We start from the raw sequence: 132,163 nt of genomic DNA, 5'->3' as shown, positions 1-132,163 counted from the left end.
AAATTTCACAGAACAATATATGTTTTCTTTAATATTTGACATAGTATTATCGTCCTATAATGACTGGTAATAATAAATAATTTATCGATAAAATTTTCAAATCACAAAATGAGTGAGTAAAAGTTATAATGAGATTGGTTTAAGTATTAAAATTATAGTCCTATAAAACTCACCTATACAATTATCATCTTATATTATCTTTATTTTAGGGTGGTTAAAGTATTACATACATCAATAGAAACTCATGTCTCTTCAAACTCTTAAAAGTTTATTAGTAAGTTAAGTGTTAATCTAAATATAAGGTTCAAAACACATGAACCACAATCATTCATTTCATGAACTAAAAGGTCCAAAACACATGAACCAGTACAGTACCATTATAAGCAGTTATCTTAAGCCCATAGGAAAAGACAATAAGACTATAGTTATAATTATAATAATATAGATTAAATTTTAAAAGAAGCACAAATTTTACTGGTACCTCTAAAATTATTTTGAAATATTTAAATTTTCTTAAAAGTTGAAAAAGCCCAGAAAGTTTAAAAATAATTTTACAAAAGGTGATATTTGTATGAAAAAGGAATAAAATAATCGGGCTTTAAATCTTTGTGAGTGGAACAACTATATGTTCCACCAAACCCATAACTATGTGTTCCACCAAACCCATAACGTGCACATACGAAGGTCCAGAAGCTTCTAATATATTTCAACTTTTATCAGTGGTATCATTCATTCTTTTCTCTTACAAACTTACAATTGTTAAATAATAATTTTGTAGACCTTTCTGCTATCATCTATAAGTTATAACTATTAAATCCTTCGTTCATCTGTTTTTGTAATTATATATATATATATATCGTTTTATTCTTATCAATATGATTTATTTTATTTACTTTATTATTTATAGAAAGAAGATAGCTATTAAAAATAAAATATTTTGCTACTTTTTACACATACACGTTTTGTGATCATTTAGATTTTTTATTTTAATATACATTTTACTAATATTTTTATTTTAATAAATATTATGATATTTAATCAATATTTAATTATTTTTTTATTGTCAATAAACAAGGATATGTGTTCCAATTATTAGTACAAGTTAGAGTAAGTAACTGGATTAATTTAATGATATTTATTAAATATAATTTTAAACATTAATCCTTAAAAGATGAATGCTGGTAAATCTTTAATTAACATTTATATAAATAAATTCTTACATCACAATTTCTTTTGCACATTTCCCTCCATTGAAATTGAACATTTATATAAATAACAGATGAACAATCATAATACCAATAAGCTCATAATCATAATAAAGAGGAGTTTCTTTCTTGCAATCATAAATCGGTAAAAAATATAAATTTTTTTGGAAAATAGATATGAAAAAGTATTTTGCAACGAGTTCAAAATTTTTAGATTAAATATATTTATAGTTTTGTATTTAGCTCCCGATTAGAATTTGTTTAAGTTTAAAATTTATATATATTTTAAATTTTAAATTTAAAAAATAAATGAGTACAATATTATGTTAAAAAATATAAACAACACGAGTTCTAATTTGAAATACCATTTGACACGTATTAAAATTTTAGTCCGATTAAACTATAAGAATTATTATATCTATTTATTTTTAAAATTTGAGATCAAATTTTATCAATTTGAAAAAACAAATTCTAATTTCGTATTAATATTTAAGAATTAAAAATATATTTAACTTAAATATTTTTATTAAATCTGTATGTTTTTTCTATATTTTTTCAAATATATTAATTTTAATATAAAAAGAATACGTTTTCAGATAATGTAACAAATACTAGTAATTAATAAAGTCGATAACTATTTTGTTAGAAAAGTATCCATGATTCTCCTAGCAAAAAAGAAAACGAATGCAATGGTGGTCTGATTAAAGCTGGGCCAATGAAAAGCAGAAGTTACAGAGAAGAGGTTGTGAGGTGGCATATCTGAAGAAGAGACAGAACAAAGAAGCATGGTGGAAGATGCTAAGAATAATTGTTATAAATGTATATGAATATGAACATGACAAGGAAAAAGCAACAAGTGCAAAATGCAATCTCATTACTCTCTCATTTGTCCCCATCAGATACAACAACAACATTGCACAAACAAAGTATTAGGAGATGGTTTGGTTTGGTTTTAACGTGTGAACACGGTGACCGGATCATCCATTCTTATAGAACTAAATAATGTATGGATTAGTAAGATTAGTAAAACCGATATAATGAAGAAGATAAATATATAAGACTAGAAAAAGTAAAATATTTTTTAATATATTAAGTAATTATTTTAACAAAATTAAGGAAACATTTGTTAACGTTATATATATATATATATATATATATATATATATATATATATATATATATAGTTTAGTCAACAATAAATAAAATGATAACACAAAAAATATTTTAAAATATATTTAAAAATATTTAAAAATATTAATATTAATATATTTTGAAGAGAAAATGTAACAAATTCAAGATTTGTACTGGAGAAATAGGTAGGAGTAACCTTTACTTTGAGGTGAGAGAAAGTGTTAACTTAACCTACTTTTCTAACACCACCCATAAAGCATCTATGTTACAATCTCCCTAACTTTTTGCTTTGGGTCGGTGCTTGTCCCAATCAAACCCCATTACTTTAACAACACCTTCATACTTAAGAAACCCACTTTTTAAATTGCTTAACGCACCCCCTTCCTTGCTCCTTCTTCACTTTTTTTACTTTCTATTTGCCAATGCCATTTTCCTTACTTCTTATTGCCATAGTCACGTCAACCCACACAACACAACTCCCTTTAATGCTTTTCCAAAAGTAAAGTCGCACTGCCTTTTCTTCTTCGTTTTCGACCGCAATTTTATTGGCTCATTACACTATTTTACTCCCACTCACACTTTTACCCCATTTTTAATCGATGTCTTTTGCTCACACAAACCATTCTAAGATCAATTTAAATATGTGTAAACTTCATTTTATAACGTGATTTTATAAAGTTTGTATTTCGATTTCAAGTTTGTTAATGTTAGAAATTCAACTGCTAGTCTAAGTTCTATATTAAGTAGAAATGGGAAAGTGAAGTATCATATAAGGATGAAAACTTATAAATCTATTCTTTTAAAGTTTTGGATTGAAAGTGGTGTCAATGTCTTATGTGATTAGATTCAGGTCTCATTGGTGTTTGTTTTCTCTAATGAAACTCTCTCTATAAACCTAATAGGTAAGACATTTGTACTTGAATTTGATTTTTAAACGATATAAAACTCTAAAATACACGTATATCCAATAATTAACGATAAAAATACGTTGAATTCTGGAGGGATATTTTGGTTTCCACTTTGGTCATATTTGTACTTTTCTGTGATTAAGATTGTGACTGCCAACCATAGTAAATACTGTTTAGATATTCTTATTCCGTGATAGATCACACCAACTCCTTCATTATTAAGTGCTTTATGAATAGACCTGTTTTATAAATTATTTTCACATTCAAGAAACACAAAGAACAAAACCTATGATGCGCGTGCTTTTGCAGATTGCGATTTCATCTTTATTATATAAATATATGAAAGTTTTCTTATTGACTTTACTATTTCATCATAATGTAAACAAAATTATTATTCGATAACAATTGAAAATAAAGTTTACAATTTTTGATCCTAATGTATATTAACTTTAAATAAAGTTGGTTTACCACATGTTTAACTTTCTATATTTCATTTATATAAAGAATATTGTGTGTGTGTGTATGCATTTCCCTTTCTACTCTCTGTTTTGGACAAGAGTAGGTGCAAGTTGTGTATAACATAACATTTCTCCCTTCGCCATTTTCACAGAATGAAATTCCCTCGCCACTTGTTGCTCATCAAAGTCAAACCGCCCTTAACAAGCCATTGATAAATTTAGAAAACTACAAACTTTTCATTATTACTCAATCAAACATCCAAAATTAATTATTCTTTTTTCTTAAAACATACTAAAAAACTATAATTATTTGCATAAATTTTTATGCAAATATTTTATCAAAAGATACAATGTACAAGAGAGTCTTAAAGATCCAGTCCGACTTAACGGATTAGTTTATCAAACGTTGAACTACAAAAGAGTCATCTCAATCGAATTTATTAAAAATAAATAACTATAATAGAAAAGATTTGAAAATTGTAAAAACATATTAATAAGTTAAATAAATCAATTTAATTTAAACTTGTTTAACCAATGTATTAAGTGAATCAAATTTAAATCAATTCACTTAATAAACAATGAAATGAAATTTTTTCATTCCAATTCAATTCAAACTCGTGTTAAATCAAATTGAATCACGAGTCGAAACCAATTTAACCAATTTAATATCTTTTTGAAATAACCATTAATTTATTTAAGAATTTATTATTTATATAATGTGAAACAGAACAACATCAAAAGCGTGCCATTATTATTCTTTACAAAACTATTCCTTCCCTACCCTACTCTATGCCCTTTATTCCCCTATGTTCAAAACTATTTTCAGCGTGTATTTTAATTAATTTAAAAAATGGAATATGTAATAGTTTCATAAATACCATAGTTGAAAATAATATTTTATAATATTAATATTGCAAGAGAAAAGTATACGACGACAAGATTAATGAATTTATCAATCATATATTAATTGTTTTATAACATAATATTCTAATCTTGAGAGGGACCCATTCTAAATGCTGTACACAAATCAAAAGAGAAAATAAAGGAGAAATATAAGTTGGCCCCACCTGTAATTTTCACTTTGCCACGTGGCAGTATAGAGAGCTTCCCGATTCAAGATAGACGGTCCAGATTCGATTCTAGAAAAATCTCTAGTCACGGTTGGAGCACGTAATTACACGTGATGGATTAGGTCACTTTCGTGATTTCAATCACCAAAAAAACTTTCTGGTTTGTTTCAATGTCAAGTGCCGCCCAATATTTCTTTCTTTCCTTTTCTTTTAATAAAAAATTATTTGTTTATGCGCATTGGGTTTCTATTTATACCCCTGAAGCTGCTACTCTCATTCCCTTTTCCCTCCCAATTCTCTCTCCTACTGTTAACGCTCTATCTCCGGCCACGTTCTGGCTGCGTCGCAACAATCTCTCACGCCGTCGTCGGTTTTCTCCGGCCACGGCTGCTTCCAAAGGATGACGACCACGGAGTCTGATCTCGATAACGACTTCCCTAATCTCGACGAGCTCCGGTATCTGAACCTCGCCGGAACCGATGTCTTCGCCGCTTTCCAAAATCTATTACCGGTCAGTATTCTCTTACTCTCTCACACTCAATTCTGAAACTGGAAACACCTTCGAGCCACCTAAACTGAAAACCTATTACGGTTCTCCATAGAAAGTAATCCGCGTGCGCCTAACGCTTCCTTAATAGTAATAACAGAAAGACTAAACGATTCCATAAAAATAAACTACTACTACTAATAATAATTATGTATTTCTGTTTTACGCAAGACTTCTATTGAGATCGAGATTTGTTTAATTAAATTTGTCTTGTAGTTTAATTCTTTATAGTTTTTCAGCGTAGAGATCTTTAGGAGGAGAGTGATATAGTTATGAACAAAATGTTCTACTTATAGAAAGAGGACATATAATAAGAGAAAGATTTTTAAAGATGTTTGGAGAAATAGTGTTGTGGCTGGCACTAATTATTGTGAAGTGATTTGTGAAGGTGAAAGGAAAGTTACTTTCTCCGAAAACAGAAAAGAAAAAAAAAAAACAGTGGGAGGTATGAGTGCGTGAGTGAAGGTGGAGGAGTGAAGTTGTTCGTGAAGAAGACATGGTGATGTGGACTGCTCCATTCTTGGGTTGTGTTGAGAACTTGTGTGAACGCAGGACTTTGAGAAATTTCTTTTTTAATATTGGTTTATTTGTCTTTCTGCCTATGGAGTGGGTCCCATCCCGTGATGTTCTTTCTATTTGTTGCAACTGCCCTGAGTGCATCCACAGTTTCGCAAGCTATATTCGTGTCTCTTTGCCAATGGTCATTATAAATTTATTTTGCACAATAATTTCACCTGTCTAATCTGTATCATGGATATTCAATCAGAACATAGGTACATATGAGGCAAATTTTAATTGAGTAATTAGAATTTTGAAAAATATTTATGTATCTTATTTTGCTTGTCAATTAGATTTTCATGAACATTTTAAAAAAAGAATAGCAGAAACTATTGAAAAGTTGTTTATTGTAACCTATTATATAGAGTTGTAGCTTACTTCAATGATTAGTATTACAATAGCGGCCACGACTTTCCTTAATGTATCAATAAAAATATTCTATTATTATTATTATTATTATTATTATTATTATTATTATTATTATTATTATTATTATTATTTATTATTGGGTCATATAGTTTCGTGCATGATTGTATAATAGTTCATACTTAAGGAGTGTATAAAACAACTGTATGAAAATCATTGAAAATATTTATTATTATATAATAATGTAGTTCTGTTGTTTTTTCTAGAAGTAGTTTTATTTTTACCTCCGCCCGCAGATTAAAAGGAAAAAAACAGTGTGGAAAAGCTTTATATAAAGTGACGAGGCAATTACGAAAAAAAAATTGTACCATAAAAAGTGACCAAGCAAACAACAATAACACGAAACTATTTTTAATCGAAATGCGGTAGGTAGTTTTCATGGTTTTAAATTAATATATGCTTAGTTTGTTAAATATTTGTTGTCTATTCAAGTGGACTGTCATGAAAATTGTTCGGTTGATAAATAATGTTTTACAATTACGTAAAGAAAAACCCTTGCTTTTCTTTCTTAACTTTTTGTTGCATCTTTATGCGTTGCGTATATGTACACAATATTACATAAAATTATATGCTAAACTTTTTACATATTTGCAATAGCTTCTCAACTCTCTTTTTTTCTCCTGGAAACTCATTTTCCATTATTTAATATTAATATGATGATATCAACTTATTCTATGATTAAAAGCTTCTACCATTTGCCTAAATTTGTACATGGCGCCATGAAATATTTCATAATCACTAAATTCGAGAGAATTGAAATCCTTGGGTTACGATTCACTGGTGTTACTTTTTGTGAAGTAGCAAATAGGAATAACACGTTCAACCACTCTTTGTTTGGTTGGTATATAAGCCTTCATATGATTCTATTTTGAGGGATGCTTACAAAAAGTAATTCTACATTTCAATATATGTAAGTAAAAATGTTTGACCCTTGTATCAATACATTATTTTATTATTTAATGATTTTAAATTGTTAACATAAATGGAACTATTAAACAAGTAATTAATATATACTCAAATATGTTATACATTAAAAAAAATTACAGTATCCATGCATCAAAATTAATTAAAAAAAATGTTTAGGAAGTTGGGTTGAGTCAATGACCCTATTAACCTAAATCAGCTCAATTTAATTATTTTAAGTTTTAACAAAAATTTTCAGATTTGTTGGAGTAAATCTCAATTAAGTCTAAATCCTTGGTTCATGTAGCAATTGGAGGAATTAGTCAAGTTTTGTTCGAGTAAAACTCAACTAAGTTGACTAGCAAGTAGAAACGTTATAACGTGTTGGATCGACCTAATTTGAAAAAAACCAACCCTATATTTTAGACTTTATAATAGATCTAAAGGTTAGGAACATAATTTCAAGGTTGAATCTTTAATTAATTGCTGTTCTTGAATAGTGGAAATTGTCAATTTTAATTATTTTTAAACTTTTAATGCATTATGGATCGTATTACTCGACCACAATCGATTTAATGTATATCTGGTTGATTATGTTTGAATTATTTTTTTCAATTATGATGAAATTTATCCTAAACAAAGGAAATTAATTTACATTTAATACATTAGACCTGTTTACGAATTCCAAAACATTAAACTAAAAAAATCACCAATAATCAAATGAAACACTTTCTTCTTTTTATTAATAGAATGACGTCATAATTTTCTTCAAAAGCACAAGTACAAAGATCTTTTTTATAAAGCTTTGATATTATTGCCTCTATCTCAGTGGACCCGGTTTTGAAGCTTGTGAGTTGTTGGAATATTGCTTTGTTATTTCCTGTGGCTTATTTTTGGTGCATGTGCTCCATTGCTGTTTTGCATGTAAAGAAGAAAAGGAATAAAAAAAAGACTCTGCAAGGACAAAGTGATAAAAAAAGGGAAAAAGATAGTTTTAGTGACTAAAATGATGTATGAAAATTCAGCTAGCTTAACCATATTCGTCTGTAATTGCAGGATGCTATGACTTCATTTTCAACTTGTGGACTGACAGATCCTTTTTCTTCCCAAAACCTCACTCCCAAGCATTCCACCATCACTGCTACAATAGATTCCCGATCTTCCATTTGTGGCACTGCTAATGGTATGAGCACTGTAATATACTAATAGATATATTATTAATCCTTAACCCGTAATATAGAGAATTGTTATGTTTACAACATTTTCTTGTTTATCTCTCATCCAATTATAGTTTATTTATTGAATTTAACATTTTGTATTGAATTGAAAACTGGGCAGTTGGTAGTCCAGTGTCAGCTAATAAACCAGAGGGCTGGAAGAATCATACGAAAGGAACCACAAGTGGTTCCTCTGACCCATCTGATGAAGATGGTCCTTGTGAACAGAGCACAAATTCAGTTGAATTGAAACGTCTTAGAAGGTAAATCAAACTATGAAAACTACATTTTATTTAGATGAAAGTCCTCACCAGAGAAGAAAATAAATAAAAAGTTGATTTTTATTTAAAAAATATAAAAACCTATAATACTCTTTTTCCCTCCTACCCTAAGTGTCAACGAAAAATTTCATCTTAAATAGTATCTTGGATGATTTTAAAGCTCACTGAGATTGTAAATTTCATTGTAATTTTAGGAAGGTTTCTAATCGCAATTCTGCCAGAAGGTCAAGAAGAAGAAAACAAGCGCAGCTGGCTGACCTAGAGTTGCAGGTATTTGATAAGTCTTTAACAAGGGAATGATATTAAAATTCTCATATCAATATTTGATATAAAATGCACGAGAAATATTAATTTTGGTGTGTCAGGTTGAAAAACTAAAAGTGGAAAACGCAACCCTATACAAGCAGTTCAATGATGCTAGTCAACATTTTCGTGAGGCTGACACGAACAACCGGGTGCTGAAATCAGACGTAGAAGCTTTGAGAGCTAAGGTATTATTAGGTTGATGAAAGCTGAATAATAACATCTAGTTTTTTCATTCAAGGTTGAGGGAAAATGAATGAATATACACTTGTAGGTGAAGTTAGCAGAGGACATGGTGACTAGAGGCTCTTTCACTACGTTAAACAATCAGCTTCTTCCCACACAGTGTCAAATGAACACACCCCCGCCACTGAACACGACCAATCTCCGCCGCATGGCGCAGGTTTCGCCAACCATCACCGTGCATGGAAATGATGGCTCATACAACGATGCCACAGTTTGTGTACAGAATTCAGACCTCGGAAACTTGGACATGAATTTCAACGACATGAACAATGTGAACGGAGTTATGAGCGATGGCATGAGTTGTGGGAGTATTTGGCCACCTTTTTAGACTCTTTAGTATCCTCCCAGTAGATTGATCAGCTCTATGTTTTACGTGTTGTCTTGTTAGATCAGTAGGGTATGTTATTGTGTCTTTGCTTTGTTTCTGTTAATGATGCCTGTTTAAAATGGTGTCTTTCTTGGTTTTGTTGTATCTAGTTTTGTATAAAAGGACTTGGTTGCTTTATCCATTTTGTCTTCTTGTTGTAATTGTATAAAAACAAATATCTCACTTTGCTGTCATCCATTTTCGTAAGTCACTAAAAATACAACACATAAACTTTAAAAAACTTTTGGGTTCTCATGGGATGTTAGGGTTAAACATACATATATTATCTTTTATCTACGTTCTCTGCTTATAATTCATGTTTTGGAGACTGTTTTTGTAATTTAAATTGATGCTTATTATGATGTTTCGTGATGGAGGAGGCTTTTCTTATTGGATCGGAGTTTCTGCAGCTTCAAGTGGGTCTATGTACATCATCGAAGTGTACTATTAAAATTGAAACTGTACTTATTTTTTAACTATAACCATGTGTGAATGTCTCCATTCACTATTTGTTGCTGTTATGTTTTATTTTTAATCATTTTGTTTTTCATATTCACTTTCCGTATCCTGAATTTGTTATATCTATTTTTCTGTATTTTTATATTTTTACTATTCATCCAATTTTTGTAAAATTCAATAAAAGTAGTGAGAAGTTGATTTGTGATCCAGTTTTTTTCTTAGTAAGTTCTTTTAGTGTTTATTTGATAGTACATTCCTTATATTTCACAAATATCGATAGATTTTGAGATAAAAAAAATGATATAGAAAAACTTTAAACACTCATAACTTGTAATAAAAAACTCAAATTGAAACTCAATCAAAATGGAGTGAGAAAATGAATATGTTGGCCAATAGGTGAACGTATCAGAGAACCGAAATCTTCAAAATTCATCTTCCTTTTAAGTTTTTTTTTTTCATATACTTTAGGTATTTTTCTAAATTTACGCCTTTTGGTTTACATATAGATACTTTTCAGAAAATTCTGAAATATTTTCTTATACCAAACAGAAATTTACCAAACCTTTATGTATATATTTCATACTTTCTTGATCATTTGCGGTTATGGCATTTTGTATAATGTTGTCATTTGTGTTTAATATACATACAAAACCAGATAATTTTAATTGGCATTTTTTATATTTTAAATTTAAATTTTAAGCCAAAAGCAATGAAATTTTAAAAAAACACCAAAAAATTATGTCAGATATCTTATCAAATTTTGAGGTAAAATTATGTCTCTAATTCATACGTTAGACATAATTAGTTTTAAATATCCCACATAAAATACCTCTCTTATATTATTGTTTAGATCTAATCCCTTTTCTCATTATCAAAGTCACGAAGAATTTTGGTCTGATAGCTCATTTTTTGTAAGAATATTGTTACTTCGGATTAATTGAAATTAATTTGTAAGTATTTCATGATTAAATTTGCTCTAGCATTTTATATTTATAATTATATGTGTGTGTATGTATGTATCGTAGAGTTACTCTAAGCCTATATTGGAAGAAGCCACAGGATTTTTTAAAGTTAAAAAAAATGAGATAAAAATAACTGTGTGATGTATATATAAGCACTTTCTAAGACTGTTGAATACGGTATTGATGATAGCAAGCCAAATAAATTGCCCATACAAAATACCATACTTGACGTAATATAATATTTTGAATAGAACATAAACTTCTCAAGTAATTTTACATTACTCCTAATCAGAGAGTTTCAACTTCGTAACATAACATGTATATTAAAATTTGTATTAGACAAATCGGGGAAAAATTAATTCTAAATAAAATAACTACAAAGGCACGGTATCTAAATTTTATTTAATTATTTTTTTCTTGATATGTGTGAATCGGCCTAAGATTATAATATTTAGATCAGTAATGAAATGAATAAATTAGTATATTATTATCATTTTTTTTCATTTTAATATTGTGTTAGATCCAATATACCAATTCATGTGCAAAACACCTGTCATCGTGGGATTAAGTGGCGAGTAATTCGCTTAAGCAAAGTATCCTTATGAATAAATTATACATTGATTCCAACGATGTTGAAAAAATTAAGCGAGTGAAAATTTTAACTTTGTATAGAATTGCAAGATAGATTAAAGAAAAAAACTGAAAAAAAAAAAGATAAATCAATTAATGTACAATTGGGTGCTGAATAATTATTCCAAAAATGAATGAATATATTTTTATTTTTTCATGAAGCGCTACCCCATCATCATGAATTCAAACTCACCAAAATCAACCTTGCCATCGAAGTTCAAATCTGCAACCTTCACCATGTTTTCAATGGCATTCATATCCCAACCCTTGTCCAAACCTAAGCAATCAAGCACCCTCTTCAACTCCATTGCATCAATGTATCCATCTCCATCTTCATCAAAGATTTTGAAAGCTTCATGCAGCAACTCACTGCGCTTCGACACGTCTTCCAACTCCCCAAGCACCTCTTCCACAGGCACTTCATCATCCATCAACTCACCAAGCTCAAACCCTGTTCCTGAACCCAAACCAAGCTTCTCCACCACTTCCCTTGCACTCTCCTTCTTGATTCTTCCATTGCTCTCCATGCCAAAAACTGTTACCAGGGCACCCACCATCTTCTCGTCCAGCTTCACCATCCTCCCACCTTTGCATGCATGCTCACTCTCATCAAGGTCAGAAGACTCTGACCTCTTTGGCGAGCTTTTAAGTGTTTGTAAAAAGTCCCCAATGAACCTGGAGCACACTTCTGCTATCCCCATTTCGCCAACAACACAAGTATTTTACTATGTTATGATTTATCAAGTTCTCCACATACCTTTGTTATCACAACCTCTTTTATAGTTACACCCGTCACATTACACCCTTCTTTAAGTACCAAATCACTCAAATGCCATCAATTATATTATAACACTAATCATTCATTGCCATTATAGAGTTTCTATGCAGCTGGCATGCAAATTGATTGCACCAAGGGGATAATATATATATATATATATATATATATATATATATATATATATATATATTGTTAGGATCTAGCATGTACCAAAAGTTAGAGATGTTAAAATAGGTTGGAACTCGCGAGTCAACCCAGTTCATCACGGGTTCAAATCAGGTTGTATTGAAATTTTTTTACAAATTTCAATACGAGTTGATTTTTGACCTGATTCACCTAGAACCTGGCTCACCCGAGTTAAATCCGTGGTGAGCCAGATTGGCTAACCAACTCGCAAATAAAGGGTCACACAAGTATGTTTTGTTAAATTGAACTTTGTATTTGGGTCATGTTAGGTTTTTGTTTTAGCCAACACATAGATAATTTGTATTTTTGTGATTTTGGTTTGTATTTGGATTGTATTAAAGTTTATTTAGATTTTAATTAGAATTATAATCTAGTTTTGACTCAAAAAAAATAAAAAAAAATTGTATTTTTTTTAATTAAGTGAGCTCATGAACTAATCCGTTTAACCCACCAACCTGCGGTGGACCAGTCAGGTTGAAATTCTTTTGGTTCGCTAATAAGTGAGTCAGGTTGGTTCACTAAGTGATCAACCTGTGGTGGATCGAGCCGGATCGGAGCAGATTACCCGTTTTGACAACTCTACCAAAAACCTTAATCATTAGTTAAAACGTAACTCTTTTTACTTAAAATTGTAATAGTCCAAATGTCACCATTGAATTATGACTCGATCCACTTAGTTTCTGTCAAAGAATAATTAATATCCTGCAAAATATATATATATATATATATATATATATATATATATATATTGTATGTATATGTCAGTAAACTTGTCATGGCTTCGATACAGTGAACCAAGATTTAGAATATATAAAACAGTAGTTGAAACTGCGTTTGTGTCCTAGTTCTCAACACTCTACAGTAATATGTCTTATTTCGTCGAGACCTTGTAAGAACAAGTATTTTACCAATTCTTTTAATTTGTATGATTAAATTAATTACCTATACACTAATTAAACAATATAATTCATCTTCTTGTTTCCCGTATATTTCATAATCACATGTTACTTACGAGTTCGGTATAATTCATTTTTTAAAATAAAATCGTAGTAAGATTTTGGAATTTTAAAATAAGTACGTAATATCTTAAATATAATAATTAACTCTAACATTTTGTTTTGACATTAACACTTAGATGTATTTTGTATGCGTCCTAATAATTTTATTTGATTGTATAATATTGTGATTTCTTGCTCCACTTAAGCTTCTTGGAGACGCACTTTTCACAAAGCTATAAGTTAATTGGTGTGATTTTCTTCTACCTAATTGAAAAAAAGATAACGCACTGAGTTTATTAATTAATTTACCTACTTTTTTTTATGTATGTTGTTAACTAGTTCTAGGCTAAAATATGCATGATTAAAAAGAGAGATATATGCAGCGATAAACAATTAAAAGAGGTAGAAAAATGTTAACCAGAATGATAATTTAGAAACAAAAAATGAAAATTTAAAACAGATTTATTGTTATCAATCAAATTAATTATTTTTGACAATAGCTGATTAAATATTTTATATTTTTCAAAAAAAAATATTTTCGTGGAAAACAGTAGTAGAAAAAAAAATCTTATACTACAAAATCCACTTGGTTGGTTAAACCTCCGTCCCGTTAGACAGTACCTTCCTTGAACGCACACTCAAATTAACTAATGTGTTGCAATTCTCCGTAATATAATTTATAATATTAAATCTAGATCGAATCAAACTTTTGAAAAAGATACTTTGGTACAACCATTTTTAATGTAATTTATGTGCAGAAACCGCGTTTTGTTGCTGTACCAATTAATAATTAAATTAAAATTTCAATATATTTTTTTCCCTCTTCCTGCATGAATTGTGTAACCCGTATCACGTGGATTATTTTTATTTTGGTCAATATTTGGTACTTAAAAAAAAAAATGCATGTTAGCTTAATAATGTGTTGTTCAGTTCCAAAATGCATTATGCATAATTAACTACTGTTGTGCCAAAGATAAATTGTAACGAAAATTAACTTATTTAAGAGTGATAAAATTATAATTTAATTAGTATTGTAAAAAACAAAAGAGGAATGAAGATAAAAACAAATTACAAACTAACATTTCAAAACAACGTTATAACTTATTTAAGTATTATTTATAAGTTCGAACAAGGTTTTTAACTGATAAAAAAATAAAAAATATATTGAGGTCGAATATATAAAATAGAGGTGTATATAGTATTTTTGATACTATATCCAAACTAGAATGGGCCAATACGAACATATACTATTTTTTAAATTGAACTAAACAAGATAAATCAAACCATTTACTCAAAATTAAGAAAACAACTTATTTTCGTAACATGACTAATAATATTGGTTTATACTCTAAACTACATAAATATTTAATTTACATTTATAATAAACTCTTTTACTAAATAAACCATGTTTCTAACAAAGTTACTCTTGAATAGAAAAGCATATAGTATTGAGAAAAATAAGTGTGAAGATTAAAAAAGATGATGCATTGAAATGATTGAAGAAAACAATATTTGGTTAATTATGGAACTATATTGACGGTAACCATCATTATTATTATTATTATTATTATGAGTTGGACTGCATAGGTCAAGCGATTAAATATAATAATTATTGAGACAAGTTTTGGTGACTTTATCCACTTACCCAAGTTATCAAGTAGGTTAAATCATGTTATGCCACTAATTCACTATTTTATAATTTGAAAAAAAAATAATGATATTAAGTTTTTTAGACTCAAGATTTTTCATTTCTGATTTTTTTTTTAATTTTGATTTTTTTATAATATATGTTGTTTATCATTAATAGTATTTTATAAGTAAAAAAAATCAAATAAAATTTAAGATATATTATTATTTCCAAATAAGTTCATGGTAGATATAATTATGAACTTTGATATTTGAATTAAACTCATATCTCAAAACTATTAATAATTTGTTATTACATGAAAATTTATTAAAAATAAATAAATATAAAATATGAGAATTACACCAAATTCACAATAAAAATTACACTCCATAAAATATAGATAAATTATATATTATGAAAAAAATTATAAATATATTGAAGTAAAATATTAAATTACTTATATTACTTTTTATGGATTAAAAATAATTTAGCTAACTCATCGACTTATATTTTAGACTATTTAATTAATTTTGTCCAATTGATTTAGTTTTGAAAATAATTGATAAGAATTTGTTTCTTTCTTTTGTCATATTCATGAATCAATCCTAATTTTAGGGGGAAATTATGTAATATTTAAATATTCTTTACAACATATATTTGATGAAACTTTAAATATTTAATGATTTTTAAGTTCATGATTTGTTCAACCGAAAATTCAATATTTTTACCAGCTAAGTTTGGTAAAATTAACTTTGCCATAATCTTTTTTAATTACTAAAATATGGGCCCCTGTGTTGTACAGTCTGAAAGTACATGAAAAAGGAAATAAAAATAAGAACTAAGAAAGTAAAACAATGAACAAAACATAAAAAGAAAATAGGTATGTACTAACATAAAAAAACCTACCAATCTTTCCTGACAATCTTATTTAACAAAATTTATTATTGCTTTTTATAAGTACTCCAACCTAACTCTGTTTGTATCATAAAACTCAAAATTAAATTTACAAAATTCACTTTTACACAATTATTTTAAATTCGTTTATTTTCGTGTCTATTAGTTTTATTTCAACCTTTCTAATTTTTGGTCAAATACAGAGCAATGAAACACATGTAATACATATAGATAAATTATTACTGGTATAAGTTGTGTAAAATAGTGTATTTAATAAGTTATATGAATTCCTTGAAAAAATAAATCATTTTTTAAAACACATAATATATATTTGGTATATGACAACGATTTATATTTTTATAAATAAAAAACTTATTTTAATTTAAAGGATACACGAATGTTAAATTTAAATTGAATAATTCTGTTACTGGACTAACAAAAAAGGTATACCCAATTTAAAATTATGAATAACAAATATTAAAGTTGTGATTTATATGGACCATAGATTGAAGTTGTCTATTACAGTAATACTAATTAATACTTATATGTTGCGTGTACTGTGTAACATACCAAATGACGAAATTAAAAACAGAAACGTCACTGACGTATTTTTAAAATATATTATGTTATTATTATGTAAAATATATTTCGTGAATCTAAGTCTTATATAAATAAAAATGAGAAAGTTAAATATTATATAAAATATAAAAATTTATTATTTTAAGGTTCTATTAGGTAAAAATAAGAAAATAAAATATTATATAAAAATATACAAATTTATTATTTTAAGGTTCTAAGTAAAGAGTAATGTCAATATTTTATATGGTTGAGTTCAAGTGTTATTGATGTTTGTCGTTTTCACAAAACCTTATTTGTAAGACCTAAATTCATGTAATAGATTATTCGGTGGTTTATAGTTTTTAATAAAGTTTAAACAATAGTAGAAACAGAACATATGTTTTCAGTAATTCTTCATAATACTAAAAAGTGAAAAAAAAAAAAAAGTGAAATAAATTGAAGCAATAAGAGGCATAAATGTGTTGGCCTCTCCATAATTAATTTTTGAACCAACCAAATAACAAATATAGAATTGAGGTTAGCGTTAGCATTTAAGTAACTCAGCTACTTCCATCATTTCGCCAACCACACTAACAACATTTCCATCAGTTACTATCTCTACTATTGCTCCTATTAAGGTATCATTCATCATTAAATTGTTTCTAAAATTTAATAATAACATACTTCATTGAATTACGATTTTGAGTTAAAAATAACGTCACTTCTCTTACAATGATTTATAACTCTAAATCTAGAAGAAAGTTAACTAGTGTCTTAAGAGCACTGATAATTAATTTGTATTAGTTTCTTCATTCTTATATTGAAAGTTGAAATAATTAATAATTAAATATGTTAATTAAAATCGTATAAATACATATAACAAATTTTATAAAGATAAAAATACTCTTTTAAATTCTTAATTCTTAGATAAAAATGTACTGATGTAGAAGAATGACTTTGAAATTTTTAAGATCTCTACTAAAAAGAAAAAAAAATCTCTAGGGGCACTTCAAAAGTCTCTGAGAGTGAAAGTTTCAAATGTGAAAACCCAAAATCTTTGAAAGGTATGCTTTTAAGTTTTGAAAGAAAAAAAAAATCTTAAGTGATGCAATTATTACATTTTTTTGTGAAATTTTTTTGTCTTTCTACTACTCCTTTAAATTAATTTTCTTTTTTTGTTGGAAAAGATTATCGAGAAGTCAAAAAAAGGACATTCGATGAAGTCTCAAATTGATATTTTAGTTGTTTTTTTTTATAAATTTTTTAGACGTTTGACACTATTTTTTTTGCTGGTTGTTCAATTAATTTAAACTTCCTTATGTTTAATTATATTTAATTTTTAACAACATTAAAACATAGTTATTTTATCATTTAATTATTTTTTAACTTGTATTGGTGAATATTAAATAAAATATAAAACACACATGTACAATAATTATGGACATTTTTGTCTTTTAAACAAAATAAAATCACATTAATGGTAATTATGTCATATTTAATTTAATATTACATTTACCTTTGTATTTTTTTTTATCGAATTCAATGTATATTAATTACCTTAACCGATGAGTACATGTCAGTACAATCCTTAGATATAAATTTCTACAATCATCTCTTTCTCTTACCCTTACTAATATTGAAGATAAGAATAATATCAAATATGATATTTTAGTAAGAAATAATGTTAACTTGAATAGTGTAGAATGTTAAAAAATTTCACAACGATTAATAAAAAAGAGGTGTAAAAACAAAGAACTCTCATTCAAACAAAGCAATTGTGAACGTAAAAACTTCGATAGTTGCAAAAGTTGAAACCTAATACACAATATAAGATTTTTTTCGGTTAATTACCAAAAAAACAGGTATATTTTGACACAAGTTGTAATACACAGGACGTAGAATCATAACACAAAAATGTCGTGAGTTCATCCTATGTCATGTATTTTTGTTTTTCAACTTTAATGTCGTGAAACCATTGTGTTCGCAATACCATCGTTTGAAATGTCACAAAGACACATAGGACCGAGTAATATACTATATATATATATATATATATATATATATATATATATATTAAATGAAACATGCGAACTTTGATATAAACTTGGACATTTTTCATCTGACGTAAAATTTTGATGATTTTGCAATTAATCATACATATTTTCTATACTTAAATATTTTTATTTTGATTAATCTCCATTTTTTTATTATACACGTCTCACGTACCAAAAATATAAAATTCAGCATGTTCGCAGCATATTTTTCTGTAAACATTTTTGGGCAATGTTTTCATGTTCCACTTGTTTTATTATATTTTCAATTGAATGACATTTTCAATCAATTCTATCATTTTTGTTGCTGTTGGATATTGTTGCTCGAGTCGTCATGTCTTTGTTACGTGAACCTGCGATTCATTATTTATGGAATAAACAAAAACAAGTTTCCATCCATAGAATTGAATTTTCCATTTCTCCTTTTCACTCACCACAACACAACACATGTGGTCACAGTCACCATGTCTTACGTAAAATATCAACATCATTAGTTTAATAAAAATTTAATTAGATAGATGGTACTTATTTTCATTCATACTTATTTTTAAGATAGTGTCAATTAAGCCATAATTTTTGAAAAATGTTTTAATTAGGTCAATCTGAAAAAAAAAATTATTAACATCATTAATTTTATTCATTTATGACTTTTATCATTAAATTTTAATATAAATATCAATACTTAATTTTGTAAATCATTGTAAATATCAATATCGCAAGCAGGGTTAATATTTTTTTTCTAAAATAAATCTAATTAAAAATCTTAAGATTCAATTAACATTTAAAAAAAAAAAACGGATACTAAGCTACACATCCAAACAAAATTGTAAAATTGGATACTATCCTACTAAGCATTTAATAAATAATAGGCATCAATAACGTTAATTGACTTCCATAATAAAATAAAATAACTTAGACAACAAACCTTGCTATTTTTTTTCTTTGAGAAAGAAATATTTTGGTAAAATAAATTTATTAAGAAAATCCTGAACACGAAAAACATAAAGATAAAGCATGTGATTGTATAATAAATAACGCAATGAAGATAATAAAAAGTAGTATTTACAAATTATTATATAAATAGTATACTTTTCTTTTTCTTTATAAAATTCCCCAACCACATTTTCCCATGTTTTCAAAACCCTTAATAGTCAACTACTTTTTGCTGGTTCTGTGATGTGATCCATTTCAAACCCTTGCACGATGTCTTCACCTACCCCGAAACACAACTACTCAACCGCATTTCTCTTTTATGATGTTGCATAAAATTATTTTTTTACTATATATTTAAAGTTTTTAATAGTGAAATAATGTGACCTTAGTTATATTTATTTTCTCATTCTTTTAGCTATGCCTACTCTTGATTTGATATACTAACATAATTTTTTAACATTTGATTATTGTAATTAAATTTGTCTAAACGTTAATATAATGGTATACACATAATAACCCACTTTATTTGAAGTCTATTGCAAATAAAAAAAAAGACTTTAACCTCTGCTAATTTGAACCTTGACAAAAATGTAATTAATTTAATATTTTTGTGTACCTTTTTCTCAAATAGTATTGAATCAACATTCATATTTTAGAGTTAAATCAATCAATTAAAATAAGATAATAAAATCATTAACGGACAACACAATGAGAATCAAAAGCGCAATTAAGATAATAAATAATTTATTTCAATCCCAACATAAGGCTTTGAAAGAGACATTGAATATTTGATTAGATGAAACAAATATGAGAATCACTAATGAGAAATACTTTATCAACAAAAAAAAAAAGTTAACTAGGTTTTGGAAAAATTGAAAAAGTTAATAGATCGTGAACAAACATGTCTTACATCAATATTATATGAATGAATCATTAGATTTTGGTGGGCCTGAGTTGCCACGTGTTCACATCGCGTCGACTTTAAAATAAAAGATCAGATCAGATTCTCCAACGAGCGGCTAGGTAGAATCCGCCACGCCCACCTCGTGTTCCCCTTTTTCTTTATTTTCTGAAATTTCTTAAACCACCGAGTAAAAAAGAAAATGTTTAATTTTAGGATATTATTGTAAAATTAAATAAAAATTCTATTATTGACAATTACCGATTCAATAATAGCGTGAAGAGTGTATGTATCAATATTCAGTATATACTATATAATAAAGAAAAACATGAATATTCAATTGCTATTTATTTCTAGAGAAAAAGAAAAGCAAAATAGAAAAGCTTCTTGTAAACGACGAAGGTGTTATAAATATCAGAACACCGACGAGGGTGTGTTTTTCTCCGAAGCTTTGTTGGCGGCAAAGCAAATCTGTATTGCGATGGCGCCTACGAAGCTCTTCTTCTTAGCGTTTTCAGTAGCCCTAATTTTCGCCACCGTCGGGGCCGAGGCTGATGTTTCCATTGAAGGAAGCGTAGCAGAGCCTGATACCTCTGCCTTCAAGATCCAATTAGATCAACTCAATTCTAAGATCCGAATTCTAGGTCTGTTTTCGTCTTCTATTCAAAATGAAAACCTAACTCTGTTTTTAATCTCGATTTTTTCATTTCCAGATTTCGGTGTTAGTAGTTGCATTCTTCGGTTACCAGCAAGTCCGCGTTTACGATTTTTTTGTTTTTCTGCAATTGAAATTAGGACCGTGCTATGATTGTGAATCGTAGTGTTGTCGTGCTCACAGTTTTAAATTAGGTGCACTCGCTGTGTTTAAATAGCAATTTCTGGTGTTTGTTTATGTTGTTGGCGAGAGGGTGCTGTTGATTGATCTTTATACAAGTAACTTTTTTGCGCACTTGCTAATGATTTACGTTTGGAATGACTTCTTTTTATGGTTTCGTTTCATGTCATTTGAGTTTCAAGGAGTTACAATTCCCTCACCTTTTTCATCTGGATATATGCTGATTTCTTTCGGTTTCTTTTTATGACTAATACGTGTCGTGTTTAATTTTGTTTTGAAGAATCTGAAATCAGAGAAAAGTCGGAAGAAGTGAAGAGGAGGGACGAAATTGTGGCCGGGAAAGAAAAAATTATTCAAGATAAATCGGTCACCATACAGTCTCTCCAGAATGATATTGCTTCTCTCCAGGTGTGGGACTAGACCTGAATTACAATTTTTCTTCATTACACACATATATATATATATATATATATATATATATATATATATTAATATTGATGTGGTATTGTTACATCATGTAATAATGGTAATTTGAGTATGGGTGGTAAATGTAAGCATCCCATTCTCATACTTTATTGTTGGTAGTATTTTTCTTTTGTTAATAAATTGTACATCAGAAAACTTTCAAAAATATTTTTCCTCTTAGAAAAAAGGGTCATTGGATGCTGAAGAGCAAGTCGGAAAGGCTCATGCACGTGCTGTTGAACTACAGAATCAGGTTACGTATAAATCAGCTAGTAGATGTGTCTTGTATGATTATTATTCTAAGTGCAGACTCTGAAATTCTTTATGCAGGTGGACAAGCTTAAAGGGGAACTAGAAACACAAAACAGGGAGAAAGGGAACTGGGAAACTCGAGTGCTTGGGTTAGAGAAAAAAGTTCATGACTTGAACTCAAAATTAGAAGATGTAAGTTTTACGTTTACCTACAATTCTGTTTTAACTAATGGCTTTAAGTGCATCTCATTATTTTTTTGTCCTTCAAACTAGTTCTTAATCACTATTTACTGTTGATTTTTGTGTAAATACTTTAGTATTTTAATTACACTTTCGCTGAGTTATATTTCCTTTTCATTGCCCTTCTTATCAATGTGTCTTGTAATAAAATTGATCTGTTGTAGGAGTACCTTATGCACCTTGTCATGTTCAATTCTCACATTGAGAAGGGCATGCTAATCTCCATTTGATACATATCTACCTTTTGGTTTTCACATGCCAGTCTCCTTTTTCCTCCTTCGTTTGTATTGTAATTATAACTATATTCTTCTAGCTTTGAACAACATGCTATCTTACTCTGCCGTTTTTTTTTTCATGTATAGTCCTGCCTATCTCTGCTTTTCGCTTTCCACTATGACTTAATACATGCTGCATTTTCTGATTCCTCGAATTTGGAAATTTTCATAGAGTTTGCTTTGAGATGTTCATGGTGTAGAAGTTTTTATGCTGTTATTGACAAGCAAGCGTGAATTAGGATATTCCCTTGATTGGAGGCTTCTGTAGGTTTTAGAAACTGAAGTTGTCAGAGCTCAGCAGGCAGCATCACCTTACTATTCATTTTTTTTTGGTGCATGCTTGGCTTGACGTGCATCCATCCTCTGATGTATTGTGTATCACTGCAGCATCATCATTAGGTGCTAGTTTTTTGTTAGTTGGTATGATAATAATATCTACTGCTGTTGGCTTTAGATTGATCCTACTCTCATTTTAGATCTAAGAGAATTACTATTGAGCTCTATTACTTCCAAAAAATAAATTAAAAAACATTATGCCATTATTTTTCACTAGTTACCTGCAGTACTGTAATCGATTTTCAAGTTATTGAAATATATTCTAAGGATGATGCGGTGAACTGAGTAAGTACATTTTTCACAGCTTCAAAAGATAAACCAGGAGCAGAGGACACAGATTCAGAAAACTGAACGTGCTCTTAAAGTTACTGAGGTATGTCAGTGCATAGATTTTCTTGTCTATGTTGTGCAGGCAGGATGCTTGATGATATTTTTGACTGAAGTCTTTTGATTTTCACCTAATATTCTTGTTTAGGAAGAGATGGTGAAGGCTAAGTTTGAGGCAGCTGTCATACAAGCAGAGTTGAGTGCGGTAATAATTCCCCATTTCAGTGACTACCTACACCATTATATCATTCTTGCCTGTCTGTAAAGTTTGATAGCCATTTTAATTATTGGTGTTGTGCCTTCTATCTGAAACTGAAGAATTTCTTTGAAGTTCTTTGTCATTTTATTTATAGTCTTGCACAATTGCGAATAGTTCATTTTGTTGGCTAAGGTTTTAAGGTTGTTATTGAAAAATGTCAACATATTATTAACAATAATGCAGGAAAATAAATGAATTAATTGGATGTCATTGCTTAGCTTTTAGGCTCAGTCTTTGTGTGATACTGCTATTGCTTACTGATTGGATTGTGGATAAAATCGTGAGAAAATAGCTGAAGTAGCATAGCAGTTTTGAAAAGATAAATTGTGTATGTATAAAAAGTCAAGGTGTATGCTAATAAAAATAATTGCATAAAAAGTAAAAATTAACTTAAAGTTCAATTGAGTGGAGGCTTGTTGGAGATGACAGGACAATGCAGGCTGCATGATGCAACCATAATGGCAGAAGGAGTTGCGATTATGGATCCACGAAATTCGACTAAGCAATGGTGCTTTTTGTGCTGCCATAGCAGCCATTTAAGTACACTGCTTTGTGATCAACATGGTGGCTCTTAGCCTCGGACTGGGGACTGGGGTTCTTAAAAAGTTATATTTTACTAAAAACAATGGAGGTCAAATAAAAGTAAACTGTTCATGTTACTAAATAAAATATTATTTGAAAATACTTGTGCATATAAATACTCGTTTCTGATGTATGGTTTCCAATTAAATTCAGTGCTTAATGAGCAGAATCCATAAGCTCGTAATAACTTAAACTTCATAAATTAGTAAAGGTAAAATCTCATTGTTCATCCTTGATTTGATCCTTTGAGTGCGGTTACCATTTTGTGCTACATTTACAAGCAGCACTTAGACATTCCTATTTTCTTTGACAAACACACCAAACACCAGCAAGGGACAATAGAAAGCTCTAACCATTGTCGAACCCTGTAACTCAAACTAGCATGTGACTCAACATAGAAAACACAGCCTTAGTACCTTTAAGTCGGACACATGGATAACCAGGATGAGACGGAACTTATGTTGTGGATTTTTGATGTAGCTCTAAACAAATGCCAAACTATCATTAGCCTTGCTTAGATCCAGTTTAATATCCATAACCTGGAATTCCTAGCCTAAGTACCCTTCAAAATATGAAAAATATAAAATCTTTTGTCCAAAATATCTTATTATTTTGAAATGCTTTGTGTAATGATTTCACCATATTCCCTTCAAAGATGAAAACTTAAAATCTTGAGTTCAAAACGAATTTCCACAATCTTAATATTTTGAAATGGATTGTGTAATGTAATGATTTCACCATATTTTTGTTGTCATATCTAATATTTTATATTTAATTGTTAAATTGTAGCATTTAGCTTTTTCCATTTTTTGTTTTTGTGTGCAGCAGCTGGCTATTGCTACAAATAATGATAGATTAGAAAACCATTTCATTCTGTCGAAATTTTTTATTATATTAATAATTACAGTTACGTACATATTGACTCATACTGGTGTTATAATCAGACACGCGGTGCTTGGCTTCCACCTTGGCTTGCTGTACACTATCTTCATAGTAAGGTGAGTCTATGTTGTATCTCCTCTTATTTGTTAGAAGAGCCTTCCTCACCAGTTCTGAGAATTTTATTTTTCTACCAGTCTTGTGTTGAGACTCAATGGAACAAACACGGGAAACCTGTTTGGGAAAAGGTTGCTCAAAAGGTAATGTTCTTGGTTATTTTGGCTATTAATCTTCTGTTTCTGTTATTTGTTTTGACATGTTAATCTATTACAAATACACTTTATTTTGTTTCTTTATCACTGCAAGCGAGTCATATTGGTTTCTTTATTTCAATGTCTTTCCTATTTACTCTAGGCCCTAGATAAAAAGGCACAAGCTGGAAAGTGGGCTGAACCTCATGTGGAAATCATTAAAACTGTAAGACCTCCATTTACTTCTCCGTTTTTTGCTATAATTTGCTGGGCTTGTTTCTATTTATGTGGTAGTGTAACGAACAGCCAAAAAGCATACTTCTAACCAGTGGTATACTGCAATTATAGTTCATATGGAATTTTTTTAGGATTGTCTCTTTTTAACCCTAATCCTGATAATATGGTAATTGGTATCCATTTTTGAGCTTCCTCGTTTGTAAATATCTTTTTTATTTTCTTAAATACCCAGCCAAACTAAATTGTCTTCTTTTTCAATTGAAGAAATGGGTCCCTGCTGTAAAAGAACAGTGGTATGTGGTGAAAACAAGTGCTGAACCGCATGTGCAATTATTGACTACAAAAACTGTTGAAGGTTATGAGGCTACCAGGAAGACAATTTCTCCCCATTTAAGCAAGGCAAAAGAATTTGTTCATCCTTATTATCAGGTACAAACCTCTTCAATTCATCCTTTTGTTTTGTTTGTTTTGTTTGCAGATGTGTTTCTTAAGACTACCGGTTGACAGGAAGCTAGAAAGTTCAGCAAGCCATACATTGATCAGATTGCTGTTGTAGCTAAACCTCATGTTGATAAAGTACAAGTGGTTTTGAAGCCCTACACAAATAAAGTTGTTCATGTTTATGGGAAGTTTTTGGAATCAGCCACTACATATCATAGCCAGGTTTCAGACTTCATCTTTTTTTAGAATATTGAAAAAATTGTGCAATCCTTATTGTATTTATCATTATTTATTGCTGGTATAAACACCTTTATTGTTTTCTTACATGTTTTCCTTTTGCACTGTATTTAAAAAAAAATGAAAAAAGTAAACTTTGGTTGGGCAGTCTGTCTTTTGAAATATGTAGTTGTCCGTTCCTTCAATCAATTTTATTTGTTAAAGAAAGGAAGTATATGCAATCACGTATTGCTTGTTATTATTTATTGTTGATATCGGCACTATTATTGTTTTTTACTTGTATTCCTGTTGCACTCTGTCTAATTATGAGAAAATTGCCAATATAAACTTTGGTTGGCAGTCTGTCTTTTGAAATTTAATGTTGGCCATTCCCACAATCAGTTATCAATCTTTGTTGTTTTTTTTTAAAGGAAGAAATATAGTGGAAAGCAACTTGATATATTTGCATATCAGAATTGTGGAGAAATAAAAGAGAATTTGTATTGGTCATGATGAAATTTACTAGGTGTTTGAGTCAGAGTTACAGCCCTATATGTACTATCAGGACTCATTATGATAGAACTAAAGAAAATAAAGGAGAAATTATTCTTTGACATCGTGTATTTATTCATTTAAGGGGGGCAATGTGAGTGGTATGCCCGAATGTTATCAACCAAACTGATCATTGACTCGGTCAAGGCTTTTAAGTTATTGGGTCAATTGTCAAACCATTGAATCACTATTTGAACCACATGAAGTGATGCATATAAATTTTTTTAAAATTTTTATTAAAAGTATTATGTTTGTGTTAAATAAAAATCCTACTGTACTAATAATATTTATTTTAAAATGCTTGTGTCTTGGATTGAAGTCCTATTACTGAAACTTTGAAATAAACTTCTGTCAAAATTCCCTCACTTAGCAGGATAATACACTACCCATCAAGTAAACATTTAGATTGAGTTAGTAACTGTGTGCACAGTGCTAGACACAACGTGAAAATTCAAGAATTCAGACCTGGTAGATTGTACAATGTCGACGGGTGAGCTGTTGTCAAGAGAATTCACTTTGAATGCAAACAGAAGCTTCTTATTTTATAATAAAAATTCATTAAAAATAGTGTTTTGTGTTGTTTTAAAATTCAACATTATTAGTTCAAATCATTTAATCACACTGTCATCCATAGAAAACTGTCTGGCACGTACTTCTTTGATCTGGTTCAAATAGCATTTCCAAACTATGAAACTTGGTTGGACTTGACCAGTTTCTTGTCTAACCGGTCAGATTGACTGGTCTGAGCCAATTTTATTCATACGGTTCTACTCATTTCATAGTCTTTTTACTGTTACATGCTAAAGCATTTTACTTTAGCTCGGTTATAATGTGATTTAGACATAGAAATTATGTTGCTGAAGACAGATTTGGTTATAAGTGTTTCTAAAGTTCCTTTCATTTATCATAGTGTGATTCTGACCTAAAGCTGGGATTTTAATATCTCGATGACATACTCACTGAAATTCATGTTAGTTCCAGGATCTGGAATGACTTTTTCTTTTGATTCTACTACATTATTAAAGAGTTCTGTTGACTTTTCTAATTATTGTTTAATCAATAAATGCTGAAAATTATGCCTGGTATTGATATAAGGATTAATTGCATTTTTATTTTGGTGTTGAATTTTTTTTATATGAAGGTCCAAGCCACTGTTCAAGAGACACTGAAGAAGCATGAGCTCACCAGACCTCTTGCTACTAAAGAGTTAGAATGGTTTGCGGTATGCAATGAATGATTTTCTGTCCTTATAAAAATTGACAGTGATTAGGTGAATTGACTAATATTTTGTCAATTTTGCAGGCCTCTGCTCTTTTGGCTCTACCTATTATTTTTGCGGCTAGAGTGTTTTCAGCTGTGTTCTGGTCGGTCTTTAATGTATTTTTCAAAATTTGTGCACCAGTTTACTTTTTGATCAGTATGTCCTCTTTAGACATATATTTGGAACTTAATACTAATGACTTTTATTGTCTGCAGCAATAAGAAAGTGAATAAACCTTCTCGAGGTGGAAGTCACCATGTGCGACGCAAATCTAAGCGAGGCCATCCAGACAAGCACACATCATGAAGTTAGGTCCTGCCTTATTTTTTTTCTTGGAAAGAAATTTAGGTATGCTATCCTATTCCGTTATTGATTTGATTTGGGATATCTTCAAAACTAACATTATTTTATGCAGTATTCATGATGCAAAAGTGTGCTTTGATATCTTTACCGTAAACTGCTACATATAATACTTGTGTGGCTCAATTTGCTTTTAAATTTTCATGACGAACATTAGTTACACTCGTTAATACGTTGTTACTGAGTAACATTCATGTGGGTTCGACCAAATGATGTGAGTCCTACTCCTTATTTAACAGGTCCCACATTATTTTTATCCAATATTAGAGTCCTTTGGAAAATAATGTTTGATTCTTCGCTGTGTGTATATGGAAATGTTTTTGTTGGTGAAGGTAAAGACTTGCTTTAGGTGATCTTTATAACAAAAAGGATATCAGTTTCTTGCTGTTGGGTGTTGTACAACAAAATAAGTTGACATTTCTCATATTTTATGTGATCTTATTTTCAAATGACTGCCTATTTTGATTTACTTGAAAGATTTGAGAGCTAAAGGGGAACTTATTTTGGGAGTCTAACTGAACTGAATATCCATGAAAAGCTTTGTTTGGTCTTTTATACCAAACCACCTTGTTGGTAATTGATATTTTTCTCAGGAAACCAAACATGGTCACTCATTCAGTAAATTATGAGATTAGAAAGAAGCTTCTCTAAGCTGAATACCTGATGCCCCCTGCTATCTTTATTGTATTTGATAATTCCGTCTTATTAAATCCTTAATGTTTGGAAGGTTTATCATTCCTTCCGTATCAAATGGTTTTAACATGAGAAAAACGAGTTTCCTATTTTCCGCCTCAGTGTCTGCTCCTATACATGTTGTGGTGTTCAACAACTCTGGGATATATTACAGTTGTTTTTCGAAGATGAGGGTAAAAGATTAGTGCCATAGATTGTGTAATTCGATGTAGTAATTTAGTTAATGTGCCTAGGTCATGTTAATTTATGTTATTTCATTTTGAAGGGTCAAACCGATCTGAATGACCGCCATAATTTTTTTTTTCTCATTTGGAGATACAACACTGTATATTGAGTTCCTAATTTGTGGAACTAGTATCTTGAGAAAATACTTCTTTGGACGAAGTGTTATAAAGGAGACCTGTGACCTAGTAGTAATAGCGGGATAGGGTAGGTCAAAATGGGGGAAATGTAGGGATTTCATCCAAGGATCAAATAAATCTCTGAAGGTACTTGGTGCCACATGAGTTAAGGCTCTTTTGGTAAACTGCTTTTTTTTAATATCTTAATTTATGTGAAGCAAGTGAAGAGCATCAAGAGTCTTAGACTTTAGGAGATCCATCGTGTGCTCAAAGTTATTTGAAGTTGGTAATGGATATGAAGAGATAAAATGATGTAAAAAAAAAGTGGAATTCACTTGATGACATTGTGTGAGCATCATATTGGTAGAAAACCACCTATTAAAATTGGTCCTCTGCTGCTTAGGGATGTTTGCAAGTCTTCTCAAATTCCTTCTGTTGTTTGATGATTAGACATCTGGATGGTGTATATATTTATCATATTGAGTGTCATAAATGGAAGCGTGAAACTATGATACATTTCAGCGTTTTTTATTTCAATAAGAGGTATATATAATGAGTTTTTGTTGAGTAAAGTTGTTGAAAAGTGAATTTAAAATAATTGTTTGGGATGAGACAAAACATTACTTTAATATATGAAAGAGAGTATGTATGAGAAGTTAAAAGGGAAAATAGTTGTTGAAAAATAACAAGTTAAATATTTTCAGAAAAAAAAGCCTTTTGCAAATTTTAGTTGTTACCCAAATATAAACTGAAATTAAAAACTGTTTTTTTTTCATCTCAACTGTTAAAACTTTAAAAGTCCATCTTTTCCTAAAATGCTTTCACGGTTTTTTTTTTTATCAGCAAAATGCTTTCACGGTGTATTGTGCAGTCAAGTTTTTTTTCCATCATTTTGTTTTTCATTAATCATATTGAAATATGATGCTAAAAGAAATATTGTTTCTGTTTATTGCAGATAATTTTTCCTGTTCGCATGGGCGTATGGAGGGCTATATCTTTCATGTCATGAGGGGTTTTGAATATTTGCTTCTCTTTTTCTGGGTGAGGTAACTTTAGGATGTTTCACTGTAGAGTTGGGCACACACTATGTTTAGGTGTTTATGTATTGTCTTGTCACTGTGTTATATTTGTTATTATACTTGGCACTCCCATTTGCTGTCGGTTTTATTTTCTTAAATTCTTGACAGTAGAAGTGTTTCCACTTGATGTATGTTTATTAGAATCAGAAATTTTCTTTCTATCGCGGTTTTCTGCGGAACGTTAAATTTATTTTTAAAAGAAACTAATTCATGAGTTATTCTTCATTGGAACTTACTGACTTCAACCCTCTTTTTTCGGTGTAAGTTTCTTGACTTGTCGTTTGAAAATGACTAAAAAGTAGTTGAAATATCATATTTATGTACTCCCGTAGCGAGAACCAATTGACTTGTTAAGTGAGGAATTTCCTGTTTAAGTTAAAAGTGCTTTTGAGAGTTTCTCTATAGAAACTTTATTGTTTATTCTTGTGGAGAATCTCTCAAGGGCTCTTAAAAGCGTGTGATTTAATTCGATTTGGTTTAGGAGAAAAGTATCATTATAGTTCAATTCATGAATTATGGTTCAGTTCACGAATTATGGATCAAATGGACACAGATTTCTTTATTTTTTTACCAATGGTAGAAATACCCAGTAGTTGTTAATTAGATTGTAAATCATGCTTTACATTTTGCATAGGTATTTCAGTAGCTACGGGATCATTTACCCTAGTTGGAAATCTATTGCATTACAATGTTTGTTTTGAAGGTTAAGTATTATGAGAAGTAGGAGATGACATGAGTCATGTCAGATCACTAGTTAAAACATGTACATAATTGTTATGTTCCAAATAAAATATCGGAAAAATAGAATACAACTCGCCAAGATGCATGTAACTGATGGTGCCCTGCATGAATCTCATGAAACATAATTGTATATATAACCAGCGTGATGGAATCTGTTGCATTGTATAAAGGGTCGATGTTGCTTTATTGGATATGAATGTTGGGGGACTCGGGTGGAACTGGAGAAACAAATGAACCTTATCTGTAAGTGAACCTTATATGTTTGAATTTAAAGGTGTTATTTTTTATCCGAGGGATGAAATAAAATTCGTTTATATATTCTGAATATGTTTGATAAAATTTATGGAAAAGCTAGTACCTGTTGGTAATAGAAAATTATTAAAGTAATTTATTAAATTATATACATGTGAGTGTTTAATGAACTTTTTATTCTCACCTTATTCAATATATTTCATGACCTTTGATTATTTTTATTCTCAGGTAGGATTTAAGTTGTTTATTTTAACTGGACACGGTTGTGAAAAATAGTGTTTCAATATGATGATATTTTGTTAATGGTATTGGAAGATTAATGATATATGGTAATGAGGCTGTAGTAGGATTATGAGAAAACTATATATATACAACTTATCTCTCTTAAAATTGTTGAGCTTGATGTAAAGATTATTATTTTTTTCCTTTTGGATAAACTACGGTATTCTTATTATAGTTGTTAAAATGAACCAAAGCGGAACTTAACTTAGTTTATTAAAATAATGAACTTTTATTTTTGACAATACCGGACATAATTAAAGAAAATAGAATAAAGAAAATATACAAAGTCCGCGAATTTTCATTTTAAATTATCATTTCTGAATATATATTAACATGTGTTATTATTATTATATGTTTATAAAAAAGATACACTTAATCCGAAATATAAAGATTTCTGAAACATTTTTTATATCTTCTCGATTGAGTGTTTTATAATATATCTTTTAATTTGAAAATATTTTTTAAAATATTCAATCAAAAAGATGTTAGATAAGGAGTGGTAAAAATTTTTATTTTTATTATAATTTTAGTAAATAATAATTTAGTTACTAGAACACTTTTATGGGGGTGCAGAAAGAAAAAAAGTAGGGTTCAGGAAGCACCAGCTTGATTAGGCCCTTTAAGAAGTTTGTATTGGCAATATTTTGACCTTCTTGTTTATTTTGTATAGTTTCTAATTGACATTACACATTTTGGTATTTTAGTCCTAATCTTTTTTCCAACAGCTGATAACTTTTTCTAATAATATGGAACTAAAGTTTTAAATTCGTCACATAATTGATTATCTTTAGTATATCATAATTCTTTATATAGTGTATACAATCAATTATATTAATTACGTAATAGATTATATAGTTTTTATATTTTTTTATAATAAAATAAAATAAAAATAAAATAAAATAAAATAATTTAAAATTATATTTTATAAAACAATGTATTTTGATATTTTATTATTTTAGAGTATAATATTTTATTTATTGAAATTTTTTATTTTAATTTAAAATTCATTTTAACTCTAATTAGTATTTTAAAAATGATTTTATATTAAAAAGTTAAATAAAATATTTTTCACTTTATTTTTTAAAACATATAAAAAATTTATTTATCACATTAATAAAATCTTTTGCAAACTTTTCTCACACTCTCCATTTAATTTCCCTCGATCTAAATTTTTTCACTCTAGTTTTCTTGATCTTTTTCACTCTATCTTATTCAAATAAAGCATTAATCTTCTACGTGGGTAATCATGGGATTAAATCTTCCAAAATTTAGTCTTTATAAGATCAGATCTAGTAAAATAAATTGGAATTAAAATTTAAATTAATGTTAACTGGATCACATTGATTTCAATTTTTTAAATTTAATTTAAATTGAATTAAAATTATTATTATAACCACTTTATAATTATGAATAAATTCAACATAAAATTGATTTAATTAATTATGAGATCAACTTAACTTGATATTACCATGTATCAGTAAAGCACAAACTCAGCAATTTGATTTGGATTTACAAGATGGGATGTATCTAGAACCGTCATAATAAAAATATTAGTCTTGGTTTGCAAATAAACTTGAATGAAAAAAATAAATTCACAAACATACTTTAATTGATGAAAAGCAATTTTCGTGAGTGAGCTTTGTTTCAACATAAACAGTTTAATTTATACTTTTAGTTATTATTCTAAAATTGATTTATATAAGTTAGTAAAGAGAACGTATCAAATATTTAATAAAATAAAAAGTAAGACATAGAAGTTTCATTAAATCTATTTCCATATTTTATATTTTTCCCCAGTGAATCCATTGGATATCATATTTTCATTTCTTGTGTGAAAGATACAATTCAATAATTGCGAGAACCACATGCGAGAGATTAAAAAAAGGTCATTAACATGATATAGACTAAAGTATGTGAATTGAAAAGTACATTTAAACATAACATTATCATGCCAGCCGACCAACGTTTATTAAGCCTATAACAAACTTTAATATACGAGACTTTTAAAATTTACTAAATAATTTTAATATTAATTTATTTTTTCTATTAAAAGTTCTTATGTGTTTAACATTTTTAGTCCTAGTAAAAGGCAAAGAGTTATCCACTCTAAAAGCTATTTACCTAAATCTGAATTATAGGTTACCATGAGGAGAAAAAATTAATCACATCTATAAATTTTTTAAAATTGAAGTATATATTAGTTTTCAACAATCGAAGCCTGCTGATCATTATCGATATTTAAGATACAAATTTTTGAAGTATAAAAATTAACTTCTCCAATTAAAAATATCGATCTTGAACTTCATATCTTTGTCAAACTGATCAACATATTCTTCAGCATTAACAATCGAATTCTGTATTATTGTGTCAGATGTTCCAAACTTTATACAAAATTCGTTGCATTGATGCAAATTATATTTGGAAAAATAGACACCAGTTTAGAACAGATTTACTGAAAAACTAAATTGTTAATAAAATTGTTAAAAAAAGTAAAAAATATAGGTGATTATTATCAGTGAAATGAAGCCACAGATGATACGGTTTGTGATTGATAAAACTTTCTCACTAACCAGTAAGCCCAGAAACATGTTTATATCAACATAACAAATAATATATATATATATATATATATATATATATATATATATATATATATTAACAGATTCAAATTAACACACACAAAAAAAAAACCAATGAAATGAAATGAAGAAGTTAAGAAATAACCAGGGACAAGTTATGCAAAAACGTAACAAAATATAGTGTTTCTGATATCAGAGAAAATAGGAGTAATCGATAGACAAACATTGAAAAAGTTACTCGATTGAAATGATACACGATCACTATACTATAACAGCGGTTGTCATTTAACCGCAGGAAACTTGGAAATACGAGAAAAACCAGAACTTGGATTGATGCAACTAAAGTCATACATAGTATCAGAATGTGCCTAATAGACTAAGGTTTTTCTTGATGAGAATTTAGTAGGAAGGCCAATAGTTGTCAAGATCCATGCAATGCTCCATGCCCATGAACCTATTCCCTTGAGAATTCATGTTACTCATTTCTGATCCATAACCTACATCTGCACCAAGAGAACCCGTTGTCATCATGCTGGAATTCACATCAAGAACTTGACCCATTGTATGGACAGGAGGAGCAGAAGAAGCTTGCATCGGTCGAAAAACGGGTTGTGTTGTGGTTGTTGCTCCTCCTAGATTCAAATTTAGTCCTGAAATGGTGAATCCTGCTGATGTAGGGTACCCTAATTGGGATTGCATTGGTTGGTTGACACTACTTGTTGATCCACCCCCTCTTAAAACCCTAGCAAGTTCACCTAACTCAACACTGTTCATGTAGTTCCTTCCATAAAGGAAATGAGCAGCAGGATCTCCCATTTGCATCACTGGTGCCTGCATAATATTTTGCCCTATTTCTAAACTGTAAGGATTCACTGCTCTTCCATGGTTGGAAGAAGGGAACTTTTTTGCCCCACCACTCTTCTTGAATACCCTGCAAACCACCCATTCATCCTGCTGCATGTATGGAAAAGTACAACATGTTACACTATAGTTCATCTTCTTTTTCTCAAGATGTCGAAAGTTATTAATTTCAAATGCGTCTTTTAGCTAACACCGAAGTCGAAATGTGTTAAACGATGTAAACAATTCAACTATTATCATGAAACATTTGAAATGTCAAATAATTTTAACAAAATTTAGTTAAAAAGATTAATTCACGCATTTATAAAATTAGAAGACTAAATTAAGTCAAAATTTCGAAGAGAAACTAGTTATAATGATGTTAAATGACAAAAACATATTTAACTCGAATTTTCTAACATCAGTAGAAGAAGCAAAATATGTACCCTGGTAGTTCTGAAGCTGGATTTTGAGTGAATGCGGTATTCATGCATGACCCAGTTGCTTTTCTCTCCTCTAGGAGCTCTTCCTTTGTAGAAAACTAAAGTCTTCTTCATGCCAATCAATTCCGATGTTCCACTGTTGAGGATCTCTTTGTCTTTCCCTGTTGTCTTCCAATACCCTGTGTTCGTTGCTCGATTGGTTCTCACACCAGTTGGGTATTTACGGTCTCTCAGACTGAAGAAGTACCATTCTTTTTCACCCATCTTAGCTTTCCCTGTTTCATCAAAAGATAACATCAATAAGCAAGCACACATAATATATTGCACGACAGAATAATTGCTTTGCTGTGTTTTCTTAGAAAATGGAGAATTATATATACACATTATAATATCTATATATAGCACATAAATCTTATCCATATCACAAGAAAGACAAACGTCTACCTTAATACATGGAATACTTAGAATAATAATGGATGCATCAATTGGATGCGTGTATTGAGAAGAAACCCTAGATTTAATATTCTGCTCACTATTTTGAAAATTATGGATGAAAAGACTGAATATACAAATTGAAAACAATATGCTTGAATGAAGAAGAAAAAACTCAACATCAAATAAAAAAAAACTAATTTCTGTAACTATAAACTAGGGATGCATAAAAACTAATCTGAAATAAACAAAGATACATACCTGGAAGCTCCCATGGCTCACTTTTGTTGAGATCTACATCAGTTATTGCTCTGCCTGTGAAATTAGAATCTGAAATCTTATTTAGGAGATAGCAAGTGACAAGTTCTTCATCGGTAGGATGAAATCGAAATCCTGGTGGTAGGGTTTCCTCTTTTGCATGTGTTCCTTCCATTTCTATATCCGTTCCCTCCTTCATAATGGCTTCCTTTTCCTTCTGTACCACACAAAGAGTGACATGATACACATGACAGAAGAAAACTTTGCAGAAAGTTGAAGAAAGTTCAATGAAAAGCTGTGTGTTATAAGATTCCACATACCCTTTGGATAAATAAATCACAAAGACTTTGTTCCTCAGGTTGAGGTAGAGAAATAGTTGAAAATGAGGAAGTGTTAGATGAATAAGTTAAGCAGTTACTTACTTGCATGGAGAGAAACTCCTTGAATCAAGTTATATATGGTTCAGTTGGAAACGAAACAATGACTTAAGGGATACTGCAAAATAGGACAAAGGAGAAGAATAAAGGGAGAGGTTTCTAAATCACCATGCATGAAGAGTTGAGAATTTAAGTAGAAAGGTAAGGAAGAAAAATGTGGAGAGTGTGTTTCTGAAGCTTTCACCAAATGTGGGTCTTCACCTTCAAGTTGCAGAGAGTCCAGTACCTGTAAATACCAACAATTACAATAATCATAATCTTGACCTCATCACTAATTAATACTTTTCTTTTCTCACTGTTTTTCACAAAGATAACTTTATACCTAATGGAGATAAATAAAGATAATAAATATGTGATGATTTACACGTGTAAAAGAATAGTGTATATAATGTGAAATAAATAAATAAATAAATAAATACTAATGAAGGTTTATATATAATCATACTCTAAGTTGAGTATATGAGTTAAGAAATAATTAACATTATCTACTACTTGTTATATTAGTTTAAAATATCATAATATCTATTAAAGGAGTAGTTGCTTTAAGATATCGGCAATTGAAAAATAAGGTACAGGAAGAGAGACTTGAAATTTGTAAGAATTGAATGGTTTTAGAAACATCAATGTATTTTTAGAGCAAAATGCTTGTATTTAATTGTAAATTTAAAATAGTAGTGTTGATTAGCATATTTTCAATTATCTAATTATTTACTTGACATACTTATCGTAAATTAAAATTTTTAAAAAATGAAAAAGGAAATTTGAATTTCATATCCTTTGAAAAGTCATTAATCATGCACACGTGACGCGGTGGCCCCTGCTTTTCTGAGAATGATTTGCAGCGACCAACAGGATTGAGCCACGTGGTAGAAGATCGCAGGTTGTATACAAGTGAGGACAATGAAAAAGTCAAAATGCAGGAGGAACACCAAAGACAAAGACAACATGAATCAACATGAACCTCTGCATATTATATATAAATTAATTACGTATTACGTATTTCATGGAACACCGTTTTCCAGAAACCTGTCCTTTCTCCTTCCGTTATCCCTTCATTTTCCACATGCCCTTTCTCATTCTCATTAACTACACTTATATGCATTTGACGGAAACACGAACTCACTTAATGATCCCAATATAAAGGTTAATCACCCAGCTCATCAACAAAACCATAATTAATTATTAATCTAATTTCAATTAATCAATTTGTGTTAATTTTGCTTCTGCTAAAAGCATATCGCTAGGATCCTGGGAAACCCTTTTGGCTTTATATAATAATATCAATTTATTTTTATCTTTTAGGTATTTATTATTAATTAGCAAACACTAGGTTGCAACATAAAGCAAGATATGATCTTTCTCATAGCAGTTGACTAAGGTCTTCCCTTTCTGCATAATGCCGAAACACAAGGGCAATTTTTTTTTTTAAAAGAAATTACAATCTATATATATGTAGCTCCTAAGTGAACTTTTCTTGATTGAACAAAGACGAAATATGATGAGAAAATTATGGTACGAAACATTAGTCTTAATTATTATGAAGGGTAAAGCTTGAATGAAAGTGCTAGATGGTGTGGCTTGACCGTTTGTTAATGAATTATGATTTTATTTTGCCAGTTTCTGTCCTTGATTTAGATTTAATTAATTTGTTTGACAAATTTGAGGAAGTTACAACCAATTGGAAATGGAAGTGTATATCTGGGACAGACTTGTACGTAAAATACATGTTACACAATCACCATCTGGGTCTTGGTAGGTTATTTACAGTGGAAACTACTGAGGAAAGTTCAAGTAAAATTCTTCATCTAATTCTTTTTAAAAAAGTGATATTCTGAAAGGATACATATATTCCATTCTCATCACCTTCGACTTCTTGATACGAGTTTCTAAATTTTTTAAAATAAATTAATCATAAAACATATCGTAAACGATCAAGAAATTATTGGAATACTCCGCAAATTTCATATTAAACTCTTTTTTCTATCTTCATCAATACCTTAAGAAAGTAATTGGGCTGTAGAAGGGTTGGGGAAACCCAATTATTTCAGTTTTAAATGTATTTTTCTTACCGATAAAGAAAATTTATCATATTTAAGATTAAACGTATATATAATTTAGTTCTCGATCGTATCGCATATTCTTAATTATATTTTTTTTACGTAAAATTGTATCAGATCCGTTCTTATGTGGGTAAAACTTTATTGATTTAATCGTTGTAAAGTACCATCCAATTATATGTTCTTAATTTAGTCTTTATATATGGAAAGCTTTTAATTTCACCTTATACATCTTTTTACCTGAATTTATTTAATATATTCTTAATTTGATTCTTCATGGATTATAGATATTAAGATTACATTGATAAAGTGTTACAAATATAAAAGTTAAATTAAAATTGCATAAAGAGGTATGACAACACAAACCTAATTAATTAATAACGCTTTATACCTATATAAACACTGATATATATAAGTTTTACATGCAGAAGTTGAATTACAAATATGGTACATGTATAAAGTGATCTATATTTAATTGAACTCATGATAATTCTTAGAAAGAAGGAAAGTGTATTGTGAAGTTAATTTGGTATTGGTTGGGGAAAGAAACTGCTTTTGTGATTGCGTAGCAGAAATATAGATGTTGCAGATACGGAATATGTACGTAAATGAATGAAAGGATAAACCCTAAAACTATAAGTAATGTGAAACAGACACCCAATTTAGGGTTTAATTTGTATAGAAAAGAGAGAGTGATTTGATTAACAGAAGGGTAATTATAACTAATCTTGTCTTCAAATGAGAAAGTTGCCTTGCTTGTTTCATACGTAGTTTCAATTGTCGGAAGAGCTGTGAATTATTTGTCGTCTTTTAATTGTAGATGTTTTTTCAAAGGTAGGTAGTTATGATGATGATATTGGAAAGATTCACGGTTTTAGCATTGAATTATGAATCAATAACTGTGTTTCAGAGTTCATACAATACAATGTTCTAATAATATATATCCAGTTCATTACTTATCGTTCACTTCAAATAATTTAATTTTACTGTCTCTGTCTTCTTTACCTGTTCTGAAAAGATCAACACTAATCTTTTCATCGAAGCTTCAGATTCAGAAAATAATTGGAATTCGTGGGTGACAGTAGTTGGTTTCTGTGTGCCAAGAGTGATGTGGGATTTAACTAATGACTTATACTTAAATTCGTAATGCCACGTATATTCATCTTATGTACTCAAACTTTTATAACATATTAGGCATAGTCTGAATTGTGGAAGAAATTTTACTAAGATATCAATGGGTATCATCATTCGATATAATTGAAATTCATAAAAGTGAAAGGTGAAAGACATGGAATTGACATGAGGATAAGATTTGCCTACACTGATAAATAGAGGTGTCAATTTGGCCCCTAGCCCATAGGTCAGTCCAGACCCACTCTTCATAAAGTCTCGTTTTAGGGGACCTCAAATGAGGGGGTTAAAAAAAAACTCCAACCCCAAGGTCCCTTTCTAGTGAGTTAGGGTTAGGGCTAAGGTGGGTTAGGCCCCCCAAATAATACTACATTAAGTTAGAGTCAAAGATCAAGACGAACGACTTGAACCGACGAGCCAAACAAACAAGTCTGATCATCCGGACAAGTCCGAAGTCTAAAACGGACCCGACGACCCAGACGAACCCTAAAGCTCAAACGAACCCAAAGACCCGAACCGGCCCAATAAACTAGACGGATCTTAAGACTTAGACGTACATGGATAGTCTGTAAGTATGAATGCAAACTTTTTTTCTGCTCAATTGCAAATATATACGTGTCCATGTAAATATTAAACTCATATTTTATTAGTATTTATAGTATTAATATTTGAAAGAAAATTCTAATTTTAATTTTATGCGGAGAAAATGTTTAATCACAAAACATGATAAGGCTTGCTGCTGATACACATGAGATTCAAAATCTGATATAACTTTCTCAAACCCTTATCATTGATAAGAATTAGTGAGGTCAATAATGATCAAAGAAGATTATAACTAAACTTTCTTGTGCAATATTTAAGAGTTATTGAGTTAAATTAATCTCAAACATAAATCAGTTCATAATTTATACAAGAAAAGTGCAGCAGCATCCAAGCTAAAATTCTAAACTTCTGGTAAAGGTATTAGGTTCTACGAATGCAAAGTGTTATTATTCTATATATCATCATCTGTGTAAGAAAGAAAACGTGGAGAAGACAAGACTCAGTAACGCAGTTTCTAGCAGTTTTACAGTTTCTTTTATGCATTATATTCCTCTAGGTTAAATTATGCAAACCTTTCTGTACAAACAACTACCCTTTGTTTATTCATTGATTACTTTGTTTCATTCATAAACATTAAACAACTACCCTTTTGAATATACATATTTATATTGTATCCTCTTTGGAAACAAAAATCAGAAAGGAAGTCATTATCCTTATTTTACTTTTCCTGCATAATCCTATAACTATTTCTACCACATCAATTATGTGTATTAAACTAATAAGATAGGTATATTAGTATTATTTTAAGTATGAAATGACTTATTGGTCGCAGTTATTACATTTGTTGATTAATTTTAAGTTTGAAGTGCTTGAGAAGTAACAGGCCTGTCACACATTTAGAGTTAGGGTTCTTCTTTACTTCTTCCTCTTTCGTGACAGATGCACGTCAACCACACTTAACCATTACCATTGACAAAGTCCTTGCAAGATGGGAAAATGGTAATGGTATGAATGAAAAGTAGTTATTAGTGTATCCAATACGTATAAGCAAATATATGGTATAATTGGTATTTAATTGAGTACAGTCAAAATAATGAATCAAGAACAATCAGTGATAGAGTATCTATCTATCACTCATCTTGTTAACACGAGTTTTGATTGTAAAATAAACACATGTATTTGAATCAATGGATTGATCCACGAGAGAAATTAATCAAGTGTTGAAAATAGATATGAAAGATATTAATTTCCTTAATTACTGTTTAGTTACAGAAAAAAGGGATAAAAAAATAAAAGTTGTTAAACTTAGACAGCAATGTGATTCTGGTAATCCAATTCATTACAGAGTGATTGTTATATTTAGACTTTTAATCCCATAATTAAGCGCGTGTTTGCATGAGTCTGATATATATTAATTGTCACTTCCACTTGCAAAGGATCCCAGAGCAAATATGAAGATTTTTATTACAATTTACATCGTATTAAAATGTCAGTAAGTTAGGAATATATTTTTATTCTGAGTTTCTATTAATCAAATAGTTTTTGCAGATAAAAAGCTTAAATATTTATTATTAATTTTGAGACTTTATACATGATACAGAGTTTTCTGTACTAAATTTCCAATGTCAATAGTAATTTTAGTTCAAAATTCAATTACGTTTTAATTAAAATAAAAATGCTCAAAAATAATTATCAATATAATAACACCCAGAGTAAAGAAGTATATTGTTAAATTGCTTTTAGAGTGTGCCTTCTGAAGAAGTCAAATTTGTTAATTAAAAAAATTGTTTGCACGTGCATGTGTGCCGAAATTAAATACTTATCTTTTAAGATATATATACCTTTTTAATAAAAATAATATATCATAAATATTTCTCAAAATATAATATAAATTTGTTTAGACAATTCACTAGATAAGTGAGACTTATTAGTGTGATAGTCAACCACCACAATTGTCAAAAGTTTTTAGACAATTAAAAATAAAATGAAGCAGTCCTATATAAATTAGTTTTCACCTTTTTGTTTTTATTCTATGGATGCTAGTTTTCAGGTTCTCCATTAGTTGACATTGTTCATGGTTTTGCTGAATAATGTTATATATATGTTGTTCATTTTCCCTTTAGAAGTTAATTAATGTGGTTGTTATGGAAGTCGATTGCAAAAGTGTGGTTGAAGCTTGGATTTTGATGAACACTGTTGGATTCTTATACAAAGAACACGTTTCTGTTGTATCTTTGATCTTTAAAACTCTAAATATATAAATGAAATGAAAAAAAAAGGGTATAAAACCATAATAAGCCTGCATTTTCACTAGAATAGAGTATATGTGAAGCTTAAAGACATGGTTGTCTGTTATTTAGGTAAAGCACATGCATTATCCATATTCTATATTTTTCAAAATAGTGATGTATCTATATGTTATTAGCTTAAGTGAAGCACAAGTAGGCTATATATCCTTTCTATGCATGTTCTAGAATCTTGAATTAGTGACATAACTATGACATCTGTTTCTATCATTATATATTAATCAACTTTTTTCATTAAATCAATTAATGTTGAAGAAAATCAGCAACACATAATAATTTAGCAGGACATTCATGGCAATTCATTTTATCTGAAATAGTTTTTCTTGAATTTTCATCTTTCAAATATTTCAGTAGAAATAAAATCAATTTATATTATATGTGACATCAATTATCTTGTAGCAAAAATTAAATAAGTCTTGTCAATTAAATTGTTGTGTTTAGACTATTACGCTTTTAAATATAAAAAAGTTGTACACTGACTAATGACTATAATCCTAATGCTTGATCTTAACAATTTATGTACGTGGATGATTCATACACTTACAATTTTATTAGTTGAAGAGCTATTAAACGGAATGCAAAATGTTGGTATGGTTTACATTTTTATTGGTGCTAAATAATTCAATGCTAACCTCATAAGTTTTCTGAGTTTACATCATAAGTGAGCTACCGTTGACGAAAGTGGTCAAATTAACAGGCTCTACAACATAAATAAAGCAGTGACAAATGTATCTAAACGCATATAACACGCATGTTTAAGGTCACGACTCTTGCATACACCAACACATGTTCGAATTTTCTGCTATATATCGTTTACATCGATAAGAGGATAAGAAATTTACTTATGAAGTTATCATCATTAAACATTTATGTGTGAAATTTGCAGAAATATGTGTCTCGGTTTCAGCAACCTATAAAACTTTGGAAGAAAAATAAAGATAACTTAGATAATTAGTCTAATAAATAGATTAATTGATTACAAACATAAAAATCTTCTTGATCACATAGCTACTCTAAGGAAGAAATTATATTCATTGACTACGTGTTACAGAAAGAACGTTTGTGCATACCTCAACTATGTTTTTATGGAGAAGTGTGAGTGTAAACAAAGAAGTAATAAATAAGGGCATAAAAACATATAATAAATAATGTAAAGCTCAAGGTACTTGCTTCACAAAGCAAATTAATTTAGAAACTCGAAACATACGTTTTATATAAATTAATATATTTTATGATGTTAAAAATTGAATGCATAGAAAAATGGATCAATGATCATCCATTTATTGGTTAACATGACTCAACCAATCCATTCATTTTAATTTTTTTAATATAAATAAATGAATTATAGAGAAGAAAAACAAATATTACAATTTACGAGTTTTTCAATATTTTACTTTTATGCATGCAAGCAATATTATTATTATTGTAAGAAAGTAAATCGGATGCATGCCCTGTCTTTATAATCCATTGGAAAATTTTAATTTAAAATTAGGGGTGGCAATGCGGGCCGACCGCTTTTTTTTTTTTTTTTTTTTATGATAAAACTTTCAATGTTTAAAAGTTGGGAAACCTTAAGAAGTTCACAAAATTTAGTAAAGACTTTGGGGAATTAGATGATAAATTGATAATTCAACATTTTCATCATATTCATACTATGACATCTACAATGTATTCTTTAAATTTTAACACATTAACAATTACATAATACTTGTCTTTTCCAGTTATACAAGAATTTAAAACGTTAATGCAAAAGTCCATAAAAGAAGTAATTAATATACACAAGTGCAAATTTCTTTAATTTTATTTTATGCGGGCTTGCGGGCCGGCCCACACGGACTACCCCGAACCGGGCCCACGCAGACCTGCGGGCTCACTACCCTGGTCCACCCCACGTTTTTTCTGCGGCATGTGGACCAAGCCCTAATTGCCATCCCTACTTAAAATCAAAATAATTTTTTGGTTAACTTTTTTATTTCATTCTATTTTGGGTTTGTTTTTAGCAGGCTTGGGCCCAATGAAAATGATCCAGTTACATAGTTCCCTCCTTCACGTGTGTTTCAATTCAAAGCCTATTTCGTTTTGTTTTTCGTTTCGTTGCTGCTAAAACCGCTACTTGCAGAGGCTAAGCAAAATCACTGCATTTCAGATTCAGTTTCGAAGAATTTCAAAGTTTTCTCCCGAAATCTATCTATTAGGTAATTTAATTAATCCCGAGCTTCTTCTTTTTTTGTTTCCTTTGATGTTTTTTTTTTATATGTTTATGAGATTGCGAATTGTTATCTGTAGCCAATCAGTTACGGTTTTTTTTTTTCTTCGTCTTTCAAGTTTAACATAGGTTGGAGTTTGTTTGATTGCGAATCTTGTATGCGTTATTTTGTCTCTGGAATGTCAATCAAATTGGTATGCACGCTAGGTGCTCACCATAATTCCTAAACCACAAACTTCCATGGTTTCCTCAAACACTGTCATTTAGTTTTTAATTATTTAAAATATCAACAACATTGTAGTTATGTTGTTTGAATGATTTTCTTTGCTACCCTGTGGGTGGGAAATATCAAAATACATTTCGATTATGTGAAGTTTGTTGATGCAGTTATCCAAATTCTTTTTTTACTGATAATCAAATAATAATAACATGGGATTTGGGAATATCATTTGAACCAACCCATTGTTTCTTTGTAAGTTCGGGTGTTAAGGAATGTTGACCATCTACATCTATCTATTCGTGGTAAATTTGTTGTCTTAATTATGACTGTTCAAGCCTCCTCAAAGCAAGTTTACATGTTACTGCATTCTTTCTGGAACACAATATTGTGTTCATGTTCTAGTCGGACTTCTGCAATATCTCTTATCAATTGTTATTCAGTCCATACTTAAATTGGAAATTTACAAATTTGTGAAGGACGTATGATTTTAAATATGCATTTATGGCAATAATGGAGATATTCCTTCCGTGGCCGATATGATTTCAACTTATGATATCTGCTAAAGAAATTTGGGTACTTCAGAAATTACACGAGAGGGGATCCGTGTTTTATTTTTTTATTTTTCTGTTGTTGCCTTCTTGATTGCTAATGAGATAATAAGTTTAGGTGGCAACGTGATACCAAGTTTGGTTCTTGCCATTGAAATTATCCAACAAACCTTGCTGTGAATCTGATGATATTTAAAAGGACAAATTATAAATGAAGACAAAGAAACTTGTGGCACACTTCAATGTTTACAGGTTTCTCAGTTTAGTAGGTTGGGCGAAATTAGTTTCTTGATTTTAAGAGCTTCACAAGTGGATTACCAATCATCAGCATATCTTCTTTATTCTGAAGATTCTGACTTTTACCATACTGCAGTTTGAATAAATAGACATGTCTGAGAATGAAGTAAATCCAACTATCAGCAAGTCCACTGGATTGCCTCGAAAGCGCTTCTATCGAGCACGAGCACACAGCAATCCACTGAGTGACTCTCACTTCCCTGTGTCAATATCACCCAGCCATGTTGATTATTCCCGCCACTACCCTCAGCTCTTTCCCTCGGCTGGTCAAGCTGATAGTTCCAAAAGGATTCAATTTGCTGATGTTGGTTGTGGTTTTGGAGGGCTGCTCATAAGCCTTTCAACTCTGTTCCCAGAAACATTAATGATTGGAATGGAACTCAGGGACAAAGTTACCGAGTATGTCAAGGAACGAATTTCATCTTTAAGGGTAGCAAATCCAGGTCAATACCAAAACGTTTCTGTGGTGCGAACTAACTCCATGAAGTACATTCCCAATTACTTTGGGAAAGGACAGCTCTCAAAGATGTTTTTCTTGTTTCCTGATCCTCATTTTAAAGAGAAGAATCATCGCCGCAGAGTTATAAGTCCGTTCTTGCTAGATGAGTATGCTTATGTTCTTGAGGTTGGAGGAATTATATATACAATAACGGATGTAGAAGAGCTTGGAGAGTGGATGAAGTCTTGTCTGGAGAATCATCCTATGTTCGAAGCTCTGACTGAGAAAGAACTTGAGGCAGATCCAGTTGTTAAGCTCTTGAGCTCTGCAACTGAAGAAGGCCAAAAGGTTGCTAGGAATGGAGGACAAACTTTCCAGGCTGTATTCAGACGTATTGTGCCATCCGATCAAACATCCTAGACTTCTGCTACCTAACCTAGTATGCTGCTATTGGAAGTTGGAAGTGAAAAAAAAGCTTGCAGCATGATTGAAATTGCTGCATTACTGGTATAAAGTTGGCTTCACAAGGATCAGATGACCTTTACCATCTTTTATACGGAATGTGTGTGTATTTTCATTTTTAATTAACTGAACTTATGCGATACTAAAACAGGAGTGTTGTAGTTCGTGACTGAATCATTTGATTTTATCACTAGTGACAGTGTTCGTTAGTTCAAATTTGCCACCAATACGGGTCATCCTTTCTGCAAATTGAACGCGTTCTGAAATTCTCGGGTTAATTAAATTCGATTTGGGTATGTTAACTTACTGGAACAAAAATTCAAATATCAAATTAAATAATTTTAAGATTAAATATGTTTGGTTATTCTAAAATTGGGAATTTTTAATTTGGGTAAAGCAATTTTCCTTTTGTTTCTTCAAAATTGAATATCAAAAGTTAATTATTTGTAGAACAAAAAAGTTTCAAAAATATAAGTTTTATTTAACTATATTATTTTAAAATCTCGAATAATGTATCTTTAAATTAAAAACTATTAAAAAGGTTACTTTGTCAAACACGAAATAATTTTATTAAAATTTCATGTGATATTTTTATCTTCAATCTGGATGAACATTTAACACAAACATGTTTAATCTAAAAAAAGTTTCAGACTTTTGTACGATAGATATAACTAATCTATTATTATAAAACAAATGTTAGGACTAATCTAATATTTTCGAGGAATGAAAATCAATGACAACAAGTAAGAAAACTAAATAAATAATTTATTATAGAAATTGATTAGAAAGTGGTACTTTTGTGTAAACTTGGCCTTGGCCTGCATCGTCTTCCACAAACTCCATGAAGTCACTAGCTGTAGTTTGGTGTAAAGTCAGACCTTCTAGGATCAAGAAAACATCTTGTGAAAAGGGCTTTGTATCGTCACCTGATACAAATTCCTGAACCATATTGTTAACCTCAATCAAGCTACTCCCAGGTGTTTTCTTTATCCTCTTGCTTCTGATGAGTTTCCTAACATTTGAAACACTTTCCCACTTCCCAAGTTCTGCATATATGTTAGCAAGCAACACATAGTTTCCAGACTCTTCTGGCTCAAGCTCCAAAAGCTGTTCCATTGCAACAACAGCAATCTCAAGATTGCGATGAATCCTACAAGAACTCAACAAAGTGTTCCATATCTTGGAATCTGGTTGCATTGGCATCTTCATTATTGTGTCAAGAGCCTGATGAAGCCGTCCCCAGCGTCCTAGAAGATCAACTAGGCACCCATAGTGCTCAATCTCTGGCTCTAAATGATGATCCACCCTCATTACATCAAAATATCTCAACCCCTCCTTCCACAACCCTGCATGAACACAAGCTGACAAAACACCAACAAATGTTACCCCATTAGGAGCCACTCCTGCATTCTGCATATCTTCAAAAACTCGAATTGCCTCATACCCTTTTCCATGATTCGCTAGTCCCCCAATCATGGTACTCCAACAAATCACATCCTTCTCAACCATCTGATCAAACAACCCCAAAGCTTCATTAATGCAGCCACACTTAGCATACATTTCAATCAGTGCATTGCACACAGCTGTCTTCTTCAAAAACCCACTTTTCTCCGAGTATTTGTGAATCCACTTCCCAACTTCAAGAGCCCCAAGCTGTGCACACGCCGGAAGAACAGATATCACACTTATCTCATCAGGCTCAATACCCACCACTTGCATCTCGCGAAAAACCTCTAACGCATCAATAAAGCACCCTGCTTTAGCATACCCATTAATCATAGTCGTCCAAGACACGATTGTCCTACAAGGCATTTCATTAAACGCTTCCCTCGCACTCTTCATCCGCCCTAGCCTCGCGTGCCCCGAGATTAAACTATTCCACGAAACTGCGTCTCTCTCGGTCATTTCCTCAAACACTTGGTACGCACCACTCAAATCGCCACACTTCGTGTACATATCAATCAGCGCGTTATCCGTTATTGAGTGCGACTTGGGTCCAAATTTGCACACTTGCGCGTGAACTTGCTGCCCGAGGCGACGACACAGAATGCCTGCACACGACTTTATCACAAAAGGGAACGTGAATTTGTCTGCCAGAGCTGATTTCGTACCATGTCTCAGCATTTCTCTGAACACAGAAATTGCTAGAGAATGTTTGTGATTATGAGTGCAGGTTCTGATTATTGCGTTGTAAGAGAACACGTTTGGGTCATCTAGGCTTTGAAATATCAAGGTCGCGTAATCCACGTGACCCAAGTTGTCGCACAGATCCAACATTTTGGTGGCCAAATAGTTGCTCTGTGAGAGTGACAATTTCACGATGTGAGAGTGAAGCTTCTTCAGTTCCGCGATTTTCGAGCAGGTTCTCAGGGTTGCGACAAAACGGTTTTCTAATTCTCTTACTCCCATCGATGAGCGAGGGTCGACTATTGAGTAAGATTCTGAACAAGTGTTCCAAACGTCGTTTGCTTGATCAGGGAAAGCAAGTACACGGGGTTGTGGAGAAACTAGGGTTTAGGCATGATTTGGTTTTGAACAATGATCTTATAGATATGTACTCAAAATGTGGTACCATGGATTTGGCTTGTTCGGTGTTTGTTCGAATGTCTCAGAGAAATGTAGTGTCTTGGACGGCTCTAATGTGTGGATATCTGCAAAATGGTGATGCCAGAGCCTCTTTGGTTTTGTTTTCTAAAATGGGTCGTTCAGATGTTAGGCCAAATGACTTCACACTATCCACGAGTCTAAAAGCATCTGGGATTTTGGGAATCGCTCAGAATGGAATGCAGATACATGGCTTTTGTGCAAAATCTAATTTTGATCGGGTGCCTGTTGTGGGCAATTCTACGATGGACATGTATTCCAAGTGTGGGATGGTTAGGGAGGCAGCGCAAGTGTTCAACACTTTGACAGAGAGAAATGTTATAAGTTGGAATGTAATGATTGCTGGGTACTGCAACGATGGCAATGGTGGAGAGGCTTTGAGTCTATTTCGGGAAATGCAAGCTAATGGGGAAGTTCCAGATGGATATACATATTCAAGCTCGTTGAAGGCGTGTAATTGTGCTGGTGCAGTGGGAGAAGGAATGCAAATCCATGCGGCGTTAATCAGACATGGATTTCCTTACTTAGCTGAATCAGCTGTTGCAGGTGCTTTGGTTGATCTGTATGTAAAATACAGGCGCATGGCTGAAGCTAGAAGGGTGTTCGATCGAATTGAAGAAAAGAGTGTGATGACTTGGAGCACACTAATTCTTGGTTATGCACATGAAGATAATTTGGCAGAAGCCATGGACTTGTTTAGGGAGTTGAGAGAGAGCAGACATAGAATGGATGGGTTTGTACTCTCGAGTCTCATAGGGGTATTTGCTGATTTTGCTCTTGCAGAGCAAGGGAAGCAAATGCATGCATATGCCATAAAAGTGCCGTATGGTTTATTGGAAATGTCTGTGGCTAATTCAGTTCTGGATATGTACATGAAATGTGGACTAATAGATGAGGCAGATGCACTTTTCAGAGAGATGCTAGCAAGAAATGTGGTTTCATGGACAGTTATGATTACTGGTTATGGGAAGCACGGTATTGGGAATAAGGCAATTGAACTGTTTAACCAAATGCAAGTGAACGGAATAGAACCTGATAGTGTAACTTACCTGGCTGTGCTCTCAGCTTGCAGCCATTCTGGACTCATCAAAGAAGGTAAAAAATACTTCTCTAGTTTATGTAACAATCAGAAAATTGAAGCTCAAGTAGAGCATTATGCTTGCATGGTTGATCTCCTTGGACGAGGTGGACTCTTAAAGGATGCAAAGGATCTCATTGAGAAGATGCCCCTAAAGCCAAATGTGGGCATATGGCAAACACTACTTAGTGTTTGTAGAATGCATGCAGATGTGGAAATGGGGAAACAGGTGGGAGAAATAGTAATGAGATTGGATGGTAATAATCCAGCCAACTATGTCATTTTATCAAACATGTATGCTGCAGGAGGGTATTGGAGAGAGAGTGAAAAACTAAGAGAAACAGCAAAGAGAAAGGGATTGAAAAAAGAAGCAGGACGCAGTTGGGTAGAGATAGACAAGGAAATCCACATATTTTACAATGGAGATGGCATGCATCCTCTGATAGGGGAAATTCATCAAGTGTTGAAAGAAATGGAGAAGAGGGTGAAGGATGAAATGGGGTATGTTCATGGTGTAAATTTTGCCTTGCATGATGTTGAAGAGGAGTCAAAGGTAGAAAGTTTGAGGGTTCATAGCGAGAAATTGGCTATTGGGTTGGTTTTGGTTAGACGGGGACTAAAGGTAGAAAGTGTGATTAGGATTTTCAAGAACTTGAGGGTTTGTGGGGATTGTCATGCATTCATCAAGGGTTTGTCAAAGGTTTTGAAGATTGTTGTTGTGGTGAGAGATGCAAATAGGTTTCACAGATTTGAGAACGGCTTGTGTTCATGTGGAGATTACTGGTGAACTGATACAACAATTTTATAATCAGATTGAATCAACTTCTGGGCTCGCCCTATTGGCATGTATATAGCAAACTGAAGTTCTTACAATTATATTCCCTAAAATGGACAAGAAACAAATATAGATGATTGAAACATAAAACAGAATAAAAACACAATCCGATGCCACCATCCTTCAATTGTCACTGTAATGTCCAATGTCGAATTACATCGTACTTAGTTACAACAAAGTGACTATTAGAAAAAGAGGGGAGTTACTTAATACCCCTAATATAGAGTACTTGGATGAGGTTAATGAGTTATATATAAATGAAGTGAAGGGAAGGAATTCTTTCATATTGCGTCCTTTGTAAATTCAACTTGAAATCTGTGAATTATAAAGGAATCTTGTAAGGAAGTTATCTCTTATTTTATGTTCTTTTACAATCAAGAAATTTCATATTCTAGCCTTTTTATTTTGTAATTTAGATTCCTAAAAGTATGGTTAGCCTTTTACAATCAAATTTCTTGTTTTTTTTTCTTCTTTCGTTTATTTTCCAGTTTTCAATTTCAAACCAATTGTTTGACTTACCAGAAGGTGGAGCTGCTACTCTAAGCAGGAGCAAATCCCAATTGATGGAATGCTGAAGTTGAGGATTCCGAGGTTGAAGAAAACATTCGAGTCCTCCGTGCCACCAAAAAATTAATATTTTCAACAAGTTTTCTATAATTTTACTTTATCCCTCATGCAATCTTGTTTTAATATATTATTTTCTCATCCATCATACAATTTTGTTTTAATAGATTTTAGCCAGTAGGAAAGACAGATGAAAACTGATAGAGAGCATATTATAAATACTTCTTTAAATAAATAATAATAACAAAACCAGATTTTCTTTTTATAGCTATTTCATTGTTAGAATAAAAAATTATCTTCATTAAGAAAAAACATACAATTTATAAAATTCATGTTTAAAATCTTTAAAAACCAGATTATCACTCGAATTCTGAACATGTACAGATTTGTCATCCAATTAAAAAAAAATATATCCAATGAAGAAATACTATATTCGTTATTTCGATACTATATTCTTAAAGTATGTTTATACCCTAGGCCTTGTTATGCTGGTAGAATTTTCATACTGCGCATCCAACTGAAGAAAAGTGTGTTTGAGAATTAAAATTAAAAAAAAAAAACGATGAGGTTTAATCCTAGTTATAAAAAATGACAGTGAAAACAAAGAATGATAAAATTAAAATACATTTTAACAGCGATTGAACCATTGCTATAACTAATAAATAAATAAATAGATACATTCAAAGTTATAGCCTGTGCAACTGACAATCTCTACCATGGAATAATATGCTTCTCAAGTTGGATTCCTAATATGCTTTTCTCAGGTTGGATTCCTAAAGAAGGGATGATCGAGAGCTTGAAGAGCTGTTAGCCGTTTGGTTGGGTCATATGATAATAAGCCATGTAACAAGTCAGTTAAGGAGGACCTTGAAGAGTCCACACTTCGAGATACAATATCCTACATTAACAAATAATTATAGGTCATTACACAACCTCAATATCACCGAACTAATTAATTGAAGACTCAACCCCAGGAATCACTGATAAGGCAGACAGTAGGAAACATAACAAACCTTCAGATGACCGAGCTTCTTTACTGCATTGATGCTCTCCCTAGAAATAGCTCCTTCAGGCCATCTTAGTCTTGATCCACGCTTGAAATACTTTTCTGCGCCCTTACTACGTATTGAAGAGCAGATGAACAATAGAGATGTCATTGTGTAAATTTATTAAAACTCTAATAGTTCATTGTTCAGCCTTTTGTTTTCACAGACAACCATTGATTCATAAAATGTAAGACTCTCTCCAATTTGGAAGGGGAATTTAAGAAACAATCTATAAATTGACCACTTACTTGGACCTTCGAATCATGTGCTCTGGAATAGGTCCCAAAACTCTCTCCATCATTGCCAGGTGCTCCAAGTTTTCATGAGTCTGAAACAATGCCTCACCCTGACAAAAGTTCCACACATTAGACCCCGAGACTAGTTGTTCCAGATTCAAGTCACACCTAATATATATTCATAGATGGAAAACAAACCGTGCATAGTTCGATAAGAATACATCCAACACTCCACAGGTCACATGGATATGACCACCCTAGACCTGCAATTATAATTAAATATGCCAGTGAGAATACATTAACAAGAACATATTATATGCCACAGGTTCCGGTAGTCCAATTTTATTTGGTCAGACAATGCTCAATCAAGTAAATAGCCCATATAGCAGTCTCTGATGACCTCATTACATCAGGTCATGACTAGATTTGGCACTTCAAATTTTTTTTATCATACCTCACAACATCTACCTTAGAAAAGATCCAAACAAGCAGTCCACTTAGGGACAAGGTAGAAAATTATCAAATGTACAAGTGAAACAATGCGCACCAAAAGGTAGTTCAAGACAATAGACATAAAACAAGCAGTCCACTTTGGGACAAGCTAGAAAATTATCAAATGTACAAGTGAAACAATGCGCACCAAAAGGTAGTTCAAGACAATAGACATAAAACATGCAAAATAATGAGACAAATACTGTAAAAAAAGTCTTTTACTACGGTGCAGAGGATTCGCCAGCCAATACGGTGAACAACAAAAAATCCAGCAAAATATAAAGTTACAAACAAGCATGTTGTCCCTGGAAGTTTGAAAACAAAAGTGCTGTACAAATTGACAACATTTCAACATGTTAAAACACTATAGCCATCATCCATAATTTTCGTTCAGACACCGCATATTTTCTATGTCACACACCTCGACAGGGCAATAGAAAAACAAGTAAACATTCTGAGCGGCCAAAACCATACTTAGTTACCTAGAATAATCTCAGGGGCTCTGTAATGCCTTGTAGAAACAATGGAGCTATGATTCTGATTATCATATGCAGTACTACCAAAATCAATCAGCTTAATAGCACTAGACTTGGGCAAGCACCTGAACTGCGTTTCATCTGAGGAAACTCTCTGTACCAATCCAATTATTTTCCTTAAATATATTATAACTGAGTCTACAAACATTATTAAGTTTCCATCCAAAAATGTTAAATACCTTATAGCTAGGGAGCTTTACATATTCAGAAGAAACCAGAAGAATATTTTCTGGCTTCAGATCAGTGTGGATTAGGCGTAGTTCATGCATATCTGAATATGATAAAGAATAAGAAAAAGTTAAAGTAAGCAGACACAACTAAGATACACTGTATCCCTGGAAAAAGAAAGCAGGCTAAGGGAAAAGGCATGGTTTGATCAGTAAACAAGAGACTTAGGAATGAAACAAGAGAAATAAACTGAAGGCCAAGAATAATCCACAGACATGCTACAGACTCCAAAAGCTGTCGTCCAAATTCCCGAACAAGATCCACAGGGAATGGGCAGTATTTATTTCTCTTTAGAAAATCAAATAAGCTTGGTCCAAGCTTCTCAAAGACCTGATAACACCATTAAAATGCATTGAAAGGAATGTTTCTGCTCAGTTATCAAATCCATGAATAAAGCCCACACGGACATAAATGAAAACACTATAGCTGAAGAACTTAACACTCATTGGTTTGCAAGATGAATGAGGATCTATCACTTATCCTTCCCAAAGAACAAGAAGAAGAACAGATAACAAAGAGGAATGCACATAGCACTGGAGAAAAAAAAAACTAAATCTAGATTGATTCAAAATTTCAAGCATTCCATCCATTCTCAAAACAACAAAAAATCAACCCTTCCTCAACCCCACCTCTTAAAAGTAATGTAGCAACTCCTACTCCATCAATTTTCTCAAAATAAACTTTTTGAATATAGAAAATCAAGGAAATGAAATTTTTAAAAGAAATACAATAAGCATACTTACAATGCATATGTGATTTCGGTAATCAAACCAATTTCGGATCTGTACACATCTGCAAATAGTATACAGAATGAAATAAATACTAATCATCCCCTGATAGGATAAGCAATGAGCAATAAGCAAATTCCAGTATCCAGTTTACTCCATAAGATTCATACCGTGAGTTTCCTCTATCGTTCTTCGCTAGATGTTGAAGCACATCAACCTCGAGCATGGCTGCTTCTCGATATTTCCGTATGCTTCTAACTACCTTGACAGCCACATATTCTCTAGTTTGGCGGTCCCAACATTCCAATACCCGACCAAATGTGCCTACAGCACTAGCAACATGCTGAATGACACAAGCACAGTGACAATAAAATTAAAATCTTTTGTATTGAGAGGACACTTGACCGCTAACCTTCACCCATCTTGCCGAGGATTTTATCTGTTTATAAATGAAAAAAATATATACATATTAACACGAAAACTCCCAAAAATAAGAAAACAACACCAATCTTGCATTAGTGATGACAGAATCAAACAGATTAATATTTGTTGTTTTTAAAAGATATAGCAAATTAAAATTTAACCTGAATTAATCTGATTTTTCAAACTCGTCTAAATAGGACAATTAAATTACAATAAATCCCTAGCACTGAAAGAATTACATCTAGGAGTGAGATTTTCGCCAAGATTGAAGACATAATGTCCTTCGCGATCGTCGTCCCTTCTTGGAGGTGAAGCGTGCTTTCTTTCAATTCCTTCGTCACCAGGCACCGGCAGAGCCAGTTGAGGCTACAATGAACGATGTTAAAGCTGAGCATATAAACTTGAATAAAAAACCCTAATCCAAACCGAATTGGAAAATTGAAAGAACCCTACCTCTGGCACTGTGGGAGGGGCTACGTCCCATGCGAGACGAGGGCGTTTCCGCGTACGTTCCATGTGATTACTTTCGAATGAACGAATTAATAATCGAACATATCTGCGAACAAAAAAGATTAAATCTCTATGATTTAAACTCTAAAATCGCTGCGGTGGAAGGAGGAAGAAAATGCAGTTGCACAGAGAAAATCCTTTTTCAGCTTGCAGAACTAACAGGTCTTAGGGTTCAGGTTTTCTTTTTTATTTTTCCTTTTCTCTTTTTTGTAAGATGAGTCTGTGCTGATAGAGCTAAAGGACAGCGGCTCCTTTCATTTTTAAATTACGGGTTAAATATGTTTTTGGTCCCTCAAGTTTTTAATTAAATTTAGAATTGATCTCTCTTTAAAATTTTTAACCAATTTAGTCATTCATCTCTAAAAATGTATAGATTTAGTCACTTTAATCAGATTTATTAAGTTTATCTAACGTTTTAAGTTATGATAGTTGTGACCAAAAAAAAAAATCTAATTACTTATTTATTACAGTATACTTATAAATATTTAGAGGCAAAAATTTATACACTAATATATAACTATATTTAAAATATTCACATTTATATATATATATATTTACAATACTACATACTTCCTATATCCACATTGTTTAGTACATTTTATATTTTCTATACTGGAAGAGGAAGAAGGGTTATTTATTTACATTTTCCCCCTCATATGCGGTTTATCAAACAGGTGGAGGGAAAATGTTATGGATAGGATTCACTTGGACTGTTGGGGGTAAATAAAAGGTAACTCCGATTTGTCCTTCGATGACAATCGGTGCATTCGGAGCAGAGAGAAAAGTAATGGTAGAGTTTCCCGTTCCCTGAATTGTTACAGAATTATTCACTACATTGGTTTGCCATGCATTTCCCGGAAAAACAGCCACAATGTCGGCGAAGAAGGGATCAGGCGTGTTCGGAGCAGCCATCTATGATAATGTTGTAAAATTTTGTTTTTCGCACACAATCAAAAGAAATAGGAAAGTGAGACAAATATAAAAAAAAAAATAACGTATCATAATAAAATAAAATGAAATAAAAATTCTCCCAAATCCATGAAACTGAATTTTTATTATACTTTTATAAAGATATTGATTAATTTTGTAGTGACTAGTCAGGATAAATGAGCTTATGGCCAACAAAGTAACTCAAGAACATATCATCTTGAGTAATACTAACTCGTTTAAATCCCCAAGGTCATACCTTCAACTACAATAATCAAATCTTTATTTATCATAAATTTTATTTCAATATTAAATCATATAATTATATAAATAAATAGATAGGATCAATGAATAATTAAAATATATATAAATGAATAAAAAGGGTCAATACGTAACTAGAGATAAATATAAATAAATAAATGAAAGTAAATATAAATTGAATAAATAGGACCAGTGCATAACTGGAGATGAATATAAATAAATAAATAAATATTGGGAACTAAATATAATTTAGAATGAGGTTAGGGACACCTCACTTAGGGTAAATATCGAAATAAAATAATTACGAATAGATAAAAAAATAATCAAAGTAAAAAGATAAAGTGATGGATGTCTCCTTCCCTTACCTTATTTATGGTGAAAATTATACCAAGGTTGTACTAAGACTTTGATGATAAATTAATTTTTCTCCTTTTTTTTTCTTTCTCCTCTTTCTTCCTTCTCACCCGCAGAGTTTCTTCTTCTGTTCCTCTTTTTTTTTTTTCTTCTGTGGTTCTCAATATCTCTTCTTCATTCTATTTATACTCCTATGTGTAATGATTACTTTAGTTCAACATTAACCTCATTTTCTTTGGTTTTGCTTTTTACGTTCCAATTCAACTACTCATTTGCAGATCTTTTTTTTTTTTTTCACAGTAACCTGATAAAGTGGCATTTATTGTCATGTTATCCTTTCATATTTTTTTATTATTATTATTTTTTTTTTCAATAGCTTTTACGTTATCTACTTATCACTCTTTTATTCTCTATACATATATATAATCTTTTTTTTTCTTTAACAGAATTACCTTATACGGTAATCATTTATTATTAATTCCAATTATAAAGTCTGATAGTTTAATTTAAATATATATATATATATATATATATATATATATATATATATATATATATATATATATATATATATATATATATATATATTTAGATGTTACACTTACAGATTTTGTTTAAATGAATTTAATAGTGGTATGAATAGGTAATCTTATTTACAGTTGTGCATGTACAAAGAAAATAATTATTTTTAACAACTCCAATGAAGTCAAATATCTAATAGAATATTTATCAAATAAAAATTTCACTACAGTGGTAAAGTTGCCGTGTTTATAAGTATCAAAATGTTGATAAAGTAATTTCAACTTTCATGTCCTTAATTTATCAAAATGTTTATATTATTATTATTATTATTATTATTATATATATATATATATATATATATATATATTTTGGATATTACAATTCTCCCCTACTTATAGAAATTTCGTCCTCGAAATTTTATTTTATTTTATATATATATATATATATATATATATATATATATATATATATATATATATATATATATATATTTTGACTAAAATAAATGAGGATAAATTCCTCTTATTTTTTCTTCTAATTCCCATGTAATATCTCCATTAGCTTCATTCCACATGACCTTCACTAGAGGGATTCGTCTGCCTCTCAATTCTTTGATCTTCTTGTCCATAATCTGTACAGGCATTGCGTCAAACGTAAGGTTATTCTTTAATTGTACTGTATCAGGTCTTATCACATGAGTTGGATCAGAAATATATTTTCTTAATTGAGACACATGAAAGACATTATGGAGATTGGAAAGGAACGGAGGTAAGCAAATTTGATATGCAACAAGACCTATTTTTATAAGAATTTGGTAAGGGCCAATAAACCGGGGAGTGAGTTTCTCTGATTTCATCACTCTACCAATTCCAGTGGTTGGTGTTACTTTCAAGAATACATGATCACCTTCTTGAAATTCAAGAGGTCGTCTTTTCTTGTCAGCATAACTTTTTTGTCTACTCTGAGTTGTTCTCAATTTTTCCCTAATCATTTTGATTTTCTCGGTTGTATGTTGAATCATGTCAGGACCCAACACTGAATTTTCACCGGTCTCAAACCAACACAAAGGTGTTCTACATTTCCTTCCATATAATGCCTCATAGGGTGCCATACCTATGCTAGAATGGAAACTGTTGTTATAGGTGAACTCAATCAAAGGCAGGTATCGATCCCAACTATCAGAATTTTTTAACACACAAGCTCTCAACAAATCTTCCAAAGATTGAATGGTTCGTTCGGATTGTCCATCAGTTTGGGGATGATAAGCTGAGCTAAGGTGAAGCTTGGTACCTAAGGCTTGATGTAAACTTCCCCAAAATTTTGAAGTGAATCTAGGGTCCCTATCAGATATAATACTTATTGGAACTCCATGTAACCTGACAATTTCTCTTATGTATAAATCAGTCAATTTTTCCAATGAATACCTAATGTTAATGGGTAAGAAATGAGCAGACTTTGTTAACCTATCCACGATAACCCATATGGAATCAAATTTTTGAATGGTTCGTGGGAGGCCAACTACAAAATCCATTGCTATACTATCCCATTTTCATTCAGGTATATCTAAGGATTGTAGCATTCTCGCTGGCTTTTGGTGTTCTATTTTAGCTTTTTGACAAACTAGACATTTTGCTACATATTGCGCCACTTCCTTTTTCATTTTGGGCCACCAAAACATTTTCTTGAGATCTTGATACATTTTTGTTGTGCTCGGATGTATGCTTAATTTGCTTTTATGTGCTTCTTCTAGAATCATTTCCTTAATTTCCTCATTATTGGGTACACACATCCTGTCCTTAAATCTCAAAGTTCCGGTTTTATCTATGCCAAAATTCTCCCCACCCCTTTGTCCTATCAATTTCTTTTTCTTATTAATTAACTCATCACTTCCTTGTGCCTCATGGATTTGCTTTTGTAAATTGTTAATGACCTGAACGGAGTTTAATTGCATTTTATCATGGCTTAGGGTGACCGACAAATTCATGTCTCTAAATTTTTCTAACAAATTCATTTCATGAATCATTAGTGAAGAGACATGTAAAGATTTTCTACTTAACGCATCTGCCACTACATTTGCCTTACCTGTGTGATACTGTAATTCAAAATCATAATCTTTCAAAAATTCCATCCATCTTCTTTGTCTCATATTTAATTCTTTTTGGTCAAACAAGTATTTGAGACTCTTATGATCACTAAAAACTTCAAACTTTCCACCATAAACATAATGTCTCCATATCTTAAGTGCAAAAACAATGGCAGCTAGTTCTAGATCATGGGTTGGGTAATTTTTCTCATGTGTTCTCAGTTGCCTGGAACTATATGCCACTACCCTTCTATCTTGCATAAGAACACAACCTAATCCCATTTTGGAAGCATCACAAAATATAACAAAGTGTCCAGTAGGATCAGGTAATGCTAAAACAGGAGAAGTGGTTAATCTTTTCTTGAGTTCTTGAAAACTATTTTCACATTTTTCTGTCCATACAAAAGCTTGGCCCTTTTTGGTGAGTTGGGTTAAAGGCAAAGCAATTTTAGAAAATCCCTCAATGAATCTCCTATAATACCCTGCCAAACCGAGAAAACTGCGAATCTCAGTCACTGTTTTTGGTGGTTCCCATTGTAAAACTGCTTCTACTTTGGTTGGATCCACTGACACTCCGTTATTGGAAATCACATGTCTTAAGAATTTAACTTCCTCTAACCAGAATTCACACTTAGACAATTTAGCATATAATTTCTTTTCTTTCAAGATTTGCAAGACAATTCGAAGGTGTTCCTCATGTTCCTCAAGAGTCTTAGAGTAAATAAGAATGTCATCTATAAAAACAACCACAAATTGATCCAAAAATGGATGAAAGATCCTATTCATGTAATCCATGAATATTGCAGGAGCATTGGTCACACCAAAAGGCATCACTTGATATTCATAATGACCATACCTAGTTCTGAATGCAGTTTTTTGTATGTCTTCTGCTTTTACTCTAATATGATGATATCCGGACCTTAAATCTATCTTAGAAAATACAGAGGCTCCTCTCAATTGGTCCATCAAGTCATCTATTCTAGGAAGAGGGTATTTATTCTTTATGGTGAATTTATTTAATTGACGGTAATCTACGCACAACCTAAAACTTCCATCTTTCTTTTTAACTAACAAAACAGGGGCTCCCCAAGGTGACACACTAGGACGAATGAACTGTTTTTCAAGTAACTCTTCTAATTGTTTCTTCAATTCTGCTAATTCAGAGGGTGACATCCTATATGGTGCCATAGAGATTGGTCCAACTCCAGGCATCAGATCTATGGAAAATTCAATTTCTCTGTTAGGTGGTAAACCAGGAATATCATTGGGAAAGACTTCAGGAAAATTTTGAACAACTGTTATATTTTTCAACTCAACTTCCTCTTTTATTTTCATAGAAGATAATAACAAGTACCCTTGAATTTCATTCCTTAAAGGCTCACTTTTTGAATTGGTAGGTGATTTTAGAAGATTCTCAGAGTTTGGAAATATCACTGATTTCTTAGCACAATCTAAATGGACTTGATTGGAAGATAACCAGTCCATACCTAAGATTACATCTAATTGAGATAAAGGTAGACATATTAAATTTACAAGGAATTTTGTATTCTCAATGAACAGTGGGCAGTCTAAACAAACTTTATTGGTTATTACTGAGTCATTTGTAGGAGTTGAAACAACCAAACTAGTTTTTAGAAAAGAGGTCGACATATTAAGATGTTGAACACAATGATTAGAAATGAATGAGTGAGTTGCACCTGAGTCATACAGTACATTTAAAGTTTTTCCTTTAATAAAACACATACCTTGAATTAGATCATGGTTTTTAGCAGCTTCAGCTCCAGTCATGGTGTACACTCTTCCTGTTGTGGTAGGTCTTGTCTTGGTTGCAGTTGGATTGAAATGTGGCTTTTGTTGTCCACACTCAGAGAATATGTGACCAGGTTTCCCACACTTGAAACAGACTGGTCCTTTAAGGTGACAATCTTTAGCATGATGACCTTGTCCGCATTTAAAGCATCTGATATGATCATATACAGGTCTACTAGAATTTCCTGATGAAGATTGGTTGGATTGGGTCCTCCATTGTGGGCGATTGTAAAGTTTTCCCTCATTGCGTTTATTTTTATTTGTCTGGGGTCCAAAATACTTTGGTTTGATATTTTGGTTGTTCTCAAAATCTTCCAAAAATCTACACTTGTGAATAAGCATAGGAAAATCAGCAATTTCTAGTATCCCTACTGCTTTTCTCAACTCATCTCTAAGTCCATTTTCAAATTTTATACATTTCATCCTTTCCTCTGGGTGATAAAAGAAAGTAGAGTATTTTCCTAATTCTTCAAACTTGGAAGCATATTCCCCTACAGTCATACTTCCTTGCTTTAACTGCATGAACTCTATTTCTTTTGCTCTCCTCACATCATTAGGAAAATATTTTTCTAAAAACCTTGTTCTAAATACATCCCAGGTAATAATTATTCTTCCTCCTTCAAGTAATCTCCTGGTACCATCCCACCAATATTCGGCTTCTCCTATTAACATAAATACAACATAATTCACCTTTTGGTTGTCAGCACAATTCATAACTCGAAATATTTTCTCCATTTCTTTAATCTATAATTCAGCCTTTTCTGGATCATATCCTCCAGAGAATTGTGGGGGTTTGTTTCTCCTAAATTCAGCTAATCCTTGTGATTCAGGGTTTCCTTCAGGTCTTTGATTCCTCATTAGAGCAGCAGCCATGTCTCGGATAGTTTGCATTGCTTCAGTTAATTCATTGTTTCTTCTAATGTTTGCCATCTGGAATTATATGAGTTAAAGAAAAAAAATAATGAGCACATTTCACAGATCTCGCATGAAACGTCGCTCTGATACCATCTAATGTGACGAAAAAAAAAATCTAATTACTTATTTATTACAGTATACTTATAAATATTTAGAGGCAAAAATTTATACACTAATATATAATTATATTTAAAATATTCACATTTATATATATATATTTACAATACTATATACTTCATATATCCACATTGTTTAGTACATTTTATATTTCCTATACTGGAAGAGGAAGAAGGGTTATTTATTTACATTTTCCCCCTCATATGCGGTTTATCAAACAGGTGGAGGGAAAATGTTATGGATAGGATTCACTTGGACTGTTGGGGGTAAATAAAAGGTAACTCCGATTTGTCCTTCGATGACAATCGGTGCATTCGGAGCAGAGAGAAAAGTAATGGTAGAGTTTCCCGTTCCCTGAATTGTTACAGAATTATTCACTACATTGGTTTGCCATGCATTTCCCGGAAAAACAGCCACAATGTCGGCGAAGAAGGGATCAGGCGTGTTCGGAGCAGCCATCTATGATAATGTTGTAAAATTTTGTTTTTCGCACACAATCAAAAGAAATAGGGAAGTGAGACAAATATCAAAAAAAATAAAATAACGTATCATAATAAAATAAAATGAAATAAAAATTCTCTCAAATCCATGAAACTGAATTTTTATTATACTTTTATAAAGATATTGATTAATTTTGTAGTGACTAGTCAGGATAAATGAGCTTATGGCCAACAAAGTAACTCAAGAACATATCATCTTGAGTAATACTAACTCGTTTAAATCCCCAAGGTCATACCTCCAACTACAATAATCAAATCTTTATTTATCATAAATTTTATTTCAATATTAAATCATATAATTATATAAATAAATAGATAGGATCAATGAATAATTAAAATATATATAAATGAATAAAAAGGGTCAATACGTAACTAGAGATAAATATAAATAAATAAATGAAAGTAAATATAAATTGAATAAATAGGACCAGTGCATAACTGGAGATGAATATAAATAAATAAATAAATATTGGGAACGAAATATAATTTAGAATGAGGTTAGGGACACCTTACTTAGGGTAAATATCGAGATAAAATAATTACGAATAGATAAAAAAAAATAATCAAAGTAAAAAGATAAAGTGATGGATGTCTCCTTCCCTTACCTTATTTATCGTGAAAATTATACCAAGGTTGTACTAAGACTTTGATGATAAATTAATTTTTCTCCTTTTTTTTTTCTTTCTCCTCTTTTTTCCTTCTCACCTAGAGATGGCAAATAAACCCGTGCCCGTGGGTATCACCCGAACCCGTCCCCGTTTTGACGGAGAATCCCCGCTTTGACTGGGTATGGGTATGGGTATGGGTAATACCCGAAATTTTCAACTGGGGATGGGGATGGGGATGGGGATATATATATACCCGCCCAAATACCCGTCCCCGCTTAAATTACTAAACTATTTATAATTTATTAAATAATCTAAAAAATATATATAAATAAATAATATATTTACACATAAAATATAATATAATATAATATAGTATATATACATATAAATAAAATATACTTTTATATATATATATATATATATATTTACACATATACATGTAATATAATATAATATAATATAATATACATATAATATATATACATAATAATATAATATAATATATATAATATATACGTATAAAACAAATTAATCATTTAACTAGTGAGATCTTTTATAAACAAATTTATAACATTACAAATTTATAAAAATTTAAAAGAAATATATATAGATATATATATATATAAACATAAGATATCCACACATATAATATATATACATAGTAATAATAATATAATATATAATATAATATAATATATATAAATAATTATATATATATATATATAAACATAAGATATCCACACATATAATATATATATATACATAGTAATATAATATATAATATAATATAATATAATATAATATATATATATATATATATATATATATAACATATTTCTCATTCTCTTTGTTTTTTGTTATATAACATATTGGCAATTGCTTCAGTTTTAGATCCAAGGTACAAGATGGACATATTAGAATATTATTTTTATAAATTGTATGGTAATGATTTTGATCTGAAACTTAGTAGGATTCGTCAAATGTGCTATGATTTGGTTTTGGAATATCAATCAAAAAGAATGAAACTTCTTCTTATAAAGCTACATCATTGGAGTTGGGAAAGGATGTTGATAATGATGCGAATGAATTTTTAGAGTTTATGGCAAAAAAGAAAAAATCTAGAACTACAGTTATGAAAACAGAGTTGGATTATTACTTGGAAGAAGATAATTTGCCGGTTACACAAGAATTTGATATCCTATCATGGTGGAAAACAAATGGGTTAAAGTTTCCAACCCTTCAAGCAATTGCAAGGGATGTTTTAGCTATTCCAATAACAACTGTAGCTTCTGAATCTGCTTTTAGTACTGGTGGTCAGATATTAACTTCTCACCGTAGTCGACTTCATCATATTACTATAGAGGCTTTGATGTGTACAAGAAGTTGGATATGGAACTCAAACCATCTAGGTAAGTTACTCAAATTTATTAATATTTTTTGTTAGTATTTTTTGTGAATTCTCATCTAATATTCTACATTTGGTGTTTGTAGGTGTTAAAAAATTAAAAGGAAAAGATGTTCTCATGAGTGAAAATGAATCTGATGAAGAAGGTACATTATATTCTAGTAATTAAAATTTTCAATTTCAATTATTATATCATATCTAATTTTTCATTTTTTTCTATGTGTAGGTGGATCGAATGCAAATGAAACCACTGATCATTTGTAAAATTAATAAATATTTTGGTTATTATAAAATTTTAGTAATGTGTAATTTTTTAGCTTTTATATAATTATTTGAATTTTATTTAGTTGTTATTTGATACTTTAATTTGAGATTTATACTATTATAATATTTTTCTTAATATTTGACATCATGAAAATCAAAAAGAGTATGTTATTTTAATATTGAATATTTTGATAGTATCATGATTCCGTTGGTGTGATTTTTAAATTTTTTTTATAAAAAATATTTAATTGATATATGGAACAATAAAAAAATGGGTATGGGTATGGGTATAAGAAAATACCCGTTACCCGGTGGGGATGGGGATGGGTCAAAAGTTGTATACCCGTTGGGTTTGGGGATGGGGATGGGGATGAATTTTTATTATGGGGATGGGGATGGGATCATGATACCCGTATCCGCCCCGCCCCGTTGCCATCCCTACTCACCCGCAGAGTTTCTTCTTCTGTTCCTCTTTTTTTTTCTTATGTGGTTCTTAATATCTCTTCTTCATTCTATTTATACTCCTATGTGTAATGATTACTTTAGTTCAACATTAACCTCATTTTCTTTGGTTTTGCTTTTTACGTTCCAATTCAATTCAACTACTCGTTCGCAGATTTTTTTTTTTTTTCACAGTAACCTGATAAAGTGGCATTTATTGTCATGTTATCCTTTCATATTTTATTATTATTATTTTTTTTTCAATAGCTTTTACGTTATCTACTTATCACTCTTTTATTCTCTATACATATATATAATCTTTTTTTTTCTTTAACAGAATTACCTTATACGGTAATCATTTATTATTAATTCCAATTATAAAGTCTGATAGTTTAATTTAAATATATATATATATATATTTAGATGTTACACTTACAGATTTTGTTTAAATGAATTTAATAGTGGTATGAATAGGTAATTTTATTTACAGTTGTGCATGTACAAAGAAAATAATTATTTTTAACAACTCCAATGAAGTCAAATATCTAATAGAATATTTATCAAATAAAAATTTCACTACAGTGGTAAAGTTGCCGTGTTTATAAGTATCAAAATGTTGATAAAGTAATTTCAACTTTCATGTCCTTAATTTATCAAAATGTTTATATTATTATATATATATATATATATATATATATATATATATATATATATATATTTGGATATTACAATAGTATTTGAATTGTTTACATCATTTGACCTATTAAGGTTAAATATATTTTTATCTCTCAAGTTTCAACAAAATTTAGAATTAGTCTCTATCGAAACTTTTGATCACTTTAGTCTTTCATCTTTAGAAATGCGTAAATTTAGTCCTTTTAATCAAATTTTGTTAAATTTATTATAAATTTCAAACGCGTTTTATAATAATATTTGAGTTAACATTTAAGCGAAAATAGATCAAATGATGTAAACAATTCAAATACTATCATAAAATGCACTTAAAACGTTAGATAAACTTAATAAAATCTGATTAAAAAGACTAAATCCATACATTTCTAGGGATGAATGACTAAATTGGTCAAAAGTTTCGAAAAGGGACCAATTCCAAATTTCACTGAAAACTTGAGGGACCAAAAACATATTTAACTCTTAAATTAATAATATAATTACAGTAATAATATCTTATAAATAATTCAAATTCTAAAGTTGATAAATTTTAAAATAATATCATATTATAATAATAATTTATATACTTTATAAAATCTAAAAATTATTTTGTTGGTATTATTGAAAATAATATAGAATTTTGTATTTATAACAAAAACAACAAAAGTAGTTGTTTTGTAAAAACTAAAAATTAAAAACATGTAGATAATTTGTGTGAAAATCATTAGGTGGAAGGAATATGAAAAGTAATCCAGCTCAAAATATTATTATATAACAAGGACTTATAATATTAATATTTTGTGGATAATTTATTTTTATGGGAGATAATTAATTCTAAAGACATGTTGTAAGAAGTGTGTTGGGTCTTATCTAACCGTAACATTATTCAAAATTGTTGATTTGAATTTCGATCTAATTAAAACTGAGAATATAAGACAAGATTAAGTCATTGATTTAAACATAGGTGTAATAATAGCAATGTGTGTTGCATGAGTTTATTTAAATGTAAAACATATAAAAAAATTATTATTAGCTTTTAATATAAACAATTTACTATAATATTTTTAACAAACTATATATAATTTTATCAAAGTTTACCATCATCAATGTTTTTGGCACCACACCACACACTTGCTCCACTGCTGTCACCGCCTATTGCCATTTATTTTAATCGTGTCACCACCTCGTGACCTCGTGCTACTACCCCTTGTCGCGATATGAAATTCTACCTCTAAGTTAATTGTTAAATTTTATTATTTTAATATTCACATAATATAATAATATAAGTTGGATGAGTGATAATGAATATTATTATTTATATCTTATTTTAACTTTAGTTATACACTGAACTATATTAAATTTAAATAATATCTAATTTAGTTATAAGATAAATTTTATTTAATTTAGTTAAGTCTAGCTTAGTTTAGTTGTTGGTTTAATTTAATTACTTTATAAATTAAATATGATTAATGTACAGTCCCATTTTAGCATTTAATAAAAAACAACGTTTTATTATAATATTCAAAACAACTAATTCAGATACAAATAATCATTATTAAAGATAGAAACTATACTATTAAAGATAAAAACTATAAAAAATGTATCGTGTATCATATGTACACTTAAACTAAACCAACAATTTTTATACATAAACTAATCACTTTTAAAACTTCTTGAAACTTTTACCTATTTTAACTAATAGTTCCTCATCCTTCTTAGATGCTTCTAAACCTATAACTTTATATGCTCCTACTAAATAGGTGATAACTATAAAAGAAGAGAAGAATAACACAAGACACAAAAACACAACAAGATTTGGTTGAGTGATTTGATTGGATTGTTGACGTATATTTATAACCTTTTGGGTCCATGGATATCAAATATATATTAATAGATAAATGTTATCAACGAGTTCTATTTCTATTGTAATCATATATCACATAAATATTATTTTTTTCCTTAAATATCATTTACATCTCATACTTGGATCTAGGGATGAAGAATAAACTCTCCATTATAAGTATGGAGAATCTTCAATTTTTTCAATTGAATATGAAAATGTGTGAAGAATTTTTAACTTTTTCAATTGAATATGAGAATAGGTATGAAGATATAAACCTTTCACTTACTAGATAATATAAAAAATTTATTTTTTTTCTATATTATTATTAATTTTTGCTTAATTTGAAGAACTATTTTATTTCAAACTATTTCGTGATCTTTTTCTTCTTCTTTCAAACCTTTCCATTTTCCAAATGCCTCCCCAGCTGGAATTACTGAAGTACCCCTCCTGCGTAATTCCTCATCCAAAAGTATAGCAAGTTCTCTGTGAATCTTCACCCTTTTTGATCCCTTTGTTTTGGCATGAGTCACCAAGGGCTGCAGTCCTCTGTACCGATCAATAGCTCCAGGACCACCTTGACAAGCTGGACAATGCCACTGTCTTTCTGGTTCATTTATCTGTTCAACAGTCAAGCCATCCAAATTCTCAAAGAACTTCCTAAACCATTTGTTCTTTTTACGTGTCCCATGGCTCTTTTGACTAACATCAGAATCATAGTCATCACTCATTAGATCATCATCTGTATCTTCCAAAGCATTTGAGTCCTCCTCTTCATCATCATCATCATCAACATCATTATTCTGTTCAAGGTCTTCAGGTGCAATTTCATCCCTTACATTTGGCCGTATTGCACCAGGTCTAGATTGCCAATTCCAGCCATGCTCAAGTGGAGGCCGAATTAAGGAATTTGGAGGCACATAGTTGCCTTCTATCCACTTGTTGCTGACTGAGGCCTACCATTTCCTCTGCCAGCTGGTCTCCTAAAGTTGCCATTTTGTGTCTGCCAGGAATTTCCAGAATATCTTCCAACTCCACCATGATTCCAGATGCCTGGCTTTTGAGCCATTTCTGCATTCACCCAAGCCTTGGGATTAGAATTATGGGCTGGCGCCCCCCATGGCTTTGCAGCGCTGCTTCCAGCTCTGTTCTTGGATTTCTTTGCATATACCTCCCATTCACCATCATCTTGTCCTGAGTTTAGCATGGTGTCAGCAACACTCTGAGTCAACTGATCAATACTAGGCTGAGATTCGGATATGCTCTTCCCTTTGGACATATCATTGTTAGCCACGGTTTTGGGTATCGCACTTCCTCTTTTCGAACTCATTTGTATATGCTCTGTTCTGTATCATTATTTTTGTGTGTTCAGTATAACAGACGGAAAAGATAATGTGCACACAGAATCATAAAACTGAAGGAGCTTGAAAAGAAAAAAAATCAGATAATCCATCAGCTACAATAAAAAAGGAAAAACCTACTTTACTTTTACTAGGCAAAGAGAAGTCTTAATCTACCAAAAGCTGTTGACACAAGTAAATCAAAACAGTGTAGAAATTCATTCACTAAAATATACATTCTAAAACAAGGAAAATAATCAACACCTCATATTATGAACTCAAAACCATGGTAGTCAAAATCGTGATCCAGAATGTAAGATCGTATGAGTCTATTATCTTTCTACTCGCTCTCCGATCTCGCTTCACTTAAAACTCGACTTAAGTGAATAGAGTAAGAAATCTTCGTGAGGGGTGGGGGGAAACAGCTCTAGGGTTTTTCTTAATGGGTTGAAATTGTTTTCTAACTAAAAAGTTTAGCCCATTTAAGCCCGATTACTTAAGACTGCTGCACCCAAAGAATAACAAAGAAAAGATGCCTCTTTAGAAACAGTCCTTGTTGCACCAAAAAAAGAAAAGTGACTGTTAAAACTGCCACACGATAAAATAAAAGACTGACCCTCCCTTCTATAACTGAGAAAAACTGCCACAACCTCTCTTCCCATAAGTGAAACCCCTGTTCTCCCTTCATTAAAATGGGTTTAGACTGCCACTCTGCCATCCCCAAAATACACAAATTTTCACTTTTTTTCCAGCTATTTAATGATGTACTATTTTACTTTATATATTATGAAGTTCAGTTAAAACATTGAAAGAAGGAGACACAATAAGATATAACTGAAGGGAGGGGGAATCTAAATGGAATAATACAAGAAGATCAAGGCAACAATGTGAGTGGTTCACGTGATTTATGTTTGATTTGGGTACATAATCAATTCAGCCCACAAATTCATATCACCAAGCTGAAGAATTGTACCATACCACACAAAGTGTAGTAAATTGTACAAAAGTCAAAAGTCATAATATTAAGCCAAATAGTGAATTTAATAACAAGAGTTATGCAATTATAAAAGAGAAGAAAAATACAGCAAGAAATGGCTTCATAAGGTCAACTATCTGAACTCAGTGAGCATAACACAATTCATCCACTTTTGACTGGAAAAAAGCATCACTGCACCACAACAGCCAGGTGCAACACGTTGGACTTTGGATGGCAACGTGCTGCGGAAGAATCACACTACTCATGTGTGATACAAGATGCAATTCACACAATTCATTTGTGATTCAAATGATTCATGTTCAACTCAGCCACATAATCAATTCAGCGGACAGATTCACATCACCAAGCTGAAGAGTTGTATCATGAATTGTACAATACTAATTATTAAAAGTAAAAATTTTAAGAGAAATAGTGAATTTAATAACAAGTTGGGAAATATAAAAGAGGAGAAAAAGTACAGCAAGAAAGGGCATCATAAATGTAGCTCTAAACATAGAGGTGAAAGAAACCTGAGTGGCATGATAGATTTAGGATTCCAACAGCAACTCAATCAACTCATTCAGGTTCCAGATGCAATGCAAATGTGGTAATTTAAAGTAATAGGCAGCCTCAGGGAACAAACACGCGAACGCAATGCAGAGTTCACAGCAGAATCCTGGTCTATGACATCATCAAATCAAATGGCAGCAGAAATTTTAAAACTGTGGCACCATCTAGTTTAACAGCAAGGTGCAATAGCGAATTTCAACCAATAATGCTGAATGCTCAATCTCTTACAACTAAGAGATGCAAGGCAAGTTATATGGACAGATTTTAGTTCCCAAATGCAGCTCAATCAAATAGGTTCCCATCCAAGCAATGCAAGCGTGGTATGAACCAATGGTGAACAATGCAGATGCACAAAACATAAATATACATGAAAATAAAGATCTATAACTAAGCCACTACCAGAACTTGCGAAACTAGCAAATGCATAATACCACTAAGACAGAAAACTTAAATTCAGAGCAGAATCACAAAACAGAAATATGCCAGGACAGAATTAAAAGTTGCAGAATAAACATAAAATTGAGAGCTATTGCAGTGAATGAACAAGAATTCATCTATACTCGAGAAGACATCTCGATATTGCGTGCCCACTTTAGGGTCACTTGGTTTCCAAAAGGAAACATTATACTGTGCAGAAAATGAACCCGTGGTCACTACACTGAATTGAGAACACAAAGCTGAAATGAAAACCGAAAACAATAAAGGAATTTTAAAAACAAGACAGAATTTAAATGCTGAAAACATAAAATGCGAGTGAACAATAACCAAACAAAAAGCATCAGAAATTAAAGGCTGCAGAAACAAAAAAATGCAAGCAAAACATCAGTAAACAAATCTCAGAAATGGAAATTGGAATGGAATTAGATCAGAGTATTCATTGCAAACTGAAGTGTTACACGAGAAAAAGAAGAGTTCTAAAATCTAATTAGTGAAGGAGGCTCACTTGGCACAATTCCGGCCACTTTGTGTTCGTGAAAGGCCAAGTAGAGCTACCCACATGCTAAGGAGAAAACCTAATCTCTAAAGGCTACTTTGCGCTCATTAGAAAATGGAGGAACACCTTTTACAATACACTCTCCCTCGCTCACAATGAACATGAACCCTAGCCTCTTGACATGTTTCTACTCGTGCAACCAGGGCCCCTCAACAAAAAAACCTTAACTCATCCCTTATAAACCCCCACGAAATAAATCAGAAAACTTGAAAACCTAACCCGAATCCTCTTCTTGAACCAGAATCGCCCTTGAAATCCTCGTCTTCGTTGCCCTTGGTCAACATGGATTCTCTCTCGTTCGTCCATCTCCAATCAGCCATGCTCTCACTCCATTTTGATCTTTGAATCATCTCCATCCATCACGATCAGCCTCGGTCTCTCTCTCAAAGATCAGATCAGGTTCACGCATCCTCTCGCTTGATCACGTGTCAGCCCTTCTCTCCGATTACGATTTTCTCTCGTGCATCAGGCTTGGGTCAGCGTTGGCTCCCTTGATTTGCTTTTAATAAAATGTGCATTTTGACCATCAGCAAATGAATTGACTACGGGCACCTATGCAATAAAAGAAAAGTTAGATCAAGGGGTCAGATTCAATTTAGTACAATTAAGAGGGTATCTTGACAAATTAGTTTTATTAAAAAGGGAATCTTAAAAAGAAGAGAACTAAAATGCAACAAAATACCATTTTGTTAACTCATATTTTTCAGTCGCATTAGAGTAACAAAACCAAATTCCCCCTAATGAAGTATAGGGAAATCCTGGGTATCAAATCCAAGGAAATGGTACATATTGAGCCTAGCTTGCATAATTTAATCTCGCTAAAATTAAAATATAAGAAAACAAAGGGGGATAAATTAAAATAAAGAAAAGAAGAATTTATTTTAATTGAAGCTAACTATTTAAATGCATGATGAAACTAAACTAAGATATGCATGAATGCAATGCATGATGCATGAAATCTAATGGGATAATGAATTGAACTTTAATTGAAATGATGGAGAACCTAAATGAATAGTATGCGCGGTTTCAGATTTATCTTGATGAAAATGATGCAGAAATCAAACCATGAACTAGTTCAATTTATCTATCACTAATTAGTTTAGTCTACTCAGTTAATAAAGTGGTGATCCATACAAGTAAGTATTTTTAAGCCTATTGAAAGAATAAATAAATTCTTGGAAGGGTGGGTCAATAAATATGTCTGATGCCATAATACTTATCCAGGATTAAGCTAAAAACTCCACGGGTTCTTTAACTTGTTGATCCAATGTGTGTAGTGTACTGTAAATAATGCTTCTTTGGGGGTGGGAACAGTCTCCAGCCACAAAAATGTTATTTGATCTCTCTACTTCGATACAGCTGCATCCAACTGGCTTTTTCAAATCTTTGTTCCTCATCATTCTTCTCACTTCCATTACCCCGTCCCATCTAGCATCTGCTGCGAACAAATTTGATAGTACAATGTAGTTTCCTATATTGTTAGCTTCAATTTTGAAGAGTTGGTTTGCTACAATACGCCCCAATTCTACTTCATGGTGGGTTTTACAGGCACCAAGCAATGTCCCCCAAAGATTAGCATTAACTTCAATTGGCAAACTATTCGCAAGAGAGTATGCTTCACTAATACGGCCACCTCGAGCCAGGAGATCCACCACACATGCATAATGCACCAAAGTTGGTTTCATACCATGAAGTTCCTCTATTGAATAAAATATCTTCAGTCCCTCATCTACTCGGCCAGTATGACTGCAAGCAGATAATATGGAAGTAAAGATGATATGATCTGGCTGTATTCCCAACTTCAGCATATGAGAAAATATCCGTAGTGCTTTTTCACTCATGCCATGCATAGCATACCCACCAATCATAGCAGTAAACATAACCAGATCCTTATCAGCACTCAATTGAAATATCTTATATGCATGACCTATGAGGCCGCATTTGGCATATGCATCTAAGAGGGCAACTTCGAGGTGAAGATCCTTCAAAAATGACCGAATAATATACCCATGGCACTGGCTCAACAAGTGTACTGATGCCATTTGTGTGCAGACTGGAAGGAGGCTCATGATAGTCACCATATCAGGCTTCATCCCTCGAGCTTGTAACGCATGGAACAATTTAAGAGCTTGTTCAGGACAATCATTTTCTGCATATACCCGAACCATAAGATTCCATGTTGTAAGGTCAGTCTCTGACATCCCACTAAATATTATGTTTGCATCATGATGTGATCCTAAACCCACATAACCAGATATCAGTGAATTGCATGTGACCAAATTCCTTTTTTCTGATAGATTCTGAAACATTTTGTTTGCATACTCCATGTTTCCACATTTGGAATATGCATCAAGTATTGCATTCCCAACTGTTAGTGCAGTATCACTTAATAAAGATCCAGTTCTAATTGAATAGTTATGTATTTCTTTAACCTTTTCCACTCTCGAAAGAGAGACAGAAAATCGGATTATGGTCAGCATTGTAACTGAATCAGGTCTAATTCTGAGTCTAAGCATCCAATGTAACAAGTCAATAAATTTTGAATGATGCCTCTTCTCGCCAAAGGCATCAAAAATAGAATTCCACGAAATCAAATCTTTCCTGGGTATCATGGAAAAGGTATAATATGCTTCTTCTGTATAGCCGCATTTTGTATAGAAACTGATTAAAGCATTTCCAACAGCAGTATCATAAAAAAGGAAAGGACGTCTGAAAATATACGCATGGATTTGTTTCCCCACCTGCATATTTTTCAATTGTGCACAAACTGGAAGTATGCTGACCATGGTCACAGGATCTGGCAATAATGTCTCAAGAGATAGTAAATTACCAAACAGATGCAGTGCTTTTAACCATTCTCCATTTGATGTATACCCTGCAACAAGAGTATTCCACGTGACCAAATCCCTTGAATCCATTGTCCAAAACAAAGCTTTTGCTTCCCTCATTAGCCCAATTTTCAAGTAGAAGCTAATCAAAGCATTACAGACAGAAATATCAGCTGACAATTCAGACCACTGCTGCACATAAGAGTGGATTTGCCTTCCACAACGGTATGCAACACTCTTATCAAAGGAGGCACAAACAGGCAGAATATTTGCAATAGTCGCATAATTTGGCTGCATGGGCCCTTTCAACATTGAACTGAACAACAAGAATGCATCCTCCACTAACCCATTCTCAGCCAAGCCTGCAATCATTGCATTCCACGAAACAACATCTTTGTGAACAATATCATCAAAGACAGCATATGCTTCTCGAGACACCAACCCACACTTTGCATACATTGACACGAGAGCATTTCCAACAAGGGTGTCTTGTTCGAAACCAGACTTGATAACATAAGTATGCACACACAGTCCAGCATTCAGGTACCCTAAACGAGTAAAAACAGGAATGACAGTAACAACAGAAATAGAATTTGGCATTGCCTCCCCACTGGTATGCATCATCTTAAATATCCTCATCACATCCGGATCACATTTCTTCGACCCTGAAAACCCAGACAAAACAATATTCCAAGTAACAGAGTCACGGTGAGTGAGTTGAGCAAACAGCTTGAGGCAGTCATCAAGCATGCTACATTTGGCATACATGTTGAGCAACCCTTTATTGGTAACCTGGCAAAATATATGACCTTGTTTAACAACATAACTATGCACAGCTCTGCCCAATTTGGGAGCCAAAAGAGCAGAACAAGACTTGAGAATGGCAGCGATGACCGTGTGATCCGGTTTAAAAGCTTCATAACTCTTTAAGCAGAGGTGGAAAAGAGACAAGGCTTCGCTGTGTCTTGCATCTAAACACAAGCTCCGAACGATGGAACCCCAAGTCCTGAAATCCCATCCAAGCATAGTGTCGCAACCTAAATCAATATCAACTCCAATTGAGTGCAATTAATGGTGAATGAACAAAGCATTTAGCAAAATAGAGATATTATATAACATCCACATGCAGAGAGAGCAATGACCGACAAACCAATCCAAAATACGCATCCGAAATCACATAAGCACACATTCTACTACTCAACAACCATAAAAGTCATTCACACACAAAACAAAGATTATATCAAACCCCAAAATTATCCCTAGAACCGATCAATTCCAACCAAGAAAGAGGCTAAAAACAACACGAACTCGTAAGTTACCATTTGTTCAAGACCAGAAACTCAAACTTTAATTCCATAAAATCCAAAGAACTTAGAAAATGCCCATTCCAAAACTCAAAAACTTCATCCATCTAAATTCATACACGACCATACACCCAAAACACCAATCCGGTGCATTAAAGAGAGGCTAATTGCCGCAACCTAAATCGCGACTGAAAATGGCTAACTGAAAAAAAAAATTAAATAAATGTTTGGAAGTCGCCACCATAGTTTATTTTGGAAAACTATGAAAAACCATAAAGATAAGACAAATCTACAAAAACTGGATTTTGAGTCTGAGAGTCGGGAGTTGCTTACACCCAAAGACAGTACCTTTAACTAAATATACAAAGATGATGTGGTTTTCAAGATGTTTAATTTTCCCCAAAACAAACTAATAAGAAATTAATATAGAAAAGAAACCAAAAATATTTTTAAATTTTGTGGACCCGACAAGGATAAGTCCTTGCTCTCCTACGTATCTTTGAAAAATATTAAATATTTGGATAACAAGATTGGATACCAAACGATGCAGACGACCATACAAGTATCCAACCTTTCAAAATGTATTTGTATGAAATTAAAATGTGAGAAATGAAAAGAAACATTGGGCTTAATTTTGCATGTAAACAAATAAACTAGATAAAAAATGATAGAATAGTTGGGAAGTTCTGTCACACGAACCAGGCTCTCAAAAGGAAAAAATCAAAAGGATAACTTATTATAAATTTTTTTGTACACATTTATAGGCAATCATATGACGTGGTTAGCTATGCTTTGTCATTCATGTTTGACAAACTTGATACATATGTACAAAAAGTATAATTGGGTCATCACTTATTACATCATCGGTTGCCACTTAGTTGCAAGAACAAATTGCTTTTATTTTTTTCATTAAAAGAAAAAATCAAAAGGATAACTTATTACAGTTTTGTTTTGTACACATTTATAAACAATCATACCAAGTGGTCAATTATGCTTCGTGATTCATGTTTGACAAACTTGATACATATGTGAAAAAGTATAGCCGGAGTTACCACTTATTGCAGCACAACAACAATTATTGCAACAACAAAACAGCAAAAAAAGTTTAGAAACCTTTTATATACTAACAATTATATAATTGCATTGATTTCACATGTTATACTTTATGCCTATGAATATTCTTCATTATAATTTCATCAACTTAGGGACAATGACATCTCCTTTTCTTAGCTCACACAAGGCATGCCCATGCTTAACAGATCCTGCAAATATAGATGGAAAAGAGGAAAAATATTGCCCATGTAACGCACTATCATTTTTTATAAAAAATTTTACAAGTAACCAGATGAAGGAATGAACTTTGTATAACCTTGAATTCTATTTACCTTATAAATCTGCAATTGGGTCAAACCAGAGGTAGAATTGGTGCTCTCGGTTACCCTTGCCTTGGCTAAACACGTTGGTGTGGAGGATGTATGGGTCACCCCTCAAATTTCCAAGAACTCAAAGTCGATCTCATCCCACCTTGCTCCTTTTGAAAAAAGCTAAAATTAAGCACCACGAGTATTTCCCATTACCATTTCTAAAAAGATAAAACTTATAAACAATATGAATGATAAATTGTAGGCTTTCATCGTAGGCAATTACGGTGCCAACAGAGTTGCCAGGGACTAGTTTGAGTTGCATGTCAATTTTGCCAAAAAGGTATTCAATCTTGTACCAAAAGCCCGACCTGAGTCAGAGGCTTTGCCAAGAGACAAAGTGAGAAGCTTGCCATTGTTTAGTATCTTTGCACGACCATCTCCCCAAGTTATATTAAAATCTTGATAGAAATTGGATGCATAGGCAATCACAAAATACCCAACGAAGCATGTTAACAGTAAAAGTCTTGGAATAAGCTAGGAGTCTAGAATGCATTTGAAGCCTTGACTTATTGAAGAGAACAGGGTCAGTGAGAATTGGAGAAACATGAGAGGACTTCAAATCCATTGAAACAAGCTATTATGTTTTAGGGGCACCAGCGTATCAAAGAAAATTCTATTCTTACATTAAAGTTACACTAAAGTGAGATTCAGTTGTAACAAATCAAACACAATAAGAATTATTAACATTAAAACCACACGGGCATCATGTCTCCAAAGCAGCCATACACATCAATCATCATACGCAGAAGAAAAGCTTAGAAACGAAAGATAAAGGAAATCAAACCCAATAGCTTCGTAGGCTCAAACAAATATAAACGCAATTTGAGTACAAACACAACACTGGAAAATCCCTACACAGCTTGAACAAGAAACAAAACAAAGCAAACCAGTCAATCAAAGGCAGCAACATCAAATTAATTAAACAATTTCATTAACAATTTAAACAAAAATCAGGAATCAAATAACAACCCCAAACTATAATCACATCATGGATTAAGAAAAATCACTATCTCCATTGACTTTTCCCTCCCCCAATCACAATCAGACCGAACCACTTTCAAGGTCGTGAATCCAAATTGAAAAACGCACGAATCGAAACAAAGAAAGAGAAGGAGAGCATAGTTACTATTAATCGAGTTTCTATTTCTTTTCCCCGACATTCGACATTGAGCGAGCGAGTGAGAACTTGGCCGCCGCTTCTGCACTGATCTAGGGTTTCAACCTTAGTGGTGAACGCCGTAACAACAGCAACGCGAGCAGGAACTATGAGAACCAATTTTATACCAATTAGGCTATACATTTGTTTCTTGATTTCATTGAAGATTCCAAAGGAAACAAATATCTTTTTACATTTTCCTTTTTGAGGAAAAAAAGGAAAAATATAGATTCATGCAAATTCACTTACACTTGAAAATAAGAATGTGAGTCAGTGATTCCAGTAAAAAATATTATCTAGCCCCCCAACTATCGCCGAACAACACCAATTATAAGTCACTCTACATGCAATTTTGAAGCCAAACAAAATGCAGAACATAATATTTGGCGGCTTCATCACATAATTTGAGAGAACCTACATCCTCGTCTGTTTTCAGCAAATTGTTTAAACCTCAGACGCTAAAGTGTTTTGTTTCTGAAGTAAATACCTCACTATTTACAAGTTCAGTCACCAAACCCCATGGGTTTATGTTAACACTCAAGAAATATAGCAACTGAAATAAATATAACTAAACAAAATATCATGTGACACTTATTGAGGAGATTCCAAAAGTTCATAATCATATATGGTAGTTTGGTCACAAGGCTTAATTAAGAAAAAGAAAAGGATCAAATGGAGCATAGTCAAGATTATAAAGAAAAAGACTATAGTACAATGAGGTAGCATTAAAATAAATTATGATAGAATATAATAATGACTGATGTAGCCCAACCAAGCCCACCCAAACACTTGGCTTGATCATTATTGGTGCTGCATACATTAGCTCATTGCAATAGTTTTTTATTATTATTAAAATTTACCATTGTTCATCTTCAATTGCTCATTTATAATTTAAGAAGATCTTCAAGTTTTTCAACAACAAACATTTTGAATGTGTAATAAAGCTAGAGTGAAGTCTATATAATCTATGACTCTTAAAAGAAATTGATAAATCTTTTACACATTAGCAACAATGGTATGATGATATAGATAATAATTTTTAACATTATTGTCACATTACTCTAATGGAAAATAATATTGGTCGAATAGCAATTTAAAAAAGATAAATGATGTGCTCTAACATCTTCCAGACAAACTAATGTTCTCAATATTTTAAATTTGTTCACCAATTTTATATATTTTATTTTATTTGCTTTAATGGTCTCTATTTTATGTCCCATGTTGCAAGCACCAGAAAAATAAATCTTCCAAAACAAATAATCTTATCAAAAAGAGAGGGGTCGTGCTTACAGAAGAACAAGACTGGAGTTTCCTCCTCAATAACTGCCGAATAACACCTCCAGCCATCTCAGTTCAGACTGCAATCCATTCATATAAAAAAATATAGAAAGTAACTAAATACCTCCAACCAAGTATAAAAGATAAAATATATGGGTAATAACAAAGACAGCATCACCAAAAAGTGCAAATAAGTTAAAAGTAAATGTTATCAACTGTTTCTGAAATAGAATAAGACTAAACCCAAAAATGAAAATTTGCCAGGAAAAGTACTAGCAAAATTTGTAATTCAGATTATAGTTAGATGATCTACCAAGAAAATCAACTTTTTCTCAGTTTGGATAAACTTTTAAGAATATAAAAAAATCAGGTAAAATGAATTAAGTTTCTCCTATAAGTTAAAATTAACTTAAGCAAATAAATTTTTGAAGAAGTTAAATCAGAAATCTTCCATGGACCTTTTTTGAACAAACTTCTCAATAAGTACCTCCATAAGTTAAGGCTAGCTTATGCATAGGATAATTTGTATAGGTTATCTCAAATAGTTCTCAAAATTTATAATTTATAACTTGTGCATGAAGCTAATTTCATTTGTTTTCTTTTTATTTTTATCTTTTAGAAGTTCTTATGGAGAAGTTTGCTCAAACAGACACAAGGGCATAACTTAACCTTTAACTTATGATAGAAGTTTAAAGGTCTATTTGCATCAAATTTTCGAAAACCCTTGTAGAAGAAGAAAGTAAGAAGAAAAAATTGATATATATATATATATAGAGAGAGAGAGAGAAAGAGAGATCGAGAGAGATTCTAGAACGTAGCTCATGGAGAATCCTTTTTCTATTTTATTTTTCTTCTTATTTTCTTCTACTATAATTTTCTCTCAAAATGTTTACGAGAACAAGTCCTAAGTCATTTTACCTTCTTATTTTCTTAAAGTAAAAGTGTCTATATAAAAGTTTATCCAAGAAAAACCTTACCCTCTCTATCCCATATATTCTAATTCTTGGCAAAAAACATTTACAACAAGATCGAGAAAGTAGTAGACAAGACAAGACCAAGCACAAGTATGCACACGACGAAAGACAGACTAATTTTAAAACAACGTTAATAACTAACACACAATAAGTTTTACGGTTTAACTGACATCATCCCTCAGTGCTGATCTCAAACAACTGAAAGTACAGAGCTTTTTGAATCGGAAAAGAAAACATAGCCTAAAAGGTGCAAAATGCATCTAAATCGTGTATTTTCAGCCAGTTTCAGCACCAAATATGCAACCAAACACAAATTAAGGTCTCAAGAATAAAACAAACACACATAAAGGGCCAATAAATAGATAGTTACATAAGCAGAAAACACAGCAACACCATAAACCCATATCACCAAGCAACACATTCAAATGAAATCTTAATAGGGCATATATTTTTCTGCAGCAGCACAAAAACCAGGAAGCTCGGTTCAATTCAGAAAATGAAGCTTCGTGGACCCAAATGGGATGTAATAGAAAGAAAATAGATATCAAATTGTTGCACGTGCAAACAGATATACGGAGATGAAAATTATAAAACCCGTAATTAAGAAGTAGGTAACAGATCCGAGTTGCAGTGATTGCTGAACATTTAAAAGACAGAAAACAAATTAAGTAAAAGAAATTGGGAAATGAAGAGATAGAGAAAAAGGGACTTACGAAACGAAAGCTCTCGATTGGGAACTGAGGATCTAAGGAGGAATAAAGAGAAAGTGAAGAAGAAAGAAGAAGAGAGAGAAACTGCGAAAGAGAAGCTTTGAGACACACACGCTTCTAATGTTGCAGCCACGGGAAACGCTCTGTGCTCTTGGGCCTTACTCGCAGGCCTTATTTGGATTTTTGTTACCATTTTTTTTTTCTTGGCATATGTCAGCTACAGCTTCCTCAATGGTAGAAGGGTTTAAAACTAATATATATTTTTTCTTTTTAATAAATATAGGTAATAATTAGATTAAAGTTGTATATGATCATATTAATTATTGAAATAGTTTAAATAAAATTAAATTTATTATATCAAAATTATAATTTTTTTATTATATTAAAAGTAAAATATATCAATACTTGTTATATTAAAGTATTATTAAATTTTTTTAATATGTTTTCTTTAAACATTTTTATAATTATTCATTATAGATCCACACATGTATGTCACACTCTGTCCTCCTTTATTTTTCATAAACACTTTATCCGACTACATTTGATTTTTAGATATGATGTTTGTATATGAAATATGTGTTTCGTACTATTGTTATATGATACGGTGATATGTTAAATGTTGAAAATATGATGTTTGTATATGAAATATGTGTTTCGTATTATTGTTATATAATACGGTGATATGTTAAATGTTGAAAATATATGATATTATGTATTGAATATAGATAGAAAGAAAACTCAATGGTAATATGAGGTGCAGTTGATAAATTTTATTTTGGATAAAATCGATGGGATATGACTTCATATTAGACATGATTGACTAAATTAAAGAAGAAAGTAACAAGTATCAAGAATATTTGATAATCAAAATGTCTAAAAAAAAGTTTCAAAGCACAAAGAAATAGAGGAAAGTTATCAAGAATTAAAATCATCTACAGAGACATCTAGTACAAAAAAGTAATACAGGTTATGCACATTGAAACAAGTAACAATTTATGAGCTATTTAGATTCCAATCACAATTTTTAAGTGTGAAAAAAAAATGTGTATTTCATTGTAAATTCTAAAACATATATGGTCATACTAATGAAAAAATAATTGTTATGTGTGTCTCATGACTACTTTAATGGAGTCGTAAGAGAGATTAGTATCAACTTCATGCCTTTTTTCTATCTATGATGAAAAGAATAGAAAATTGGGAAGTTAAACCAACAAGGACACTACAATTAGTTGTAGATCAGTGAAATATTTTTATAGTGTAGCTAAAGACGTTTTAGTTAGAGTTCACAAATTCATGTTCCCAATAAATTTTGTAACCATTTGAAGATCAAAGTGCATGATGATGAAGTAAATTTTAATATCATTAAAGCAATGCAGCATCCTAAAGAAAAACAATAGTGTTTTTTGCTAAATGAAGTGGATGAACTTTTTCTAGCAGCACATTAGCAACAACAATGACCTAGATTATGAGAAATAAAAGGAAGTTAATGACTGCTTGAAGTATTTGGATTTAGAAAAAGAAATTCCTTTGAATTAAGAAGAAGATGAAAAAGCGTTGCATGAAACTGTATCTAAAGATCAGAAGCTAAAGATGAATGTGTTGTCTCCACATATAAAATATATTTTTTCTTGAAGAAGGAAGGAACAAACTAATGGTGATTAATAGTCCTTAATCTATAGCAGAAAAAGAGAAGTTGATTGCAGTTCTTAAAGTCAATAAGAATGAATTAGGTTAGGATCTATTTGATCTTAAAGTCAATAGTCCTTCATACTACGTACATAGGATTCATATGACACAAGACTACAACCTGTAGTTCAACCTCTCAGGAGATTAAATCCTTCCGTTAAAGAAGTAGTAAAGAAAAAAGTTTTAAAGTTGTTGGAGCCATTAATGATCTACCCTATTTTTGATAGTAATTGGATTAGTCTAGTCCAGGTAGCGCCTAAAATAGAAGGTATGACCATTGTGCACAATGATAACAATGAGTTAATTATACAATCATATTGTTTTAGATTCAGAAGATCTAGATAAAATAACTTTAACTTATCCAATTGCTTAAAGAAAAATGTCTTTTGGATTATGTAATGCACCAACTACTTTCCAAAGGTATATGTTGTCCATATTCTCATATCGTATTGAAAACTTCATTGAGGTATTTATGGATAACTTCTTAGTCTTTAGACCTTCATTTGATGATTGTCTCAAGAATTTGGACATAACCCTCAAGAAATGAGTTGTTATTAATCTTATGCTAAACTAAGAGAAGTGTTACTTCATGGTAACTGAAGGCATTGTTCTAAGAAGCAAGCTCTACTACAAAGGCATCAATGTTGACAAAGCTAAATTGGAGGTTTCTAAGAAACTCCTACCTCTAGTGAATTTGAAAGCATAAAAAGCTTTCTTGGACATGTAGGATTTTACTATTGGATTGTCACTACACTTGATTGGAATTTGTGTTTTGAATTAATGTGTGATACTAGTGATTATGTATTAGGAGCAGTTTTAGGATAGAAGAAAACTAAAAATTTTCATGTTATACATCACGCTAGCAAGTTGTTAAATGAAGCTCAAGTCAATTATGCCACCACTAAAAATCGAAATGTTAGTTATAATGTATGCCTTTGAATTTTTTTAGATCATATTAGATTGACTCAAAAGTAATTGTGTCTACAAATCGTGTTGCAATCAAATACTTATTGCAAACCTAGTTCTAGGCCTAAACTAATCATTCTGTTGCAAAAATTTGATTTGGAAATTAAAGACAACAAAGGTTACGAAAACTTAGTAGCAAACCACTTATCCAGATTTGTGAATGAAAAGATAAAAACAAAAAAGGTTGAGATTTAGGAGAAATTTCCATATGAGAAGTTACTTATGATGTAGAATAGTCCTTAGTTTGCTACCATAGAAAATTTCAAGGTTGTAAGTCATTCCTGAAGATTTTACTTAACACCAGAGAAAGAAAGTTTTTAGAGATTCTAGACAATTTATGTGGGATGATCCTCCTCTATTCAAGATAGGATCAAATAATTTGTTGAGGAGATATGCCATAGCTAAGGAGTAAAACAACATTTTGTGGTATTGTCTCAACTCTCCTTATGGTGACCATTTTAGTGGAGAAAGAACAACATGAGTGTTGTAATCTAATTTTTATTAGCCAACATTATTTAAGGATGCACATGCTTATGTTCAGAGGTGTAATGAGTGTTAAAGAAGTAGCGTAATTAAAAAATATATATGAAATGCGTCTAGAAAACATTTTAGAGGTTGAAGTCTTTGATTGTTGGAAAATTGATTTTGTAGGACCTGTGCCACCTTCATTTTTTAATGAGTACATCCTTATGGCAATGAACTATGTATCCAAATGGGGTTGAAGCAACTGCAGCTAAAAGACCATATGCCAAAATTGTGATTAAATTCTTGAAAACAAGTATATGTTGATATTAAATTATTATATTATAGTAAATGAAAGTTCTTTATACAATTACAGTGATAAAATTACTCTTATGAGAATGAGATAAAAAAATAAAAATAATGATATAAAAAATCATCAAATCAGTATTCTACATGATAGAAATAAACAACAAATAAAATTATTAAAAAAGTTAAAATGATCAATTGTGTGTCTTAGGAATAATTTGATATACCATTAAATAAAATCTCACAAAGGAAAAAAATGTATAATTAAGGGTATGATAAGATGAAAAATACCTTATAGATCTAAGAAAAATTTCAGATATCAAACTAGTCGAACGGTGAGGCATAATGAAAATTATTTTAGAAAAAACAAAAAGTTCTTTAAGTGAAACAAAAATTATGGATTAAAGAGAATAAATTACTTATTCAATAAAAGGTTTATACAATTAAACACTTGAAATTGAGAGATCAAATATTCTTGTGCGAAAAAAGTAAACAATAAACAAAAATATTAAAAAAGAGTACAAATAATCAACTATGACACCTAAAACCTATTTTATTTATTATAATTGATAATACAAAGCACAAAGATTGTAACAAGAGAGAAAATACCTTTTTGAGATAATTATAAAACTAAAACTAAAAATGTAATATGTGTGTGTGTGCATGTGCGTGTGCGTGTGCGTGTGCGTGTGTGTGTGTAAGTATTTTAGGTCATCTAATAAAATCAGTACTTTAGTAATTTGAACGGGGTCAAGGATGAAGAGAGGGATTGGTATTGGAAATGGGATGGGGATGGGAGACATATGTACATGCCCATACTCGTCCCTATACCCAATTAAAAAATCTAATATTTGTAAAAATGAGAACAAGTTTGAATAATATCCATGGGATGAGTTTACTTGTCATCTCTACATGGATTTTTTTATTGAATTTTTTATGTGGGTTTTTTTTATATTTTTATTTAATTTTATTAGTATACATTTGATACTTTGACTTTTGTTCATACATGGATTTGATTTTTAAGCCTTTAATGTTATATGCTTTGGGTTTTATTATTTCTTTTGCGTTTTTATTATCTTTAACATGTTTAATTTTATTTTACTCTTGTGTTTATTTTTGGTATTGACTACATTAGTGGTGGTTTACCTCCTTACTATGTCCCCATTGAATGAGAACGAGGTGAAGCTACTTAAAGAAAGAACATGGGATTATATCAAGTGAATATGACCCTTGAAAACTAGCTTATCACCCAAAATGGGGGTTAATCTCTTGATAGGCTAATACTTTTATACCTTGAGAATTGGATGACTTCAAGATCCAAGTAAAAACTCATGAACTATCTCTTTCTTCTAATTCTTCTTGTCTAATTGAAGGTTATTAAAAATCCTGGACAATTAGTTAATTAAACTATTGTCATTATAACATGTAACTTAAATACTTTAGGTTTGATCTCATTAATTGATTCTAACTATACTCATATTTGAAGAGTATAGGTCATTTTTGTATACCTCTTTCTCTGCTAGTGTGTGTGTGTGTTGTTAGTTTCTGAGTATTCTTTCTTTTCTTTCTCTAACAACTAGTATCGAGAGCTAACAAGACCAATGGTGTAAGGCCCGAGGAATTAAAGTAATTAAATAAATCATTATTTAATAAATATGGGTAGTGGGAGCCTTTATGACATTAAATGCTAACTTTCATGACGTGGAAAAGTACTAGTTTAAATGGTCAAGAGTCCTTAATTGTGTTGAGAGAACTTGGATTAAAGTCTTGTGTATGCTAATTTTGAGATTATTTTGAATTTATTATTTTATGATATGCGTGAGCATGATAATGGATTATAAATTCCTAGATTTATAGGAATTATCACAAAACATGAATTGGTTGAATGGTTGTGCATTGAATTGGTAATTACAAGGTGGTGTGTTCAAACCTTGATTAATGCAAAATAAGTTCCTTTTTGTCAAAATTCTTTTTGGCAAAATTCTTTTTGGCATGGGTGGAAAAGGTAAGAAACCCTAGCTGTCCCAAGAGGCCGCCAAAGAGGCTAGAAATACACCAATAATGGTCTTTGAATGACAATTATTTCCATGAGTTATTGAAATTCATTTTATTGAGGATTTGTTAATATGGCAATTAAGGGGGAGAGAATGTGGTTTTGGAGGCTGAAACTGTTGAGTGTTATGAGGAGAGGTTTACAGAAACACAATTGTGTCTGTTGAGTGTGAAGAAGGGAGGAATCGAGGAGGAGCTAAGTAGACTAGTGGTGATTAAGGAAGGAGCTCTAAGAACCATTAAGTTGAGCAAGGAATCAAGGTAAGGGGAGTTCCATATCTTGAATTAAATGTTAATTATATGATTTTGTCCTATGTTTGAGGTTAGAAATGCCTTGTTTGCCAAATTTGTTTCAATTTCGTCGCATTTCTGGACTTCTCCCGGAAACCGCCTAGCGGCGTTGATGGCTTGCCAGGCTACAAATGCTCTAGAACCCATTTTATTGGTTTTTCCATATGAACTGCTTGGCGGCTAGGTGTTGCACGCCAGGCGATGCGAACTAGTTTTCAAGTTGGCTGTCTTTTTAAGTTTTTTGTGATGTTGATGTTGTCTGAAGGAAGTCTTGGTGTATGCTCGAGTGAATTTTTATGTGATTGGATATATGCAAGTAATTTCTTTATGATGATGGTATGAATCTTGCATGAATTTGGGGTTAGGGTTCATAATGGAATTGGGGTGAATAAATGTGATTTTGAATTATGATTTATGATATGGTTCATGAAAATTATGTTGAAACATGTACTAGAATTGGTAATTGGGGGTTTTAGGGTTCGAACTGGTACGGGGAAAATCTGGGCAGAACCTAGAATTGTATGCACCGCTTGGTGGCGCATGAACTGCCACCAGGCGACACATTAGGACAATGGTGTATCTGCTTGTTGTTTTGTGATTCGTGTTCTCGAAGGTCTATTGGGTAATTTTTCATGCATAATATAGGTTAATTGGTAGAGGATGTATGAAGTAAATGTATATAAGTAAGTGATCGAGGTCGTACTCGACCAAATAAAACATTTATATGCAGTACTCAGGAGTTAACCCAAGGTCGTCTCCTAGTGACCATTGTTTTCACTCAAAGGTTCCAGATTGCAATTCAACACAAAAAGGGAGGGGGGTTGGCAGATTCAGATTTTAGAATTATGAAAATATGTTTCAACAGTTTTGCAAATGTTAATAAAACAGATTAAAAACAGTATTGACTTCCTTGAATTTGAATGCAATCTCACCCATCACAAGTCACGCTATTACGGTTTTGGTCTCACCCAATCCACTCGTTCAAACCCACTAAGTTAGGGTTAAAAATGTGTTTCAATATACAATTAAGCAATGCATATATCCATTCATATGTGGCAGTCAACCCAATTCATTAAGCATGAACGAAATCAACCAAGAATAGCCAACCCAATATGTAATTAAGCATTAATAGAATAAAAGTAACCATTCATCACAAAATTAAGATGAAGTAAGGAAAACACAAATTCAAAACAAAACCTCAAAGTTCAATTGCATCTCCTTCAAGTAGTCAATACCTAAGTTAGAAAGCCATGAAATTCGAATTATAAACCAAAGGTAAACGAAAATACATCACCATTATGAAGAAAACGGACTACAATAGTGTGCAAATTGCTTAAAAACGGTCCAGAACGTGTGGGAAATTAGTGAAAACGAAAACCCCCAAATGAATGTTCTCTCAAAAACCTAAAAATGGAGAATGGGTACAGAGTGGTGGCTGCCCATGAAAGAGAAGACCTAAAATGTGGTCACATCAATTCTGCCACTCCTATTTACAAAAAGGCCACTCAGAGCTGTAAAATTACAAAACTGTCATTCTGGTAAGCAGAATTACAAAAATGCCACTCTATGCTAAAATTGCTGGCCCAATAACATGGATGGCTGACTAACATGGTGAAAACGTGGTAATGATGTGGAAATCACGTGGCAACTCTCTCTTGATCTTAAGATAAATGTCCAAGCTCCAACATTTGCTCCACATAATACCTAAAAACAATTACAAACAATAATTAGACCAATTAATGATAAATTACTCAAAATTCGGAATAATGGCCCAATGAAACCCAATTGAATTAAGGCTTAATACCTTTTTTGTCCTTATTTTCGTAGTGTTTGTTGCAGATGGTCTCATTTTTACAGAATATTTAAAATGGTCCTCATTTTTACCGAATGTTTAGAATGGTCCTCATTTTCGCAATTCGTGTTTTATTTGGTCCTTTTCTGTAAGGTCGTTTAAATCATTAACGGAACATTGTACAGGTGTCACGGTTTATATTAGGGTGTGTTATGTGTATTGTACAGGTGGCTAATTAACGTTAATTTTTTAATTTAGGGGAAATCTTGCAATTAGGGAAATTTTTTTATCTTCGTCATTCTTGAGTTCAGATTTGCAGAGGAAGCAGCTAATACTTGTCATTTCATCATTGGATTGCAGTTGCACTCTTTATTTCAATTTTCTAGTTAATCATCATCAACGAGGTAAGTGGGTTCAGGGTTTTTTGGGTTGTGTTTGCTCGTGGGTCAGGGTTTTCGTAATTCTATTTTTGGGTTTGTTTGTCTTTCGATTGTTGTGATGTTTTGCATGGTTTCTAAATTACTTCCATGATTTTGTGTAGTTTGTGTCTGTAGGTGGGTTCAATGGGGTATTATTTTAGTTGGTTTGTTTGTCGGTTGTCGATGTTGGTGTAATGGTTCCCATTATTTTATTTGTAATTGATTGTAGCAGTGGTCCCCCATTGTGTTAAAGTAGGCTTAATAATACATCTTTTTCATCTGTTTAATTTACTTTAGGACAATGAGTGATGATAGGTTCAATGTTATTGTCCACCACGGTGGTGAAGTAGAGGCCCATGAAGAGACTGCTGAAGTAGAAATTGGGGATGCCAGTGGTCTGAATACTGATGATGACATCCTTTTCATCAACACCACCATTTAAAAAAGTTGCAGCCCACATTATTAGAACCACCATTCTGTAAATCAATAAACCAAACATTAAAACCAATTTATTATTAACACAAAAATAAAAATAGATTGTACCCAAAATTTTCTACCAATATTCTTTGGAGTTCTTGTCATCCTCAAAGCAGTCATCTCTGCAACTATAAATCGGGGTTAATTTGTTTCTCGTTGAACCACCAATAGTGCACAAAGTGATACAACATGGTTGCCTCCAACGATTACAACCAGAGGTAAAGGAAGAAGATTGAGACCGTAACATACCTATATAATGGGATTGCAGGAAGAAGAAGATTGCAGCAATACCAATTAGGAATGGAGGAACAAGATTGTCAAAACTCACCAACTGCCCAAACATTCCCTACCAAAACCCTAGCTCACTTATTTATCCCCAAATATTTAATTAAGCCACATGTACAATACACCACGTAATACACCCTAATACAACTCGTGTCACATGTACAATGCTCCGTTAATGATTTAAACGGCGCTACAGTAAAGGACCAACTAAAACACTAATTGCGAATATGAGGATCATTATAAACATTCGGTAAAAATGAGGACCATTTTAAACATTTTGTAAAAATGAGGACCATTCGCAACAAACACTACGAAAATGAGGACCAAAAAGGTATTTAAGCCTTAAATTAATAATATAATTTCGGTAATAATATCTTCTAAATAATTCAAATTCTAAAGTAGATAGATTTTTAAATAATATCATATTATAATAATAATTTATATACTCTTTATAAAATCTAAAAATTATTTTGTTGGTATTTATTGAAAATAATATAGAATTTTGTATTTATGACAACAACATCAAAAATATTGTTTTGTAAAAACTAAACAATAAAAATACGTAGATAATTTGTGTGAAAATCATTAGGTGGAAGGAATAGGAAAAGTAATCCAGCTCAAAATATTATTATATAAAAACAAGGACTTATAATATTAATATTTTGTGGATAATTTATTTTTATGGGAGATAATTAATCCTAGAGACATGCTGTAAGAAGTATGTTTGGGTCTTATCTAACCCTAACATTATTCAAAATTGTTGATTTGAATTTCGATCTAATTAAAACTGAGAACATAAGACAAGATTAACTTGATATGACAATAAAACTTAACAATCTAGAACTTCAACCTTATTTATAATTAAGTCATTGATTTAAATATAGGTGTGATAGCAATGGGTGTTGCATGAGTTTATTTAAATGTAAAATATATAACAAATTTATTATTAGCTTTTAATATAAACAATTTACTATAATATTTTTAACGTACTACATATAATTTTATCAAAGTTTACTATCTTCAATGTTTTTGGCACCACACCACACACTTGTTCCACTGCTGTCACCGCCTATTGCCATTTGTTTTAGTCGTGTCACCACCTCGTGACCTCGTGCTACTATTCCTTGTCGTGAAAGCTATGAAATTCTACCTCTAAGTTAATTGTTAAATTTTATTATTTTAATATTCACATATTATAAGTTGGATGAGTGATAATGAATGTTATTATTTATATCTTATTTTAACTTTAGTTATAGACTGAATTATATTAAATTTAAATAATATTTAATTTATTTATAAGATAAATTTTATTTAATTTAGTTAAGTCTAGTTTAGTTTAGTTGTTGGTTTAATTTAATTAATTTATAGATTAATTTTGATTAATGTACAATCCTATTTTAGGATTTTAAAATTAATAAAAATTACGTTTCATTATAATATTCAAAAAGATAATACAAGTACAAAATAACCATTACTAAAATTATAAATTATAAAAAACATCATTTGTACACATTTAAACTAAATCAATAACTTTCATACATAAAGTAATTACTACTAAAACTCCTTGAAACTTTTATCTACTATGACTAATAGTTCCTCATCCTTCTTAGATGTTTCTAAATCTATAACTTTATATGCTTTCTGTCAACATCCAATTTCGTACGGATAAAAAAAAATTGTTGTTTGACCTAGATAATAAGTAGGAAGAAAGTTTAAAAGAAAAAAAGAAAGAAAAAAAAATATATATATAATGAATATTTAATTGAGCATAAATAAATATTTTTTTTTTTACTTTTTATCTTATTTCAACTATATTTTCATCTTCTTTTTGTTTTGTTTTTGTTACAAATTAGTTTTACTTTTATTTTATTTTATTACTATTATTATTATTATCTTATATTATTTTAACCTTTATTTTAAATTTTTGTCTTATTTTATTTTATTCTTTCTCTTTATTTGATTTCATTTTTATTTAGTTTTATTTTATAATCTTTGGGTTTAATATGTTTTAATGTACTTTTATTTCTTTTTAGCTCTTTTTTATCTTATTCGTTTGTTTAAAAAAAAAAGGTTTTCCCTCGAGAATCACCACACGCAACCGCCCAACGTGAATCATCAATCTTTCCCTCTTCCAGCACGTTTTCTCTGCATTATGAGATCATAATGTCATGCAGAACCTTCATTTCATTTCATTGGAATCATCAACACCACCAACTGGCGAAAAAAAAAAAACAAAAAAACAACAACAAAAAGTCTACTCTCCTCCACCTACACACACAACTTCCAAACATCAGATAAGGAACAAATACAGAACAAGGGGAGAACAACAAGAAAAAGGAGCACGCAAAGGAGAACGAAGATAAAAGAAAAGGGCAAAAAAGAGGGGACGGGGAGTGTCGCGAGAAGAGGAGTTCCGAGCAGGAAAGGAAATAGCACCAAAAGGTAAGATCGCTACTTGAATCTTGCGTATTTGTGATTTGAAAAGTATTTGACCGGTTATGCGCTTGAACGAGTGTTGATTGTTAATTCTGGATTCCATGAAAGTTATTGTCACCTCCATTTGCATATACTTGTGCCTTGTATCTGAATAAAAGAAAATGATCAGAACTCACTTCAACCTGCAACCAGTATACATACACATGCAACCAGAATACATACACAAGAGCATATTTACATCCATCTGACCACAGCCCGTTTTACATTCCTCATTCCCCATTCCTCCAATCTGCACAAAACAACCAAAGCCAGAGAGCCTCTATATTACACACGTTATATTTTTTATTTCTTCTAATAGTTTAGTTTGTCATGAAATTCATCTGCATCTCCAATATATCTTTTATCTTATCATAACCTTTATCTAATTATTGTGTATATCAATTAAATATTTTTTATGTCTCACATTTGAATATTTCTATTATTTTTTAGGAAAATTATATTTTGACTATCATTTTTTGACTTCCATCTTTTACTCAATGAGGTGACTTAGTGTGAGCCATTAATTATTTCAAAAGAAAAGATAATGATGGTACATTAATCAATGATCTACACTAAGTCACGTTAAAAAGTAAAATATGAGAGTAAAAAAATGGGAGTCATAGTATCATTGTCCTATTTTTTAATATTTTTATTCATTGTATATTTTTCTTTCACATAAAAATGTTTAACCTAGGAATGTCAACAAAATTTGTACCTGCGGATATCCGCGGATAAAACTTGCATTGGGTAGGAAATTGATATTGAAAATGGATGTTCCCGGGTGACGGGTACGAATATTTTTTATACCCGTAAGTTAACAGGGCAAGTATCATAATATCTCTACCCACTATACTCTAATTTAAATTAAAATAAATAAATAATGATTAAAACATTAATACATTGATTTTGAATGAGTTATTTTTTATCAATTGATTTTAAAAAATCTCTATTTATTTGTAAAAAATTGTCATTCAACACTTTAAATGGGTTATTTGCATTTTGTTTGAAATTTATAACTCTTATGAATTGTATTTTTATTTGAAATTATGATTAAAAGTTGTTGTTAAGTATTAAAGTTTTCTTTTTGTAAATACTCGCGGATACCCATTGATATTAACAAAATATGCGGATACCCGAACGAATATGGGTATAGGTACATGACGGATTTTTTTTCAGCGGGTAGGGGTAGGGTACGTGGGAGCTATTACACCCGTTAACATCCCTAATTTAATCATCTCAATTTAAGTATTTAATAACATAAATATTTCATTTACTAGGCAATATAAAAAAATTATCTTTTTACTCTATTATTGTTAATTTTTGTTTCATTTGAAGAATTTATTTGTTTCGCTAAAACAATTTTCGTTATATTTCAACTATTAACTATCTTGGAGAACTATTTTTATTTTTCTATGTGCGATTTCATTCAATAATCTCTCAAATTGTTTATAACACACATTTGATATTTTTTTAATATTTTTATTTGTTGTTTATTTTTATCACTTAGAATACTATTTTGATATATTTTATATAATTATTTTTTATTTTTCAACTCATTATCGATCATAATATAAGTTTGTTACTATAATTATATAAATAAATTTTCTTTACTATAATATAAAAAATTAATGTTATTGCCATGACTTTTTTTTATATTAAAGTTCAAAAGATACAATATTTATGTTAAAATTTCATTATTATTAGTTTAATATTTGTTCTTTGCATTTTGCGTGATTTTGATAAAGTGATATATTATAATTTTTATTAGTGTATAAAAAATATATTTATTAGAATTTAAAAAATTGAAGTAAACAAATATTTAAAATATATTTTAATTTGAATATTTATTTTTCTTTTATATATTTTAATAAATATTTTAAAATTTTATCAACTAGGTTCATTAATTTTTACAAATTTAATAAATGTTTTGACTATCATGAAATTTTATTTGGTATTCTAATTTAAAATGTATATAATTATAATTTCTTTAAAAATATTTGATATTTAAGAAACAACAATGATCGTGACATTGAATATTTGATAATATTATGTTTTTTTTTAATTATTATTTTTATATTTATAAAAATCAATTAATTAATATTAAAACAAAACAGGTACAAATATAAGTAGAAAAATATACCCGTTGGTGGAGATGATATATTTTAAATTTGTGTAGTAGGATGATGATAATTTTTTTTTTATAAAAATAAATATGGGATAGTATCATCCCTGTCTGAATCGTTAGTTATTGGACCTATGTGGCTATGTTAACATACATAATTAAGTAGATTTCTTCCTATATCTTATTTTTTCTTCCTGTACCCTATAAAATGTGATATCCCTATTTTACCATTTTCCTTCTTTCTTCCCTCTCCTTCCATCATTTTTGTTGGGCATTCCGAATTTTGTACCTTGGTGAAAATCTTTTCCTTCAGTCTGTGCAAGAGGTGATAAATGCTTTTCTTGCGATGGGGGCTCCGTCAAGACATCGAGGTCAAATGAAATGAATTCCTCCAAATCATGTGTTCCATATTCAACGTTTAGAAAAAATTGTATTTTTAAATGTTCCAAAACAAACATTCCGACAGATATTTCCGAAATCTAAAATACTTTATAAAATACTTAATCTCAAGAACATTTTTATAGTTCAGAGTGGAGATATTTTAATATTTTAAATTAAGTATTTTGAAAAATATTTTCAAATTTAAAATCATCTTTTAAAGTACTCATTCTAAAACGTATCAAAAAATTACATTATTGAATGTTTCGAAAATTATTTTTGAATTCAAAAATATTTTTTCGAAACATTAATCCTGAAAAATTAAAAGAAAAAAGTGCAAAATTTTTTATTATGTTTTGAAAAAAGGTTGATCGACACTATTTTATAATTTTTCTAAATATAATAATTTTAACAAAAATTAATTTTTATATTTTTAAAAGAAAAATAAATAAATAGTTAGAAGGAGTGATATCAAATTATAATAACAAAAAATATGGAGTCACAATTTTTAAAGAGAAATAATTTGGTAATTGCATGTTTTATAGGGACGCAGAAAGAAAAAAAAAGGTGTAGGAAGAAATTACTCATAATTAGAATTAATTATAATAATGAGCGAGATAGGTACAATCATAAATCAGTTTTTTATTTTATTTTATTTCAATTTCTATCATCAATTATTAATTAAAATAAAATGTTGTTTTCATTCAGCATTGTCTTTATTAAATCGCTACTTTTTAATCACTATTGTTTATACAATATGTTAAAATGATTAATTTAAGAAAAAGAAAATGAGCACATCGAATGATGTTCATTTAACATCAATTAATATTTGATTATCAAATTTTTATAATCTTTAGAATTAATATAAACGATTTACCACTGTATATACGACAATTAATTACGATGATAAAAAAAATTTACTAAATCATTTTTTGTAACATGTCTAAAATGAATACCAACCTGATTAATCTTTTACAAATAATTTAAAAAATGGAGAAAATTGGACTCTAAACATAACTATATTATTATAAAAGAACTAAAAACAAAGTCATTTAATATATGATATATTCCTTAAAAGCTTTTTAAAAGAAAAATTACCTATATATTGTAATTTATTTAAAATTTACCCATTTTCATCATTTTCAAAAATTACCCTAAAATAATTTATTTTTATTGCTTTTTTTAATCAATTTTAATTGCATTAACCATAATAGTAACTAATTACAAAACTTTATTTTCCATTGAAGATGTAGTCTCGGTTAAACTTTTTTTTTCTTCGTGACAGTTAAATAAATCCATAAAAGAATTATTTGATTAAAATACATTTTTTTATTAATGTATTATATTAATTACATATGATTAATATATATATATATATATATATATATATATATATATATATATATATATAACTGCAACTTTGATGGTTAAACAACCAGTGCATATATATATTTTTTGAGAGAGCGAGGTGCAGAAGGCTAATATTAGAAAAATAATATTATGACATATTAACAACTTTTGATTTAACTTTTAATAAATAAAGTAGTTAAATTTGATAAGAAAATTATTAAAATAATAGTAGTAAGTAGTGATGTTGGTGTAAAGAAAAAAGAAGTTCTCAACGTATGAACTCCCATAAAATTTTGAGGTTAGGAATAATATGTTCATAATTTTTTTATTCTGCATATGATAGGTGTTACGGTTTTGGTATTTAAATAGCATAGTAATAATATGACAATATTTACGCAATAAAGTGGGATTAAAGGATAAGAAGAATTTAACGAGGAATGGTAGAAAAAAACTGTAAAGTCAGGTTTGGTGCTATGTTTGGCCTAATCATGTTGGATTGATTTCTTTGAGGTTTGAGTGCTAATGACAAATAATGATCAAAGTTTTTTTTCCCAGGTTTGGTGCTATGTTTGGCCCAATCTGCGTTTTGGGGGAAGAGGTTGGTGAATCAAATCACTCACGCAACGACACCTCAACGTAATATATACTCTTTCGCAAGTAGTGGTTGAGTGATTTGAGTGAAGTGAACTTTCCTACGATTATTCATAGCTACTACGTACCATTTCAGTATATATAAATATATACTCTCGCTCCTTCGTTACTACGCATTCCTTTTTCTTCCTCTCAGATCTCACAATGAAAGTTGTTTCAAACGGCATTGCGATCGTGTTCTCCTTCTGCATTCTTCTTGCCACAAGTTCCTTGGTAGAGGGAGATGTATCAAAGGATGAACACTCTTTGATTCATCCACCACCGCAAAATTTGCAGGGTCCTGGGAATACAAACAAAGGGATTAAGGATAGTGCGATTTATTATGACGGTGTAGGGGGCGTCCACGGATTCGGCGACGGTTCTGGATACGGCGGCGGTTATGGAAACGGCGGAGGTTCTGGATATGGCGGCGGTTATGGAAACGGCGGAGGTTCTGGATATGGCGGCGGTTATGGATACGGCAGAGGTTCCGGATATGGCAGCGGTGAAGGATTCGGAATTGGCACCGGGGGAGGAATCGGATTCGGCGGCCGTGATGGCATTGCAGTTGGTGGTGGCATTCGTGGGGCAACACACGTTCCGTGAAATGAATATAATTATATATAAGCATGAGAGATTATAAAAACAGGAGAGATAGAAAAAATAAATAAAAGTGCTGATTGGTGTTAAAAAAGAATGTCTAAAATGGTGCATGAATATGGCATGCATGCAAGCCAACAGTGTATATCATCATCTATTTGCGAAGATAAAATATTAAGTTACATATTTTAGTTACGTGCACCGTATTAATTAAAGTAGATGATGCTGTGAAACCAATTTAATTGGAATTTATGAATAATAAAAGGATGCATCAACATTTAATATATATTACAAGAATAAAAATGATAGATTTATGAAATTATATGATGCGATCAGAGAAGAAAGATAAAAAAAAGTATATAAATGAAGGTGGATATGCATCATTATTCTTTTAATTATATGGAAACGCTTGTTATGATATTCCATGCAGCACAACACAATATAAATAAGGAAAAACTGGTTTGCCACTGTGCTTAAATATATATATATATATATATATATATATATATATATATATATATATATATATATATATATATATATATATATATATAGTTTGACAGTCTTCTTTGATAATATAATAATATGTATTATAATTTTAAATTAAAAAATAATATAAGTACAATTAAAATATTATTATTTTAGAATGTTAATGACTATAGTTTTTTCTTTTTAAAAGAGATATGTGCGATTCTTTATGTGAGGACAGAAACACGAGAAAGTGTAGATTTTCATTGATAAATATATTTGTACAGATCCTTTTGCAAATAAGAGAAAAAGAAGTACGACATAGAATAAGCATTATGATAAAAAATAAAATAGAAGGAGGGCAAATTATAAAAAATAGTATATCTTATTAAGTTTATATTAAGTAATATATGAAAAAAAATTCAGCCATACATTTTTATCATATCTTATAATATTTTTTTTCTCATTTCTCAAACATATGGCATCGGGGTTAGAAATCTATAAATGCCTTTTCTTTAACATTGTAGTAACCCTATCACCTTTCTCTTATGTTCCATTTAGAAAATGAAGAGAATGAAAAATAAAATGTAGAAGGATATATTATAAAAGTTACTAGGAATAAAACCGTAACGTAAGAATAGATTCAACAATTAATTATTTTAAAATTCAACAAAATTATTATGGTAGTTTAGAATTGGATTTTTAATTAGCAATGCATATGCTGATAAAAAAAAGGAGTAGCAATGCATATGAGAATCTCAAAGAACATTTTAGTATATATGTTATATATATATATATATATATATATATATATATATATTAAATAAAAAGGAAATATATAAAATAAGAAAATTTTGGTCATTAAAATGTGTTTAATTTTAATTAACAAAAAATATTTTTAAAACTGTTTTTAAAATATAACTAAATATGACTGCTAAAAAATAGCTAGCAGAGAGTAGTCACATAACAAAATATAGTTTTGAAGAAGAATCGAAGAAAAAAATGAAAACAAAATATTCTTCATATACATCGAAGAGTTAAGTTTCTTGAGATGTTTTAGAAACTTAATTATTTACAACCATGTTAGACTTTACTGGTAAAATTAAAAAAAAAAAAAAGAAGAGGAAATTCATACTTTAAAGAGACACTTACTTTAAAAATAAATTTCAAAATACGATCAATTTTGAATGAGAAATGAATGAAATTGTTTTAGAAAATAGCTTCTGAAAAAGAGAGAAAAGAAAATTGAATGGGTGTTGAAATGGGTATGAGAACACATTTTTGTGTTCTCATTTGGAAGGACCACATGCATGCAAAAAAAGGGTCCATTCAATTTCCCGCGTTCCTAATCGGGTGCAAAATGAGCTCTCTCACATACATCAATCCTTTCCCTGTGAAAATTGTATCAATCTCCCTCGTCAAACACACTCAGACTTCATCTCATTCGTCACCATCTCATTGCAAACAGAAGCATTAATCACTAGCTATTGATATTGCATAATTAACCAAGGTATAGGAACAAGAAAAACTTTGCATAATCAAATAGGAAAGTTGTGTTTAATAATCAATATATTGTCAATTTAACTCCAGATACTCTCTACGTACCATTTTAGCAAAGTTTCTTCCCAACAAAAGCCGGGTCCATGTACCAATCTGTTGCTGAAACTTGGATTGGTAACTATCATAATGCATGCAATTTGACGTGTTGATCGATGGAGAGAGAGAGAGAGATAGAGTTGCGTGAAGAAGGGTGTACTGTGGAGAGGACATTGTTTGGTTGCTGCATTAATTGTATCAGAAGAAACCATTAATAGAGGCCACAGGAAGCTCAATGAATATGATAAACCCAATAATGCAGAACAAGTTTAAGACTACAATGTGTAATAGAAAAAGAGAAAAAAAAAATGTGCAGAAGCATTAGCACGGGGACAGAGAGACAACAGTGGTAAAGGAATAATAGGGAAAATAAAAAGCAGAAGGCAAGTGGTCAAAAACCCTGATATGCTATGTTATATTGAAACAGTGACTTCATTTCAGAGCGCGTAGGAGAGGAGGACAGTTGAGCAATTAAATCTCTCAGTTGAAGACAGGTAAGGCTCATTTACTTCTTCACAAGTGGCAGTTGAGTAATTTGAGTGAAATGATGAACCTCACTCTCACTTCTTATGCTTACTCTTTCACTATATATAACCTCACTCCTTCGTTGCACCAAATCACATTACTCGCTTTCACGTTCTCTTTCTCTTCTTCCCCGTTGTCTTACGATGAAAGTTGTTTCAGATGGCATTGTTGTCGTGTTTGCGTTGTGCATTGTACTTGGTTGTGGTTCGTTGGTAGTGGGGGAGGTGGCAGAGGTTAAGGATGACAAGCATTTGATTCACCCCCCTCATCTGTTGGGGCCTGGGATTATCAAGAGAGGGTTTAAGCACGGTGGACTTGGTTTTGGTGGCGGTTTAGGAGGAGGTGGTGGCTTTGGAGGTGGTGCCGGGGGAGGAGGTGGTCTTGGAGGAGGTGCAGGCGGCGGCGGCGGGTTTGGTGGAGGTGCTGGTGGAGGCCTTGGGGGTGGAGGTGGGCTCGGTGGTGGCGTAGGAGGCGGAGGTGGGTTGGGTCACGGTATTGGTGGTGGTGGTGGTCTAGGAGGTGGAGGTGGGCTTGGTCACGGTGTCGGTGTCGGTGGTGGTGGCGGACTTGGTCATGGTGGAGGCATTGGAGGAGGAGCAGGTGGTGGTGGTGGCTTAGGAGGTGGAGGTGGGCTTGGTGGTGGTGGTGGTTTAGGAGGTGGAGGTGGGCTTGGTGGTGGTGGTGGAATTGGTCACGGTATTGGTGGTGGCATTGGAGGAGGAGCAGGTGGTGGTGGTGGTCTAGGAGGTGGAGTTGGGCTTGGTCATGGTGTTGGTGGCGGCATTGGAGGAGGAGCAGGTGGTGGGCTTGGTCATGGTGGTGGTTTGGGAGGTGGAGCAGGAGGCGGTGGTGGTTTGGGAGGTGGTGCAGGAGGCGGTGGTGGTTTGGGAGGTGGTGCAGGAGGCGGTGGTGGTTTAGGAGGTGGTGCTGGCATTGGAGGGGGAGCGGGTGGTGGTTTAGGAGGTGGTGGTGGTGCTGGAGGAGGAGCTGGTGGTGGCGTTGGACTTGGTCATGGTGTCGGAGGAGGCATTGGAGGAGGAGCAGGTGGTGGTGTAGGAGGAGGCGGCGGAGCTGGCGGCGGAGGTGGGTTTGGTGGTGGAGGTGGGGTTGGAGGTGGTGTAGGTGCGGGAGGAGGGTTTGGAGCTGGAGGTGGAGTTGGAGGAGGGGTTGGAGGAGGAGGAGGTGGTGGATTTGGTGGCGGCTTTGGAATTAGTGGTGGATTTGGTGGCGGCGGTGGTGCTGGATTTGGTGGTGGAGTAGGGGGTGGCCACTAAGTAAAGAGTGTTGATAAAAGCTGGTGTGCAAGAGTCACTGAAATTGTTTTACCCATTCAATGTTTTCTGTTAAAGAAAAAACAGTTAATGCTCATAAGATTTGAATTAAGTTATATTTCAGTGGTTTCTACTCTTGTGTATCAGATGCTATGCTGTATACTTGTTTCTATTTTATTTTATGCATGGGAAGCAAAGCTTTGTAGGTTGTAACCAATGATGCATATTCTCACTACTAATTTTTGCCAATAATATTATAATTTTACGGCGGTGTTTGTTGAATAAATGTGTATCATGGTCTTCAGTTTGTGTTCTTCTTTTGACAGTTAAACTTCCAAATTTGAGATATGATCACACATCTTGTTGTGCATTAATTGATTTCTTATGACCCTGCTGGGTATGTGATCCAATTGAAAAATCAAACATGGCCCGTGACAACAGTATCTGAGGGTCATACATCAATGAAAAGCAGATCAAACACATAAATGAAAAGGACACGAAGAATAAAAGCAGAAAAGTTTGATTCAATAGTCATATTCCTAAAGCTAAACACCAGTTCAGGCAAAATTCCATGATAACCCTAGAAGCTAATCACTAGAGACAAAACGATCTACAATTAAGTGAGAAAAAAGTTGCTTCAGGATCCCATTTCAAGCTTCATAACAAAGTATCTAACAAAATGTCACTATTAATAGGGTGTTTCCTAAATAGTTTAGATAAGTCTGAAGGAAATGGTGGGAAGAATCAAGCCACAATAATAATTTTTTTTTTTAATATAATATTTTTTTTGAATATAATAATGCACTTAACAATGACTAAAGAAGTTTCTGAATAAATTAAAACAACGAAAAAAGTTACACATGATTATATATTTAATTAAATACAATTCCTAATTACGATTTTTTTGGTTAATAGTTATTTTAAAGATTATGTGAACATTAATACTTGATTAATCAGCCGTCAAAAGAATTATATTTGGAATAAATAATCATTAGATTGTATTCGAAATTTATAGGATTAATTATATTTTTGCGCACACCGTTTTTGTTATCGTAACGTAACTATGGGGAATGAAAATGACGGAATGAATAATGTAATATTGATCCCTACATATATACCCTTACCTCGCACTCTGAAGCCACAGGGTCACAGGTTCTGATTCTGCGTGTGGGAAGAACAACGCCTGAAAAGTTAGTTAAGAAGAGAGAGAAGGTGTGTGTGTGTGTGAGAGAGAGAGAGATAACTGCTTTCGCGATGCAGAGTCTGCAGCAGAAGGCATCTGAATGGAGTGGAGTTTCCACAGATGATGCTTTTGCCATCGACGACGGCGATTTGTTTCACACTCTCGGCCTCCAAACCTTCGTTACACTCTCAACCAATTTCTACAACAGGTTAGCTAGGTCATACTTTTGTGTTTTATTTTTTTGTTTAAATTGTTGATGATTGAGTTCAGTAGTTTTGATTTGGGGATTCTTCGATGGTTAGGGTATATGATGATGATGAAGAATGGTTTCGTTCAATATTTGGGAATTCAGACAAGGAAAAGGCAATTCAGAACCAGTACGAGTTCCTCGTCCAGAGGATGGGAGGTCCTCCTCTCTATTCTCAAAGAAGAGGTTCATTTTCTTCCCCTGTTTCTTCCAGAGAGTATATAATTTCTGTACTTCACGTAGTTTTGTAGAGTTTTGGAGTCGTTTTCACATTAAAGAAATTCAAGCATTCCACATTAAATTCTACGAAGTACACTGAAAGTGAAAATTGATATATAATTTGAAATAAAAATAATTTTAAATGTACTGCACATTAAATTTAACTCACTTTAAATTAATGATGAATTAATTTTACGTCTGATTTTATATTATATAATCCACTTTATTAGTTGAAAAACATGGTTAACCTAATTTATGAAATGTTAGGAAAAACATTGATATGATTATGATCTATCTTGTGTAAAGGATAAAAAATTCTTGGACAAAAAAATTAATGAAATTCAGGACTACCTAATTTGTTGGATGAAAAGAAAAGTGGCTTCTTATGGAAGACCCTGAGCAGGTGCAGTTTAAACCTCTTGGTATATAAATTGTAGGGCACCCTGCTCTAATTGCACGACATCGACCATTTCCTGTGACACATGAAGCTGCTGAGAGGTGGCTACATCATATGGGACAAGCATTGGACAGTACCTCAGCTATAGATGATGATTCAAAGATGAAACTCATGAACTTTTTCAGGTTTATTTTCTTTCCCACTGCCTCTTCAGATAACAAAAATTGATATCCATAACAACACTACTTTTTCAGGCACACTGCATATTTCCTTGTGGCTGGAGTTGAACTAAAGGATCAACACCATCACACACCGTGTAAGGATTCTGCCCTGAAGCAACACCCTTGTAAAAACTTTTAGTATTTTTTCTTTGTACCATATATCGTATCAGATGTCAATTTCACTGTTGACATAAAAACTTTCAGATCATATATATATATATATATATATATATATGAACATGAAGTTGAGCTAAAGGATCAAAAAGCATCACAGACCATGTAAGGATACTGCACTGAAACAACACCCTTGTAAAAACTTAGTATTTTCTTTGTACCATATAGAGAAGAATAAGGTATCATATAAAACTTTTAGATTGTGTTTGCTTTTGTGTGTCTTGCTGAAGAATGTCGGCGAACTGTTTATTTTTCTATTAAAATTTATAAGATGGAAATGAAAGAATTTCCATACTTGCTATCCAAAGAAAATTAAAATTAAAGTCACCATCGTAGGTTAAAAAAAAATAGAGAACAGAGTGAAGAAAATTATTTCATTTAAGGTAAAGAAATGTAGTTTCCCTAATATTCTTATGTATCCCATCCATGAAAAAGAAGAAAAAGTTTTTCTTTGACATCCTGAACTCCAAAATGGTCCTACGTCCTTCTTACTCCAATCATTTCTTCACCACCTTCAAATTTTCTTGAATTTTTCATATTGCCCTTTTAATTTTGGCGGGTAGGTAAATAAAAAAAATTAATTACTCTATTTAATACCTCACCAACATGCACCACTAGCACTTTACACTTATAAATTAATTAAAAAAAAATCTAAATTTAAATAAATCAGATTTTGAAATACGGTTCTGAATATTTCTGAACTTCAAAATTCGATTCTGAAAAATTTTAGATCCTGAAATTCGGTTCTAGAAGTTTCTGAATTTCGAAACCTGATACTAAAAATTTATGGATTTCCAAATCTGGTTCTGAAAATTATTGGGATTTCTAAATTCGAATCTAGAAATTTCGAAATCCGATTATGAACATTTTCAAATTTCTAATTCTGGAAATTTTCGGATTTCAAAATTCAATTTTGAAAATTTCCAAATTTTGAAATATAGTTCTAAAAATTTCTAGATTTCGAAATCCATAAATTACCAAATTTTGAAATCTAATTTTGAAATTTTTTATATTTTGTAATATATATATATATATATAATTTTTTTTAATTCTTTTCTTTTTTCAATTTCTTGTAATGTTAGTTATTTTAGTTTAATTTATTTTTTAATTTTTTTAATATATTATATACAAATAAAATTAAAAAAATAAAACAACCATAAAAATTTAAAAAAATAGCTTAAGCATAATTATTAGATAATTTAAAATAAAACAATAAATAAAAAGCACACCAAAAAACAAATTAACTAATAAATTGACGAATTTCAAAATTTGATAGTTTTTAGAAACAAAGTTCATCGGTACACCGAGATCCGATGCATTTTGATTTGAAACGAATTAATTTTTGTGTACTGGATTTCAATATTCAATATTTTCTAAAAATAGATTCCACTTGTACACCAGATTTTGGAATCCAGTGCATCTTAAATTGGAAAATGGATTTTGAAATCCGAAAGTTTATTAGTTTGGGATGTGATGTGAGGCGGAGGTGAATAAATAGGAAAGAGGAGAGATAAAAGGGTAATTAATTTTTATTTGTCAAAATCAAAAGAGCATTATGAAAAATTGAAAGATTTTAGAGGTGCAGAGAAGAAAACCCCATTGTTTGGAGGTGCATGAAAAAGCTCCCATTTATGTGGTTCCGAATGATATGGGTCTTTTTCTTCTGCACCCCCTGCTATACACCTGTACTCACAAAAGTCTAAAAGACCTTGTCCCTACCTCAAGCACCCTCTGCATTCTTTGAGAGGAGGAAATAAAAGAGAAATTTATTTTAGAAAGTTCGTCCCAAAAAGTATCATATATGTATTAAAAAGTTTGTTTTCAAAATCTCATTTCACACGATGCATCTCCTATATTTGAAAATGTTGTTTCGAACAACTTCTTTTTGAGGTTATTTCGTAAGGTATTATATATATACTTTAGAAAGTTTGTACTAAAATTCTGTTATGGAAAACTTATTTCAAAATGTACTTGATATGTTCGGAAAATGTATTTTAGAAATTGTATTATAAAATCTTATTCTAAAAATGTTGTTATGAAAATCATGTTGTTGGCCTATACATGAAGTGGGCATATCTAAACCTAGAGGATGGGGCCCAATCCAGTATGATATTTTTTCTCATGCTTAATGTATAAACCAATATGTAGTAACTCTCCACACCTATGATGGATGGATGATGTATAAATATTTTGATTTGGATCAAGTATTTTTATTTGATATTTTAAAATACTTTATCGATATTTATTATCTAAATTATAAAATTATAATTGACTATAAAAAGATATGACAAATTTTAGTGACAAAAAATAAATAGTCACTAACCAATTTAGGTAACAATTTATAAACTAAATATTATTGACAACTAAAATAATTCAAAAAATTATAATTGATCTATAAATTGTTAACTAAAATAATTTTTATTATAAATTAATTGCTACCATTAGCTACAAATGTTTTAATTTGGATTCGCATAATAACAATTATATATTTATTATGTTTTTAAAAATTATTGTACATTTTTCAATATTCATATATCACGTATCTACAAATTTTAAAATATCACGTATCTGATAGACATATCGTATCCTTGCATCATAGTTACAAACCAACCAAAAAGCGAAGTGATAATGCACAAAACACAATGTTATCACAAAAAAAAAAAAATATAGATGAGTTATGACAATAAAAAGAAAACAATAAATACAGTTAAAAAGTTTGTAATATAAATGTTATGACAATGAAAATGATTTTAAAAAATATATATATAAAAAGATTATGAGTACAAATGAAAATAGTGTCCTTTAAAAAATGTTAGAATATATGAGTACAAATGATAAAAAGGATAAAAGATGTCAGAGGTTTTTGAAGCATTGTAGCTGTTAAGATTCTAAATTCAAGTTAAAGCAATTATATTTTATTTCACATGAACTGTACTTTCAACTTTCGGTGTTCATATATCCCAAATCAACTCACTAATTATGTTGCTTTTTTGTGAAAAAGTATTATGATTATGCTATTCTTTGTTCTAAATCCTTAAAAAGTTGTTGTAATCAATGGTCTAGTTCACGTGCAGTACCACACAAAGTTTTGAGCCTTTCAGGCTATTAAACTTTACCATTTTTTTTTTACCCATTTTAATCATCCTCTAAAATCACAAATTAGAAAAAATATTCTTACGCAATATTATATATATATATATATATATATATATATATATATATATATATATATATATATATATATATATATATATATTACATTAGACTACAAAGACAAGTAAAAAAAATAATTTAATTAAATTTTGAGTCTTCATAAAATTGTTAAGTATTTTCAATTAATTTTTGTAAAAAATAAATATAAAAATTATTATTATGTTTTTTTAATCAAATCTCTATTCTTAATTAGAGTCAAATAATTATTTAATGTTATAATATCAAATATATAATACTGTGAATTTCAAGAATATAAAAAATAAAATTCTAAAATTTCAATTATTTTATGTTTTTTTTATATATTAAATAATAAAAAATCAAATTAATAATTAAAAAATATCAAATAATGATGATAAAAAATATAATTTACAATGAAAACTGAACTGAAAAATATAATATTAGATAAAACAAACTTTTAAATAAAAATTCAATTAAAAATACTTAATTATAAGAAACTTATAGAATTTAAGTAAGTAATTTTTTATATTTTTTTAGACAAAGATAGTAACATTCTTCGTAGAAAATCAGATTTATATTACTCTAATCGAAAGATGTATAACGAAAATTAAATTAATTAATTTTGAAATGATCTAAATCCAAAATTTTGAAATGATTTAATTTTAAAATTTATTGAAAATTACGAGTAAAAGTATATTTAACCTTTGATTTCATCTATATAACATTAACCCATATTTGATTTTATCGGATACAACATTATTCTAATTTAATTAATAGTTTCACACAATCTTATCGATATTGAAATTCTTAAAATAAATTCTTACCCTTCAGAGTCTTATCTCAACAGAAATATGGGAATCTTACAAATAAAATAACAAATAACAGTTGCAACATTACAGTTTCATCTAAAAGCTATAAAGTAGTTTAAAAGAATGTTTGCTCTCATGTATGAAATATCCAAATTGAAGTTTGACACAAGAAAAAGAGAGACTTTTTTTTTTTTTTTTATTAAAGTGTTTTGGAATTTACCTCAACTACAAACGAAAGTAAATTTAAGGCTATTTTTAAACAACAGTTATTATTTTCAAATAATATAGTATTTATTCGCTGCTAATTATAATTTTTTTCATAAAACCCTATTCACACAGGCTTCTTAAACTTGTTTGCCTATATTTTTAGTGAAAACTCTATGTTTAAAAACATTATAGTACATAAATTTTCAGCAAGAAAAACTCAAAAAAAATTTAATATTTTTTTATGTAGGAAAAAAACTTATGCTGCATATCGTATTTTTGTGAGTGGATTAGCTAGGATTAATATTTGGTAAATTTCATGTAAGTTTGAAACATAATTTTCATTTTTAACTTTCAAAAATGAATGTGCAAGATTTTTACATTTTCAGATATTAAGATAGTAGTTTGTCCCAGAAATTATAAAAACTTAAGATATAAAACAACTTCTCTGTACTAATGGGACCGGAGTTTCGTCAGATTTTCATTAAAGTAAGGCACAAAAGTTTGAAAGTTGAAACATTCAAGCTATGATTTTTATTTATTCATGACATGCAATTTCCCTTTCATTGCAATAATGAAGTCAACCATCAACAACCAAACATTATTGAATTGACATGTACTGAATTACAATCACAAAAATCAGAAGCTAAGATCAAAACTCTACAATGGTTAAGGGTCATGGTGCAATCCAAATAAATAAACGTGAAATAACAAATAAATAAACTCTAAAACTATGTATGCATAATTGTTTTCTAATAAATAACCTACAGTGCAAAAATCATGAGTTGATTCAATCTTTTAACCAGAACAGTATCAAAAGCTAAAAACAGAGAAGCATTTAGCCATGTGCAACCGAATTGCACAGATGGACTCTGAAATAAGAAAAAGAGAATGAGACAAGTTTTTTTACATTTCTGATCATAGAGAATAGTTACAGGTAGCTGTGGCACTAAGTACAAAACTCAGATGCAGTTTTACACATCAATGAAACTCCAATTCTGATTGAAAGACAATACCAGAAAAAACATAATGAAATGTATCTAAGTTTTTGTTTTTGCATGAGGTTGTCTCTCAATCCAACAAATGTTTTGGTGGCAAGATTCTAGATGGATCAGCAAACCTAGCTGAGAAGGAACGAGGGAGGTTGTCTGGTTCCATCCACCCCATTCCTTGATCAAAGTTCATTGAGTATGTCTGTGGATCATAAACACCCTCCATTGAAGTTGGAGAACTGAACACTCTTTTCTTATCTGCTGATCTTTTCAGTTTTCTCCAAAGCATCTGCCACACTGTTTTTGTGCCATCATAGTGAGGTTTTGTGTAGCTCCGACCTAACTTGATGTCTTGTGTCCTTTGACTTCTTGAACCAAACCAGTACTTCTTCACATCCATTTGATGAGATTTCCAAGTTCTTCTTCACACCTAAAGCTGCAAATAAAGATGAGATTTTCTATATAGGCACCAAGTATGCAGAGGCAAAGTCACATGCAGAGTGAAGGAGCTTCTGCATACAAGGATGTGTATTATTGGGGACAAAAGATGGGGTTTTTCACTGACCCTTTTGGTCCTTTCTTTTTAGGCTTTTCAGAGCCTAACTACCCTGTTTTAAATGTGAAGTCCCTTTGTTTAAGATTTGGTATTTTTAATGTTATCTCTAATATAATAATATGTTGGGTGACATTAAGTCTGAACCGCCGCCAACCATGACAGGAAGCAGTTTGGATTCTAGAACAGACGCATGTGACAACCACATTGGAAGAAAAAGATAAGTCTCTATGTGCCAAAATAAAACAGCCAAAAGAGTCATTGTTTGGTAGCTGCCTAACTCTCCCTCTGTGTTCTCACTTGGATTGGATCCTTTGAAATGTCATAAAAATATTAGGTTTTATCAAGAGTGACACCTCTCAACTTTATTCATGACACCTCATTTTATGTTTCTGTCATCTTGTGTTTTCTTGTTGTACCATCACAAGATGGAATTCCAAATGATGTTATTCTATGACATATATTCCTTTCATAAATTTCAGATGTACTGTGCTGAGAGCATCTTTTGGGGAATTTAAGCTTTTCTACCAATTTTTATATGGCAAAAGCAAATACATCTGCTACAGATTTGATTTCATTTCCACCTTTATTTTTCAACAGTAAAGGGTAATAATATACAGTCTTCTATGACTATACAGTTTTCATGATTTAGATAAATAAAAGTCAGTAACATGACAAGTCACAACATACGACTAAAGTGAATGAAGATAATGATATTTTTTTTTTGTTTTGATTTGGACTAAGTGGGTTGAATAAACTTGCAGGACCAATAAATCACTGTCATGACGCAACTACCAATATATTTGCTCATGCAAAATGCGTACATAAACAAAGGATGGTTAGAACTTGAAAAGCTGAGGCAAAATTTTCACACAAGATTGATGATTCTGCACGTCAAGCTAAAATATGAACGCCTTCTTGTGTGAGGACAATAACACACACTACATAGGTTCGGAATACATAAACTAAACTTCACAAAAGTGGACAAAAAAACTTGATTTTCATGCACCACCACCCCGTGACTGTGTGATTGATTTCAGTTTCTCATAAGCATCAAAACAGGCATGAGAATAGTCTGATAAAGCACGGAAGAGTTCAGGCAAGCGAGTTTTGAAACTCTGTAGTGATTTCTCTCGAACCTGAACACAATGTTTTTGGTGAGATTCAATTTCCTCTTCTAATTTCTTCTGCAAGCTCTCAACAACAAATTGTCTCTCCGAGACAGGGTTGTTTGTGTTCACTTCCTCTCCTCTTTCATGTTCTGCTTCTTCAGGCCCCTTCCGCAGTAAATGCTTCTGGTACCATTCCTCAAAGGCTTGTTTTTTCTTTAAGTATTCCTTTCTGGTTTCCTCACACCTCTCCTTCAACTTCATCTCTTCCTCCTGCTGAAGTATGATGGTCTTTATCACAGCAGCAAAGGAGGAAATAGCAGATTTGGCAAGCTCATCAGGAAGCTTGTCAACATAATCATGCCACGCGTGGAGAAGGTATTGGATTGGCGGATTCTGCACCTTCGGCGGCGATGATATTTTCTCTTTAAGGTTGCTTTCAATAGGGATGAGATTCAATTTTAGCCAGCTGTTAAGAGCTTTGATGTAATGCTTTTGTTGAGTCACAAGCTTCTCAAATTGTAAATGCCATTCTTGGACGACATTCCAAAGTTGCACGGTGCGTTCGTAATGATGCTTTGTTGTTTCCTTAGGAGCTTGAGAAATATCAAGTGATTTGAGATCCGTAACTATTTTCAGCTGGCTGTCATGATATGTGCACATGTGTTCCCACATATTTGCCATCCTGAAGAAAAAGCAAGTGGATTCACAATTAGGATCCATTAATGGTGCAAGAGAAAACAATCACAAGCCATGAATTAAAAATTCTGGATTCAGTTGTAGTAAGCATAAGAGCAAATTGAAAGCTAGGGATGTAAACATGTCATATTATTCTTATTTTAGTAATGAAATGTTCATCGGTCTACACACTCAGCAACAGAAAAAAGACAAAATAAAACAATTTAGTAGCAAAGCAAGATAAAAACAAAACACAAAAATACACGCTCAAAATTTAGGATCTAGTAGTAGCGTCTAGGCATTGAGAACAACTAGGAAACTATACATGTATAGTAACATAACTCTTATTAGTGATTAATTGTATTCTATAGTAAAAAAATGGACTTCAGTACCCAAGGTCAGAATTTAAATGGCTCATAAACTGCCAAGAACTAAACTTCATCATGAAAGGTTTTTTAAGGTTAAAAAACCAATTACTAGGATGCTGGATTATATTATGCTCCAATGTTTCACATTTGAAACTAATTTAGGTCTACAAGCTAGAAGTTTGGAACACTGCCAATCCTGAAAGAAAGTTCACAATAAAATATCAAATGCTACAGAATAGTACCATTGCATCTCTTAAAATTTCTTATGAGTAATACTTACTCAATAACAAGAGCCACAAGTTTTGGATACAGTTGAGCATCTCGAATCTGGTTCACTTCTGAAACTGTTGAGTCCATGGACTGCATGTCAACAATATATCTTGTATGCAAATGACTAACGGCTGCTTTAGTTTTTTCCAAGGATTCAGCGCTGGCACCACGCTTCTTCTGCTTGTTTAGAATTGCAACTTTTCTCTGATACTCGAACTTCATAAGCTCACCTTGCTGTTGACAAGGAGTAAAGTTTTGTGACTCAAAATCATAAATCAACAAAACATGAATACAAATATCAGAAAAAGGTACATGTAATGATAGTGTAAAGCATATTTACATTGTCATCTAATCACAAACCTTCATGTATGTTAAGTTCATAGACTTCAATAATAACTAGCTTAAAAATCATACTAATGATAATGTTTGAATGATTGACAACATAATTTTCTTTACACAGATAATGTCAAAATATTGAACTCAAAGAAAATATTAATACTATCAAGAATGAAAAAAATGAAACATAATGAAAAGGGTAGCAAGATCATGAACGTTGACACCTACCTTGACCTCTTCATAAAGTTTCTTTTCCCATGCCAACAACTTGTCCAAAACAGTGGCATGAGTTTCATACTCTTCGGAATCAATATCATCTTTCCCAGCATCCCCATTGGATACACCTTTGAACGACCTGTTCCAAGTTATGACGCGCATAACCCTAGCAGAATGATCAATGTGCCCTGTTCATATCACCACCACATGAAATTAAACAATCTCAACAATTCAACAAACTTCAAAACAGAAAGAAACAAATCACCCCTACCGCGATTATCAGCAAAATTGGAATGATAATGCAACCTAGTAGCCTCAAGCATCTTGGTAACTTCTTGAGCACTCTCGGAAGCCTTCAAAAAGTGATCATCAAGCACACCGAGAATCTGCATCAGAGTAACGGAAGGAACCACCTTTATCGCTCTCCTAAACTCAGCTGGAGCAGTTTTAGAATGCTCAATGTGCTTCTTTGCCTCACTTATCTCATCATGCTCTTCATGGATATTTTCGTGTACATGTTCCTGCACTTTCTCCGGGGTTTTAGGCTCAACCTCGTCTTCAACCACATTCTCCATTTTACCCTCATCATCACCATTATCATCATTATCGTTATTATCATCGTCATCATCTTCAGCATTGAGAGAAGCTCCAGGCATGTTGTCCACCATGAAGAAGTAATCCCAAGCCATGCCCTTAGACTCTGGCATCGGCGGCGGCGGTGTCTTCATCTCCGGCGACAAGGATCCGGCGGTTTTCTTCCCCGGCTTGGGGGTTTCTTCTTCCTCCTCCTCGGCGATGGTGAGCGGAACGGGGCTGCTGTGGTGCATGGCGCCGGCGGGCATGGTGGCGGCGCGCGTGAGCGGTACAGGGGAGAACTCGGGGAGCGGCGGGGGCGGGGGAGGAAGGGAGTCCTCGATGGGCGGCGGGGGTGGCGGCGGAGGGCCAGAGGTGACGGTGGGAGGATCGAGGGGCGGCGGAGGGTGGGGGTCGTGTGTCTCGCCGAGTGCGTAGTCGCTGAGGGCGGCGCCGGTGTTCTTGAGTGCGACGGCGTAGCCAGAATGGCCGGCGGCGAAGGCGTTGCGGGCGACGACGGCGTCCTTCATCAAGTTCTTGCGGTCCTTACAGCGTGACACGGATTCCTCGTTGTCTATTCGGGACTGTGCGCAACCCATTTCGGAAAAGTCGGAGGTTGTTGTTTCGGGAGGCAGAAATGTAGTACGTTGTCACAAAGAAGATGTGAATGAGTTTGGGATCGAAACGGTGTCGTATAGAAATCGGAAACGAGTTCTTGAGATCTCAGAGAAGCGCACAGGAGAGAGTGCGGTGTGAAGCAGAGAGAGTGAGTGAGTGTGCAGAGTGACACAGGAAAGGACACAGATTCGGTTATTCGCCGCGACTCTGAATTTTTATGCTACTCGCTCAATTTAGCTATGAGGTGTCCCCGTCGATACAATTTTAAAATAACGGTCATATTTCTTTTTCTTTTCTTAATAAAACTTTTTTCTATTTGAGTCTATTACAGATTAAATTGGTTATTAAAGTTTATCATATCTATTTATTATAATAATGAGGAAACACATTAAATTACAAGTTTTTTTAAGAAAATTAAAACTACAAAATAAAATATAGTTAAATATGACTGACTATGGAAAAAGGTTGTTAGGTGTTTTAATATGGAATTAACACCAGCTTATTTATTTATTTAGGCCTGGACATGTTTAAATTCCATTTTTGAATTGCATTTTCGAATACGAATTTCATTTTCAAATATAAATAAGTTTTTCTGATATATTACTCTGTCATATCCAACATCTTCTCCATCTAGGTTTTTAAATTTAAATTTGACTCCAATTTTGTCTCTCTTTTCTCTTAGATTTCTTTTGAACTATTTCACATATACCATTGTGGTAAAAAATATATTTAAATATGATATCAAATCAACTATAAATTATTTTGACTTATAAAAACGTCGTAAAATGTTAAAACTTCAAAGAGTATATGAGATTAAATAATGCTACAAATGAAACTGTAACAAATATCAGATAATTTGCTTATTAAATCTTAAATAGAGATGAAAATATGAATTTAAATGAAAATGATGATTGCATTATTGAAATATCAAACATCTTTTAATTGAAAATAATGAATCGTTTCTACTATCTTTGGTTCAATATATTTATCTTGAATTTGTGTTAAATATGATGTCTCTTATATTTATTTTTTTGATGATGGGTGTAGGAACAATAATTTTCTAACTCCTAAATTCACTTAAAATACTTAAAGAAGAAGGAAAGAAATTGTATATATTAAATAGAAATGTGTTTCTACTTATTCTTCTGAAAACAAAAACACCTTATATAAGTTTTTAAATGCTAAAGAAATAATGATTTACAATCAACTATAACTTTGAACCTTAAAAAAAATGGATAGGACATATAAAAACTTCTTATTATATTTTTTATATTTAAGTTTATTATTTTCGACACAACTCCTCGAATTCGAATATTTTGTCTTTATGTTGACTGCTCGATTCCAAACATTGTTCTAAACAACTTCTCAAACAAATTGATCTTCAATAGTTTAGTTATAATATGTACAACTTGTTTTTCAGACATACAGATTGGAGCTCAATTTCTTATTGTTTAATCATAAAATATAAATTTATAGATATAAAAATTAAAACACAAAGTTTTGATAAACTTAAAAACTAGAAAGTAAGAAAATTTATCAGTACAAATACTAAAACATAAATTTTTACTAAAAGTACATAAATTAAATTATTACAATATTTTGTAAAACAATCATAAAGCAAATTAAATAAAAAATGTGACATAATTTCCTTGCATTACAATAACTAAACAACAAAATACAAGAAAAAAACATAGAGAAATGAGACATTATATTTTGATAAAGTTTTATTTGAAAAACTTAATTATTTTTGGTGAAAAATTTTCAAAAAGTTTATTATTTTATTTTTGTAACTTATATAAAAGATAAAAAATTACTCTATTCAATAATTTTTGTTACTACAGTGGGAATGATGGCAGATCTTAAACAATGCAAAAGTTTATAACTCACCATACTGCATACATTAGCACAACAGAAAAACTCTTACACCAACACTTCTACTCTGTTTGAAAAATCAACAAAATGATGAACATTGATTTACCAACATCAAACCTCTTAGACCCACCTCATTAAATATTTTATTATTAGCACTCATCTCACTTAAATGAAAACAGTAACATCCCAAAAATTTATCTCTCTCCCTCAATGCTCAGAGACTTCCACCAAGAAATATATATATATATATATATATATATATATATATATATATATATAAATGTGTGGTTGATTGAAGTTGTTTGATTTAAAAAAATATATATTCTCATTTAATGTAATTTCCAGGCAATTAATTATTTATGTGTAAGTAATCAAGTTCATTGTTCTACAATCAATTATCCTCTAATACAATCATTTAGCTGAGAGATTATTATAGGACATTTTTAATAAAATTAAAAGGTTTAAATATATTTTCAGTTGTTAAACTTATACGTGATATTGAAATTAGTTTATGTTTAAAAAAGTTTTGGTTTATGTTTGAAAAAGTTTTGGTTTTCAAACTTAATATTGTTAAACTTATATGCGTGATATTGAAATTAGTTTATGTTTGAAAAAGTTTTGATTTTCAAACTTAATATTGAGTAAATGTAGTTTTTTTAATTTAATTATGTTAAATATTTTTACGTGTCAAATATGTTTTCAGCTAATATTGAAAAAAGAGTGTAAATTTATGTAAACAACTCAAATGTAACATTAAACGGATTTGATACCTAAAAAAATAACTTAACAAAATTAAATAAAATAACTATATTAATTTCTTTTTAAAATTATAAAAATGTGTTAAGTTTCGAATAAAAATGGATTTCAATTTTGCATTAAAATATAAAAACTAAAAACATATTTATCCTAAATTAAAATTTTTGTAAGTGGAAATATATTTTTTCTAAACTTAGACCTAACATAGAAACTTTTGATTTTTCATCTTTGAAAAGAAAAATAATAATTTAATATGTTTTTAAAAAGTATACCCAATTAATAATCTCCTTTAATAACCCATATTAAAAAGTTAAAATATTAAATAAAATAACTATAATTAAAATACTATTATTTTAATTGTAATATAGGTGTTTGTTTTTAATGATGTTAACCCCTTCGTTAGAAAAATATATTAGTCTCTTCTTCTAAGTTTTGCAAATACAGCTTAACAAACATATTTAAAAAATGGAATTTTTCACTTACCTCCTTGGGAGGATCTAAATGTTATTTATATAAGCATGAATATCTTTTAAATAAAATGATTTTAATTTTTAAATATATATATATAATAAATGATACTTTTTCTCTTATATTTTTAATAAAATATCTGTAACATTCTTTCTTTTTATTTAAAAATAAAATTCATTAGAAGTTGCCTATACAACTTATGAAAATTAAAAATTCAAATTTTAAAATATGAAAATAATGATTTTTAGTAATCAACAATTGAATTATTTATATATAACAGTTAGTTAGATAGTAAGAGCGGAAAGAATTGCAAAACACATCAGAAGTAGTGTTTCTAATTTAATCTAACATTTCTCAATCAAAATATTGATTTCTTTTATGATTCTTAAAATAGTAACATATATCTATTTTTTATATAAATAATTAGGGGTGATCATGAATTTTTAATGATCCAATCCACATAATTTTGGATCCAAATAATTGGATTAGATTTTCGATCCAAATCCATTTTTTTAAAAAAAGTAGATTGAATTTTTTGAAAATCCAAATCCAAATATTTAGATCAATTTTAAATCCAGATCTAAATATTTGGATCAAGTTCAAAATCCAAAATTCATTTTTCATAAAATAAATTCAAATTAAATTTTTTAAAACTTGTGTCCATAGGGCTCACACCATAGAATTTGACAGATTTTTTGTCAGGGCCAACGAGGCCAAATTTCAGCATCGGATGAACTTGGATGACTTTCAAACGAATTTCGGTCGGGGACGACGTGACCAAATTTGAGTCAAGGTCGACTTGACAAAAATTAAGTCGAGATCAACTTGACTAGATTCGACTGAATTTCGGCCAGGGCCGATTTTGCCTAATATGACCAAATTTTGGCCAGAGTCGACTTGGCCAAATATGGACACATTTGGGCCAAGGCCTGATTAGTCAAATTTCGGTCAGAGTTGACTCCACTAAATTCGTCGACCTAGACTTGACTGAACATGGCCAATTTTCGATCACAGCCGACTAAGTTTAATATAGTCAAATTTAGTTCAAGACTTACTCGACCGAATACAGCTAAATTTGGGCTAGTGTCGACTCTACCAAATTTTGGTCATGACCAACTCGACTGAATTTGGCCAAATTTAGGTCAGGACCGACTCGCCTAAATATGACCAAATTTCGATTGCGATCGACTATGTCGAATACGACCAAATTCAGGTCAGGACCAACTCAGTCAAATTTTGGTTGAGGCCAACACGACCGAATTTTGACCGGAACCGACTTGACTGAATTCGGTCGAATTTCAGTCGTGGCTGACTTAGTTGAATACGACCAAATTTCGATCGTGACCGACTCATTGGAATACGGCCAAATTTCATCCTAGGTCGCCTCAACCGAATATGTCCAAATTTGGGCTAGGGCTGATTCGGCCAAATCTCAATCGGGGCCAACTCGATTGAATTCGACCGAATTTTGATTGGAGCCAACTAAACTAAATACAACCAAATTTTGGTCGCGGTTGTCTCGGTCGAATACGGTCAAATTTTGTCTAGGTCGACTCAGCCCAATGCAGTCAAATTTGGGTCAGGGTGAACTCAACCGAATACTTCCAAATTTTGTCCAGGACCGATTGGGCCAAATTTCGATCGGGACCGACTTGAAATAATTTGGTCTAATTCAGCCAAATTTTGTATAGGGTCACGCCAACCTTTAGCCTAACCTAACCAAAAATATAAACTGAAAATTTGGATTAGATATTTTGGATTATCTATTTTGAAAATCTAGATTTAGAGTATCGGTAAACAATTCATAAAATATATAAAATGTAGATCAGATTGATATTCAAATCCATAAAATGGATTGGATCATAACAAAAATGGATTAAATCATGAAAATTAGATTTTTTGCCCATCCTTAGTTTAACTTTTCAGATCATGATCATCCTCTACTTCCTTCCGCTCATTTAAGAGTTCAATAAATATAAATTAGTGTTGTTATTCTCATAATTTTTATTTTTATGTGTTAAATAAACATTAATTATTACTTTTACCCTCATATTTTTTATTCTTTCACTTTTATATGTATTTAATCTCTTTTAATTAATACATTTTATACAAAAGTATAATTTAAATTTGTTAGTACAAATTTATAGATACATTAACAATTCTTTTATTAAACTTCTAAAATTTTCAATTAAATTGTGAGGTATAAAGTTTATGAATATAAATTTCAAGGTTTAGTGTTTACGGATGTCTCACGTCTCACGTAGCACGTCGCACGTCTCACGTCGCATGTCGCACGTCTCTCACGTCCCACGTCCCAGGTGTCACATCTCACGTCTCACGTCTCAAATCCACATCACACGTCTTAAGTTTCACGTCCCACGTCCCACGTCCCACGTCTCACGTCGCACGTCCCATGTCCCACGTATCACGTCTCTCGACTCACGTCTCACGTCCCACGTCCCACGTCCCACGTCTCATGTCGCACGTCTCTCACGTCTCACGTCTCTCACGTCCCACATCTCTCACGTCCCACGTCTCAAGTGTCACGTTTCACGTCTCACATCTCAAATCTCACGTCCCACGTCTCAAGTTCCACGTCCCACGCCACATGTCTCACGTCCCACGTCTCATGTCGTACGTCCCACGTCTCACGTCTCACGTCTCAAATCCCACGTCCCACGTCTCACGTCTCTCATCTCACGTCTCACGTCTCTCGTCTCACGTCTCTCATCTCACGTCTCTCGTCTCTCGTCTCACGTCCCACGTCTCACGTTCCACGTCCCAGGTCTCACGTCTCACGTCCCAAGTCCCATGTCTTACGTCTCACGTCCCACGTCGTCTCACATCCCACGTCCTACGTTTCACGTCTACGTCCCACGTCTCACGTCCCACGTCCTACGTCTCACATCCCATGTCTCATGTTCTACGTCCCACGTCCTACGTCTCACGTCTCACGTCTCACATCTCACGTTGCACGTCCCACGTATCACGCCCACGTCTCACCTTCCACGTATCACGTCCACGTCTCACCTTCCACGTTGCACGTCTCACAATATTGCCTTGAAATACTTGATTCTTTCTTAAAGTAATGGTACTTTGGTTTACTTGTTGCAGTATAACTAAGGTTCTTCTTTGCTGTTTATCCTTATTCAGATAATAGTTTCTTATTGATCGAAAGAAGGAAGAGAAATGACATTATTTTACCAGAAATAGGAAAGCTAATCTCATGCAACAACAGTAATTTGAAGCTTTTGCAGATGTCTGTTATCATTACATGGATGATTTTAGAAAAGTGTTTAAATGTTGATAGGCAATATTTTTTTATTGATTTTCTGTTCTGACATTCAATATGCGAAGAGATGTGTAAAAAATCCATTTTTTGTAATCCAATTTTTTTTTATGATCTAATCCATTTAATATCTATTTTATTAAAAACTTAATCCATTTAAAATACATTTTATTGGATATGAATATCAATATGATATATATTTTATATATTTTATGAATTGAATATCTCTAAATCTAGATTTTTAAAATGGATAATCCAAAATATTCAATCCAAATTTTCAGTTTATATTTTTGGTTAGGTTAGGCCAAAAGTTGAGACCAACTAGTCCAAATTTAGTCGTATTTGATTGAGTTGGCGTGACCTTATACAAAATTTGGCCGAATTCTGTCAAGTCGGTCTCGATCAAAGTTCAGTTGAGTTAGCATTGGACTGAGTCGACTTAGACAAAATTTGACTGTATTCGAACGAGACAACTTCAACCAAAATTTGGTTGTATTCAACCTAGTTGACTCCAGTAAAAATTTGGTCGAATTCAATCGAGTTGGCCCCGATTGAGATTTGGTCGAGTCGATCTTGACCCAAATTTGGTCGTATTTGGCTGAGACGACCTAAAGTGAAATTTGGCCGTATAAATGAGTCGGTCACGATCGAAATTTGGCCGTATTCAACTTTGTCGGCCACAACCGAAATTCAACCGAATTTAATTGAGTTGGCTCCGGTCAAAATTCGATCATTTTGACCTCGACCAAAATTTGACCGAGTTGGTCCTGACCTAAATTTGATTCTGACCATAAAATATATAAAATATAAATTAAATTGATATCCAAATCCAATAAAATAGATTTTAAATGGATTAAATTTTTAATAGAATGGATATTAAATGGATTGGATCATAGAAAAAATAGAATGGATCATAAAAATTGAATTTTTTGCCCACCCTTATAAGTAATTCTCATATAACTCTTCAAATAAGAAAACTTCTCTCTAACATGTTTCATGCACAATTTAATAAAAAGTTTACGAAAGGGGCATCTTCACCCATGAACATATATTCCAAAGATTACTTGTTATGCTCTTTTTCAACAAATGTAATAATATAAGATGACTATGATATAAGAAAAAAAGGCAGCAAAAATCTCGATTTGATTTAAGAAATTTTCTATTTTATCAATCTTTTATCAGTTTTTATAAAAAAAATCTGTCTGTCAATAATTAGTATGGTTCAATAACAAAAAAGGACTTGCAACACTAAAAGTACGTTCATTCTACAACAAAACTAAAATATATTCAATAACCGCCATGAGCTCAACAAAGAAAAGACTGATTCTTTGACACAATTCATTGAAGAAAACCCGGTCCATATGATAAGTACAAATTAAGAAATAAAAAGAGCTTATGATAACGGAAGTCATGGAAGTTGCTAACTAGCCTAAAAAGTAAAATTGTCATAATATTTACAACAGCAAGAAAAGTACAAAATTTTATAGGAAGTGAGGACAAAAAGTTATTTGCCAATGAATAAGTGTAACTCATAATCCATTCCAGTATGATCATGGACAAAATTAATAACAATAATAGCTCTCAGTCAACTCAGACTAGGCTAACGCAACTTTAAAACCATGGACAAAGGAAAACATATAATCTTGGTCGTAAGGATAATCTTCCGTATAACAAATACAGTAAGTGGTCAGCATCGTGGAAGAAAATATAGAATGCAAAGGTATTAGAAAATAAACCATGGAATGGCACTGGACGACTGCCTTAGAACAACAAAATGACAATTATCAAGGGAGAAAGATGGATGGCCAGCAAATTTAGATTCATTGCTATGAATACTTGATTTTGAAACTTTAAAATATAATAATAAAATTTTTAAAATACTAACATAGCATATTTTTAATATTTAACAGAAAACAACACAAAGAATCTAATAAAAAATCTGAACTCGTAAATGACCACCATTAAGTGGTCGTGGAAATGCCTTATCTTGTAATTACCTAAGCAAGTACTTCAATTAACATTTTTTAAGCTTTAGAGGCTGTCTTGGCCATGGCAAGCCACTAAAAGCAAGTCACTTACCAAACTATCCTGGAACCATGTGTAGAAAGAAAGGATTCAATTTAACGACGGATGCATTAGCTAAGCATGGTCTTTCAATAAATACACATACCTATGATTGCTCATAGCTAAGCAGCCTTGAACTTGGCTGGTTTTTTTGGCCTTTCGGTCAATAACAAATAAGGCAAAAGTAATATATAGCCAAACTTTTCATATTTCCCACCAAAAGACCAAACAGCTAACACCGAGAACCACCTTGATCGGCAGGGATTTGCAATGAAGTGAGCTTCTATAAACGCCCAAACCCCCAAATAGTAGTATTTACAACTGCCAAACCAAAATATGCGTAATGCAACTCACTGCCTCAATGAACAAGTCAATCCCAGTCACTGCGAATCAAATATTCATAACATATTAGTTTGACAAACCATACTAGAAAAACACCTACGGTACAGGGAAAAATATAAATATCAAGCCCTCCATTCAACGTAGCCTGAAGTGTATTTATTGACTAAAAAAACCTGAAAGGGCTATTTTTGGAGGGATACAAAGAATAACTATAAGATAATGAAAAAAAGAAAATGCTTAATCGAAGCATACCTAATTCTTTTAATTGTGTACAAAAGACAGAAAAAAATATATAACAATTTAAAAAATATTCAGTAATCAGTGTTAGGAGACAAACCGAGCAGTTCAAAGTGATAACAATTGTATTGGTAATAAGGATGACAAATAAACTCAACCTCGTGAGTATTATTGAAAAATTCTCTCATTAACTCGGATATGGGTAATACCCAATTTATTGAGTTGGGGTATTGGACAGCAATATGTATGCATATACCTGCACAGTACTAGTTCTCACACTCTTCCTAATACTCATCTCGTCTCACAGTTTACTAGGTAACCTAATATTTTTAGTCTTTAGTTTTATAACTTTTCTTTTTGTTTAGCTACACACTTTTTCCTCTCTTCTATAATTGTTTGGTTTGATTTATATCCATGAAATTCAGTCACACATCCAAAGTAGTTTCTTTTATTATAACCATTGTGCGGTTATATTCAAATGATATATCATCAGTTACAATGAATCAAATTTGACCCACATTTAATCTCACATTTGAATATTTATACTCCTTTTTAATATTTTTATTAATTATTTTTTTCACATAAACCCTTCATTTAGTAGGGAATATAAAAAACTTTTTATTATTAACCATAATATAAAAAACATTTGAAAAGTTTTCTTAGATCTTCACATAACTTCTCACCTTACCATGTTTTTAATTATACATTTTTTTTTCTTTCTGTCATTTCATTGAATGGTGTATCAAATTGTTTCTAAGACACATTTGATCCTTTTTACTTTTTTATAATATTTTTATTTGTTGTTTATTTTAATCATGTAAAATATTATTTTAATAATTTTGTATATAATTATTTTTATTTTCTAACTCATTATCATAATGGTAATTTATCATCGTAATTGTACAAAAACATTTTAGTTAATGTTAAGATATCATTAATATCTTATTTTCTGTTTCTATTGTTATTAGTCTTCATATGTATTTTGGACTTAGCCCATATTTTCTTTATTATAAATATAACCCCTTCTCTATATTCAACTGTTACTATAATATAATAACTTAATGTTATTGAAATGAAAGATTTATGTTAAATTTCATTTTTTTTTGTGCGATTTCGTTCAAGTAGTGTATATTATAATTTCTATCCGTGTATAAAAAAATATTTCATCAGAATTTACAGAGAGAGTAAAAATACATTTTAAAACTTTGATAGATTTTTTTTTATATATTTTTTAAAATATTTCTAATTTTATTAACTTTGTTTCATTAACATTTGCAAGTTTGCAAATAAATTTAATATTTTGGTACTAATAAAAATTTATTCGGTACTCTAATTTGAAATATATACAATTATAATTTCTTTCTAAATATTTGATACTAAAAAAAATAATACATCCCTTTTGATATTGAATATTAAATAATATCAATTTTCCTGTCTTGATCTTTTATAAAAATTAATCAATTGATATTGAAATAGTAAGAAAATTGATATGGGTATACTCATTACCCAATAGGAATGAGGATGAGATAAAAATGTTATACCGATTTTGTAAGGATGAGTTAGGCTCATCCTCCCTTAGCAATGTCACCCACTACCAGACTATCCACAAATATGTAGTTTCATGCACAAACTATGTCTCGGGTATGAAAGGTGTGTTGAGATCCACACCAATTAGAGATAAGTAAATATATAGTTTATAAGCCAAGACAATCCTCACCTTACAATTTTGTGAGGATGAGTTAAGCTTAAATTCAATTCCTAACCACTTTAATTTCTATTTACCCACAAATGAGAAAAATGTCTAGCATAATTTAATATTGAAAACAACCTAGTTGATCAAATTAAAAAAGTATGGGTGAGAAACAGAACAGAAACCAAAGAGGATTTTACTGAAGAGGAAACAAACAACAAATTGATTCAGTTGGCAAGAAATATACAAGTGCAAATTCAGTACTAGAAGTGGAAAACTTACAAATTCATTAGATCCAGAAGCGCCAAGAATTCGGTCACTGCAAAAAAGTGATATAAAAATAGTAAAAGAAGATTTAAGGAAGAAAAACTTTCTTTTAAGGAGAACTTACCACTAAAAACGTGTATATGGTCAATGGATGTCAGTTAAGTTTTAGACTTCAGCTTAGCTTTGAGTTTTCTCAACTGCTCGCCTTGTTGCTTAAGGGGTGAAAACATGATAAAAAAATCAAGATGGAATAAATAAAACAAATGAATATGATTTATGGGACATAACTGAAAGATTTTATACCTTATATAATATTCTCAATGATTTGTTTGCTCTTTCTTGCAGTAAGCACCACTCTATGGCCATGTCATATTCAATATTGTTGGGCTGAGAACAATGTGAAGTAGATACAGCATCTTTCTGTACAACCAAAATCATACTAACAAATAAATGAAAATGAACCAACTATTTAACAAATATTTCCAAAATTCGCCTAAAATATGAACAAAAAAGATAGATCATGTACCATTTCTCGTTGCATCTGCATTCTAAGTTGATCAACAACATGATGCCCATAGAATACTGGCTTCTTTTCTGGAAAGTAAGGAACTCCAAAGCTTCCAACAAGGGGTCTAACAAGTAAGAAAATTAAATGCTTTTTAACAAAAACAGATAACTCATAAATTGACTTAATTTTTAAACTGATAAAGCTCAATGTAGTGACTAATCACATGGTAAATTAGTGAATATAACAGCCAAAGTTCATTTACTATATAAGGAGTCACTCTTGCAACTGCAGCAACAAGTGTTTCCATATTTTCCAATGTTGTGAACATGAGATCTTACATGAAATTGGAAGGGGGATCACAATATGAAAGGTAACATATTTTTCCGAAAACACTGTAAAACTAAGCAATCGTAGTAATTTGTCAATAATAGCTTCCCAAACAAGGGACTTCATCTCAGTGTAGTAGGCATCATGGGATAAACGATATGATTCAATACTATTCATGACTCTGACAATGTGAATTACTTTTTATTCCTATGATTGCCAATCTTATTCCCCCAACAAGAGCAAATCTAGTGGCCCCCCAAACCATCTACTGCACACCTCGTCTATCTTCTTCCATCATTTTCTTCTCTTCATTTCTTCTAATTTCATTTCTACAATGGAGCTCTTAATCTTCATTTGATGAAAAAATAGAGTGACCAACTGTTTGTGTTCTCTCTTTTCGTATGTTGAAGTGTTGGTTTTGGAACCCTGTTTCTGTGTTATTTACAGGTTCTTAGATGTCGTATAATGCCTTATTTTGTTAAAAGAACGGCTCAAGCCAAAAAGGAGGTAGTAATACTACAAAAGTGTTCCCTCATAGAGACTTCAAGTGAAATGTAAATTTTGTTTGGTAGGAGTAGCAAGAATGGAGCATCATCTTACAAAATGTGAGTGCTTTGCTAAGTGTTTAGGGTGATGACCTTTTACAAATACTTGAATCCGTTGAGGGATGTATTAATCTCTTCAACATTCTTTCCAATATTTTCACCCCCAAATTGGTATAAGCGCCTAGTCCAATCCAACCCTCTGTTATTTTCCGCTGAGAACATCAAGAGCCACCCCCAAACATCATCTCTTTCTGTAATGAGCATTGGGTCTTTTTTATCAAATCAAGTGATGGAAAACCAACATATAGAAATGTTGACTGACTCAAGAAAATTGCAATTTCATGAATGGTAATGAATTACCAATTAATTGGCAAGTAGTCATCTTTATCTAAATGTTAAAGGTTGAGGGAGAATATGGTAGGTGTTTAGAGACTCCTACCTATCATGAGGTGAGGGTTTCCCTTCTTGAACAAATCAATTGATAACACCCAAAGGGGTTCATAGAAATATAAGAGCTTAGAAGAAATGGTGATGCACCTTGATATATGTGATAGTCAAATGAATGAGAAAGGAAGACTACTAACTAATTTTCTCCATAATGGTCCAAGTGAGAGAACTTTTTGAAGTCTTCATCGATAGAAGTTGTGTGATAAGAGATGGCGGCACATAAATGTTGGAGTTGTTGGAAAATATGGTGAAAAGAAGTGGGGAGGAGAATGTAGTCCCCTTGTGTTCTGCAGCTCATTGCGTTGACCTAATCCTTGAGGACATTGGAGAGCTTTCATATTCTACAATACGGTTGAGAATAAGGAGTTTTGGAGAGAAATGAAACTTGAGAAATCATTCTCAGCTGATTATTTTTTAATATAGAAAAGTATGCAATCTCAAATACAAAAAGGTTGATAAGAAAATCTAATCCCTAGGACCCAATTTGATTGACAAGTACAACAAGAAATAACTTTACGAGATATTGGAGAAGACAATAATAAACTTTTTGATAGATCGGGGAATAAAGATAGGGTTTGGAATGTATACTATAGAAAGAAATTTAAGAATAATCATAGTTAGTTGCTATGGGGCAGAGACTTTTGCAAAGTCTATATATAGTCTTATCCCTTAGGGGGACAGGGATAGGGAGGATAGGGAGGACTGTAGTTTTGTAAACCGGGAATGCCCTATGAAAGGAAGATTGTTTCCTTTGTAAATGATTGTTGAATTACTTGAGGAATAGTTAGTGTAAGGGGTTCTATATACCTCCCTTTGATTGAGCCACTTTAATCTTCTGAAAGTAGCTATATACATGTCTTTTCAGCTGGGAAATTTTGGAACCGTTATTCTCTATAAGAAAAATATTTCTCTATTTTCTTATTCATCACAAATCTTACAATTCACAATAAGAATCAATTCATGATTCAAACAATTGACTTTCCGATTCATGAGTTGCAAGCTTATTCAACTACCATGCTTCATCTTAGTCGGAGCTTTGGATTTCTATATCATTTTATATATCATGCCAGGAATCCTACGAAGTTTGTAGTGCATTAGGGTTTGGTCTCTGCCGCTGAGATTGCAACAATACCTTGACCAAATTATTAATAAATATAAATGCATTATGTTACTCATATTATATTATATTCTTGCACAAGCCAAATGCACAAAGACAAACTAATTCATATACACTTGTTTTAAAAAGCATATACTAGGAAAACACAACTCCAACTTCAGTGTATTGGGCTTCGAACGTTACCATACCTAACTCCTAGCTTCTTCATCTGTTGGAAGTTTCACATCGACTAGAAATAAGACGAATTTATAGTATATAAATAAGTGCAAACCTTACCTTACAAGCTGGTTTTGTGGAGTATAATTAAGCTTAAAATTCATTTCTTAACATGGTATCAAAGTAAGATTTTAGAGTCTATCCTAGCGAGATTTGAGTTTGTTGCACATATCATTTCACCCGTTATCGGACTACCCATTATTGTCTAGTCTCACGCACGAGATGTATATACCTAAGTATGAGGGAGTGTTGGAAGTCCCACATCGACTAGAGATATGGTGAGTTTATAGTATATAAGTGGATGCAAACCTCAACTTACAAACCGGTTTTGAGAGTTGAATTAGGCTTAAAGTTCACTTCATAACCGTCCCTAAACAACCTTACAAAGGACTACGTCACAAAAAAATCATCCAATGGAAGTGAAAAATAAAGAATACACACAAAGTGACATACATAAGTATATACCAACAATCATTTGATTGCTCTAAAGTGAGAATCCCTTTAGAGAGCAAGTGAGGAATTATAGCCATTGGTGAGCAATCAAAAATTAAATTATGATTAAATGCACACACACATGTATGATAAAATATGCAGTTGTTTAGAAATCTCAGCTCTAACTTTTTTAAGTAAAGGCTAAAACTCTCCAATTGAAGAATCATGTGAGGAAAAAAAGGGGGCAACTATCGACCATTAAAACTTACCAGGAATGACAAAGTCAATACAAAAAAAGACACTAATGTTGAATAAGACCTCATTATATTTCAAAATAGAATGATCAAAGACAAAAAAAGTCACTACTAATGAAAAAGATCTCATTATAAATGCAGTTATCATGCAACATGGGGTTGAATACATACAGTCCATTTGACAATAACAAGCAGCCCTCATCTAGTTCTCTAACAACCTTTGCTGCTGCTTCCACTTTCTTAAATATAGCAAAAGCTTGACCTGCACAAAAACCAATATTACACCATTATTATATTCAAGCTGATTAACGGAAGAAGGGGGGGTTAACAAGGTTTGAAAAAAAGAACTCTAGTTCCAACCAGAATGAGGGCTAGTGTAGTCAGTTCTGTGGAACACCTTTGCAGTGCAACGTTCTTTAAAGCCAGTCCAAATAATATTCTGTTATTTAGAACAAAAATAAATTACTCAATGAAACTGGCGACAGGAAGCACACCGAGGTAACAACAAACTGGTAGAAACATTAACTGCCACGAATAAAATAGTAAAATCAAAAGCTATTTATTCCAGTAGGAACTTTTTGTTAATAGTAATTTATGCATTGCAACAACACACGCCAAAAGTGCTTAGGGACAAAATATTCAACAACAATCATTGTCCTATGACGGAGGCCAAGTGAGCATGGTAGTCAAAATCGTGATCCAGAACTTAAGATCGTATGAGTCAACGAACGTCTTCTCCCTCTCCGATCTCGCTTCACTTATGAGTTTTAACATAAAACTCACGATCTTCGCAGATCGTGCTGGATCACAGTTGTAAATCGCAACTCGTGTGGAAGTGGCGATTCTCACTATGCAGTCCCTCCCAATGGTGAGGGAGAAGCCAACAGAGCTTGGGTCGGTGCTTCTCTCGCGGTCTGCTTATGCAATCCCTCCCGATGGTGAGGGAGAATAAGTGAACATACCTCGCAGCGGTGGCACCTCTATCAACGACGACTCTCAACGACGACTCTCGCGGCATCAACTTGGTACTATGGTGGCCGCAACATTGGCCTCACTACAACTCTCTTCGTGAGGGGGTGGTGGGTGACAACTCTAGGGTTTGTCTTAATGGGTTGGAATTGTTTTCTGACCTAAAAAGGTTAGCCAATTTAGTTTAAGCTCAATTGCTAAAATTTTACTACAAAAAAAAAAAGTGCCTCCCTTGAAAAACCATTGCACCCAAAAATAAAATAAGTGACTCTAAAAAATGTTCAAACTGCCACGCAAAAGAGTGACTCCCTCTCTTCTATAACTGAGAAAAACCGCCACATGTGACCCCCTCTCTTCGCACAAGTGAAACCCGTGCATACTTGTTCCATGGATGAAAATAAGTGTTGCTCTCCCTTCATTAAAATGTGTTCAGACTACCATTCTTCCATCTCCAAAATACAAAAAATATTACTTCTTTTTCAGCTATTTAAAGATGTACTATTTCATTTTATATATTATGAAGTTCAAAATTATGAATTTTGAGTGGCATATAATGATTTTGTGTGAATATAAGTTTTATAAAATTTGTAGTATCCTACAATCCATGTAACGATCTTCCGATTTACAATTTATATTTCCCTTTCCGATCTTGAGTAAGATCTTGATTTTGACTAGCTTGCAAGTGAGCTAAGTCCCAATGGAATGATTGAGTTATTATGCTCTTAAATAGAAAGAGTTGCACACATACTATAAGTCATAGTTTTTGGAGTTAGTTTTTGGCCTAGTTATAACCGCTTGATCTAACATTTGATCGAAGCCAAGGTTACAAACTTGATTTTTGACAACATAATGGTTGAAAGGTGATTGTTGTATGTTGCATCAGTTGTTCTTTGACGAAAATCAAATGGACTAAGTTAGAATTGAATTATGACACTTGAATTGTTACATTCTTAAATAGGAATTATTCCTTGATTATATAAGCTATAGTTTTTGCCCTAGTGAAAAGAGGTCAGTCCAACACATACTCTTCAGCTGACATCATGACACTTGCCATCTATGGCTTTTTGTTAATGTAAGGAAACCGCCACCATAAGAATCAACTTAAGATTGTTCTTTAATCCCCACAGGAAAAATATAAGGAAAAATCCATGAATTCAAGTAAATGCATCAATTCAAAATACGAAAAATTAGTGGTTGATTTTGCTTTTAGGCAAGCAAACGAGTCAATTCATCAATTAAAAAGGAATTAGAAAACCTATAAAGTGAATGTCACCGGTAAATAGATAAAGAATTAGAAAGATATAAGGAAAAGACCTATAAAGTCAAGTGAATGGACCATCTCAAAGGCTAGAAAAACAATACTTCAATTTGTGG

The 132,163-nt window shown here is 31.5% G+C and overlaps 15 protein-coding genes across 39 annotated transcripts in view; 7 read left to right on the top strand and 8 right to left on the bottom strand.

Moving 5' to 3' along the window:
* Window positions 1–5,028: 5,028 nt before the first annotated feature.
* On the top strand, window positions 5,029–9,814 carry LOC114164084 (basic leucine zipper 9-like). Its single transcript, XM_028048591.1, has 6 exons — window positions 5,029–5,283; window positions 8,263–8,389; window positions 8,545–8,686; window positions 8,899–8,974; window positions 9,070–9,195; window positions 9,282–9,814. The coding sequence occupies exons 1-6, from the start codon at window positions 5,173–5,175 to the stop codon at window positions 9,579–9,581; spliced, it is 882 nt and encodes a 293-aa protein (XP_027904392.1). The 5' UTR covers window positions 5,029–5,172; the 3' UTR covers window positions 9,582–9,814.
* Window positions 9,815–11,682: 1,868 nt separating this feature from the next.
* Window positions 11,683–12,436, bottom strand: LOC114162870 (calmodulin-like protein 2). The gene has a single exon (XM_028046855.1). The coding sequence runs from the start codon at window positions 12,370–12,372 to the stop codon at window positions 11,836–11,838; it is 537 nt and encodes a 178-aa protein (XP_027902656.1). The 5' UTR covers window positions 12,373–12,436; the 3' UTR covers window positions 11,683–11,835.
* Window positions 12,437–20,942: 8,506 nt separating this feature from the next.
* Window positions 20,943–30,709, top strand: LOC114162833. Of its 3 annotated transcripts, XM_028046813.1 has the most exons (15): window positions 20,943–21,241; window positions 21,713–21,840; window positions 22,079–22,150; window positions 22,228–22,341; window positions 23,305–23,373; window positions 23,476–23,532; window positions 25,113–25,166; window positions 25,245–25,307; window positions 25,462–25,524; window positions 25,800–25,964; window positions 26,043–26,198; window positions 27,886–27,966; window positions 28,047–28,108; window positions 28,221–28,353; window positions 30,355–30,709. In XM_028046813.1, exons 1-14 carry the CDS (start codon window positions 21,079–21,081, stop codon window positions 28,309–28,311), a joined length of 1,338 nt encoding a protein of 445 aa, XP_027902614.1. In that variant the 5' UTR covers window positions 20,943–21,078; the 3' UTR covers window positions 28,312–28,353; window positions 30,355–30,709. The 3 variants fall into 3 exon arrangements, 2 of the variants coding, with proteins under 2 accessions (XP_027902614.1, XP_027902613.1); XR_003599305.1 differs by having other exon boundaries at window positions 25,113–25,307; window positions 28,047–28,121; XM_028046812.1 differs by having other exon boundaries at window positions 25,113–25,307.
* A 3,815-nt stretch (window positions 30,710–34,524) lies between these two features.
* Window positions 34,525–36,962, bottom strand: LOC114162425 (protein CUP-SHAPED COTYLEDON 2). Of its 4 annotated transcripts, none has more exons than XM_028046309.1 (5): window positions 36,944–36,962; window positions 36,728–36,800; window positions 36,309–36,522; window positions 35,619–35,890; window positions 34,525–35,286 (listed from the first exon to the last, which is right to left on the bottom strand). In XM_028046309.1, the coding sequence occupies exons 2-5, from the start codon at window positions 36,731–36,733 to the stop codon at window positions 34,732–34,734; spliced, it is 1,047 nt and encodes a 348-aa protein (XP_027902110.1). In that variant the 5' UTR covers window positions 36,734–36,800; window positions 36,944–36,962; the 3' UTR covers window positions 34,525–34,731. The 4 variants fall into 4 exon arrangements, with proteins under 4 accessions (XP_027902110.1, XP_027902109.1, XP_027902108.1 ...); XM_028046308.1 differs by having other exon boundaries at window positions 36,927–36,945; XM_028046307.1 differs by lacking the exon at window positions 36,944–36,962 and having other exon boundaries at window positions 34,525–35,283; window positions 36,626–36,919.
* A 7,871-nt stretch (window positions 36,963–44,833) lies between these two features.
* On the top strand, window positions 44,834–47,178 carry LOC114162685 (tRNA (guanine-N(7)-)-methyltransferase). Its single transcript, XM_028046642.1, has 2 exons — window positions 44,834–44,974; window positions 46,127–47,178. Exon 2 carries the CDS (start codon window positions 46,142–46,144, stop codon window positions 46,907–46,909), a length of 768 nt encoding a protein of 255 aa, XP_027902443.1. The 5' UTR covers window positions 44,834–44,974; window positions 46,127–46,141; the 3' UTR covers window positions 46,910–47,178.
* A 474-nt stretch (window positions 47,179–47,652) lies between these two features.
* LOC114162683 (pentatricopeptide repeat-containing protein At2g20540) lies at window positions 47,653–49,392 on the bottom strand. Its single transcript, XM_028046639.1, has one exon. It carries the CDS (start codon window positions 49,358–49,360, stop codon window positions 47,720–47,722), a length of 1,641 nt encoding a protein of 546 aa, XP_027902440.1. The 5' UTR covers window positions 49,361–49,392; the 3' UTR covers window positions 47,653–47,719.
* LOC114162682 (putative pentatricopeptide repeat-containing protein At3g15130) lies at window positions 49,363–51,808 on the top strand. Its single transcript, XM_028046638.1, has one exon. The coding sequence runs from the start codon at window positions 49,363–49,365 to the stop codon at window positions 51,418–51,420; it is 2,058 nt and encodes a 685-aa protein (XP_027902439.1). The 3' UTR covers window positions 51,421–51,808.
* Window positions 51,809–52,554: 746 nt separating this feature from the next.
* Window positions 52,555–56,439, bottom strand: LOC114162684 (serine/threonine-protein kinase AFC3). 2 transcript variants are annotated; one of them, XM_028046640.1, is made up of 12 exons: window positions 56,175–56,439; window positions 55,961–56,087; window positions 55,711–55,737; window positions 55,469–55,622; window positions 55,314–55,362; window positions 54,786–54,900; window positions 54,522–54,613; window positions 54,289–54,436; window positions 53,513–53,577; window positions 53,327–53,424; window positions 53,046–53,151; window positions 52,555–52,930 (listed from the first exon to the last, which is right to left on the bottom strand). In XM_028046640.1, exons 1-12 carry the CDS (start codon window positions 56,235–56,237, stop codon window positions 52,793–52,795), a joined length of 1,182 nt encoding a protein of 393 aa, XP_027902441.1. In that variant the 5' UTR covers window positions 56,238–56,439; the 3' UTR covers window positions 52,555–52,792. The 2 variants fall into 2 exon arrangements, with proteins under 2 accessions (XP_027902441.1, XP_027902442.1); XM_028046641.1 differs by lacking the exons at window positions 54,786–54,900; window positions 56,175–56,439 and having other exon boundaries at window positions 55,469–55,737.
* A 12,513-nt stretch (window positions 56,440–68,952) lies between these two features.
* On the bottom strand, window positions 68,953–82,665 carry LOC114163185 (putative pentatricopeptide repeat-containing protein At5g08490). Of its 15 annotated transcripts, none has more exons than XR_003599377.1 (6): window positions 82,504–82,662; window positions 80,829–80,896; window positions 79,509–79,645; window positions 78,344–78,489; window positions 71,793–73,378; window positions 68,953–70,292 (listed from the first exon to the last, which is right to left on the bottom strand). XR_003599377.1 is itself a non-coding variant. In XM_028047331.1 (6 exons), the coding sequence occupies exons 5-6, from the start codon at window positions 78,100–78,102 to the stop codon at window positions 74,053–74,055; spliced, it is 2,655 nt and encodes an 884-aa protein (XP_027903132.1). In that variant the 5' UTR covers window positions 78,103–78,220; window positions 78,344–78,502; window positions 79,509–79,645; window positions 80,829–80,896; window positions 82,504–82,665; the 3' UTR covers window positions 72,669–74,052. The 15 variants fall into 15 exon arrangements, 12 of the variants coding, with proteins under 12 accessions (XP_027903132.1, XP_027903130.1, XP_027903137.1 ...); XM_028047331.1 differs by lacking the exon at window positions 68,953–70,292 and adding an exon at window positions 78,087–78,220 and having other exon boundaries at window positions 72,669–76,691; window positions 78,344–78,502; window positions 82,504–82,665; XM_028047329.1 differs by lacking the exon at window positions 68,953–70,292 and adding an exon at window positions 78,087–78,220 and having other exon boundaries at window positions 72,669–76,691; window positions 82,504–82,664.
* Window positions 82,666–93,424: 10,759 nt separating this feature from the next.
* LOC114162736 (glycine-rich protein 5-like) lies at window positions 93,425–98,986 on the top strand. Its single transcript, XM_028046698.1, has 3 exons — window positions 93,425–93,678; window positions 98,117–98,197; window positions 98,349–98,986. Exon 3 carries the CDS (start codon window positions 98,357–98,359, stop codon window positions 98,795–98,797), a length of 441 nt encoding a protein of 146 aa, XP_027902499.1. The 5' UTR covers window positions 93,425–93,678; window positions 98,117–98,197; window positions 98,349–98,356; the 3' UTR covers window positions 98,798–98,986.
* Window positions 98,987–101,458: 2,472 nt separating this feature from the next.
* LOC114164457 (glycine-rich cell wall structural protein-like) lies at window positions 101,459–102,937 on the top strand. Its single transcript, XM_028049132.1, has one exon. It carries the CDS (start codon window positions 101,524–101,526, stop codon window positions 102,652–102,654), a length of 1,131 nt encoding a protein of 376 aa, XP_027904933.1. The 5' UTR covers window positions 101,459–101,523; the 3' UTR covers window positions 102,655–102,937.
* Window positions 102,938–103,770: 833 nt separating this feature from the next.
* LOC114162573 (two-on-two hemoglobin-3-like) lies at window positions 103,771–105,305 on the top strand. The gene is made up of 4 exons (XM_028046502.1): window positions 103,771–104,042; window positions 104,137–104,267; window positions 104,738–104,882; window positions 104,952–105,305. The coding sequence occupies exons 1-4, from the start codon at window positions 103,906–103,908 to the stop codon at window positions 105,055–105,057; spliced, it is 519 nt and encodes a 172-aa protein (XP_027902303.1). The 5' UTR covers window positions 103,771–103,905; the 3' UTR covers window positions 105,058–105,305.
* Window positions 105,306–110,347: 5,042 nt separating this feature from the next.
* LOC114163708 lies at window positions 110,348–110,668 on the bottom strand. Its single transcript, XM_028048002.1, has one exon. The coding sequence runs from the start codon at window positions 110,666–110,668 to the stop codon at window positions 110,348–110,350; it is 321 nt and encodes a 106-aa protein (XP_027903803.1).
* A 936-nt stretch (window positions 110,669–111,604) lies between these two features.
* On the bottom strand, window positions 111,605–115,196 carry LOC114164760 (nitrate regulatory gene2 protein-like). Its single transcript, XM_028049517.1, has 4 exons — window positions 114,070–115,196; window positions 113,811–113,986; window positions 113,257–113,480; window positions 111,605–112,615 (listed from the first exon to the last, which is right to left on the bottom strand). Exons 1-4 carry the CDS (start codon window positions 114,968–114,970, stop codon window positions 111,823–111,825), a joined length of 2,094 nt encoding a protein of 697 aa, XP_027905318.1. The 5' UTR covers window positions 114,971–115,196; the 3' UTR covers window positions 111,605–111,822.
* An 8,118-nt stretch (window positions 115,197–123,314) lies between these two features.
* Window positions 123,315–132,163, bottom strand: part of LOC114164166 (protein ANTI-SILENCING 1) — a 16,790-nt gene continuing 7,941 nt past the window's right edge. For 4 of the 5 annotated variants that reach the window (XM_028048717.1, XM_028048718.1, XM_028048719.1 and 1 more), the window contains 7 exons: window positions 130,181–130,259; window positions 129,992–130,082; window positions 126,501–126,606; window positions 126,278–126,394; window positions 126,099–126,186; window positions 125,990–126,026; window positions 123,315–123,821 (listed from right to left, as the gene is read on the bottom strand). In XM_028048717.1, coding sequence (XP_027904518.1) covers window positions 126,133–126,186; window positions 126,278–126,394; window positions 126,501–126,606; window positions 129,992–130,082; window positions 130,181–130,259 — 447 coding nt within the window. In that variant the 3' untranslated portion in view covers window positions 123,315–123,821; window positions 125,990–126,026; window positions 126,099–126,132. Of the gene's footprint in view, window positions 123,822–125,989; window positions 126,027–126,098; window positions 126,187–126,277; window positions 126,395–126,500; window positions 126,607–129,991; window positions 130,083–130,180; window positions 130,260–132,163 lie in introns of those variants that run through there. The other variant, XM_028048721.1, reaches the window with a different exon arrangement.

Source organism: Vigna unguiculata, chromosome 9, assembly GCF_004118075.2.
Source record: "Vigna unguiculata cultivar IT97K-499-35 chromosome 9, ASM411807v1, whole genome shotgun sequence".
NCBI lineage: Eukaryota > Viridiplantae > Streptophyta > Magnoliopsida > Fabales > Fabaceae > Vigna > Vigna unguiculata.
This window is presented reverse-complemented; position numbering and strand designations above follow the sequence as displayed.

What these genes read in the sequence shown, in the direction of transcription:
- LOC114164084 (XM_028048591.1), top strand. Translation starts at nt 5,173, where the DNA reads ATGACGACCACGGAGTCTGATCTCGATAACGACTTCCCTAATCTCGAC. An exon ending in CATTTGTGGCACTGCTAATG is followed by an intron (nt 8,390 to 8,544) that starts GTATGAGCACTG and finishes AAAACTGGGCAG; the next exon opens with TTGGTAGTCCAGTGTCAGCT. An exon ending in GAATTGAAACGTCTTAGAAG is followed by an intron (nt 8,687 to 8,898) that starts GTAAATCAAACT and finishes TTGTAATTTTAG; the next exon opens with GAAGGTTTCTAATCGCAATT.
- LOC114162870 (XM_028046855.1), bottom strand. Translation starts at nt 12,372, where the DNA reads ATGGGGATAGCAGAAGTGTGCTCCAGGTTCATTGGGGACTTTTTACAA.
- LOC114162833 (XM_028046812.1), top strand. Translation starts at nt 21,079, where the DNA reads ATGGCGCCTACGAAGCTCTTCTTCTTAGCGTTTTCAGTAGCCCTAATT. An exon ending in TACAAGCAGAGTTGAGTGCG is followed by an intron (nt 23,533 to 25,112) that starts GTAATAATTCCC and finishes TGTTATAATCAG; the next exon opens with ACACGCGGTGCTTGGCTTCC. An exon ending in CCACTACATATCATAGCCAG is followed by an intron (nt 26,199 to 27,885) that starts GTTTCAGACTTC and finishes TTTTATATGAAG; the next exon opens with GTCCAAGCCACTGTTCAAGA.
- LOC114162425 (XM_028046306.1), bottom strand. Translation starts at nt 36,733, where the DNA reads ATGCAAGTAAGTAACTGCTTAACTTATTCATCTAACACTTCCTCATTT. An exon ending in GTGATTTATTTATCCAAAGG is followed by an intron (nt 36,523 to 36,625) that starts GTATGTGGAATC and finishes TGTGTGGTACAG; the next exon opens with AAGGAAAAGGAAGCCATTAT. An exon ending in CCAGCTTCAGAACTACCAGG is followed by an intron (nt 35,287 to 35,618) that starts GTACATATTTTG and finishes CCATACATGCAG; the next exon opens with CAGGATGAATGGGTGGTTTG.
- LOC114162685 (XM_028046642.1), top strand. Translation starts at nt 46,142, where the DNA reads ATGTCTGAGAATGAAGTAAATCCAACTATCAGCAAGTCCACTGGATTG.
- LOC114162683 (XM_028046639.1), bottom strand. Translation starts at nt 49,360, where the DNA reads ATGGGAGTAAGAGAATTAGAAAACCGTTTTGTCGCAACCCTGAGAACC.
- LOC114162682 (XM_028046638.1), top strand. Translation starts at nt 49,363, where the DNA reads ATGAGCGAGGGTCGACTATTGAGTAAGATTCTGAACAAGTGTTCCAAA.
- LOC114162684 (XM_028046640.1), bottom strand. Translation starts at nt 56,237, where the DNA reads ATGGAACGTACGCGGAAACGCCCTCGTCTCGCATGGGACGTAGCCCCT. An exon ending in CGAAAATCTCACTCCTAGAT is followed by an intron (nt 55,738 to 55,960) that starts GTAATTCTTTCA and finishes ATTTATAAACAG; the next exon opens with ATAAAATCCTCGGCAAGATG. An exon ending in CCTCGGCAAGATGGGTGAAG is followed by an intron (nt 55,623 to 55,710) that starts GTTAGCGGTCAA and finishes CTAGTGCTGTAG; the next exon opens with GCACATTTGGTCGGGTATTG.
- LOC114163185 (XM_028047328.1), bottom strand. Translation starts at nt 79,542, where the DNA reads ATGTCGGGGAAAAGAAATAGAAACTCGATTAATA. An exon ending in AAATAGAAACTCGATTAATA is followed by an intron (nt 76,692 to 79,508) that starts GTAACTATGCTC and finishes ATATTGATTTAG; the next exon opens with GTTGCGACACTATGCTTGGA.
- LOC114162736 (XM_028046698.1), top strand. Translation starts at nt 98,357, where the DNA reads ATGAAAGTTGTTTCAAACGGCATTGCGATCGTGTTCTCCTTCTGCATT.
- LOC114164457 (XM_028049132.1), top strand. Translation starts at nt 101,524, where the DNA reads ATGAAAGTTGTTTCAGATGGCATTGTTGTCGTGTTTGCGTTGTGCATT.
- LOC114162573 (XM_028046502.1), top strand. Translation starts at nt 103,906, where the DNA reads ATGCAGAGTCTGCAGCAGAAGGCATCTGAATGGAGTGGAGTTTCCACA. An exon ending in TCAACCAATTTCTACAACAG is followed by an intron (nt 104,043 to 104,136) that starts GTTAGCTAGGTC and finishes TTCGATGGTTAG; the next exon opens with GGTATATGATGATGATGAAG. An exon ending in AAACTCATGAACTTTTTCAG is followed by an intron (nt 104,883 to 104,951) that starts GTTTATTTTCTT and finishes CTACTTTTTCAG; the next exon opens with GCACACTGCATATTTCCTTG.
- LOC114163708 (XM_028048002.1), bottom strand. Translation starts at nt 110,668, where the DNA reads ATGGATGTGAAGAAGTACTGGTTTGGTTCAAGAAGTCAAAGGACACAA.
- LOC114164760 (XM_028049517.1), bottom strand. Translation starts at nt 114,970, where the DNA reads ATGGGTTGCGCACAGTCCCGAATAGACAACGAGGAATCCGTGTCACGC. An exon ending in CAATTTTGCTGATAATCGCG is followed by an intron (nt 113,987 to 114,069) that starts GTAGGGGTGATT and finishes TGATATGAACAG; the next exon opens with GGCACATTGATCATTCTGCT. An exon ending in AACTTTATGAAGAGGTCAAG is followed by an intron (nt 113,481 to 113,810) that starts GTAGGTGTCAAC and finishes CCTTGTCAACAG; the next exon opens with CAAGGTGAGCTTATGAAGTT.